This window comes from Schistosoma haematobium, chromosome 4 (genome assembly GCF_000699445.3).
Source record: "Schistosoma haematobium chromosome 4, whole genome shotgun sequence".
NCBI classification, from domain to species: Eukaryota; Metazoa; Platyhelminthes; class Trematoda; order Strigeidida; family Schistosomatidae; genus Schistosoma; species Schistosoma haematobium.
This window is the reverse complement of record NC_067199.1, coordinates 20,996,713-21,140,891: the sequence shown is the minus strand read 5'-3', so window position 1 is coordinate 21,140,891 and position 144,179 is coordinate 20,996,713. Positions and strand designations below refer to the sequence as shown.

Genomic DNA, 144,179 nt, shown 5'->3' with positions numbered 1-144,179 from the left:
TAAGTTATGTTTAGTTTATTGATTACAGTCTCCCACGTTCACAACCACATTTAGCTTCATCTTGTACCAATAATATTTCCTATTTTATGGTGCAGCGCGGTCTGTTTAGCTTGTATATAAAGCAAGTATTTAGGGACTAAAGGATTCACATAGCGAGAGCTGTTATTGGTGTTCTGGACTCAGCTGGACTGGCTAAGAGATCAAAGGACTAATAAGGACGCTAGGCTGATCAGACCGGTCGAACGTCATTACTTAGTTCAGTACAATAGTGGATAAGTCGTATTTCGATTGGCGAATAAATTGCGTGATAAAAATCCCCATTTAAAGTCACAACAGTTATTATATTAAATTGTCCACTCTACTGACATCTTTATTCCTATATATCTTATGGTTGAGTGAAACAAAAACGTTAGAATCCGTGCATGCCAATGAAAGTGCCAATGTTCTACACTACCGTACATATGCCACACACTACGCACTGAACAGGTCGAAAGAGATGGCCTGACCAAAAACTTATGCTATTAAAAGTTCTACTATTCACAACTATATACATCCTTATTTCCTTGGAATTATAACACCCAGTTTTTCATTTCTTTATTTCACGTATTGAGTGTTCAGTTACCTGTTGTTAATTTTTATTGATACAGAAAGAGTAGGAGAAACTTTTCAAGATATTTTGTGCAGAGCAACCTATATTGTACTAAACGTATACTTAGTAAAGCTATTATGTTTATTATTATTATGGTGACAGAAGTTCTGGGAAGAAATTAGAATGCAGGGCAGAGAAAATAACAATTTTTCAATAAAGCACTGAAGCCATTTTCAGAGTATTCCTTCTATTGCAAATGTATATCTAATCGTATTATAAATCATGTCGTCAGAACATTCATTCACTTTGCGTCTAGTTTAATATCATGCTAAGGAGCTTCAGTAACACTGGAACATTACCAAACCATCACTGCAGACCTTTATTGAGGCTGAACATAGACTTACTTAGAAAAATCACTCTGCGTTCAACGTTGTGGTAAAATTATGAAGGTCGACATAGGTCAGCACTTGAACATTACAACCGAGGCTGCATGACTCAACTATACAGAAATAGTCATTCTCTACATAAGATTCTTTTGTACAAAGTATATTATTTTGCTGGCAGCCTGAAACTATTCTCTAATGGTTCTTACAAACGTTACCAATAAATTCCACAATAGCGCGATTCGGTATAGGGAATTATTATTTTGACAAGATAATATACAATATAGTTTTTGTCAGGCAGTCATTCAATGGAAAGGATACCATTTCAGTAGTATCGAAAGGTACACTGATACCGATATCGGCTTAAACCCCATGGGCCTCTATTTTGAGCGACGTGTGTAACCTACCACAACAGCATAGGTATGTTATTACATCAGTGCAATGTGATGACGTCAATAAACTATAGCCTTGTTATGGCAAGTGATCTTAACTGTGCCAAAATAACCTAGGCAACTATTTCAATGACTGGATCCATGAAGATAAATGCACAATAACAAAGACCAAAATGAATTAATCAGAAAATGTTTACGTCGGTTCAGATAATTGGTCAATTCCAATGGCATAGAAAAACCAATATGAAGAACTCATGTGTCAGTTAGGTTAAAGTGGAATATAGAAATATGGAATATACAAATAAATAAATAAATTCGAACTTTGGGACGATATTTACGGGATTACAGTTAAGAATATTTTAAAGATAACCCTTTTCTAAGCGACTACTGTAGTTAGCTCAGTGAAATAGGAAAAATGAAGTAGTGTTGGACTAATTCCAAACTTAAGATTCTCCGAATGGAAATAATACAGTATCTTACCGTAGTACGTTACATCTAAAGACTTCATGTCGATATCTTATTAGGACGGTATAACATACCGTTGATGGTTTTCAGATGTTATTAATTTTCATAGAATCGGTAGATGATTTGCCAAAATAATGGAACGCCCGGATTACTTTTTTTTAGTTACATTGTGAAACAGATTTTAAGCCAGTCGTTAGTTATAAAAAATCCTAGAAAAACTGAATCGAAAGCGAAATACTATTGAATTAACAATTGAGTTAGTATTCCGCAGTAACCTGATTCAGAATGGGTTCGTAAAGATTGAAATATGATGCATTATATTACGCAAATGAATAATTTAAAACACAGCTAATACCGTAGAAAATATAATTGCCTAAACTCACTTCAAGTTTCTCACTTTTATACCTTCTGTTTGACCATGGAACCCATGTACTGGAAATTAGATAGGGACTGACCCAAAAGATAGATATCAGTGGACTGTGTAAGGTAAACGTTTGGCAAAAAGCAATAAAAGAAGTGCTTTTACACTAATAAGATTGTTAATCCCATCTTTTCATTACTTCATTATGCCCTGAAGTTGTGAATAACTTTTAATCGTCTGGGGATACTGTTCACAACACGACTATAGAAAACAATTGGCTTGGTTGACCCCCGTCAAAAGAACAAACGTCCCATCATTCAATTTGAGAGAACAAGAAATACAGCGCCTTCATATAGCAAGGAAGTAGGAAGCTCTGGAATCGAGTATTTATGTTCTTATATTTATCTTATGTTATCAAATGACTCAGCCGCCTACCTTCAGTTACCGACAAATAACACCGAAACATTGGGTGACAGGCTTTGCAAACAATAGTGGAGGATATACAAAGTGGATAAGATTTAAAAGGTAGAAATGTAAACAAAAGTTGTACATATACCACTATTTTCTAAACATTCCTACAAGCTTCCCTTAGTATAGCATATCCAGAGAAAAGAGAATCTTTTAGACGACACAGTAGACTATGGACAACTTTAGCAAACAAGTCTACCCTCGAGACTTCTGTAGAACATATGCTGAAGCTACATTTTACAAAGGATGCATGAGAGCTTACGAAGAGTTGCAGCACTGCTCGATTAGAAGTATAACTGCATTAGCACATTTGCAGTTGGTCTGGAAGGTGGCAGGAAGTTATTTGGATGGAATAGGTTTTAAGGGCCAAGACATTTCCTCGACAAAATTAGAATACTACTTATGCATATACTCTGTTTGCACCTTTTATGAGAATTTCCTGTCATTATATGTATTTGTATGTACTACTATTCATGTAAGCTTCAGGACTGTGAATAATTGGGTGTGCTTCTGTGCAGTGATAATGTACCAGGAGTTTTAGACCATTGGAGACTGTTTTACTTGTAATTCGTTCTCCTGAGTAAAAATTACCAGAGAGTATTAAAACCAAGCTCCTGAAATGGTTTGACTCTGCTTGTCCAAGACTTACCTTCAGGCTTGACCAAGCTATAGCTACTGTGGTCGATAAGACGAGTATATTTTGTTCCCAAATAAAATAGAAAACTACGGTACCAGGATTACTATATAATAAAAGCCCAAGAATAGAGCGATAATAAACAGTTAAAATACAGTATAACATAAGTTCCTATTTCTTAGAATATCTGAAAAGCTTCAGATCTGTGATTTTGGAAGACATAGTTTCAAAAGGATCGTCCTTTCTGATGTTTTTTATTCAGTCAAGTTAGCTCGAGGAATAAAGCTCTCTAAATTAAAATATGGTCATAGAAGAGCTATGGTCCTGGCACTCAACTGTCCTACTAGATTTCAGCAACAGGACTTCTGAAAATGACCACATTCAGATGCCTGTTGTTGTTAGATGGTCTTAACGAACACAACAGATCCAACAACTAACTCGTTTTTCTGGTGTTACTGACATTTCACGTGTGTGAGAAATCTACTTGGGATTTTTAATTTATATACCTTCCGGTGATTGTAACTTTAATTGTTTTAATCGCTTCAGTTCTCCTAATTGACCAATAAGGAACGGGCACGATTAAAACACTTTAGCGCCAGGTTACGGTTGGACGTGAAGTCATGTTGATCTTAAGATTCGTTCTTTTGTATTTGCCTTTCTGTTTATTGATATGTAAGGCTGATGATGCTGCTACAGCACCTGAAGTAGAAAACAAGAAAGTATGTACGCTTTAATTCTAAATTCCTTAGCCGTCATTCAAGAATCCAAATATCCCCAAAAATGCTTACCTTGCACTGTTCTTTAACTCACCATCAGATATTACTGAGAAGTAACTAACTTGTTTTCTAACCTTCTCTCCAGACTTGTAGTCTCTCAGGCACGCAAAGATGGTATAGATGACTCAATTGCAAAGTATGATGGTGTTTGGTCTGTTGAAGTGCCATATACCAGTGCGATAGAAAATGATCATGCACTGGTTCTCAAATCCAAGGCAAAACATCATGCTGTTTCGACAAAACTGTTCAGGCCAATAAAGTTTGACACCAATGAGCTTGTTATCCAGTATGATGTCAAGTTCCAAGATGGGATCGATTGTGGTGGCGCCTACATAAAGTTGTTGAGTGCTTCACCAAATTTGGACCTGGTAAGTTCTTAAAGTTTTGTTAACTTAGTTAAGAAACAATTTAACGACAAAACTCCGTATACAATTATGTTCGGTCCCGACAAATGTGGACTAGAGAACAAAGTACTTAAGAAATATGCAATAATTTTATTTCTAGTTCCACTTTATTTTCCGGCACAAAAATCCCAAGACTGGTGTGTATGAGGAAAAGCACGCTAAAAAGGTTGTTCCAGAACTGGAGTCATACTTTTCAGACAAGAAGACACACCTTTACACATTAGGTTAGTTGAATACCCCATCATATACTTGATGTAGTTTTACGTTCGGATAACTCATTTGAGCGGTACATCGACCAGATTAAGGTTCAAAGTGGCAGCCTACTTGAAGATTTTGAGTAAGTCTATAATGCATAGTTTTTTGGCATTTCCATATCTTAGTTTATGATGTCCTAATTTTGTTTCCTTATAACCTCCCACATTTCTCAGAGTATACAATTATCTTAGATCCGGAAATATGTGTGCTAAGTCAGGGATTAGGACGAATAGCTTACATTTGTAGTATAGTAATTTCATTTCAGTATCACTTTTCTGTTGCTGTTGTTTTCTATTCTTTGATATTAGCTTATTAGGAACCATTTTTTCTGTATGGATTTTATCACGTTTAATACCATCTCGTCTTCCCTTTTTATGTCATCTGGAAATGTGTTGCAATCAAGTCTGATGTATTCTTGTCCCATGTCTTATGCTAGATCTGACCATCAGTAGTTAACTTAAAAGAAGGCAAACTGGTATGGTCCCATAAGACTAGGTATTTATGCAACGCATACACCGGCTTTTATTTTGTACAAGGCTATTTAGGACCTAAAGCAGGGCAAAGAGAATACATCCAACCCATTGCAATTCTGGGCCATGTCACCCGATCTCCAACCACTGATGCCTATCCGTCCTGGAAAAAGAAATGCATTTCAATTATCCCCTCTATGCATCTCGAAATAGTCAGGTTATATTTCGTTAACATTTAACCGTTATATCCTGTACTCATTTCAAGCAAACAATTCAATTTCATGATAGTTCGATTCCCCGAATCAGACGAGAGCGTCACTACTTCAACGTAATCCGAAACTGAATTAATAGAACCCACGAATGGCTAAATTTCAAGTTCATTTGGTTTATCCTTGAAATAGCTAAAAAAATTTCAGCATGTTTGCAAATCGTTGGACGGTCGACCATTTTCTTCCCGCACAATCAACGTACTGTATTCTCATAATGAGAAAAGTGACCACTGAAGGACATGTATCAATGCAGCTTTTTAAACAAAACAGCTATCTAATAATCCTTGAAACACGGGTTTCTAGTGCCCGATTACAGATATTGGGAGTACCACTCGTATATGCCATAAACACTAATGTAAAATTAGCTGAGGAAGATGTGACAGAAATATCGAGATTGTAAATCTCCATTAATTGAAGTGACTGGGATATAAGTTCCATACTCTTCTGTACTCCTTATCTGATCTTATATTGCTGGTTGTCATGATAGTAGATCCGAAGAAGTCTGAGGAGGGTTGGCGGAAACCTGATATCAATCTATGCGTTCATTGGTTGCTGTAAACCATATCATTATGAAAATACTACCAGATAAGAGCAATTGTTATTTTGACCATATCTCAACTCTTCGTCAAATGTTAAAACACCATCATACTTATCACAGGCCAGCAATCGTGTTTCTTGACATCAGGGCTACCTTCGATTCGTTGGACAGGAATGTTCTCTGGGATTGTCTATCGAAATAGGCTGTGTCTGAGAAGTTTATTAACATCCTGAAAGCCCTATATCCAAACACTTTAGACAAAGTGAGGGCATACAACCACCTTACTCCATTGTTTCATTCAAGCAGTGGGGTTAGACAGGGTTGCCCAATCTCGCCATTCCTCTTCAACTTTGCCATCCATGACATTCTGAAAACAGCTCTGATGGATTTAAGTAATGGCGGTGTGGATCTGTTGCCTGGAGAAAATTTCTCGATCTTGAGTATGCGGATGATATTGTCTTACTGTGCGATAATGCCCAAGCCATGCAATCCGCACTTAATCAGTTGGCAATCAGTGTCCGTAGGTACGGTATGAGCTTTGCACCTTCGAAGTGCAAAGTACTTTTACAAGACTGGAAAGACCCTGATTCGGATCTACAACGCGTCGGTGAGAGCAGTTTTGTTCTATGCTTGTGAAACCTGGCCTCTCCGAGTTGAGGACGTTGAACGACTTTCTGTGTTCGATCATCGTTGTCTCCGAAGGATTGTTGACATCCAGTGGCAACACTATGTTAGTAATGCAACGGTTCGGCATCGTGTGTTCGGGCACAGAGATGATAATTCAATTGGTGTCACCATCTTGAAACACCGACTTCGGTGGCTCGGACATGTTCTACTAATGTCGTCCCAGAGAATTCCACGTCGTGCATTATTTGCCGACTCTGGGACTGGCTGTAAAAAGCAGAGAGGTGGTCAGTATATGACATGGTGTCGTGGTATGAAAGAAAGCTGCAAAGGGTTGGCTTGTGTTGGTCCTTCGCGACTCCCTGGTTGGGGTCCGAGAGATGGTGCAACACAGTGGCTAGAGACGTTATCAGATATGGCTCAGAATAGAAGCCAATAGCGATCGTACTTTAACTTTATTTCACTTAATAAAAATTGGACGCAACTCTAACTGGAAGAATTTCTGGTCGTACCTTCGCTAACCGAACTGCCTCTCCCTTTATCATTATTATTATTATTATTATTTCACTGTCATACGCTAATTTCTGTTCGTTATTGTTCCCCTTTTTTCTCGTACACACCTTACACTGTCTCTTCACATACTCATTATTGTGTGGCGCATATGTCCACCTTTGTACCAATGTTTATGTGTTCAAATAAAATAATAAAATAGATATATAAGAACACGTGTAATACTTATGATCAATTTCCCTCCTGTCATTTCCTCTAAATCTTAAAACTGACTAGCTTCTACGAAGTTGGACAGTCAGTCAGTCAGTAACAACGTAGAACTTCGTACGTACGTACATCGGTTCGAGTTGCCATACCACATTAGCACAGAGATGCAGTTGGTGATTTAAATTCCATTGTGGTAGAGTTAGTAAAAGTATAAACAGTCATCGGAAAGATTAGGGTTTGAAAATGTTATCTAAGAAGTATAATCCAGTGAATGGATGCATCTGCGCCATTGCAAACGATTTTGAGCCATATCACTCGAAGTCGGAAGTTTATATGTAAAGCATATTCAAATAAACAGAATTAGGTTTCTGACTGTAATAGTTTCATTTCATCTCGTTTGCTTGTGTAATTGTATTTTTGAGTTCTGCGCAATACGGTGTACTACATTACCAAACTTAATAGGCCATTAACAGAGCAACTGAAATACATTAAATTTCTCATTTCTAGCTCGAAAAATCTTAGATTATTGGCTGCATTCTTCAATAAGTGTTTGCTTGTCGAAACCATGTAACCGACATTAAAACATTACGAGGACTATCAAATTGTGTATGGTATGATTACCCTCAAAACCGACTAAAGAGTATGCACAGGCAAATTTGTCTTAAAATTTGAATCCCGATAACTGCTTTCATTCTGGTTGCTACACATGAACTAAAATGCCAAGTTACTAGTGCATTTGATCCCAAAAACTGAACTTTTCGAAATAAATATAGGGCAAATAGCAATATTAAAGCATAAAATCCCAATAAATGTAAACAAAGGGTTCTATTTTGTAATCGCTTTACGGAACAGGATTGTTATTTCTGCATATTTCTTTTATATATTACCACCACTGAATTAAGTACTTCTATGAATTCGGTGTTCATCTTGTGTCAATAAGGTATGGCAACTTGGACCGAGGCACATATGTGCCTGGTCCTACGTTGTAGCTGACTGACTGATATTTCAAGTCTGTTAGTGCATTGGTAAAAGATGAGTTACTGAAAACACATAGTGTTATTTTTGAGTGTGATGAAATCGTCGTATGTTCACCAATATCAACGTGATACAACGTCCAAAGCAATGAAAACATCATCATTAGAATTACATTATTATTGTAAATGCTGGTCTTAATAGTTCTACAAAACAAACTGGATTGATGTTAGTATCTCATTTTTGGTTCATGAAATTTACGTGGTAAATGGGTATTAGCACAAGCAGTTTATTACGTATATACTTATCATTTTATTAGTGGACATACGTCATCCCTATAACTGCTTAGAAAGCATGTTATTAGCGTAATTAGTCTCACCAATTTTTTTTAGAATCGTTTAAACTGTTTGTTTTCAAATTTATTTCCCGATGGCTTATGACTAACATCCTCGGATAATCATAGCATCGGTTTCCCGTAATATTTTTCCTTACACCAGCCCATTCAACGTAAATAATCTTGTTTTAGTCCTCCAGTTAATCCTCCCAAAGAAATTGATGATCCTGACGATAAAAAACCAAGTGATTGGGATGAAAGAGAAAAGATTGTCGATACAAATGCCAAAAAGCCGGATGACTGGGATGAAGATGCTCCCGCAACTATCGAAGATGAAAGTGCCGTAAAACCATCCGGGTGGCTTGATGATGAACCAGAGATGATTCCAGATCCTGCTGCAATACCTCCAAAAGACTGGTGAGTTTTTTCCATTCTTATCACAGTCCACGGCTAGATGAACAAATTATTTTCTTAACGCATAAACAAAGTGACATCTAAAGGGAGCACAACTAGTAGTTCCCAGTTTCTTGATTTAAAGGTTTTATAAATCATTAGTGTAGATGGTTACAGCCCTACCGATTGTGCTATACACTATATTGCAACTATATGTTCAATGTAATAAATGTCACTAGTAGTGAGCCAATATTCACTAACGAAATTGATTCTAAGAGTATTTATGCTATTGTGTGTATAACGAAACCATGTTCACGTTTGTAGTATAGTCCGAAAATTCAAAGCGCTTTGTTTAGTCAATTTAACCGGTTGAAATTACTCTTCCTTAAGCTGATGGAGTATATATTGATGCATTACGTATGAGATCCTAAGATCCTAACTTTGAAATCTAGTAGTTTGATTAATTATGTGTTCCTCCTTATCGAATAAACTAGAAACTTTGAAAAACGCCTGCTGAATTCATCACACTTGTCCGACTCAGTTGATATTCCCTTCATCTATTTCTTATCCTGTAAATTTACTCTGTACAAGTATAAGCTGTTGTAACTTGAACTGATAAACATTCGTGCTAAGTTTTACGTTGTCGATAACACTACTTTTGGATAACTAGACAGCCCTCCATTTTTTGTGTTAATATTAGTTTTATTCCCGAGTCACATTGATCTCTTGACGTCCAGTAAACAGTGTCAGTGTTGACAGAAAAGTAACTAACTCTTAGTATAGTACTAGTTTGGTTACTGAAAATCACTCTATTAGTCTCCACTTCATTGATGACACTAACCTATGGGCTTTCTATCACTCATAAAGCACGTTTAAGACTTGTTTCTGTTCCAGGTATTTGGAGATATAATTGTTTCAGATAATTTTAATTAATGAAAAAGTACAGATCTTTACTGAATTTATCGACTCTTGTTCTTTCGACATAGCATCTGCTTTTCTTTGTTTTAGTTGGAAGTATAGTAAGTGGAATGAGTTCAGTACTTTCCTAGATGATGCTTTTTCTAATCTCTTTTTACTGTGTAACTGTTAAGACTAAAACTAAAGCGCACTGTCGATCATTCGTGACATATATATATATATATATATATATATATATATATATATATATATATATATATATATATATATATATATATATATATATATAGTTATCGTATTTAATTTATTAAATCTGTTAGTGTGGATGCAAGTAAATTAACCATTTCAGTTGTTTGAAGTTGTATATTTAATTTTTTAGGGATCGCGAAATGGACGGTGAGTGGGTTGCACCACAAATAAATAATCCTAAATGCGCCAGTGCACCTGGGTGCGGTAAATGGCAACGACCAATTATACCAAATCCAAAATACAAGGGCAAATGGTCTGCTCCAATGATTCCTAATCCAAATTATAAGGGTATTTGGACACCAAGGAAAATTCCAAACCCTCACTATTTTGAAGAAAAGAATCCATTCAAGAGCTTAGCTGAAGTGGTAGGTGATGCACTTAATTTAAGTTGTACTATATGATGATTGTTGAATATATTTTTTTATGTCATTCGACGTTGTGAAACCTGTTCTTGTTTTAATGATTTGATTTTGCAACAATATTATGGGTCATTCGTTGTATCATTTTTACATCGACCTTATCATTATTACCATGTAAACTCATTTGATATCTAGTGTCGATGAGAACAATGGTTTGTAAAGTAATAGATGATTGTATCGGTTTAGAATTGTTTCTACACAGACTGGCGAACGAATAGGTTGATTTTGCTTATTCTTTTTTAATTGTACTTCTCAGGTTTGGACTTCTATAGCATTATATATTGTTTCCGATCTTGTGTTTCTCATGTTGTCAGTTTTCTCTTAGTGTGCTAATTTAAAGTGTCACAACTTGGGTCGGTACACATTCATGCTATCTCCTACCTTGATAATGACTAGATGGATCCTGAAAACTTCATAACAAAGTCTTATATAAGGTTTCTATACTTCCTACGAACTCTGCAACTCATCTCGTAAAGTATTTTTCTAGTTTGATGTGATAGTACCAGCGTAACATCGAAATATACTAAAATCATTTTCTTCAAATTCCGCTGCTTACCGTAAAAACGATTTCACCTGATTTGACAATGTTATCCATGGTTGGTTTCTAGTTTCCTTTTTCTTATTTTCGTGAGATTTATAACTGCAAATACAAAATCAAATACTCACGAGTGCATAACATCCACTCTTACAACTTCATAATTCTTTTCTCAATGTTAGCTGTCCATATAGTTCGGTTATCAATTGTCAGATTAATCAATAGATTATTGGTTCGACAACTGTAAAGATGGTTTTGCTTTTGTATAAACCTGTAAATTACCTGTTCATTAGGTGATGTGGGATCTATTTTTTTCATTCTTGATGTGTTAACCTTTCTGTAGTAGTAAAAGTGTTGAAAGCCTGATATCTACATAACGTCCATATTTATTATCGAATTTTTATATAATAAATATTTTTTTTTGCTTAGTTTTACAGTCAGTTTGATATGTCTCTATGAATGATACCATTGTTCTCATCGTTACATTTTATGGTCTTGTTTGTGATTCTGGTGACTATATTGTTCCATATTATCGAGTAGTATATTGCTGGATGTCTTTTTGAAATTGCAATCTAGCAACATACAGCTTTTACTGGAGTCGGTCATGTGAAATTAACAACTTGTATCTCTCTCATCCCACTTTTCCAGACCTTGTTGGCAATTCGATTCTCACAGTTTTCCTGTGACCACTTTCTTGTTTTCATTTTTTTAGCAACGCTATAACTTGTAAAGTATTGTTGCTAAGTTGTTTGTTGTATGTACGTTCGTATTTGACTATTTTGCATGTTAAATTAACAAATAGTCTACGTTTATTGTGGTCCAAAATTTATTTATATTCATAATTCAATTACCTTAACTTTATTCCTAGAACGCAATAGGTCTAGAATTATGGTCCATGACTGACGGCATTACTTTTGACAACTTCTTGATTGTTGATTCAAAGCGCGCGGCTGATGAATTTGCTCAAGAAACATGGACAATTAAAAAGGAAGCTGAAAGATTAGCCGATCCGAAAGCAGTAAGTCCTTTTGGCTTTGAATATTGGAGTTTCGTTTTCTTTTGTGATATACGTAGCTAGATTTTAGGTAATCTAATCGAATATTTCATAGTATTATTAAGATAAGGTAATACAACTCAGTTATTAAGTATCAGATCTTTTGCTCTTGTCTTTGAACTACACTTAAGTTCTATTTATGCTGTTTAACAATTTGAAGCTGCTTATTTGTTTTCCGTTTTCTGGTTATACCCTTGCGTCACAAGTGTACTATCCCAGCTTGTTTATCAACTCAATATATGATAGTGTTCATTAGCCATCTTGTTTCCTGATTGTACTGCTGTGTTGCATTATTAGTAATAATTCAAATGTCTTTTGTCAGTTTGTAGAGATTTTATGCCATTGCTTGGGTTCTTTTTGTTTTTATCAATCGACCATTTGTTTTTTATTTACAGCAAAGTGTTGTGGATGCTATACGAGAAACCTATAATGAGAAACCTTGGCTTATCTTTGTAGTTGGCCTTGTTTGTACATTACCCATTCTTTTATGCTGTATCTACATGTGCCGGTCACCATCCAAACAACATGATATTGGTATGCGCAAGAAGACGGATACATCCACGCCAGACGACTCTCATGTACATGTTAGTGAAAGAAATGCAGAAACCGAAGAATTAGAAGAATCTGGCGAAGAAGATATTGTCCAAGTTTCTAAAGGCTCCGGTGATGAATCAACCGCAAATAAAACAGGGAGCAGCAGAGATAACTCCGGAGAGGAAACTCCTGATGAATCTGGAGAAACCGAGGTATGACATATTTAGTTAGTCTTGGTTCTTAAATGGCCCCAGTATAGTGGTTACTTTAAAATTGGTTAGATGTTTATGTGGATTGGTTAATAGTCATTCAAGTCACTTTCATGTCTATTTTATTAAATTTATATTATCCATTTCAGAAAGCGGCTGCAAAACAGTCTATTAGAAAACGACGTTCACGAAAGGAATAAATTTACTCCCTTGGATTTCATTCCTGAAACACGTGTTCGTATAGCTTATTTAATCCTAAACCTTACAAGCATGTTTTCTTTGGATTGGTGAGATATAATCGTAATTATCATCCCTCCCGTTATGTTATTTGTTACTGTAGTTTTGTGTCTCTTATGGAGACGGTTTATGTCTGTTTATCTACTTACTGTATCATTCACTCTTCGATATATGTAGATGTTGAATTGGCATTACATTTTGTTTCCATTTTATAGTTTTGAAAATCTTGTTTCTTATTGTCATTTCGTTTCAACCCAGTGTTTTTTGCTTACGAATATGTTTTACTTCATTTTCATTTGAAGTCGACGTTTGTGTTTTACGATCAATAATTTTCATTTTGTGAATAAAATCATTCTCTGCATATTCTGTATTTTGATATGCCCAAGTAGGAAAAAAAAGCTACCAACCCTTCAGATATATTAATGGTCATTAGTCTGTCTATGTGATTTAACAATCTCATTTCCAATTTTTATTAAAAGTACACCATTCGGTGTATTGAGATGCTCTAGTTCACGTATTCTAAGTAAAATGATCAAAAATCATACAAGCATCTTGACTCTAATATTTAATTGGATTTCAGTATTCTCAATCTTAACCTAAGTGTTCAGAACACAAACTATTTTGTTGTAAAGTGTCGCGAATAGTATGAAGTGATTTTTTACTGGTATTTTTAGTGGGGAATATTCTGTTTTGTCATTATTCCTAAGACGAATAAAGAAAATAACATCTAGTTACGCTAGCATTTTTGACCCACTAACTACACCGTGTAAGAGCCCAAAATCACTCACTATGATTTACCTTTTATCCCTTTAAACATAGATTTCGTGGACCATGCTGTTAAAACAATTCCATATAGTAGTGGTCACAAGGTCGATTCTGTGGTTTAATGATGTGTATTGTGATTCAGAGTAGACCTTGTCAACTACTTATTCCTGTTTATTGGTTTTATCGAAATTCGTCTTATATATACATTTGAGACAGTCTACTCACTATGTTTTTGTTAGGTAGTTAAAAAGGATGTTAATCGACAGGTAACAAATCGTTTGAATAGCGAGATCAAAATGCAATAAAAGTAACTAGTATGATCTTATTAGCTACTTTGGGCTCAACTAAAACTGTCAAAGGGCGTCGAATCGATTTCGAAGCCTGATTCCTTTGAAAACCCGCTTTAGATGCTCTTGGTACCATCTCATTTCCTCTCAATCACATATTTTACCTTCCCTAGGATGATATTTTCAGTAGTTTCTCTGTAACACCTGTCTACTAATCATTCGTTTCATAAATTTATTAGCCTCACCTGTTCAAAGAACTTGGTATTTTATTTGCTCCTGATCACGGTAATTTCACAACAGATATCTCAACCTTTAGTTTTGTTTGGTGTAATTCCCTAGTAATTTTCTCACGAATCTTAATCGAATAGTCACAACTGTTTTAGTGTCACCAGATCGGTTAAATTCTTGCGAGTTTGGGTAAACGACCCAATTTTGTCACGTGAAACAGTGTCGACAGTATTTTTTCTATAATAATGTATTTGACTGCATGTACTAAGGCCACTGCTTCGGGTTTAAATTACCTATATTGTCATAAATTGATCCTATCCAGGTGTTCATACCTACACCGTTTGTTATTATTCTCATCCACGGGATTTGTGTACACAGCACATTTTGGGAAATCAATTCATATCTAATACCTAGTTGGTCTATTTATTCTGAGCACTCAAATTACCCTTCACTTCGAGTTTGGTTGAGTTCGTCTCAATTGGGTACCAGTATATTTGATTGTCTAATGAGTTGATCATTGATTTTAACGATCAGGGCTTAAATAAGTTAACCAGTTTACGAAAAGCTTACTTTATCCCGTTACTTTAAAACCTGAAGGTAATTCATTGTATAAAATATGTGTCCTAAAATCAACAGACTGACACTCACTAAGTCGCTCACCATAGAGTGGAAGGTTGAGTGAGTCATCTTTTCAACCGGGTAAATGCAAAGAAGCACCGACGAGTTTTCAGAAACTATCTATTGCATTCTTAGTATAAATTGTAAAGAAGTATTTCATGTCCTTTATCATTTGTGGTACACATCACCTGACTTGAGTCTTCAGCGAAATAATTGAGAATCAACAACTGAGTCGTTTTTGTTTACGCGACGACGCCTCATCAGTACTTTACTTGTCAGCAAATATATTATCTTTCACCCTTATGCTTAACATAAATGGCTGGTAATTTTGCGTCCAATCAACTTAGTGATAAATCTTGATTATATCAGAAGTAATTGATTTTTGAATAATCATGATACTATATTATAGGTTGATTGCAATATCGATCCAAAATGAAAGTTAAGAAAAGTGGTACACTGAATGAACACGTGTTTTTTTATCTAATAATATCCAGGAAACACATCAGTAATTATTCTAAACAGATTCTGATTATCTGTGATTTAAAACTTAGGACATAAACGAAACTATAATATATTAAACTAAATGGATGGAGTAACTAGGTTAAGAATTGACTTCTCTTCTAGAACTGCGAAATTTAAGAATATGTAAGTTATTGCGGCAGTTTTCGACAACTTATAAAAAAAATTAGTGACTTGTGGGTCTCATAAAAAGATAGATCAACTATTAGTAATGATCCTGGAAGAAGGTATAACTAGAATCCTATGTAGTTGTCACTTTCCTTGGTGTTTCATAAATCCCAAGTCATTGAGAAGTGTGTTGCAACTTTTGAATAAAATTAAGAACATTACATGGACTTATTTGCTTCGTGTCTGTTACGTCCAAATGGGCTTTCTGTCTAAATAAGTCAGCAGATAGGATTGGTGTACTTATTCGTGTTGTTTGGGTGATACTTCCGATTCTAGATTCTCTGGGTACTTGCAAACCACTGCCTTGTCGATCCCAACAGAAGGGTGAACATTCTTTTTCGTATCGGAATGCTGTTTCTTTTCTTTCGGGTGCTGAATGGAGAATGGTATTTTGACTTTTTTTAAAGTCTGGCTGTATCCTACATGGAAACATAAATTTCATATTTTTAGAATCGGATAATCCAGCAGGCACGTCATTTATTATTCTCGGTAGATTCTTTCGGTTACAAGTGTGACTTTGAATGCCATTATTAATATTTATTCCAGAATTTTCAATTAGGTCGTCCGAGGAGTGGTTAGATGATTTACTAGATTGGTCTGTTAACTCATCTTTGAAGTCATTCCTCGATGAAAACACATTCTTCATTGCTATGTTTAGTGCCAATATATGCTTGTGTAACTCAATACTGTCATTCAAATAAATAATGCAAAAAAGGTCATTAAAATACTCATTTTTCATCATTATAAATAAACTAAGTCTAATGAAGTCCAACCTTAAATTTCACTCAAAATGATTGTCTTATTACTATTACCTAATTATGCGGATAAACTATTGACTTAAAATTCAACTCACTATTTCTTTTCTCATAGAAATGAATGTTCTCTTGACATTTCTCATGTCAGAACAACAACTTTTGGTGGCATTAACTCAGTGTAGCAGTACGGTGCCATGATACTTTGCATGAAACCAAATATACTGAGAATAGTTAACATTGTGCCTAATTTTTTTCATGATTAAGAAATTAACAGTAGTTAATTTCTCCTACTAACCAAATTTAAATATGTAAGAAATGTATTAAAGTGAATAACGTGACAAAAAAATATGGGTTTCACAGTTATCCGTAAATTCGTACATAACAAAAATGTGGAGACCCAATTTTCGAAGTTGGTAAGTAGTTGCTTTCCACGTCTTCAAAGTTCTGACCAACATTCTTGTTTATCCCAGTGAAATAAAGGTTACTTAGAAATACGAATGGTGTTTACTGAATAACTTTTACTTTTCATTCAAAGTTAGTCAAAATAAGTTCTGCTCATGTGGGCAAGCGCCTCCATAATCCTATACCTTAGTGTGGCATGTTACCGTTTTGGTACACACGTCTCGGTTAATTGCAGCTTGTAGATTGTACCCAATTATCTGCACACCATCAGAATATTTTTCTTTCCTTTATTTATCAGCTGTGAATTTTTTTGTTCATATCACAGTATAATGAAACGAATAGATTTTGCACAATTTCACAAAAAGTTTAAAGTTTGCTATGCCTTAGGAATATCAATAAATCTGAGTGAAACCATAAATTCCTCACCTGTTACTAATTTGTGAATGAGCAGACTGTACTGCACTCAGAGTTCCTGTGATTACCACTCGGCGGATATTAATACCTTCTTCACCACTAGAAATTTTGATTCTGGCCTGCGAAGCCTACAGAATATAATTAACAAAAGGGACGGATTTTGAATTTAGAGGTGTAGTGGGATCATGAAAACGTTGATACCAGAATCGTTTACAACTGGCTCCTTAGTTTTTACATTAATCTATTTTAGGTTTTAAAAATAAATGTTCTGGCTGTTTTAGTTTGACTTAACAAAGTGTAAGCTACTGTTTTAAAAGTTGCTCTATACGTCACATCTACTAAATGTCCAGCTGATGCAGATCAGAATGGCTTATCATTCGATTGCATGCTATCAAGTGTCTATATTTTTTCTGTTAATTAATATAACCTTGTTTATCAAAGTCCCGTGGATTATATACACACAATCCGAGTATGCTGTTTTTAGTAGCCTGGTATCAGTAAATTTAGACTCTATATTAACAATACCGTTGGGGTATCATGAATTTAGCTTTTTGGATAAAATAATATTTAGCTTATAAATAAACGGATTCTTTCGTTTATGTCTCCATAAAACGATTACTATCTTTTATTACTGTGCTCACTACATTAAAAACCCATTTGCAATACAGATCAGCATACCTATAATAAAACAGTACTACTAAATAGTACGCAGCACATGGTAATTATGAGTGTGGAGTTGCGCTCACTAGTGAGCAGCTTCGTGAGGTTATTCTCGGAGTTCTAGTGAGAAACCGTGACCAGTGGAGCTAACACGTATCAGGTGGAGATAGATATCTACCTCAGACAACGGAAGATGGTCGCACATTTTCGTGGATTTGTTGAAGTTAGACATTAACACCGTTGGATGCCAGCCCTGTGATCTAGTGGTTAAGAGTTTGCGAGCGTGATTGAAGGTCATGATTTTGAATCCCGCAGGACGGATTGTGGATGCTCACTTTTCAGGAGTCTCATACTAGGACTAAACGGTCTTCCAGTGATATCAAGTAAAAACTTAAAAACTTCCACAACCCCTCACTGATAATTGTTAAACAGACTGTATAACTACTTTGGAGTACATACTCACTTTGAATACGACCAATAAAATATTTTAGAGCATAGTTGAGCAGTGGTGAGCAATGAATTCCAGGACGCGTGTTTCTTCCTATTTGACTTAACATTATCATGACAATTGTCTCAGGATACACATATGCCGAAAGTGACCGATAACTTTCAGTCCTTAAGATCAAAAACAGAAGATTCAAAATCTTACAACTAAAAACAATGGAATACTTTATTTTCTACAGTTGATGAGTCTGCTCTGTAATGTGCATTCTCCATTTAACTTTTTATCATTTTATAGTACCTGTTGTATGATTACTAAATCCGTTCAATAATTCTGTTCGTCTATATGTATTCAGCCTCGGGTTAACATACTGTTATAATCGCTTTCTTACGGTTATGACCCAGCTATACCTATTGCCTAGTATTCTCGGACACCGATTCACTCGACAAGTCCCCAAATCAGAACACGGTTGAACAAGAAGGAGATTATATTCCAAATAACAAGGTTAGATGGAAGCAAGAAGCAAGTCAGAAGCACAATAGGGAAAACGTCAGTATATTTATAGTTTTTACATGAGAAGATTCTAGAGTATTCTACAACTATCGACTAGTGCTGATTGGATAAGTATTAGCCAATCAGCGTACAGCAAAGCAATTGTGCATTGAGCATGCTTCAGTCCAGTCTATTTTCCGCTAACACATACAAAGCTTATTTATCTTACAGGTGTCTAAGACGATAACTTGATAAAAAAGTGCAACTCCGTGAAACCTACTGTATAAGTTATGAATCTATAAAAATGACACAGCTGCACATGATGATACTGCGGTATTCATGTTGTTCATGAAGATGTACCAATGATCTTGACATGGTTCACGAAAAACGTCATTTGTGTGCATAAGTAGGCTAAGAACCAGATTTTTAAATGTTAAACTTAATGTTTGAGCTCTGATGAAATTTACTTCCATTTAAATAACCCTGTAGTATTTGTAGCCATGACTCAGCAAGTGCTAAATAAACACTTAGTTTTGATTGATATAATGAATGGATAAATATTAGATCACGATTGAAAGCCTTGAAGCATTGGACGACCGTTTGGTCCTAGTATGGGCTCCTGAGCGCTGCGCATTCACGATCCCTCACACAGGACTCGAAACCCGGACCTTCGGTTTCGCGCGCGGCCGTCTAGTGCTTCAAGGTTTTCAATGGTGGTCTAACATTCTTCCATTAATGATATCAATCTAAACTCACCAATCTTCACAACCCTATGCTAATAAACACTTAGTTGTTGAATTTCATTATTCTACTCTAACATACGTTCTCTTTAAAGAATCTTTAGGAATGCTCTTAGTTAATAAAAAAATATGTTCATTATCGAAAGTTTTGTGTTGGATGTTTTTGAACTTGACTAGGAATAATTGTAGACAGAATTGGATAGTGATATTATTTCTTTTTATTTAACTACATATAATATTGTATACTGGCCACAAATTTAAAATTACTTCTATGCTATTTACCAGTATTATTTGTTATTTCAGTTCCGTAACAAATAGTTTAGCGAAATTAGATAATAATTAGACACTAAACTAAATATTTACAAATAATAATTAATTAGGCTTAAATAAATTCAAGTCATCTTATTGATGTCTGTGTATATTGATTTTAGCACAAAACTTCGGGGAAAAAATAATTTAGCGAAACAGCCCATTCGACCCACATGTGGTTACCTTCATCAATTTAACACAGAAGAATAACCAAACTATTCATGAAGGTAATGTTTTTATACTGCCCTAAGTAAATTAATTGTAGAATATTTTCTAATCGAATAAACATACATAAAAGGGTATTTGAAAATAAAAACCATCCCTAGACACTTTTTTCCTTTTCAAGACTTATTGATGGCAAGTATGTGAGACCTTAGAATATTTCATACTACCTCAGATATTCAGACAATTAGTTTAAAGATAAAGACGCAAGTTGAATTTCTCAAACCATTGGATCATATCTCATATTATGAGGGAATAGATTTTGTATATGATTAACAATCAACGTTTACTGATGCAATTTATTAATTTTGATCGCCTTCTACATTACCAAGTAAAGTGACACTAAGATAAGCGTTAGCTGATCAAAAAGGAAGGAGGAATTATTTTTAACTCGACTAGCTTAGATGTAAACTAGTTTGAGCTCAACGATGTGAGATATACGGAACATACTTGATATTGTACATCTACTTATCGTTTCTCGAAATGATAAACTAAGTAACTGAGTGATCGAGAAAAAAATCGAAGGTTTCATTTAACTTTTGTAAAATATGTGTGAAATAACTAGTCTGTTGCCTTATAGTATTAAATTTCTCAGAAGTACTTACCAAACATGGTGTGCAAAGGTCAAGCTCAATGTTTCATTTCGACCACGTAATCATTTTCTCTAGGGAGAAACGAAGATAATTTAAACCATTTAGCTAGCTTTTAATTTCTGATATTCAGTTCTGTTTGGTTTAAACAGATTATTCAAGTTCTAAGCATTCATTTCGCACAATTTATGTACCAATTTACGTTTGTTTTCTTAGCAACCTAACTTGGCATATCACACAATATGTGAATGGAGTTGATTTCAACTGTTAATCACTACCTTGTTAGTATTCTTACTTATTCATTTTACGTGGATTTATTATCCTTAACTACTAGGTTTTCGAGTTAGGAATATGCCAGTGGAATTATGTTTATTTTGCATTCAACCTGATAAGGGTATTACTTACTAGTGATAAAAAAATTAGATTTCTTAACAAGTAATACGTTTATAAATCTTTCCTGTTCTATTTATGACGACTATTCAAAGTAATAATTAGAAAGTCACTATATAATGGATTTTTGAATAAATAAAGTGCTCTGTGAGATCGATGCCTACAGTAATTTTTTTAAAATTTAGTACAGTCGCTTGGACAGAGATTAAAATAAAAGATTTGAACTTCGGAGTACACTTGATTAGGGCATAAAAGGAAGTTACCAGCTAGTCAAAAAAGTTATTTGTTCCATATAAACGTTGAGGTTTATGTCTATTTAATAATAGGACTGCTTACCTGCCGAATTTCGTTGATTTTATTACCTCCCCTTCCAATCACGCATCCTATAAGGTCGTTGGAAATTAAAATTTCACAACGGTATTGTGCTCCACCAGGCCCGTTGGCAATTGGTGCCTTTAAAATCGCTGAGTTTCGCAATAACTTAGGTGTGCGGAATAATGGAGTATGCATGCCACTTTGAAGGGTAAGAGAAGGAGGTTGTAATTTGCATGGCGATTGAACGGCAGACATCGGTCGTGGTACTGTAAGTATAAAAAGTGAAGAGTATGCAAACCAAAAATTGATAAGTAAACCAGTATCGGTATACAAACTATCAACTAATGAGAATAGGAATATTTTCAGTATTACAAATGGATCTTTTTAAGCTCAGCGAATCAATCATTCAACTTAAATGCCTCCTATTCAAAATTTGAAGCGTCAGTTACAAAACCAACCGGCCCGGAGATTACATAGACAATGAATAATATTCAAAAACATACTAAGAGTTGTAGTTCCAGCACTCTTCTCTGAGATAAAGCAAGTAGGTTAAGTAAGTAGTTAGTATAAACCAAATGAAAGCTTAGTAGACACTCATTTCTACGAACCAAGTTGTGTTGTGATAATTATTGTAGCAGATTATGTTTGATGTTCTGTGGTTGAGGGAAAGCTAACGGAAACCCTTGATCCGATGACAGTTGGCACTCATCATCATAGAGGTTTATAGTAACTTATGACTTTGTGTTCCTTAGTATTATTTCCAGGTACGTTATTGCTGAGGTATTCGGTCAGTGATCGAACTCTTGTAAGACTAAGATGTCATGCGGTTTAGTGTACAAGTTACAGCTTAACAATTCACTTCATGAACACCATAGTAGTATTGTTTCTGACTGAAGCGGGTTCGCTCCTTACTGGAAGAACTATTAGAGACAGGCCTTGTTCACGAATATCAGAAGACAAAATACATAAATTTGGGGCTTCCTATAGATTGCCTCATTTATTTTAAAATCAAAGCAGTTAGTATGCTTGCAACCCGATAGTTCTATAAGTAGAAAGCGAATTAGTGTCAATGACAGTTAGAGATGCGGCAAGACCTGTTTTTTGTCCGAAATTCTTCGACGGACATGGCAAAACACGATAATCATTTCTTTCCTGATGGAAAAAGAACTCTTAACCACTTGATATTTTATGATATTTTCATTTCGTAACGAAAATTAATCACTAATAAACTGGTTCATAAACACATGTCGGTCTAGATATAAGTGAGATATTCATTGACTACATCGTACTGTTTTCACTATAAGGTGACACATCCCATCTGTATAATGGCTTATTTATTAAAAATCTTCACTTAGGAAGGCACCAATATACAGGACATCTTGCAGATGTTAACTAACATTATCCGGTACTGATTGGAATTGAGTAAGTTATGTAAGCAGGCGGATACAAAATACCCTGCAAGTTACTGAATGCTGCACTGCTCTTGTATTCAGAAGTTAAAAGTGAATGACCGAAATCTAAGTACATATGAATTTCCGAGAAATTCATTCTCTTTTAATGCAAATCCGTTATTACAGACAGTGATGTAACCGTCAAATATTTCATACGGTATGGGTGATCATAAAAATCAATAAAGTCCCTTTTATTTGAAGTTTTTTGGTCTATGTAACTCTATCAGATGTTCAGCCAATTCCTTGACACAATCCGCCACAACTTCTGGTCACTGGAGATAAAGTGATTATAAGTTGGATATTTCTTGATGTTGACTGAACCTCATTGATCTTGTTTTTATTACGTTTGAAAATTGAAGAGAAAAGAACATAATATTTTATTACTTCACATAACATAAATCACTCGAACAAGTACTCATATAAGGAAAATGCATGAAATTTGTTTAGTACATCTCTAAATGGTCACGAAATCTTAAAACACCGAGGAGGTTTACTTACTCTACCTACAGTTGAACTTCGTGTATAAAAGCTACTAATACTACCTAGGTATACAAAATAGAATAAGTTCGAATCCATTTCCTTATCGTTTAAAGTCAAATACTTTAATCACCAAGACATCATTCAATAGAATTATATATTTTCAAAATGATTGTCTAAATTAAGAAAATATATAATAATTTCACTAGTTTATCATGAATATTGTGTTATAGTGAAACGGATCATTTTTTATTCAGTCAAATTCAAGTGAAATTATTATTATGTTTAGTTCTAAGTAAACTTGGAATTCAAAACTAATAAATGAACCAACTAGACATGAATGAAAAGAGTGGGGGGGGAAGAGAGACTGAAAAAAAACGATAATCCATTTTTTTTAAATAAAAAAAACAACAACAACATGCACTTAAATTTCATCAAACCAAATTAATTTAAACACAATCATATAGATTTATTATAATCAATAATAAATAACCATCTAATTTAAAAAAAATTCTTTCACTTACATTTTGAGATGTGATAAATAATTCCGAACTAATTTTAGAAACTGAAATGACTAAAACTAATTAAATACTCATAGTATCGAATTTAAAGAAATTTCAAGTGATTAGTGTTCAAAAGGTTTCATAAATAAAATGACCTATTGGCCTCTAAATTATAATTGCCTTGTTGTGTATCCTATGGTTAGGTTGTTTTTGTTTTTTGGTTTTTGATAACAATCATCGATTAGTTCACTTGATATTGTTTTACTTGAATCTTCCCATTGATGTTTTAGGACTGAAATTGATCAGTCTCTTATTGGTATATGTGCATACTGTGCATATGCCTCGATATTGCCTTCATTTACAAGCATTATAAGTAAAGATGGATAGTGGCTAGTAGTAGAATCCAGGACAATATCAAGTGAATTAAACTTCATCCCATTTCATAAGCAAGTGACTATCAGGACTCAGTAGCTAAGTGGATAACGTGATGGCGTTTGAAGCGAACGGTACTGAGTTCGAGTCCCAGAGTAACACATCAACTCTGAGATGCAGGTACATCCAGTTAACGAGTCCCAAACAGGACGAAACGCTCGTCCTGGATTCCACTGTTAGCCACTATCCATCTTTGCTTATAATTCATCAATTAGTTTGTAAATTTTTATCAGTATATGCCTAGTTTGGTGATTGGTTTCATGAAAGAAAAGGTTGTTATTTTTTTCTCAGTTTAGAAAGTTCATCTTAAAAGAAATTAACAAAAACAATTTTTTCTAAAAAAAGAAAAAAAGAGACAAAAATGTAATTTTGATTTAAACAGATGAGATCATGAGTTAATTGAAGCTAGACCACCATGGAAAATTTGGAAGCACTAGGACGACAATCTCCACAAAACCCCTTCCAATACTAATTTTGATTGATGAAATAAAAATTGTTTTCGACTTAGATACTTTGTATGTTATTAATGGAATAAATCTAAATATCCCATCACAACTTTAGTTTTCGAAAGACTTCAATGTATTGTTCTTGATATGGATTCATATTCTATTTGTTTAATAAATCGAATGAAAGTAGCTCGAATAAAATATCCTTTTTTTAGTAGAACAAATAATAGCTGTTATATTTAAAATGAGTCATGAGTAGTATTGGGTTTTACCGAGGTAATGAAATTTTAACAGTCCAATAATGGTTTAAGAAACGGGTTTACAATTAAAATAATCTATAGTATAATTAAATAATTTGATGTAATGAAACTCTCAGTTTTAAGTTGATTTTAATTCAAATTCCATAGAATTATGTAGTTTTCTGAACTGGTGAAATCATATATCTTTATGATGAATAGTTATCATACTTAAACTACTATTAAGCTAATTAAAACTAATCTCTCTTCTTTAACAAGTTTCTGTGTGACTCCAGGCAATGGAGCCAAAAAATAATTATTGGTAACATCTAAAAGGGAACTGATGATAAGGTCGTGTGATTTTTTATGTAAAGGAAATATAATCTAGTTCGTAAAATGATTCAAGCGGAATAGAACCAAAAATGTCAGTGAGTACATATATAGTATCATCTTTCTGTATCACATTCATGAATTTCTTCATAATACATTCTTTCAAATGGCTAGCAGTGGAATCCTTCCTATCCTATTCGGGGCTCGTTAGCTGGATGTATATGCATCTGAGTTAATATTCACCCCGGGACTCGAACTCAGTACTGTTCGCTTCAAACGTTATCGCGTTATACACTTAGCTTCTGAGATATATACACAAGAACCTTAATGAAACAAATCTATCTTTTTCAATATGCGAAAAATTCATTTGATTTTTATAGATTCGCAGAAGATATAAATCAATAGTTAACATATAAACAATCACAACAATATGAATCTGTAATGACTTGACAAATACTAATACTGTTACTAGTATGGCCGTTTATCAAGGATGCTGAACAAACTGTTATTTGCTACTTGTTCGACGGAACAAGACTGTTATAGCTCGAAGGACTTATTTATGGACCAACCACACATTCTCAATCGATCTAAATAACATCAACATTTACAGGGAAGCATGTCATTTTGAAAATCTGGTCAATAATAATTAAATGTGAATGTATCAAAAATTTATTTTATTTATACAATTTCTAAAATCAATAAGTTAGACTGCTCCAATTAACAGTTATAACTAAATGACTGAGATATAGATTTACTCTTTCGTAACAAAACCCTACTTAATTGAGTGAATTCCAGGGAGTTTTAACGGAAAACTTTTAGATATGAGATTAAAAATTCACGAATGAGCCATAATGGATGCCAAGAATGTAAGATGACATTTTACTTTACAAATTAAACGCAAACGTAAAATATAGGGTACCGAACTAGTAAGTTGGTGACAATTTAGTGTGAAGTTATTCATCCTGTTTACGATATTCAACAAAAGTACAATTTCTGACATTTCCGAACAGTTTCTCATTCATTTAGTGGGTGAGTACAAAACTGGATAGTGTAATTTTCACTGAAGATTTCATCCTAAACATTTAAAATCATTCACATATGTCTATTAAGAATATTTCAGTATACTTCACTCCAACGTCTCGAGTTGAAAATATAAATAAGGTTAAAGCTGTAAATGAAATCTCCGGTATAGATTATAACATAATGCATAGCACTCACCCACCAAATGAACGAAAAAATGCCTAAGAATGATTAATATCGCACACATACTAAACATTGAAGTATGGTTAAGAAATATACTCAGGACGACATTAGTTACAAAAGTGTGATTCAAGGTACACAGTTACTAGTTGGATGTTCATGCCTTTAACAAATACATATATTTTGTGTATGCAATTTTTATACTTGTGCTTGTTCAGACACAAGTGTTCTCAATTCAGAAATTTGTCTACAGAGTAAGTTAAAAACTGATCGATAAACATGTTGGGCCTAATAGTGTGTGAGCAACAATCAATGTTTTCGAAACAGAAACATTAGGATGAGTCATCATTCTGAAAATCCAGAGAGCAATTTCTTAACTTGGGGATTACAATTAACAAGTTAAACTGAATTTTCGAGATATTTGAGGAAGCAACAAAGAAATTATTCATATTGCATTGGTTGTCTGAATCTTCTTATTGACGTTCAGGATTGCGATTGATCGAAAGTGCATCCCGTGTAGATTGCCTCGATACTGCCTTAAGTTGGGTTACGGAATGAACATCAACTCTGGGATGCAGATGTATCCAGCTAATGACTCCCAAATAGAACGAAACACACATCCTGGATTCCACTGATAGCCACCAGTCATCTCTGCTTAGGAAGAAACTATTATCTTATCACATTGCACTCACAGGATGGTCGTAAGATGTTTCAGACTTCTATATTTATCAATTCTGTAAAACCAGCCTCCTAACGGAGTGAAGAATTTTGAATCGTTCAATATTAGCAGCTTTTAATATTGTCATTCATAATAACGTGATAGTCACCAATAAAAATCTATTAAATCAGAAATTTCAGAAAAATATTCTAATATTCTGTTTCTGAATATTAGAAGGGCTAAGAGAGTTAGTGGTGGTGGGGATTTGTTTTGTAAGTGAAGCAAATATTTTATTAAATTTATATTCAACCATTTCAACACTGGCCCATAATATTGAACATTATGAGTAGTAGTTAAACTGTACGCATGACAATAATTTAGCTAGCCTAGGTTAAGTAACTTAATCCATAGAGAAATTGTTCACAAGGAATATTAATCCAGAATATTAATCAACATATTCCTCAGTTCAGTAGTTTCTATTGCTATAAAGTTATAATGTTAATCTGATTAATTTCGGCAATTATTCAGACAACAACTTGATTTTAATTTCTGAAAAAGTAACACGTCTCAAAGATACTCACAATCTAGCTTAAACATGTTAAAACTACGATAATTGTCGTTGCTAGGACTGGGTTAAGTTTAGGCCGTATCATGGTTGAATATAAAAACACATTTCATTGATTTTATGCTAAGCGACATGAAAGTTATTATTATTATTATTGTCAATTATTAATGGCTTTATTCAGTGTTATATTGTTGGTACAATATAGAATGTTCAGTACAAAGTTTTTTAACAAGTTTCCTTTACAAAAAATGTATGAAAAACCGACACTTGCATATCTATATACACAAACTAAGTAGATAAAATATTTGAAATTAAATGGAATGTTTTGTTAAGATTTTAATACATACAATGTTTTAATTAGAAACATGTTTAAGACTACAATTTATTGACTAGGTCAGCTCTAATAATCTGTTTGTCACCAAGTAAATTGCTAGATAAGGTATTGTAGAGCTTTTATATATTTGCTTGAGTGCATAGATTCTAATGTCTTGACGTGTTTTCCTACCATAAAATACACAAGGAAAAATATCTAAATGAAGTGGATGGTTAATATCTGATAAAATAACACCTGCCAGAAGTTTGCAAGATTTTAGATGTACACCCACATCCATACTAAGAATGGCTCTAAAAGACTCACCACACACCCTGCTGACTGCCTACAGTATTCTCTATAATACGGCAAAAGCCAGGGAAAAAGTAATAGAGAGCAGTAAAGAGTAATAGGTAATATGCAGGGATCAAAAAATTGTAAGAGAAATGTCGAGTAATTCAAAAGGTTGCATCCTCTTTATGTAGTAAGTTAGATGGAAAACTTTCTTCGATAACAATAAAACATGAGAAGACCAAGAGAGATCACATGAAAAAACGTACACCAAAAACAAATGACCTTTGACCCTGTGTTTATTAAAAAATCTCCAGTATTACAAGCCTAACAGGACTCCAACTAGGTGTATATTTGCTGTTCACGTCTCAGGCTAAAGTTAACAGTTTGAAATTTGGATAGATCAAGTGTAAGACCATCGTTCAAAAGAGACAAGAACTTATTCATTTCAAGGAAATATGATGGGTTAGAAATCGGCATACATATAATGAGATCGTCCGCATACTTAATAGAAGTGTTTTCATTGGAAGTTGGCATATCGTGCAGAAAAAAAAAGAGAGGAAGAGGGGGAAAGAACAACTCTTTATGGCACACCATGAGTCAGTAGAGATGTTGAATACTTTTCTCCAAACACAGTGTACTGTTCTCTTCTAGAAAGAAATTCTCTCGGATGTTTTAAGAAAAATTAATAATTAATATTCCAGGTTACCTACTTCACAAACACATTTCAATTTTTGAATACACGCTATCATAGACATTTGAAAAGTTCTTTCATTTGTCTAAGTGCAATGCAGACTGTAGGTAACTTGTTTCCTAAAGACAATTCAATTCCATTTACAATAAATTTGGCTAAATTTTTTCGATATATCAAATGACCAAATATTTATTTAAAATTAAGTACTACTTACTTACTTACGCCTGTTACTCCTAATGGAGCATAGGCCGCCGACCAGCATTCTCCAACCCACTCTGTCCTGGGCCTTCTTTTCTAGTTCCATCCAATTCATGTTCATTTTTTTTATGTCTATCTCCATTCCCCGGCGTAATGTGTTCTTTGGTCTCCCTCTTTTCCTTTGGTCATGAGGATTCCATGTGAGAGCTTGTCTTGTGACGCATATCGATGCTTTCCTCAATGTGTGTCCTATCCACTTCCAGCGCTTCTTCCTGATTTCTTCCTCCGCTAGGATCTGGTTTGTTCTCTCCCACAGCAGGTTGTTGCTAATAATGTCCGGCCAATGGATCCGAAGAATTTTGCGTAGACAACTGTTAATAAACACCTGTATTTTCTGGATGATGACTTTCGTAGTTCTCCAGGTTTCTGCCCCATACAGTAGGACTGTCTTGACATTTGTATTGAAAATCCTGACCTTTGTGTTGGTTGACAGTTGCTTTGAGTTCCAGATGTTCCTCAGTTGTAAATATGCTGCTCTTGCTTTGCCGATCCGCGCCTTCACATCTGCATCAGATCCACCCTGTTCATCAATGATGCTGCCCAAATACGTAAAGGTTTTTGCATCTTCCAAATCTTCTCCGTCAATTGTGATTGGATTGGTGCATTCTGTGTTGTATCGGAGATTCTTGCTTTTCCCTTTGTGTATATTGAGACCTACTGCTGCTGAGGCTGCTGCTACACTGTTCGTCTTCTCCTGCATTTGTTGTTGCGTTTGGGATAGAAGGGCCAGATCATCTGCGAAGTCTAGTTCGTCCAACTGCATCCTAGATGTCGATTGTATCCCGTGCTTCCCTTCAAACCAAAATTAAGTATAGCAATATTTATATTCATCGGAGTATCAATCATGGCTCTACACTAACTGAATACCACTTGTGTGGAATATTTTTTGAAATAACTCCACAAAACCCCCTTTCTGATAATAATCTTCATGTGCTCATTAGTGAGTGGCTTTAAGATATATTTCCTGAAGTTCTAGTGAGAAGCAATGGAGTTCAACTGTGTCTGTTAAGAGGATGTGACTTACTGAAGACAGTAGTGAACGGTGGAGCAATTTCGTGGATTGGTTGAAGTTGGACATTAACAGCGTGGAATTCAGGCGTATTTGTCTAGAGGTTAAGCATTCACGCACGAGACCGAAGGTCCTGAGTTTGAGTGGACGCGGACTGCTGGAGAGTCCCATATTAGGACGAGACGGCCGTCCAGTCCTCCTAGGTTTTCCATGGTGGTTTAGCTTTAATCGACTCATAGATTCCACTATTAAATAACTACTAAACTTAATATCAATCAAGTGGTGATGAGTCACTTAATGGTAATAGAGTTTCAGTATTATTTATTACACTATTAATCAATGGTCAAAGATTTAATTTAGGGATGAAGATGAATCATGTAGTTATTATTATTCAAACGTTTCATGTAATCACCGAATTGAATTCGAATATCACACAGTTAACAAATACATAATAACTAGGAATCAAGTTGAGGAAATGTTTTTGAAGACAAATGTTCATAATATTTATATAAGAATGAAACGATAAACATTGGAAATCGTTTTGTGTAAATTAGGCGATGAGAAGTACAGTGAAAAAATGGAATAAAAGTTCAGTTGTAGATCATCACAATATAGTGAGTAAAATGTTAGATGAAAGTTCAGACAACAATAATAGACAAGTTAGTTGAAATGCCTATACAAATTCCCTCAGAATATAAAGATTGTCTTTCACAAAATGAATGAACATGACTTCCATGTTTAGTAGGGGTATGCACAGATCGTGTAATACAAGTAATGAGATAATATGAATCTCTTCAAAAGTTTTATTCAAATCAGATTGATGTCATGTGTCCGTACATGGACCGAGTATATAGCTATTGATTCGCATTAACTATCCTTTCAATAACTATGAATGTAAGTGGTCAGAAATTCGACAGTGAAATTATCACATTTGACGGCAGATGCAATTATCTACACAAGATCAGGTGTGCTAGTAAATCTAAAAGGAGATAAACCAAAAGCCTAAATGAAAAGAAGTATTTCTTATTCAATTAATTTGATATGTCTTAATTGAATTATAATATTGGTTAACAGATAGATAAGTGAATTTATTTTATGTTCTGAAAATGAAATCAGTTTTTCTCTTTGGTGTCTGGAATGGTCTATAAATGTATTGGTGTTATATTTTCCGATCCGTTTTGTTTCTGATCGTGGTTTACTGCGCTGCTGTTTTTGTTATATTTATTTATTGGCATGGTGTTTACGATATGGCTTGAATTAGGGGACCATTTAGAGATTTAAAATCAAGCCGCCTAATCTGCGAGGTATTATGACTAATCACATCTGGATTTCATCCCAATCATCAAAACTTGTGCTCTTTGACAGAGAGATAAGTATCTGTTCAAACCATACAATGATTTTATTGATAGGTCTTCCTGTGTTACACCAAATCTTTGTGATTCAAACTGAGGAACAATCATTTGTGTTGTTCAGTCATGTAGAAGTTCCATATGTATGGGTAATCACAATAATTTTGTTTTACAGAGTTAAAATTAGAATTAACTAGTTCAGTAAGCTTTCTTTCAGTTCAATCAATAACTGAGTTCATTGACTTGAGATATCTCAAATAGTTTAGTTACTAAGTCATAATTATGTGATTTTGTAATCAACTTTTTATAAATATCACTTTTTATTAAATCCAAAACACATTTAACTTTGAGTGTTTAATGTGTACGTAGTTTGGTTAAGTTTAACGTTGTAATAAATTATTTTCAAAACACTACTTACATGTTCTCGATGTTTATTGGTATCCCTAAAATATGTACCGAGTCATACAGTCTTATAACCTCTCAAGATTTCTAAATAATTCTCTTCAGAAGAACTGAGAAGACAAAAACGTTATAAGTAAAGTGAATTAATGATTGATATATTGATTAATTAAAACCAGGGATACTGATTAGAGTTAAAATAGAAGATGAGGTATGATATGATTTAAATGGCCTTCAGGTTAACAGACAAACATTCTATCAACTATGATTCATTATCCAACTTCAAAATATACCTGAAACTTAATTTACTCGAAGCTAATAAATATATATTAAGATTGTTTTACTAAAACAATTTTCTAATCATAATCTTCATTCAATTTGATTAAAAACACGAAAACATTTTGAATAATAATTTTTTTTAAATTTTATGATCTTGAAATTACTATTTTAAGTTATCAACGTAATCACTAGCTGCATTTGCATATATAAGAGTTATATTTACTTTAAGTTTTGACGTTTATGCTGAGTTTATTGACTTATTCTATGTAAGCAGTTTAAAATAACATGTAGTTCCATATTGATTTTGAATTTAGTTACTTTATATGTGTTAAATTGTATGTTACTTTTTGTTATTAATTATAATATCAGATGGGTTTTGTGGATATTATAGTAATTTCAACGGTTAAGATCATGAGTCAGTTGAAGCTAGACCACCATGGAAAACCATGAAGCACTGGACGGCCGTTTCGTCCTGTTGTGGGACTCCTCAACAGTGCGCATCCACGTGGATGTGTCGCTCAATTTCGTGGATTAGTTGAAGTTAGACATTAACACCATTGGATGCCGGCTCAGTGATCTAGTGGTTAAGTGCTCACGCGCGAAACCAGTAGGTCCTGAGTTCGAATCTCGCAGGGGGCGAGGTCGTGGATGCGCACTGCTGAGGAGCCCCACAATAGAACGAAACGGCCGTTCAATGCTTCCAGGTTTTCCATGGTGGTCTAGCTTCAACTGACTCATGATCTTAACCATTGAAATTATTAATTATAACTTCAAGATGTTGCTTGTGATTGTATAGAAGTAACTATTTAGCGTATTTATAATGTTTTCAACTTTTATATGAACATTATGTGATGTAAGATGTTGAACAAGGTAAGTAGAACAAGATTTGTTGAATAAAATTGCTATGTTTGAATAGATTACGAGATCATTTAGAATTAGCGAACTGAACAAAGGATCAGCAACACAACGACAAGACAGGCTAAACTACTCCAATTTGTCCTAACCCTGCTAGCTAGAGGGAGAAGACCTGGTTCAGATGAGGGAAAGTTACATTCTACAAGCAGCGCGAAGTAAAAACAATAATAAGCACGCCACTCAGGCGTAAAATGTTCTTGGGCGAGGTCACAAAATATTATATTAAAAGAGGCAACGAACCAGTGACATTTAGGGTCCTTCCAAGTGGGAAATGCAATCTGAAGATAAAAATGGATGCTTTCGGGACGGAGACAAGAAATTCAGATTTCCAGGATAAAATTACAAAAATAATATGTTTACCAAGTGATTTCTGGGGATCTATCATCCCCAACAGAAATGAATTCAGAATACCTCATTAATTACATCAATTTCGATCAGATGAAGTTATAACAATACATGTAAGAGAACAATACTGCTTTTAGTTATCTCATCACCAGGTTTTACTCAAATATGTATAAATGTTTATGTGGGTATACTATAATTCTAATCATTATTGATATATCTGTCTTTTTTGTCTTGCACTTTTTAACTATTATATGTAGTAGTGTAATCTATTTCGTTGCAATCATTGACTTATGAACTGCCTTGATCGGTTTAATGTATTCATATAACCATGTAGATACTCATGTTTATTAGAATAAAGCATGATGACGATCTAATTGGAAACAATAAGGTTTACTTAAATGTGTTGTTTTAATTTTCACAATGAAGTTGCTTCCATAGATATGTGTTTGCATTGTACATATTGAACAATTTGATTACAAATTTACTTGTCAACGGATTCTTTCAGACCAATAATATGAATAATGATAATGGAGGATCTAAGTTAAAAATCATGTTTAGTATTAAAAAAAAACAAGTTTCTACAAAATATTTAGTATCAAAAAATGAATTAATTAGAATGAACATTGTTATGTCTCATTGATTTGTACAAAAAATATTTGGCTCTCATATTAAATCTTTGTTTCATGATACTCATCCTGTTATTATTAATGAGATGGGGTGTATCAAAATTAGTTATTTTCTTATTTAGTATGACGTCATTCTAAATGACCTACTTCCTGTTATCACCAGTTATTTGAGTTTAATTCATTTTTAATACAGAAATATATGTAATCAGATTGTTGAAACTATGCTAGTTAAATAAATCATATTTCTCAAATCAATATTATTTTCTCCTTATATTATCCAAAATGAACTTTTCATCTTTGGAAAACAGTATTGCGAAGAAAATGAGTTAATTTTAATCAGAAACATCCTGTTTTTTTTAAATCTTGTTCAAAATGATCAAATAAATCGACTTGGTATGGAAATTAAAAATTCATTTCGTGACAGTTTAATCAACATGTTGGTAGTTTATACAGATGAATAAACTTTTATTCAAATTGTAATTTGTTCATTTCTGTTTGAAAATACAATTAAAGGATTCTGTATAATAAAATAAATTGACATAGTACCGAGGTCATCCCAATGTCATAGATACTTTCTTAAGATGTTCGGGATTATTTTTGTTTAGCTCAGATAGATAATTTGGATGAGTTTTTATTATATTAATTGGGTGATTCAATGATATGACTTTCGTTGGCCTTCTGGACAACGTTATCAGCATGGGCTTTAGATAGAAGTGTTATATTCGAATTTGTTCATATATTACTGTCGGCTTGATCGAAGTTGACGAGGGAAAACCGAATAACCGACTTCTCTCTGAAATTTGTTTTGATATCCAGAAGGACAATGAAAGCTTCCCTGTCGAGTAATTCAACTCATAAGGCGAAATTTCACCAGAAGATTCAGTCCTTCTTAATTCTTATCTGAATATTGCGATCTAGCGTTATGTTATACTTTTCATTCCTCTTTCTTATTCATTCTATACTTAGTTTTGATTCATTTCCATATTATCATTTCAATTCATTTACTTTTACCTTATTGATTTCCAATTTCTCTGAACTAATATGAACTCTAATGACTTGAACTGTTGTATACTGATGATTGGTCACATATTCTCTGCTAGTTATTGACTAATCGACTGATTATATATTTTTTCCTTAGCCGATTTACCATAAATCTATCATCATATTTAAAACAAGCTTAATTACGCTGTTAATATAAGCAGTTATTTAATGAGCCTTTTAAATGTCAAAAATATAACATTTTGACATCATTTTTAGTGAAATACTATCAATTATTTCTTAAATAAAGTAATCAATAAAAATCTGTCCGTTTATGATTTCGAGTGTTTCACAATACTGTAATATTCTAATTATTCCAAATGATGTTACATCCATTACACTTGAATGCCATTTATACACCTGAAATCACAGGAATCACATAATTTAAAGTATATACATAAGATCAAAATTAATATCCGAAACATGGCGACACTATAATTTATGAAGGAACCAATCGGATTTAGGATTATAGGTCCCAAGTTTTGGCCCGAAATTCATTCATTCATGTAGTTTAATAGCCTTTTGACATTTTAGCCGATGTCAGTTCGTGATGAAAACCCTAAATCTAATTCCTAACCCTAACTATTAACTGTAAATCATAATCTTTGTTTTTCACACAGGTTTATAACCCTCATTCAGCTCTAGTAAAGTGGTGGAAATTCTCAAGATCACTTTAGAGTCGCTTAAAGTCTGTCCATAAATTATAGTCTCACCCAAGAAATCAGTTACAGATAATTATAAATAAACATGTTTGCAGAAATTTCGTATCTCGTTTTTTCAGTGTTTACGATGATAACTAATAGCAGCATTATGACTCACTTAGGTGACAAATTCATTTTTTACAATTAATGAAAGCTTAAATACATGTCTAGTTTACTAATTCTTAATGAAACAACTGTATATATAGTTTTCTTTAAACTAAAGATTTTTCAGGGTAATTATTTGATTTATCATAAGCTAATAACTTCATTCCATAAAAGAGGAGCAAAACTTCTGTTCGAATTTTGCCTATCTAGTGTACTTATTACCAAGGAAACAATAATATTTATTTTTTATTTCTGGTTAAGTTAAACTAACTGGTATGTGAGTTCTTGAAATCGATTACTCTGCCGATACAAATACTAATTACACATGTTATTGATGATGACTGTGATGGTTTAAATGATTATTAGAAGTATTTCTAATAGTGGATAAGCTTTCAAACAAAATGTAAACATTTCAGAAAAGAAATTTTTCCCTTCGACGTTGTCAATTATTTAAGCTGTACAATCGTATTTATAGTTACTTTTCCATGTGATGACCTTTAATAAAAACAGAGAAAATATTGTATCATTAAACAAGATTATTACAGACAATCAGACGTTTCCAAGTATTGCTTATTATTTTCTATCTTCGAAAATATTTGATTGCTTATAGACTGTTACACGTAAAATTTATTCTAAGTACAATTGTACAACTTAATTAAACGACATTATCGTAAGAAAACTTTTATGGCTGAAAATTCTTCAACTTATGTAAAGACGCAATGAATACAGTTTCAACGATGGACATATTAATTTTGTGTAAAGTGAATTTAACTACTTAAGTAAACTTACTCTCATCTTTGATCTGGACTTCTGGATAAAATCTTTAGGAAAAATGACTAGCTCGTACAAAATTTCTATTTCGGTAGGTAGTTTGCGAATATTTTTCACTTGGTTGTTAGCTCTCATCATGATCTAATATCAGTTACTTATCTTTCAATAGTCTTTCATTTTCTGGGAACATGGGATTTGATGACATTCTAGTTGATCAATATCCAGGAATATCTTAATTTAGTATGGATTCTTAGTTTAATCCTCAAAGATATGGCTGACATTGAACTACTTGGATTTTCGAGGTAGGCTGATGTAATCTAGTTGATTTTTTAGGACTGTGATTATCAGTTTGTTCTTAGGTGCTTAATGAGTGTGGAGGATCCAGCACTTTCAGAAAACTTCCCGTTTATTTAGCGGGTGTGTCCTAAACAAAACATTGTAATTTTCACTAGAGACTTTACACGAAGCTCTAAATTTCACTTCATTTGATATTTTCTTCTGGCAAGTTGGGATATGGTGCACGGATGTGTTTATTGCAGATAGATGCCTAAAATAGAATCTATAGTGAAAATTACACTATTGATTTCACTACCCAACCACCATATTAACGTAAAAATTTTCAAAAATACTGGACATTGCACACTTGTCGGACATTTATGAACGGCTAGGTAGCCCCGGTCATTTCGTATAACAAAGATTAAAGTACGTCACATCAGTGACGAAATCAGAAGCAAAGTTTTTGCGCCCTATGAAATATAGGGTAGATATTTACGTACAGAAACCTAACATTCAAGAAATATTTTCAACTAGTTCCTCACCAAGGCTCTATACTAATATATGTTTCACAGTTAAGGATAAAAGCTATACCAAATACATGGTGATCGGTCAATTTAACAACTAATCTAGGTATTTTCTCTAAAATACTGATCGATTAAAAACGCAGTGGATGTAAAACTAGGTCTAAAGGTAGAATTACACTATCGGTTGATCATGCAAATCGTTACGTAAGAACAAGAATTAAACAATTTCGAAATTACTTGCTTACGCCTGTTACCTCTCGTAGAGAAGTATAGGCTGTCCGATGCATTATGTCCCATGGTCTTCTACTCTTATTTTTCACTTCAGGATTCCAAGTCAGAGCATGCCTCACGATGCAGTCTGATGATTTCCACAATGTATGTCGCACCCACCTCCAGTGTCTTTTCCTAATTTCCTCTTCAGATGGAGGCTGGTTTGTTCTCTCCTACAGTCGGTTGTTGCTGATGGTATATAGTCAAAGTACATTCAGCATATTGAGTTGACAATTGTTTATAAATACTTGTACAGTTTGATAGTTGAAGTTGTTCTCCATTTTCCTGCTTCGTACAGTAGAACCGTCTTGACGTTCGTATTGAAGATTGTGACTGATGTTGGCTTGCAGAAAGTTGTTTTGAGTTCCATATGTTCTTCAACTGTAGGAATGCTGTCCTTTCTTTGCCATTTCTTACCCTTGCGTCTGTATCTGATACTCCTTGTTCATCGATGATGCTGTTCAGCTACGTGAAAGTTTCAACCTGTTCCAGAGTTCCTCCATCAAGTGTGATTGGTTTGGTGTTCTTCGTGTTGTATTTGAGGATCTCGCTTTTTCCCTTGTGCATGTTGAGGTTGACTGATGCAAAGCCCACTGCTACACTACTTATCGTAACCTGCATTTGTTGGTATGTATGAAATAGAAGAGTTAGTTCATGTGAGAAGATCAAATCGTCTAGTTGCATGCAAGCTGTCCATTGTATTCCGTGCTTCCTTTCCTGAGATGTGTCGGTCTTCATAATCCAGTCGACCACCAGAAGGATGAGAAGGTAATCTAGCTACTTTAAATATTCGTTCAATGACCTTTCTATTTTTCTAGCTATATCACTTTAGGACTGTTATTTTACTAATAAGCGCTTCCTTGATGCTATCGATGATCTTATTTAAAGTTCTGTTATGAATATATTTTTTTCAGGAACTTAAATGGATGTCCTTTTTTACTCAGTGAAATGTGGATAGGCTGTAGTTCTACTTCAAGAATGTCTTCAGGGCAAATAATTTTGGATCGACAAACCAAATATTTTGACTTAGTTTCGCTCATATTGCAATGGAACTGAGCTCAAAAGTGTTTATATTGCTATTCTTGTTGTTATAAATGAGTACAAACTTCAATCCATATTTACTTCTCTCCGTTTCATTTCTAAGATACCGATGCTAAAAATGGAACGACAAATAATATCAAATATTAAAGTTTTGTCAGTCAGAAATAATAAAACTACTACTCTAGTGATCAGAATTGCAGTACAAAATCGACCACTGAATATGTAAAATCTGTTCAGAGCTGGAACCAAGTAGATAGTCTAAATGTGTCTAGTACAGTGATTAAGGAGTGCCAAATAGATACGAGTACTTCGTTAGAAATTTTCAGTGTGATTAGTGAACTGAAGCTTACGTGGTTATCGCTAGTAAATACACTGATTGCAAAATAATTGATAACTCAGTTCCGGGGGATGTTGTTTAGTTCTTTAAGCTAACTGATTTAGTTATGATATAAAAATAGCTTTTTCGGTAACTTGTTAAAAAAAACTCCTATTATGAAGTAGATATACGGTTCGGTAAATATCCAGGTTTAATTAATAAGTGAATCATATTTCAGTTAGCTGTTCAATAAGTCAATTGAGAAAATTTATTAGACAGATTGAAATCATGAATCAATTGGAGCTAGACCACAATGGAAAACCTGGAAGCACTGGATGGCCGTTTCGTCCTAGTATGGGACTCCTCAGCAGTGTGCATCCACGATCCCGCACCCAGCGAGATTCGACTCATTGACTCATGATTTCAATCATTGAAATTTCTAAAATCTCCACAAAACCCCTTCTGATAATAATCATCTGCTCACTAATGACTGACTTCAAGAGATAATCCTGGAGTTCTAGTGAGAAGTCGTTACCAGTGGAGTTCAACCAGGTTTGTTGTGAGAAATCAACTCACTGAAAACAATGGTGTACGGTGGGGCAACTTCGTGGATTGTTTGAAATTAGACATTAACACCATTGGATGCCGGCTCAGTGGTCTAGTTGATTAAGCGCCTGGCGCGAGCCTAATAGGTCCTAGGTTCGAATCTCGCGGGGTGCGGGATCGTGGATGCACACTGCTGAGGAGTCCCATACTAGGACGAAACGGCCGTCCAGTCCTTCCAGGTTTCCTATGGTGGTCTAGCTTCAATTGACTCATGATTTCAATCTGTGAAATTTCTAAAATCTCCACAAACCCCTTCTGATAAAATTTATTTGATTAAGAACATACGGTAAGTACTGTTGAGTGAGTCAAAGGAATAAATAAAAAATGATACGAATTTGCATGTTTAAATCGATAAATATACGTTTATAAGCCAAATGTGTATATGAATTTTGAAAAAAATGTCTCCACCTCAATTAACTAATGTCAAAATGTTTTAAAACGATGATTAATTCTTTAAAATAAATGAATTTGTTATATGGTTTCATTATCAAAATACAATACAAAATTTACAGGACCTGAATGTCTTAGATTCTTACAATAATATTCGTGGATAATTAATTAATGTACCATTCAGTAGAACACAAGTAATCGAAACTTGATTTTTATCAAGAATTCAAATACACTCTGATATACTTGATATAAATGTTCGTGCCATTTAATTTTTGCCAAGGTAATATGAACTCTAGATGTTTTCATTATATATATTTTTTAAAGTTTTCAAACATTCTGAGTAATTTGTTGACTCTTTATGTCTTACATGTTGTCAAATCATCTTAAGGAACATCTAGTTTAACCTAATATCGATTTTGCAATAGGTTGTGTGGCGGTTAGCACTTAACCAGAGGGTACCTTTTGTACTAGGGGAGCATTCAGAATTGGGAAAGGGAAGAACAAAAGAGGAAGTAAGTCGATGACCCACCAAACACACACAATGCACTTACATTTAATAAGGAAAGTAATAGACAACAATCAGAAAAAAACACGAGCCTCAGATTAAGACAATCTTGAAATCGAAACTAGAAGCAAATAGATAAATATGCTACAGTTGTTCTCAGTCTCTTCATCACACATTAATTCAAAATTGACTCTCAGAAAGAAGAGAGATATCATTAGTCAAGAAATAAATGAATTTTGATTTCATTGATTATAAAATTATATTTGGATGGATGTTGTGGAGCTAAATCTTCGAATGAGCGTCTCAACTGTATTTCGAGCAAATTACATAATAAATCAATTAGTTAACAGCATACGAATTATTCAGAGTTTTAGAACCTTACACTAGGTGTGTAGAAGTAACGATTTTATTTTCTATATTTTGAAAATGATCGATAAAAAGCTACTAAATAAGTTTTACGTAAAAGAATTTTTCAAGTTTTGGTTATCTTCCAAAAGACTCTTCTTTAGATGAAAAATAGAAATGAATAAGAATGTTCAGTCATTGAGTAGAATATCGGACCAAATAATCATTATATATTTTCAATAATGATTGATTTTAAGTTGTGTTCAGAGGTCAAAGGTGAAGGCGTTTCGGAAATAACACGTGTGCCAAAGTGGTATAAGTCTTTATATGCATACTAAATGAGTCTATTGTATAACTTATGTGATTATTCTAAATAAGTTATATTACTCATCGAATAGAAAACATGCATCATATTGTCTAGTATTTGATGCTGGCTTAATTCTGTTATTTTAGTTTACATTGAAGACATCAGACTTGATGGACAAATGTGATAGTGACGTGGTTTTAATATTGATTGTAAGCAAACCATGACAACTCTCGTTGTTGTATGGTTTGATACTGGTTAACACCCATAAACAAGGAGGTATGTTACCTAAGGAAGGAGCACTGCCGTATTCGAGAATCGAGACCAAATTACTGAGTGCTTTTACGGAAGATTATTCAAAACAAGTACGAAAACTTAGTTTAGACCCAAAATGGATCTAGTGTTACCCAAGTAAAATGGATTGAAGCGAATAACTCATAATTAGCTTCTCTAAGATTGCAGAATTACTAGTGGGTATAAAATATAGCAACCTCAATTGACCTCCCCTGTTAAGCACCAGGTTATGGGATAATATCATGTCTTTTTAAATATTGTGATCAGTTTGATGTTTTGATGGTAATGCCTACTATTTAATCTGTGAATATAGTTATCCGGCTACTGTAGGAACTTTACATTTCGAATTTGAAGCGAAGAACGGATTCGAAATATAAGGTTTCCATTATGGCCACTAGGTTAGGTAGCTCATCGTTGAATCTACTTTGTTTAGTCATTGCTAAGTAACTGATTATTGTGACTATCTTGGTCACACAGTTAATGTGGCCCTCGTTGATGCTGCTTCGAATCTTTCCCCTAAAAATAAACCTATTTTGTCAAAGAGATGTCAACCAACATGAAATTTATGTCCGTAAATTTAGAGAAAGATCCCCGTAAAATCGACTTTTTTGTTGTATTTTCACGAAATCCTGCACAATATCGAATCGCATTAAGTGTTGACTTCGTTTTAAAGTATATACCTTTTCCAGAAAAAATTCAACCTAAAGAAAAAATGTATCTTTCATCATGGAGTTTTTCTTCTAATTTGTAAATACTGAACAATCATACTAATACTACGAATATTCTAAAGGTTTCTTGTAAATTAGTTTTCAGTCAGTCATGGAGTAATTCTGTTGATACTAAAAGACATCAGTGAGTATTATTAAGTTTAAGTTAGCTTTCACGTCTATCTGATATCAACTGAAGAAGCATTCAAATCCAGGATGCAGTTGACATTTTTCCTTCTCAAGTGGAGACTCTTTCAAAATACAAACACACTATTTTACATGAAAATAAATCCTGAAGCTCTGAGTCTTGCAGAGGATAAGATACCAATGAGCGGTGTCTCCACTCTAAACACTAAACAGTCACGTTTTTGATTACTTTGTAGATACTACTATAATATTTCAGTAGGTGAAAAGGTTTCAAATAATTAACCTAGTTTTTAACTTTAGGAAATATCCATGAACATTTGTGTTGAGAAAGGCTCCACCAGATTTTCGTACATAAGCTAACTTAGCTCTGAAGTTAAATGATTCAAACTACAAACTGTTAATTAATCGAATGGTTGACCTAGTTATGTTGCAATAAACGTTTATCGAAATATAGTTAAAAAATAGGCATATGAATGTAGAAAGTTTATGAACATTTTAGCTTCTCACTGATTTCATTAAATGCAATTAGGGTGAATATGTGAAAAAATGGAAGAAAAATAAGCGGATGTTCGATATTTTTAAGGCTTAGCTATCATGTAAGGTAATATTGTTTGACATAGTGGGTGTGGTTTTAGGAAACAAATTGAACCAAAACCTCATTAATCAATAGATCAAGGTTTATATGTTAGATTTGCAAATTGATAATAGCGTAATGTTATTGGAAGGAGAGAGATTCAATAATAAAACACTCGCTTTTGTCTAAATTTTTATTATTGTGAATAATCGTAGGAAAGATATATGTATTTGTTCTTGATACTCTGCATATGATGGCATCAATCGTTGCTGGCATTTAAAAAACTCAAGAATAATATGTCACGGAAAAATAAGTGGGAAAAATATAGTGGTTGGAAAGAAAAATATGTAAACATTGGTGGGGTAAATAAATATGAGAGGGATCTGACATGTTCTAAGTCCGGATATCGCCATGATGTTCGGCCTTGCATCTTCAGCTACGTGTCCATTATAACTAACAAGATCAGGATCAATTTCGAATATCTACAAAGTTATCTATTTTGTAGAGTTATTTGTCATTACAGATTTGATAAAACTATTGTTTCCTTAAACGCCCAAAACTCTGTTGCTGTCCGGTTATCTCATATAAAAATTTGGCTCAAAAATAATTAAACTTTTAGCTTAGACCATAGATCGATAATTTAATTTACAAGAATAGAATGAAATTGATTTCTCCAATGTATAATCAGGTAGCCACCTTCAAATTGTTAGTACACAAAATAAATAATAATTGTATTCATATTTTGAACTACACGGATTATCACACATACTGCTTCACTTCATCATTTTACTCGGTTTTATGTTGTGGATAATGACGATTATGAAGGAAAGCAATCCACTAAAATATAAAAGGCAGGAAACCGTGAGGATGACTTATTAATATATGAATGTAACATATCAATCAATCAATCAATTGATCAGTCAGCTAACTGACGGTCTAGATTCTCGGATTTTCCCACGGATGTTTGATTATACCACTTATGATATGTGGCTGATGTATATCTCAGAATGTTGAATTCCAATCAAATAAATAATAAAGGTTCAATAATGACATTATAATGTAAATAGTATATGGAAATACGTCTGATGGACCTTGCAATATATAAAAAATATGACAAGAGAACTGAAAATATTTGACCGATTAAGAACTGTATATTGAATATTAATAATTTTTCTGTGTTTTAGATGAATTCATTTTACTCAAATTTCGAACTTGTTTGTTTATATATTTGACCTCGGAAATTTTGGTTTCACTCCGTTTTTGGTTTGGCACTTTGGAGGTTTTGCACCGGAAACCCAAAAATTGAAGGTTTGTTTTGTAGTTTTTATGGTTATTATTAAAACTGTATGTTTGTGCTGATTACTTGTAATTTATGAATAAAATTTGGTACCTGGGTTGAAATCTGCTATTGGGTATGAATTCCTTAGTGAACGCGGACTCTGAGATCCAGATACATCTATCTGATGAAATGCACATCCTGGATTTCACTATCAGCCATCTTCCATCTACTCTGCACTACCCATAAACTTTGGCATTCTAGTGTCTTTATATTTAACTTGGTTAAATTTTTGTTTGGACTAATATGGATGTGGTAAACACGCTGATGATTTGGCCTTTTCACTAAAAAGTAGGTGTATTCTTCGGAGCAGATATGTGAATTTCCTTGTCCTTATAAAAATACAGTCACTTTAAACGTAAGAATCCAAAAATCTACGACCACATTTAAGAGGGTACAATTGGATGTAATGAAATATCAGAAATATTTATACATCCATTGGTCAATGCTGAAGTAGGATGAGCACATCAACACTTTTATTAAGCGTTAAAAAGTTACATCTTAATTTTTGTGTGTAAGATTCGAAATTAACGAAAAAAGTTGTCACTCAGAAAATTGGAATATCGATTAGTGAAATACTGTTATAACACAGCTGGTATAATTCGGTCGAAAATCATTTCGTGCAGATTAATTGTGGCTAGCATTAAAAATACTCATGCTGATTTCGTTCTAATTAAGGTGTACTATCTGAATGTACCTACATCACATTGTTGGTCTTCAGGTTAAGGCTCGAATATAGTAGCTTTTGTTTAGAATCTTTTGTACATCATCCATTGAGTGACTGGATCTCGATAGTAAATATGGTGGGAAAATGTAAACAAGCACAGGATACCAGAAAATATTGATAAAGTCGTTTATTAAATCAAATCCGGTTATTCAGGGATCAGAGTGTCACGAAATTGTTCTGAACACTTTAACTAGGGTCATAGGTTTGGGTCCCTATTGCCTCTGTAAATGAAGGTATACGATAAATCATAAGACATAATGTGGTTTCTTCCACCATATTACCATTGTAAACAAGGTGTGGCGAAATAAATTTAGCTAAATATAGCTGTTTCTGTAAGCACAGCGGAATTTGTGGGCGCTCACTGAAGATCCAAACCCAGCTAAATTGTCTTTTTTGAGTAGATATCATTGGCCTGCCATTAAGTGTAGTTATGCAATCTATTACACTAAGATCACTGACTGATAAATTGACTTGATTGATCTGTTATCCTCATAGATCTGTAGTGACTCACGTTTATCACGAGAACACGACTGGTTTAATAAAAACAATTATTATTATAACCAACTGTACCGGTGTGTGTTTTAATGTGCTTTTGTTTAACTGTGCTAATTATAGCCATTTTGTGCTTCCATTACCTTCCATCATTGTTCCGCGGTTTTTGGTACTTTTCGCACGTACTCCTGTCTTCTGCTTCCACTTGTACCATTCCTTGGCACGATCTCGGTATTCGTTCAATACCACGAGATCGCCAACGAAATAAATCTGGTTACGTTCGATCCTCGCCTTCTGATTTATCTGGCACGTGTTTCTTGGTAGCGGTGTTCACAGTTAATCTCAACTCGACGCCACGCTACAGATCTATACAAATACTTGTGTACATTAGATTAAAGCTTGATGTCAACCCAGTTGAGAACAAGATTGTTCTCGTAAATGTTTTGTTATAATTTATGTTATTCTTGATATGAAATTGGATTATCCAGCTGTTGATGCAAAGAAGTGAAGTTTGACGAAGACAATCTTCACAGAATCCGGATATTCCAACAAAAGCTGGTCAAATATAGCCTCTAATATCAACAACTAGATATCTCAATCCTCTAATTTATCAAACTGGCTAACAGATTGCGTTATATCCGTACGAAGAATAAATGAATGGTAACTGCTAGGAATTATATATGGACTATTGTTACACATATTCTTAATTGGTAATTATTAAGTAAATAGATTATATATATACATGTTTTTGCATTCCTTTCATCATAAAATTTTGTTTGACCTATTGGCTACTGTTGTACGATATACCATTCTCAACTTATTCCTAGCCTATAAGTTGCAACCTCCCATACGCTCAACTACCTTTGGCTTGATCATTTGTAGTTATTGTTTTATATTTTATGGTGTTTTGCATTCTGGTCTGCCTGTATATAAAACATGTATGCCTGAAATACATGATTCATACAGCGGAGACCATATTTAAGTTCTGGTCCGAGCTGGTGGGGTCAGGTGGTAAGTTTCTATATAAAGGAACAATTAAAATTGAGAGTTGACTCAATGCTGCTAGTGCTGGCTCACGTGTCACTGGTTTAGCACATCAACAAGGTCATAAAAATCTGTGTTGTGAGTGGCGATTTCGCCACGTAATTATCGATGGGCAATATGACATGACGGATTTTCTTTAGAAGAAGTCTTCTAGACCAAACATTTAATGGGAAAAGGCAGATTTAGTCTAACTTACGAACCTATTCTTCACAACATGCTTTGATTATGAGTGCAAAGTACAGGAAAATTCGTGAAACTGAATAAATTGGCGGCTACATTGGTCATTAGCAGAGTTCGAGGCGGATAAGTGTATTTCTGTGATCTAGTAAGCAGAAGGATGTTACGAGACAGTAACATTCTAGCTCTTTTATGTATTTTGTGCAAGCAACCATAAGTATAAACAAATTTCATGTAATGATAAACGCCTCCGCGTACGCTACGTAGTCCCGCTTGCACTATTTGGCACGATCTTGGTATTATTTCAATACTACGATATTCCCAACAAATATATTCCATTGCGACAGTCAATTGCCTTTTGATTTTTTGTCTACGAATGGATCAAACCTAATATCTGGTACGTAGTGTTCCTGTAGCGGTGATCATAGTCAATCGCCACTCGACGCCTACTACACATATGTGACCACTTCTATACGAACGTGACCGTTCTGAGTATTATTGGTTAGCATGCTGCACTCGACTTCTCCTGACTGTCACACCGAAGCATAGATTAATGGACAACATGCGAAGTACAAGTTTTTTTGTTTGAAAAGCCGTCACATAGCGTATAACTACAGTTCATGGTTTATGTGTCTCATATTTAATTTCGTAATTTACCACTATTATGTGACTTTAGTACAGCGTTGAATCAAAAAATCGAAATAAAAGATGTAGTGGAAATCCAATTGTTTCATGCATTCAGTCATCAGTAAACAATCGTGCATACGAGGATATGTAGACGCAGTATGAAGTTAAAACACTAGCCAAATGATTCTAATTAGGGGTTATTCAGATTACATCTAAAAATGGTTCGTGTTTATAATATCATTGAGCAAACAGAAAATTAGTCCAAATTATATGTGATGATAAACATACATACACAAAAATTCGTGTATTAAAAACGCCCAAGGTGAACATGAGAATTTTAGGATAAAAAAAAATAAGTGTACAGAATAAGTCAGTGTAGGCCCTAAAGAAATCTATCCAGGTCACCAAAAGTCGGCACAAGATTCCTGAAATGAGTTGCAAGGATAGCTACTCATACAATTACTGAGTAAGCGGTTAATTTTTAGTTCATATTTCTTGAACGTTGCATCTCATCTTTTTCATGAAAATATAATGGAAAAGACTGCACAGAAAAACACTATTACCCAATTACCTACTGACGATTTGACCCGACAAGGAACAAAAATTCGATGATGTTAGGGAAGGTATATTTGATTGCATTTAAATATATATATATCTAAAGGATGAGAAGTACTTCATTTTAGTTTGCGTGGTGACGTGCTTGTGGTAATTAAATGAGCACCTTCAACTGAGTGTTCACAATATTAACGAGGCCAGCATCAGTATTTGGTGACTACAAAAGTATTTATTATAGAGAGTGACTGACCGCTTACTTGCATTGCCATAGGTTTTAGATGGATGAAAATGCCTTCAAAGCTTAATAAATTCCGAACTTACTTACTTACTTACACCTGTTACTCCTCGTGAAGGAGCATAGGTCTCTCACCAGCATTCTCCATCCAACCCTGTCCTGGGCAATCCTTTCCAGCTCCTTCCAGTTATTATTCATCCTTTTCATATCTGCTTCTATTATCCGACGTAATGTGTTCTTTGGCCTTCCTCTTTTCCGCTTCCCTTCAGGATTCCAAGTTAGAGCTTGCCTCGTGATGCAGTTTGACGATTTGCGTAATGTATGTCCTATCCATTTCCATCGTCTTTTCCTAATTTCCTCTTCAGCTGGAAGTTGGTTTGTTCTCTCCCACAGAAGGCTATTGCTGATGGTATCCGGCCAATGGATGTTGAGTATCTTGCGTAGACAGCTATTTATAAATACTTGTACCTTCTTGATTGTGGTTGTTGTAGTTCTCCAAGTTTCAGCTCCATACAGTAGAATTGCCTTGACGTTCGTATTGAAGATTCTCACTTTGATATTGGTTGAAAGTTGTTTTGAGTTCCATATGTTCTTCAATTGTAGGAATGCGGCCCTTACTTTGCCAATCCTCGCCTTTACGTCTGCATCTGAACCTCCATGTCTATCGACGATGCTTCCCAGATATGTGAAGGATTCTACATCTTCCAGAGTTTCGCCATCAAGGGTGATTGGATTGCTGTTCTCCGCTTTGAATTTGAGGACCTTGGTTTTCCCTTTGTGTATACTGAGGCCTACTGATGCAGAGACTGCTGCTTCATTGGCTGTCTTTATCTGAATCTGTTCACGTGTACGTGATAGGAGGGCTAGGTCATCTGCGAAGTCCAGATCGTCTAATTGGTTCTGAGCTGTCCATTGTATTCCGTGTTTTCCTTCAGATGTCGAGGTCTTCATAATCCAGTCGACCACCAGAAGAAAGAGGGAGAGAGTAGACATCCTTGTCTGACTCTGGTCCTTACTTGGAATGTATCTGTCAGCTGTCCTCCATGCACTACTTTGCACTGTAGTCCGTCGTATGAATTCCGGATAATATTGACAATCTTCTCAGGAACTCCGTAGTGTCGAAGAAGTTTCCATAATGTCTTCCTATCTACACTGTCGAATGCCTTTTCATAATCAATGAAGTTGATGTATAGTGATGAGTTCCACTCAACTGATTGTTCGACGATGATCCGTAGTGTTGCAATTTGGTCTGTGCACGACTGATCCTTACGGAATCCAGCTTGTTGATCTCGAAGTTGGGCGTCTACTGCATCCTTCATCCGGTTCAGCAACAATCTGTTGAGGACTTTCCCTGGTATTGACAGTAGTGTAATGCCTCTGTAGTTTTCACATTTGCTCAGATCTCCTTTCTTTGGAATCTTGATGAGGTGTCCTTCTTTCCAGTCCATTGGCACTTGTTCCTCCTCCCAAATCTTTTTGAATAGAGGGTAAAGCATGCTTGTGGTTACTTCGACGTCTGATTTCAGTGCTTCAGCTGGTATGTTGTCGGGTCCTGCTGCTTTCCCGTTCTTGATTTGTCTGACGGCCATTCTAATTTCTTCCGTCGTTGGTGGGTTGACATCTATAGGAAGATCTGTGTGTGCTGCTTCGATGTTCGGTGGATTCATTGGAGCCGGCCTATTCAGGAGTTCCTCGAAGTATTCAACCCATCTGTTTCGCTGTTGTTGAATTTCAGTGATTGGCTTGCCTTCTTTGTCTTTGACCGGCCTCTCTGGTTTACTGTATTTCCCTGATAGTTTCTTCGTTGTATCGTAGAGCTGTTTCATATTTCCTTCTCTAGCAGCTTTTTCTGCCGTCGTTGCTAATTCTTCCACGTATTTCTTCCTGTCGGCTCTAATGCTCCTCTTCAGTTGCTTGTTTGCTTCTATGTATTCAGCTTGTGCTTGGACTTTCTCTGCTCGTGTTCGGCTGTTGTTAATTGCTGTCTTCTTGTTCTTCCTTTCTTTGATCTTGTCCAGTGTTTCTATAGAGATCCATTCCTTATGATGGTGTTTCTTTAGGCCCAGAACCTCTTGACACGTTGAAGTCAATGGTTCTTTGATGCCTTTCCAGTTGTCCTCCATAGTAGTTTCTTCTTCTTTCAGTAGATCTTGAAAGGCTTGGAATCTGTTGTTGAGAGCTATCTTGAATTCATTGAGTTTGTCAGTATCTCGAAGGAAGGCTGTATTGAACCTTTGTATTGCTGTTTGTCCACTTGTCCAGTTCTTTTTTAGCTTCAGTTTCAAATTGGCTACAACTAGGTGGTGATCTGAAGCTACGTCAGCTCCTCTCCTGGTTCTCACATCTTCCATTGTCCTTCGGAATTTTTTGTTGATGCAAATATGGTCTATCTGGTTCTCTGTCAACTCGAAAACCTAGAAAATTTTTGCTCTATAACCATAGTCGCTCCTTTTAAGAAAAGATTATTTTGATAAAAAAGACTATCGAGAAATTGATAAAGTAGGCGTTTCTACTGCCATCCTCCAAAAAGCTGTTGGATTCTAATGGTTTCAGAATTATAACTTCAACTTTGGTTGTTTGCTACACGGCGGGTTTTGGAATTGAAGGTCACTCCAAGCAAGTTATTGATGTCCAGCTTTAATTAGTCTGTATGGGGCATACCCTTATTGGTATTAAAGAATATTGACAAGTTAATATTCCTTATTTGTACTCCGGAATTGGAAAGTTCACTGGTCCTGGTTTTCTGAGCAAAATAGCCCCGAAATTTTTCTGGATATCGTCATTTATTTTATGCAGGTTTGTTATTGGTTTATTTTGCAAACGTTTGATAACCTTTAGTTGATGTATTTTCGAGGTGTTTCTAACGTTGTTCTTTTTCGTAGATTCTTTGAAGTTAGACGGTTAAAGTCATATCTCTGCCAGTTTTATTTTATGTTTATACGATCTATTACGTTTTGATCAGTTAGAATAGAATTTTCTGCTACTGTATTTAGGAAAGGCTAGTTTGTGCGTTGCGTTTTACCTCTTGACCCATACTTCATAAGGCAATGGCTTTGGAATTTATATACTAGTTGGTCAATTCCGTCAGTCATTTGTTAGTGTTGTACATGATTCTGTGATTGGTGAACTATCTCTATCTAGAGTTGTTCAGTATCTAATACAGACTACAGTCACCGGTTAATTTTCCGAACGACTTCCAGTTTTGTCGAGGTAATTAAGAATTTATCTGGCCACATGGAGATAAATGGGAACGTTCTGGCGAGGAAAATTTACTTTCCAATGATGTCAATTCCTGATACTGTACAGTCGTATTTGTATGTGATTTTCACCTGTATTATTCTGTTTAGAGACTCACGTACTATGCTGTTACTCACTTACATCGGATGCAGCTTAATGATGGCATTTGTATCATAAAAATCTCGTAGAGAGAAAGGTTCAGACGAGAAATTAGACCGCAACTATCGTCAGTTCGCATAAATAAATGCATTCTTTTTACTTCATAGTCCACAGTTGATATTTTTCAGTAGAACATGATTTTTAACTCTATCTTAGTTATTAACGTGATACATAGCAAATAATGTTTTCCATACACTGTTGGAGATATCCGCTGTCGATGTTCCCACCCGGTTGTGACGTAGTATTGGGTCCAAACTTATAACCCAGTGGTTAAGGTCCAAGTTATATTGAGTCACATCTGTAAGCTGTATGTAGTGTGTGGCTGGGCAGAGACTACAAAATACATGGTGTCCAATACTCTTTATCCAATTATCTAAAAAAGCTATCCACAGGTGACCATCGACTAAAGCCAAACGAAAATTACTTTCTCCGCCACTTAAAATCGATAATATGGGTTGCCGAAAATTGTCTTGTTTGTTTATATGCTTAGTTTAAGCTGGTACCATGGATTAATTAAAAAAAAACAGTGTGCTAAAATATATCCTCAAGTTTTGGTTTCCCTGCCCACTGTTAAAAATAATCGAACCAATTATTTCCTGGTTTTTTAAAAAAAGTGTTTTCTTCACTGTGCATTAGCTGACAAAGGCTTGTTTGGTTCTGTGATGTTTATATACATTTGTGCTTTGTCGTTATGCATGATGAGGCTGAACAAAGCCAGTTCACTTCATTATCATTATGTCATGTCTTTATGTGTGGAGATTATCTAGGAAAGTTGGGTGCAGACTAAAAACCGAAAAGGCCTTTTGGCCTATGATAAAACCAGCAGAGACAGTTTGAGGCTAGAAAATCAGAAACTTTACATGATCATTATAAATTTGGATCTAGTTTTTTATACGTAGTTCTAAAAAGTCTATACAAATCTTTGTTATCTATTTCATGTATTTAGGTTTTGCCTATAAACTGTAATCACATTTCTATCGTATGATAGTAGTTAATTTCTATAGTATACTTGGATTTATATCTTGGATGTGACTGTCTGGTAGATTTTCTACTACACGGCAATTGAGCACTTGAAAATGCATTCATGGGAAATTTTTTCTTCTAGGTTAGTGCCCACACGATCATCGTAAACAATCCTTAAAGACTTTGGGTGACGGCTCAAAATCTTTGGTAACGGGTTAAGTGCATTCACACTGCCTTTCTTTAGACCTCAAATTTCGAAATTACATTAAGAATGTCCCTATCTTACCAGTCCGTTGTGTCCTCGATTCATAATCGCTTCTATTACTGTTACTGTTACTCCTCCTACTTTAGGATTTGGTCTGACAATCTTATCTCACTGTGCTGATTAGATGTAATAACTTGAATAAATGTGCACATGCCAGGTTTTACGTTGCTTATGACTGACTGTTTATGTTAAAGCCAAAGGGGTTCAGTAGCACGTCAGTGTTTGCAGATAACCCTTTCAATTGACCTCAAGTAATTTCGTATTATCAAGCCAACGAAAATTAAATTTTCAAGAAATCATAAGGTTGTCAGTCGTTAACATCTCGTTGTATATTTATACTGGTACTAAAATAGAACGTAGTTATTACTCCGACGACTGCACCTTGTACTTGTAAATTAGACATGTTTTGTAACTCATATTCACTTTCTATAGCTGCATTTTATTTTCTGGGTAATACTGAACTTCGGGTAGCCGAATATCACTAATTTTCTTATAGAAAGCATAAGAACTACTACCTTGTTACTGAATTGGATCATTTTATTGTTGTATCGTATCTAAAAGATTGCCATTTTTATAATATCCTCGCCTTTGATACCGTCAATGCTATTATTTTACAGGTTATTAAAAATAAATTTGCAGCTGTCTGATCCATTTAGTTCATTTCTATAGGTTCTTGTAAACAATGGACGATCGACCAGTTAGTGGTGTAGGCGCTTACAAAATTAATTGGGATGAAATTGATGAAATGTCAAATCCATTTGGAAGTGGTGGTATAGGTCTTCCAGCTAAAAATCAACTTAAGTCTGTTACTAAATCATCCGCCCAAGGAGATCGCCCAAACGATAACATAAATCAACCAACAAACTTATCAGTTGACTCCAATCCTGAGAAACTACCAAAGAAATCTTTACAGAACCCTCAACCGCTACCCAAACCTCTCCCCAAGTCTAATAACTCTACTGAAGTCAGGCAATCCCTGAGTCCCCTGTCGTCTGAAGCGTCGCCTGTGGTGGTGAACGGACAGGACGTGCCTAAAGACGTCCAAAAGGGAAATGTTCCTCATTGTAATGGTGAACTGCTTTCAACTCCAGGTAATCGATGTTCCAAGATAAAAATAACATCGAAATTAATTGCAAGTTTTAAGCTTCATTAATGGGCAGATAAAATGATGCATCTTCTGAAGCTTTTTCCATGTCAAATCCTCAGGTCAACAAAACGCAAACGTAAAAGTAATATAAAACTGGAATATTAGCTGGTTAGATATTTATGGAAAGATGAATTTAAGCCGTTAAATCATCAACATTTCTCCTCGGTCATGTAGTTGAGTACTTGATATAATTATTCGGGACCATATGTTTGTGTAACAGTCTGCTGCGAGTTACCATCTAAGTAGTGCCATACAGTTGATGTTCGTTGTCTACAATTCCGTCGAACCCGTTACAAGCATTCCGTTTGCCTTCGACTTTTAGATTTACTAATCTTTTTGAGTTTCACGAAATCATCCTTTTCACAAACATTGATGAATAAAAATGAATAAACAGCCTTCACCTTTAAACCAAATGAAGTTTCTATCATTTTTATCGATTTTTACCAGCTCTTACTGAATCATGCTAGTTCGTTTGCTGGTGTGAGTTGGTATTAATCTGGGATGAACGACTGTCGATTCACAGTTGCACCATGATATTAATAATACCTGATTGCTAGTTAGTGATAAATGACTTTATTCATGAAGGATTAATCAGATGACGTAGTTACCAAGATCAAACAACAAGGGATTTTTTAGCTCTAAAGATATGTATAGTATTATTCATATATAAAAAAACCATTGATCAGTCCATGGAAATATATGCAACTAGAATTCTCCCAGCTAGTCAGTCAATCACAACGTAGAATCTGTACGTATGTATATCTGTTCAAGTTGCCATGCCTCAGTAGTCCAGAGACGTCAGGCCAAATCCCAGGATAGTGGAGGTAGTAGCAGTATCAGTAGTAATGGGAAAGATTGGGCATCAAAGATACGACTAGAAGAGCAGATATAAATGAACAAAGTAAAAACAAAAAAAGTTATGAAGAAGTTAGAATCTCAGAATTTGAGGGAAGACAAAAAACAGATGCACTTGTACCGTTAGGACTCTCCCACCATCCCTAATAATAAAGGATATGATCCGAGAAGAAAATATAGAATAATAGTGTGAAACACTGTTTAGGATGATTTTGAAAATTTGTATCTAAAGGAAAATAAAGAGTGAGTGAGCATGACCTATGGCAAACGATTTTGAGGTACGTCATCCAAGTTATCTAACCACTGGTTACGCTTTCGGGTGAACCTAAACCAGATAGTGTGCACCTACTTACACGATTCAGTTCAACAGTCACTGACTTCATAGACTGATCTACTTAAGTTTTGCCTTATTTTATCTATTTAGTTCTACAATTCTCTTCTCAAATTCAACACATGTTCAATGACTAAACATGTAAAATATCGCGAACTAGTGGATAATTCTAACCACTGACCTTAAAATGACAACCACCGAATTATTGCTTTTAAAATTAATACTGTAAAATAACATAATTGCTTAGTAAAATTCTTTTGCTTGAAGCAGCAACTATACTCATGTTATAATCTAAAAAGACAAAGATTTGAAACTGTCGTTGAGAGATACGAAATTTTCTCATGTTGTTTTGGTCTCGCGATAAAAAGTTTACTTAACTAATAATTAAAACTTGGTGATGTCAAAGTATCGATCATATTGATAAAGTTACTGCTCAACAGTTTGACCAATTTTTGGCTTCAACTATTGCGTAAAAAGATTCGACTTCTGTTCCAATTAATTTTTAGCTTCTCTTGTTGGATAGTATTCCTACCCCCCACATTTTGAAACATGTACATGTAGTTGATTATATTACACTAGATTTCATTGGGTTAAGTAAATAGAGATTACAAACAATTTTTAATATTTCGACCGAATTTTTAATAATTCAATTATTTACCACTTATTATTGCATAGTTCCCCAATCAGTCCCATCTCCTGAAGAGATATGTGAAGTGAGTTTACAACTTTGAATAAAACAGTGTTTAGTGTGAACTTTTTCATGACAGTTTTTGTTGTTATTGTAACTGATTATTCCTTGTTATGTTTATATGCATTCATTTTAATAATTAATTCTATATTTAATTATTTTGATTGTCCAGTAATTTGTCTAACGAATTCTCTCAATTAATAGGCGTTTTTAATTTTTTACTTTCTCTGCATAATTTCAATGTTCTAAACTCTGGTTTTCGTTTTATTTATTTAACGATCGATAATTCTTTTATTTCTAAATATAAGAGCAACAATTTGTACAAGGTGGTTTAACAACAGTAATTTCAACAAACGAAACAAGCTTGAAATCAGTTGTTTATGAGATCGACCAGTTACTTGGAGTCGTTCCCATTAGGCGAGTTGACTGAATCACCTCTACAAATATTGAACTTAAATCCTTAGTAGGCATAGGTTCAGGGGGTCATTTTAGGTACTCTGTGATGTTTAGGGAGATCCCACAAGGTCTCTATCCATGTTGTCAAATGCTTTCTCATACTTATCACAGGCCAGCAGTCGTAGTGTTTCATGACATCAGGGCTGCCTTCGATTCGTTGGACAGGAATGTTCTCTGGGATTGTCCATCGAAATATGGTGTGTCTGAGAAGTTTATTAACATCCTAAAAGCCCTATATACAAACACCTCATGCAGAGTGAGGGCATACAACCACCTTTCCCCATTGTTCCATTCGAGCAGTGGGGTTAGGTAGGGTTACCCAATCTCACCATTCCTCTTCAACTTTGCCATCCATGACATTCTGAAAACAGCTCTGATGGATTTAAGTAATGGCGGTGTGGATCTGTTGCCTGGAGAAAATTTCTCGATCTTGAGTATGCGGATGATATTGTCTTACTGTGCGATAATGCCCAAGCCATGCAATCCGCACTTAATCAGTTGGCAATCAGTGTCCGTAGGTACGGTATGAGCTTTGCACTTTCGAAGTGCAAAGTACTTTTACAAGACTGGAAAGACCCTGATTCGGATCTACAACGCGTCGGTGAGAGCAGTTTTGTTCTATGCTTGTGAAACCTGGCCTCTCCGAGTTGAGGACGTTGAACGACTTTCTGTGTTCGATCATCGTTGTCTCCGAAGGATTGTTGACATCCAGTGGCAACACTATGTTAGTAATGCAACGGTTCGGCATCGTGTGTTCGGGCACAGAGATGATAATTCAATTGGTGTCACCATCTTGAAACACCGACTTCGGTGGCTTGGACATGTTCTCCGAATGTCGTCCCAGAGAATTCCACGTCGTGCATTATTTGCCGACGCTGCGACTGGTCGTAAAAACAGAGAGGTGGTCAGTATATGACATGGTGTCGTGGTATGAAAGAAAGCTGCAAAGGGTTGGCTTGTGTTGGTCCTTCACGACCCACTGGCTGGGGTTCGAGAGATGGTGCTACACAGTGGCTAGAGACGTTATCAGATATGGCTCAGAATAGAAGCCAGTAGCGATTCTGCTGTAACCTTCTTTTACTTTCTTCATAAAATGTGGTTGTAAATTCCTTAACTGGAAGAATTCTTCTGCTTGTACCTTTACGTTTCCCCCATTATTCTTCCTATTAGTATTACACTACCACACACTAATCTGTGGTCGTTATTGTTTTTTTTTCTTATATGCACCTTACCTTCTTTTCCTCTTCTCATTCTCATTGTTCTGTGTGGCGCATATATATCTGGTGCCCCTCTTGTACCAATTTTTATGTGTTCAAATAAATAAATAAATTCCCATAATCAAGTTTTCTACCCACTTGTTTTTTCCTTCTCATCCTCAGTGATTGGTTTCCCTTCCTTATTCCTCACTGATCGTTCAGGTTCACTATATTTCCCTACAGACTTAATTGTATCATATGGTTTTTCATATTCCATTCTCTTACAGCCCTTTCTGTCATAGTTCCCGGGTATTGTACTTGTTCCACTGACCAACTTTATTGCTCTTTGTTATTCGCTTGTTTGTACCTGCAGTTTCCAACTTTATATTAGACCCTCCGCGTTTACTTGGGTTTGGGATGGGGCCTAACATTATTAATAGTAATAATTAACTCATCCGTCAGGTGCTTGGGTATGTACCATGCTCTAGCTGTTAGGCAAAGTTCCAACCTAAGATGTAGTGGCTGAAATTCGAATGCATTAGCCACTAATCCACAGTTACTGTGAGTAACCCTAGAGGGGATCCAGATGCAGTGTTCGATTAGTTAACTAACGACAATCCTGAAACAGTAAAACCTACATCAATAATTAACGAGGTAAATAAAAGTTCATAATTAAAACAATGTAAAGTTATAAACCAGATATTTAGTAATTACATAAAAAAATATACAAAATTAATTCCCCCTACCATAGTTCTATAGGTTCAACCTCTCTCAAATATTCATTCCTTTAAAACAAAGAAGCGTTACTTACTTAGTCAATTGGATTTTCGAGTAAAAATTCCTTTTAACGTGTTGCCTACATACTATTTAGATCATGAATTTATCAAGTTACTATTATTGATGTATTTTAGTAAGTCCTCACGTGTAATTTTCCGTTATAATTACCGTAATAATAATTTTTTTCATCTTTTGTTTTTTATCGACTTTCGTTGGTTCTTTTCAAATCATTCGTGAATGAATGGAAAATGCAAATATTACCAATGCTAATGTTTCAAAATATCCAAGGCATTACAAAGTGTTATTGGTAAGTTGAAAAATTCATTGCGTTTCTCTTTAAGGGAAAATTTTGTTTTATTTAAGTGTTTTTGTCTTCTAATAGAGATTATTTGAAGGTTAACTATTCAGCTTATAATGAGGTCTTATCATCATATTTTTTTTACCTATAAATGCAGTCGAGGTGGGATATTCAATTTTCACTCATTGTAATGCAAAGTCGAACTCTGCTTTTTCACTTTAAACAGCTGATTAGTATCACAAAAGGAGTATACAAAAACGATCAGATATTTTTTTGCAGTCTTATTTAATCACGCAAAGAAACTGTCACAATTCGTTAATCGGTCTGATAATTTGAACACAAACACTCTAGTAATTGAATACACTGAGTCATATTGTTTTAATTCATTGGTTTGTTATGATTAGTTTTGTTAACTTTATCAAGATCTAAATTCGAATTGGCGCATTTATGCTTTGTATAAATCAATAAATTATTGAACTATTAAGTTACTGAATTAAAAATTTCGGTAGGACTCTAATTCATGGACGAGCCAATCAGAAGCGTTTAAGGAGTTTCAAGGTCACGGCGCTAAGTTCAATGCTAGATGCTCACATTCGATCGTTTTACAGCAGATTTTAGAGAAGAGGTGATCGTTGAGAGACTACAGCAGATGGGACTATTAAGAAGTTCCTGTGTCTGTGACTGCGGCAATCAAATGACCGCAGCACGATGTGCAGACTACCGCGGTGACATTGTATTTCGTTGTACTATATGTTGGACAAAAAAATCTGCTCGAACTGGCACTTTTTTTGCCTGGTCACGGCTAAGGCTATAACAAATCATGATAATCGTTGCAAATTGGATCATAAAGTCTCCAGTAACATTAGCTGCGGCTTTTGTAGATGTTACGGAAACTTCCGCCCTTCAGTGGTATAAATATTGTCGTGATGTATGCGCAATGAAAATGACACGAGTACATGAATCATTTGGAGGAGTTGGAAAGATAGTGGAAATAGATGAGGCGGTAGTTAGAAAGCGAAAGTACAATAAAGGACGTTTTATCAAGGAAGATTGGGTAAGTAGCACTTCCGTGAATATACTTGACAGGTACTTGGGTTTTACGATCGTTCAACTCAAAAAGGACATTTTCAAAGAGTAAGAAACCGTCAGGTAACGACAATCATACCAATCATCAGGGAGTACGTTCAGCCTGGCACGACGATCTATACCGGTGATTGGAAAGCGTATAGATGCCTCTCGAGACTAGGTTTTGTGCATCATGTTGTGGTGCACAAACGTCATTTTGTTGATCCAACGACGGGGGTCCATACAAACAACATTGAGGGCATGTGGTCTAGGCTGAAGTATTTTTTAAGACCCTACCACGGCTCCAGAGGACGATTATTATGGAGCCATACGGACGACTTCTTATACCTCATGCACTATGATTTCAAAACGTCTGAACCTTTATCAAACCTCAACAAGTTCTTAAATCATGTTAAAGAAGAATATCCATTGTAATTCATCAGTTTTTTATAATATATTTTTACTTTATACTAGCTCTCCTCTGACTGGCTAATGTTCTCAAGGTCACTTAAAAATACGTTCAAAGGTCGTCCATAAAGTAGAGTTTCACCCAAATTTCTACTTAATTTGAAAAACAGCCTTCACGATAGGTTAATTAGGCGTCATACACTAAGTAATATTGAACAAATATTTCCTTCTTTTCGTGGAATATACAGAACATGTATTTAGTTTTCTCTCACAATTAATCTTTTAACTTGTAAATTTTACAACAAATACATAGTGAACAAGTGACTTTTTATTATTAGTTCTAGAGAATGCATTTGACCTATTGATTAATCAATCGTGTGATGTAGACCCGACAATAGGAACCTCATTCAGAAATATTTCTCTGATAATTAACTAGTAGTGCTATTTTATCCTCCAATACATTTGACTGAGTTTGATAGTTATTCACTAATTCAAACCGGTTTTCACCTTCTTACTGGTTTCGGGCATCTGGTTAGCATAATTAATGCTTGCACAAGTAATGTAATTCAAATCTGAATGAATGAATCTTTCTATGCTTGATTATTATTGAGTTAATTTAGTAGTTAATTTTTGATGTGGCAATTAATCATTAATTATGTATGAATAAATGATTTTAACAGGAATATTAGTGATTAACAAATAAGCAAACAAGATAGCTATATATTTAGTGTTATAGATAATCGATGTTTTTTATCTTTACCTGATTCTAATTTCTCAGTTCTATTAGTCTATGTCTGTTACAAAATGAATGAACATAAAATCTGTATGTAGACTCATAAATCCTCTAAATATATTCATAAATACTATATTGACATAATGTATCACATACCTTATTCCTTATTCACATTTGATAAATATTCTCAGTAGGTGTAAGTGAATAGTTATGTTTCGTATTCATACTGTTTAAATGAGCGTCAGGTTAAATTCAGTGACTTTTTTAAAAGACAATAATTTTTATGCTATATAATGTATGACTTTGACTTTCAATGTGATGTGCTGATGAGTGACCAATGATTATGTAGAGAATAGTTAGTATCACATGGTTTATTATTACTATTATTGTCACGATAATAAGTACGGTAAATTGTTTGCTTTTAATAATCTGTTAGTTATAATCATGATTCTCTTAGGTGACTTATTATTGATTTTTCTTCTGGTAAATGAGTCAATCATTTATTTAGTTAGTTACTATGTTATCAGGTCATATACACTTGTGTTGTAGCAACAAATGTCACCTGAAGTTAGTTTTGTGTTGTGGATTAGAGATTAGGACGACTAACAAATGAATCCAATTCGATTAGCTCTGTGTTAATTGTAATAAACGCTTCACATTAGTGATTGGTTTTTCTAACTTTCTAACATTGTACACCCGAAATTGAACTCAACCTTACTGGGGCTGAGGATCCAGACTCTCACTTTCACAGAAACCTGATATAATTTCTAATCTCGTAGTAGGTTAGAGTTACTGGTTACTTTCAAAATAAATGTGATCTATGCTTGCAAAATTTCGATAGACATTTTATCATATTAGTAAACTCTAATTATACGTCCCTCTAGATGTCATATTTGGCTTAGTTTTTCTTTGTCAATTCTAAATCCAGCAGAACCTGCCGTTTTCGATTATTGTTAAACATATTGTATGTCAAGCGTATATTATTTAATTATTGATGGCTATAATTTTTTACTAAGTAGATTATTAGGCAATGTGTAGTGATTGATCGACTTTAACGTGCTGTGATTCAGTTAGTTCAAAATTGTTCGAAGTTTGTGTCACATATTTCAATTTCCTTTAATCTTCAGTTGAGTAAATTTCACTTAAAAAAGCTGAGCGGATCGATGTATACTTGCGTACTGAGTTGGATTATTCAGCTAATTCGAGTGTGATATAAGTTAATAAAAACCAAAATAAGACTAGATAAAATTGATAATTATAAACCCATCATAATTGAAAAACGAGAGCTGATAATCAAATGTCTAAACGAAAACTGCAATTGAATGTTTGCTACCAGTAAAAAGATGCATCGTCACTACAGAAATGATCACGGGAATAGAGAAATAGAAAACATGAAAACAGACATATATGCATGTCCAATAAAAGACTGTCTAAAAGAGTATAAAACACAAGGATGACTGATAAGACATACTATCCACAAAAATTCAATGAATTTGAAGAGAAAACGACGGAATATAAACAAACAGAAGACCCTGGAGTCTTGACGATCGTGAAAAACAACAATAAAAACGACGCAGATAGTCATTTAAGTAAAATGACCGTATGAACAACGCATAAAGAAATTACTAACCTGGAAAGGTATGGTTAATCATTGCTATGTGGTTCATAAATGGTCTGCAATCACTGAATTGGAAATAAGAAAAAGCAAGATCAAGACAAAAGCAGCTATTGATCCCCGGTAGTTGTACCGTGTCATCGATGAGTGTCCAGATAAGCTAATCGGCTTCAACAACCTATATAACTGCAAGGGGTAATAAAAATAGTGCCGAATTCCATTATTCCATCATTATGTACCGTTTATAAGCAGAATAAATTATTATTTGATTGTAAATGAGTATTCATTGTTCATTTAAGTTTAATGTTCAAACTGTATTCGAATACCACAGTTGAATAGTGTTTTCTGTTTGTGATCTAAGAGCTTTAGTGAAGTCATGTTAATAAAAGTTTTATCTTATAAAACAATCATAAGTTACGCACGAGGAATTATTCAGAAATGGAAGCAAATTAGAATTCATGGGGATCAATATTCAAGTTGAATTTTATTTATCTGTTTCATTTGTTAAAACGAAATATACATGTACATACATCCATTAAAATGGTAATAAATTGTACATTCAGTCATATACTATGAATACAAAAATAGGCAATCGTTAACAATATAGAATTCTGTATGAATATGTATCCTTCCAAATTGCCACATTTCAAACTAACACAGTGAAAGAAATTAAACTGAAAAGCAATGAAATGAAAATACCGACACTAACAAAAAAGTATTGAATAATACTAAACTTAAGACAATAAAAATTAGGTATTGTTAATGTTAATTCTGATTTGTCTAGTATTCCTTATCGATTGTCCGAAATTAGAACAATGATTAAAGGAAAACAAGATATATTTTAGATAACCGGGACAACAAGAAATGCAGTAGTAAAAATACAGGGTTTTTTATAGATCCTGCAAGTGAGACTTTTAGTATGTTGTCAGTCCCGCTTCTAGCATCGATTGACTGAAAATTAGACCAATCAAAATATTCTGATCTGAGCTTAGGCTGAAAATGTAATCGTCAGGATTTTATCCAGCTAAAAGTCGATAGTAACATACTGTCAACTTAAGGGTGTGATTTGGTTTTATTGAAAGCACAAAGAAACAGTAACATAATGTTAATATTTGATTGCAATTAATGATGTATGTTGGGATATATAGTTTATCTCGGATATATCTTCTAGGCATATGTCTTCGACAAGGTTTTCTGGTTTACGTGAAAATAGGGAACTTTTTTGTTTGGTACGTAAATCATTTATTACTAGTTTCAACTTATTTCTATTACCAGGCTTTAGGTAAAGAATTCTCATTGTTGTAGTGTTTTTTGAAGGATATAGAGGTTATAGTGAGTTAACAAATGTTCTCTGCGGAGAAGAGATGCCCTCACTGTGTTCTCTTCGTTATGGGTAATGTGTGACAAGATTATTACTCTTGATCTATATTTACACCTAATCTCTTAGGTTACAGAATGTTCAGCATTTCGACGTGTTAAATTTATCGGAATATATTAAAATCAAAAGATAGGTACCGGTTGCACGGATTTTTTAAAATTACTAAATTAGTACTAAAGATTTGATAGACTTACTAGGATAGCGGCAAACAATTCAAGTAGTGTTCGTTTATTAAAGATTTCAGTTTGTTCTTGATGGGTATTTTCAACCGTAGTAAGCTGTAACTGGTTAATAAACACGAAGAAACCATATCTTCTTTAGATTTTTCCTAATTGTCATGATATTTATGTGTTAGGCAGGTTGTTAACGTGTTCTTTATTTGACTTAGTTGAACGGATGAAAGATAAGTCATCTTGTCTAAATATCTATTTTATAGGTGCGTGACAATTGTTTATATGTAACAGGATCATTCCCGTTATTCTCCCTAGGAAACCAAGCGTCACATCAGCCTTCTAGGGAAAATCTAACTTCAGTTTTACCTACTATTAACTATGTAAAAAGAGATAAAGAACTTATTCTTCATTGAAATTCATGACTTTTATGTATCTGACATAATTAACTATTGACTAAACTAATCAATTCTCATCGTACTGTTTCTATTACACCACTTGTTTAAAACGTATTGCAATACTGAAAAGAGAAAATTACTGTAGAAGACAAACTAGGTAAAAAAATGAAAATATTTTTGTTTATTGTTAAACAATGTAACACAAAAATGACAATTTACTATTGATTTTTTGTGTACTTTAAAAACATCAATTAACAACTTTTATTAGATATTTATAATCTCATGGAAATATTTTCACTTGTATGTATCTATCTTTTATTCTCGTTTACATTTTTCTCTCATGTAGTGTTTTCTTTCGTAAAACCAAGATAAACCAAAACATTTAATAGTGCTCTTAAAACTAATGGTTAAATTTCGTAATTAATCATGTGAGGTAATACTTTATATAATGGATTTTACGTATATGGTTATGGATATCTGATTATGTGGTGTTAGCTAACGAAAAGAAGCTTTATTTCTGTTCATGTTTATCTCGTTATTCGCCTATCATGTTAGAATGGTTTGTCTATGTATCGAATATCTGTTTACCTAATATTTAATAAAAAATATACTTGCTGTGTGTACTGATAATAATTAAACAATGCTTTTACTAGATGTTACTTGTTGATATTACGTTTTAGCAGTAAGATGGCTGAATTATATATCAATCAATGTTGTAGAAATATTATCAAAATAATTTCTTCGTACAGTTTTTCTGTTGTTAAAGTCTTCAGTATAAATTTTTCAGTAATTTTCCTATCATAGTATCGGATTGTCTAGAAGTGGATGTAAAAAATTATGTTTATCATATCAATGTAATTATAATATTTATTTAGGAGACAGGTTGTATTCTTTTAACACTGTTGCAGGTTGGTAACAAGTGAAGTAATGTGTTAAGGATAACATTTGTTATTCATTGTCCATTTGTTTTTAATACAATGTATTCAATAATTATTATGTCAATTCACTGGATCATATCAGTTGTATTAATTGAAATAGTATTAATTACATCTGTTACTCTTCGTGGAGAAGCATAGACCTCTCACTAGGATTCATCAACCAATTCTGTCCTGGGCTCTCCTTCCCAGTTGTTTCCGATTGCTATTATTTCTCTTGATTTCTGCCTCCAATTCCCAACGCAATATGTTCTTGGATCGTCCTCTTTTCCTTTTTCCATGAGAATTTTGGATCAGGACTTGCCTCACGATGCAGTCTGATGATTTCCACAATGTATGTCGCACCCACCTCCAGTGTCTTTTCCTAATTTCCTCTTCAGATGGAGGCTGGTTTGTTCTCTCCTACAGTAGGTTGTTGCTGATGGTATATAGTCAAAGTACATTCAGCATATTGAGTTGACAATTGTTTATAAATACTTGTACAGTTTGATAGCTGAAGTCGTTCTCCATTTTCCTGCTCCGTACAGTAGAACCGTCTTGACGTTCGCACTGAAGATTGTGACTGATGTTGGCTCACAGAAAGTTGTTTTGAGTTCCATATGTTCTTCAACTGTAGGAATGCTGTCCTTTCTTTGCCATTTCTTACCCTTGCGTCTGTATCTGATACTCCTTGTTCATCGATGATGCTGTTCAGCTACGTGAAAGTTTCAACCTGTTCCAGAGTTCCTCCATCAATTGTGATTGGTTTGGTGTTCTTCGTGTTGTATTTGAGGATCTCGCTTTTTCCCTTGTGCATGTTGAGGTTGACTGATGCAAAGCCCACTGCTACACTACTTATCGTAACCTGCATTTGTTGGTATGTATGAAATAGAAGAGTTAGTTCATGTGAGAAGATCAAATCGTCTAGTTGCATGCAAGCTGTCCATTGTATTCCGTGCTTCCTTTCCTGAGATGTGTCGGTCTTCATAATCCAGTCGACCAGCAGAAGGATGAGAAAGGGGGAGAGTAGGCAGTCTTGTCTGACACCGGTCCTCGTTTAAAATGCATCTGTCTTCTATGCATGACTTTACATTGTAGTTCGTTGTATGAATTCTGGGTGATGTTGGCGATCACAGGTACACCACAGTGTTGCGAAAAAAGTTACACAAGGCTCTCCTATCCACACTATTAAACGCACTATAGTCAAGGAATTTGATGTATAGTGACGAGTTCGGTTTAATTGATTATTCAACAATGATCTGTAGTTTCGCGATATGGTCGGTACACAATCGATTCTTACGGAATCCTACCTGGTGATTTCAAAGTTGGTTGTCAACTGAATCTTTCACTTGATTCAACAAAACTTGAGAACTTTTCCTCGTACTGATAATAGTGTGATGTAGCTATAGTTCTTACATTTGCAGAGGTCTCCTTAATTAAAATCATAATACTAAAAATTAATATTCTAATTGGCTTTTCTGGTTACTTGTTGATATTTCATCTTAGTGTTTTCAAACTCAACAGTAAGATAGTTAATTTTTCGTTACCATTGGTTAGTGATACTACGATATGTGGTGTAGCTTTATGTAAAATATATTTTAAGGATATGAGCTACCCAGAAAATGTGAATACTTCACATGATTCTTAAATACCCTCTTGTTATTTTATTCGATAAAAGTATGTGTTGCTTTCGAATACAACATTTACTACTTCATTATTGACTAACTAGAGTCAATATAACATCAACTTCAATAGTATTAGAATAAAGATCTGTCAATTTGAAGGAACACAGTACAAAGAAACTGGCAACATAAAACACTAATATTGATTTTCAGCTATGACACCTGTTTGTTTTAAATCATTAGTTTTGTCGCCTCATAAAATCTCGTCAGTATGTCAAATGTTATTTATACGACTCACAATAATAGTGATTAAGATCATCAATTATCATCATATCCTGATCTCGTTATCTCTTATAGTTTTTCCATCACGCTCATAATTCAATCAATTTCGTGCATGATAATACAAACACATTTACCAAACATTTACAGTTTACCAACCAGTTGACCATTTCTGACAAACTTAATTGCCGGCTCTATAATTTTTAAATGCTACTTCAGCATTTTCTCACATATGATTAATTCAAGTCACGTGAATACTACTTATATATATTGAATTCTCAGGGAATGACTTACAAGTTGTCGCATTTTACATCGTCTTAACGCTGAATTTCAATGATATTTCTTCAACTTCACTATTAGGCTTTACTTATTATTGTACGTTATTAGATAGAGAAAATATTGTCGGAGTTTGAGCAAAAATAACAATCCTTTAAAATAAATGTACTTAATAATAATAATAGTATAAGTAGTTGTTGTATAGAAAAATTATTATATCCATTTCACTATCACATGCTGTTCATAATTTTAAAATAGTGATTTTTATTAATGCTTATTAATTTATCATTTATTCATCTTTATGGTACATAATGAAAAATGAATGAAAAACAATTTAAATTTTTATTAGAAATTTAATTTTTAGAATTGTTTTGATAATTTCAGTTTTGCCTTAGTGATTGTTAATTAAGACAACTAATTTTCAACTATTAGGTTGGAAGCAAAGATAGATGGTGACTGGCAGTGGGATCCAGGACGCGCATTTCATCCTATTTGGGGCTCGTCAGCTGGATTCACCCGCATCCCAAAGTTGGTGCTCACTTCGGGACTCGAACCCAGCATCATTCGCTTCAAACTCCATAGCGTTATCCACTTAGCTTCTAAGTCCTGACAACCACTAGCTTGTGCAATGGGATGAAGTTTAAATTTATTTTTGTTTGTAATGCTTGTGACTTAAGGCAATATCGTGGCAATCCGTACAGGATGGACATATACTAATGAGAGACTGATCAATTACAGTCTTAAACATCAATGGGAAGATTCAAACAAACAATACAAAATGAATTTATTAGGTTGGAAGTTGTAAGCAATAATTCACTTACCATCTTCAGTACGAATATTCGAGGAGTATCATCGTCTCTCAAGTTACTAGCATTAATGAAAACTGGGTTTATGAATATGCTTTTGGTTGTTAAATTACATTAAAGTTAATAAATTTAGATTTTTAAAAGAGCATTAGTAAAACCATATTTTTGTATATACATTCATATTATATTAGTTGTATTCAATAATATACATATTTATAAATGAAACATAGTTCTTATCATAATCATTGACGGTTAAGTTATTCTTAACAGTCGTTCTTTTTATTCTAAAACTCATCTATATGTTTGTGATATATAGTTAAATTGTACTGATAGAGCTGAGTTTCTATAACGAAACATTTTATTCAGTGCACTGAATAGCCTAAACTAAACCAATGACATAATACATACAATCTTTTACTGTGATTCCTATTTATATCATTTTACAGCATTTGATAGGAGTGAAACCGAAAATATAATTGATTTAATCCACTTTTTGTTTGAAAGTTTATGATAATATTGCATTACATCAGTTTTATTTAAAAATTTATTTCAAAGAAGTTGTGATAACATATCACTATTCTTTTTTCATATCAACTATCTTTCTGGGTTAAGAAACTATGTTTAATTGAGAGCAACACATATTTTGTTAACGGGTACTCAACATATGTCATACTGTCAAGCAACTCATCAGCCTATGATCATGTTCTGTAATGAGTATAATATACACATCTCATATTGTATGATGGCTAGAAATACTATCGAGTTATTCAGTTGAAAACCTGTCATTTATTGGTTGAAAAATTAAGTACCCGTAGATCCATCAAATTAAATTTAAAAACTGTGACCTTTGAAAAATCATTATTCCTGGTTTCAATGGATTTATCAGTGAGAAGAAACGGATTAATTATTTGGTCTATACAATTTAAAAATAATAAGAATTGGAAACTTTTTATTGAGACAAAGTTTGGTCATTTCTAAAAAAAATTCTTCCATATATCCAAGTCATAAAATGGTTTAACCAATCTCTTTTGTGTAAGCATGAATTCGTAAAAATAATTTATACAATTATGCTAGATATCTCAACAGTTTATATCAATATTAATAATTATTCTATCTATTTACTTGAACACATAAATATTGGTACAAAATGACACCGAATAAATATGCGCCACGCAAGTCACTTGATTTGTTTGTGGGCTGTGATACTGCCCGGGTACCCAAATCGAAGTGTGTGATTTTACTGGGGGGTCACACCCGGAGCCTTTGACCTAAAGATCTGATCTACAAGGCGGTGGAGGAACGTCAGAAGATGTAGTCCCATAGTAGCCGGTCACCAACAATTGGTTCATACACCATTTGCTCCCTCAGGGTCTTGGAGCCCATGTGCATCATAGAGCCCATTGTTGATATTGAGTACTGAAATTTGATCAGCTTTTGTTGGTATATGTGCGTCCTGATGAGATTGCCTGGATACAACAGTTATGACACAAGTTTTTATATGATAGAAAAATTATGGCTAACCATAGAACCCAAGGTGCGTATCTCTTTTTATTTTGACTCGTCAGCTGGATGTATCCTCATCTCAGCTGACAGTTGTTATAAAGCAGGTGTTCGTTGATGATTGATTCAGTGAATATCCACTAACAGTAATTTATTGGGGTTGGGTACCTATTTCCATAGACTTTTATATTACGACCTAAACTGTATGGAAGTGTTCGTCTAAGCTTTTTATTTTATCGTTTTTTAAAATTTTGCACAGGTCTAGTTACTTATGAGTAGTTAAGTTCTTATTTATGTATTTTTGAGTAGTGTTATATCTATCCTTCATCATAAGTTTATTTGGTTTCAACTTTCTTTATAAAACGAAAAACCAAATCAGATCTCCATTCTGACATACCTCCTGATGTCGGTAATAACTTAGAAGTTGCACAAGATCATTCTAACAAATCCGATCCAAGTTTAGGGTAAGTTTTTCATTTTGTTTTGTATTTCATATGATACATTCCGAAATGTAGCACATATAAGTATAATTCGTTCCAACTCAAGTATGAATGTAAAATCCTATTTGTAGTTATAATATCCACCACGTTTCTAATTACTTGCTTTTAATTAGTTTTTTTTGTATGTTATATAAATTATATTTTTATTTCTAATTAATAGTATATGCTTGTCTATTTGGTTGCTTTACCACGTTTATTTAGCAACATGTGTTTTTTAAAAGATAAACTCTTAGCAAATTTATCATTCATGTATAAATGAAAACTTAGTAAAGTTGGTTTCGTCTCGGGGCTGATTTCGCTGAGCAATATACTCATTAGGAACTAGACGGTAGAGAGATTGCTTCACGGTAATTGCGTGATTGTTTGTTACCTACAATCATAGGATATTTAGGACCTGTTAAAGATTTTAGTAAAGAATGAAAAGAGGGAGTTGCTGTTGATGGTATAATTTGAAATTGGTGGAATTCAAACATCTTAATCACTAAAATTTGACTTAGTGGATTAAGATTGTTACTGCGATAAAGTTTGAATAAACTAGTTGATCATCACTTATTTTTAGCATAGCTTTTATGGGGATTACAGATTTTTCATAGTTTTAAATCACGAAATGATCTTAGATAAGCCTTCATTGAGAACTAGGAAGCACTGGACATTTGATTTTTAGTACAAAACTCTTCAGCAGTACGTATGACGATCCCACAATAAGGAATCGGACTCAGGATCTTCGATTTCACGCTCCAACGGCCACTAATCAAGTGTCTGATAGTGTTAACGTCTAACTTTAATCAAATCACGATATCGAACGTCCATCCTCCACTGCTTGCGGTAGAAAAAGTGTCTCATATATGACAGTTGAGGTCCCCAAGTGACAACTCAAAGAAACTCTGTAGATAGTGGACAAGGGTTGCGCAATAACGTGACTTGATAGAAGCTAAACTTTAACACCACTAGATGCCGACTCAGTAAACTAGAGGTTAGGCGTTGAGGAATTGTGTTGTTTCTTATTTCAAATTCCTGTATTTATGTTATGCTTGCAGAATATGACTGATTTGATGTTGAGGACGGGATAAATTTCGATATCCAATATCGTGTAACATCGTTGCTGTATGGTAAATGTTTTTGTTAGCACATGAAACAGAGCTTTGCCGGCTGTTAAGTCGTGGGTCCAAATTCTAATACATCTACTTTTTAATGTAGACATCACAGTATCTTGGTGTCTAGAACTGTTCATTATTTTTCTTCATAAACATGCTATATGCTATGGAGTAAAAGTTTGGACATTAAACCCGATTATCTCTACATATAGCTCCACACTGTTATGGTAATCTCTTAATATTATGTTATTGTTGTATAGCTCTTTTCATTCTACTTTACTGTTTGATTTTTTTCTTCACACTAGTGAAACTATGGAAAATAATGTTGAAAACAATAACGTTATTCCTGATGTTATGCAAGTATGTCTATAACGTAAAGTGTATTTTCTCTCTCTTACTTCTTATTTTAACTATATTTTAGTGCTATGACTTTTCATGCATCATTTTTCATATTATCATTTCATGTCTGTATCCACTAACCATTATATTTTGGATTATGTTAGTTATTTTATAAGATTTTAAATTTCGGAAGTATACAAATAATCAACCCATAATGATTTATGCTAAATTTTCGTTATATTAACGTTCAGTAAAAGTAAATAAAACCTATCAAACTTTTCCATTACTTAAGTCAATGTAGTTGGGATAATGCTATAGATAAGCTTTTAAAATTCAGCCAACAACCGAGTCAATAGTTCCTTGTGGATAAGGAAACGTTTTATCGTTCGTTTCTGCAGATATCTATTAATACTCTTAAGTATTGTTTATATAGCTCGAAAATTTCTATTTAAATTCCGTTGTGATTATGTTCGTATCTAAATGGTTTATAACGTAACCAGTTTAGTTGAGATGGATAGAGTTTATTTTGTTTTGTAGAAGGTTGAAATGGTTTAGATAATTGATTATCTAAAGAATATGTATATACATATTTATATCGTGAACAAGAGGATTTCGAATGCTATTAAATAATTGTGAACAGTTGTCGTTTCCTAGTCACCTACATCGTGTATAGCTATTTCCTTTTGAGGCACCTGAAAAAGAGACTGAATTGGTAGCGACCACGGCAACCTGGGAGTGTCCTCTCAGACCACAAAGGAGAACTGCTTGACACTGATCACACAACCTTTTCAGTAGCAGTTTTTATAAAGTAATTAGTCCCTTTTGTAAATTTAGGAGGAGACGGAGCTGATCTGGAAAATGTGATGTATTTGTGTTATACATTTCGAACCATCTGGTCATACATATACTTGTCAGGGCATTTTATATGAAGATTAATAAAGGTCAATAAAATGAAAGTTCAAGTAAACAAGATTAGCTCTGCAATTTAACGGTCATACTGCTGGCGGCGGAAATCCATGTGGTAAGGTGAGGTGTGCGATTTCCAGGGTCGACCTTTTCTAATCCTTTCTTTTTGCCTGAGGGCAGAGCCGATTTTGTTTAAGGAAATTATATGGTGCCTCCATACCCCTGTGTAGTCTGTACTAAGACTTCGCCCTTGGAAACTCGTTCGCTCCTTTTAATCTTACCGTTCTCGAGCAGATCTAGCTGGCATGTTGGGACCTAAAGTAGTGAACGTTCCAGCCATTATAAGTCGGTTCAATCATGGTAGACATCAAGGTAGTAACTACTGTCGTGTTGATGCGGAGAAAGAACGAAACCAATAAAATTAGAATAATACAAAAATGAACCGAAATAATAATAATAATAATAATAATAATAATGTATAGCACATAACAATAATGTGCAGGGATCACATCAGAGTATCTTTTTGTCATGAAGGTGACGTCGTGTTTCTTCACTATTTGTTATTTTTAAGTTTACATTTTGTCTTTGAGTTATATAATTTTTTTATTAGTAGCATTCGAAAAATATGTTCATAATATAGATACTTAACGATAAGTTGCATAATATCTATTCATCTAATTATTTGAGCATACCCTTATCTAGCCTTAATATTGAACAGTCCCGAATACACTTTAACCTTCTTCAATGTTACTTCTGTCTAGATGATTCATAATATTCAACGCATTGCTAAATATTCTTAATTCTGTTGAAGTGACTATGTTCAGAAGCTATAGTTGAAGTAAAACTTGTTAGTTGGTAGTTTTTTCGGATTATCAATACAAGCGTCTTGTGTTTTAACGAAGGATTATCACTCCAATATAAGTTTAATAATTATTGAAAACAAGTTTTGTAGTAAGTGTCACACATTTAAACGTGAAGTTTAGCCTGTTTTCTACTTTGTTTGATTATCCATAACCAAATGGAAGACGTTGGTTCATACATAAAGATTGTTCTATTTTGAAATAGTTTGTTAAGTTTGAATGTTGATCATCACTTCACTGTTACACTATGACGTTTAGGTTTACATCTCGTTAATCAGCTATTTTAGGAAGTATTGCGTAACTTCTTACAATTTTTTAGGGTAGAAATGAGTAATTTTTAAATTTATTATTTTATTTGTAAATTGTGAATTAAATAATGTCATGGAAAATTATAAATGTTTAGTTAAGAAAAGAGATACACCACTTACAGATATTATAAAAGTTTACATACTGCTTTAATTAAAATTATGGTTTTGTTATGGATGCTGAGGAAAAATATACCAATAATTATCGTGTTAAGTCTATGGTGGCCTTGGACCTTAAATGTACATTTCCTATTGGTCGGTGTTTATTTCACTTGTTAAATATTGTGTAAATGTTGTTTTCTATTTTATGGTACGATGTGGTTTGTTTGTTTGCTATACAAATAGAGTATGTCTGAAATGCAATGATTCATAACTCAGAGGCTGTGACTTGTGTTCTTGACTCAACTGGCTAGGACAGACAGCGAAGCAGGGCCAATCAGGGCACTAGGTCGTCCACTACGTGTTTACGTGTCACTGTCACCGAATCAACCAATAAAACGCTGCGCATCTAACCTGCAGTCCACACGTTACAACAGGTTTTTTATACTATCATCTAAGTATGATTTTTTTGTAAATAATTGTTACAGTTAGATTGTTGAAATTCAATAATGTAGGATGTAGTTCACCTGGTATTGTTTTGGTTTGTATCTTCCCATTGAGGTTTAAGACTGCAATTGATCAGTCTGTTATCGGCATATGTGCATACTGTGCGTATGCCTCGATATTGCCTTAATTCACAAGCTTTTTGTAAGCAATGATGGATAGTGGGTGAACATCAACTCTGAGATGCAGGTCCATCCAACGCGATGGAGTTTGAAGCGAATGGTACTGGATTTGAGTCCCAGAGTGAACATCAACTCTGAGATGCAGGTACATCCAGCTGACGAGTCCCAAATATGACGAAGCGCGCATCCTGGATCCCACTGCTAGCCACTATCCATCATTGCTTACAAAAGTAGGATGTAGTTGTTTTCATTCTTTAACAGTGTTTGTTACTGAAGAGTAAGTTAATCTATTTGTGTACATTAAAGAAGGTGATATTTTCTCTTGATAAATGATTCCGCGAAAAAAGAACAACATGATATCATACTGATCTTCAAACAATCTAGTAATGATGATTATTTACTTAGTTTATAATTTTCTTAGTAATCTGTCATAGTTTATTTTCGTAACAATCTTAATTTTGCTTATCGTTGTAAAATAAAATCAATAATCGTTCATCTTCTCTAAAAGGAAATAATTGTATGGGTAATTTAAGTAACACAGTTGTTTCATTTTCTAAACTATACTCAAGAAACGCTGATAGTTAGAATAAGTATTTACAAAATAATACTTAAATTTATAATTAAGGTTCATTATTTGTTAGTGTATTTCAAATCATTCGGAAGCATTGCATTATTTGAACATCCTTAATTATGCCCACTCTTCCATATGATTGTTGATAAATAGGCATATGAATTTTAAAGGAAATTGATCTTAAAGTGTGTCTAGTTTTATCAAAATATTTATATCGAATATTTTTCTAATGTAAATAAACTTTGTCAGGTAGTTAGCAACAAATTTTGAACCTAGTTTTCATGCTATTAAGTTCTCTTCAGTAAGATGTATCTGTAATCTGGAGGGAAGTGGTCTTCTCCGGGGGGATCCGAACCCGCGCCACTCAGCTTCATAGTCTGAGATATCACGACTTAATTACTCAGGCTGTTACTGTACCCGGTAGTTTAAGTAAGTCGATGTCTCATTCATTATATTGAGACGTTAAATGGTTGGAGGAAGATAACAGGAAGCCTGACCAACACTGAAGGATTGGGTATTTGTAAAATTAGTCACTACTCAGTGACAAATCAGTTGTTCATAAGCTTTCAGTACGTAATAAACGAAATAGGTTTAGTAATTCATTCTACAGAAATCCCCCGATTACCTTTCACTAGTTTCGTGTAAATATAACAATAAGGGATTCAACAAACAAAAAGTTTAACTAAAAGACAGCGAATAAAGCCAGTGAGAATTTCGTGTTGATTAGTGTTTATTAAATACACTGAGTAGTTTTATATTTCATAACTATTCTTTTTTGTAATATAAATAGTTGGTCATGATTCCCTAAGATACCAAAAATATTTCTAGTAATTTTTGGCTTTTATCACAGAAATCTATTAGTTTGGACGAATATAAAGACAGAAAGTTCACAGTTGTTGTGTTGTTTACGTAGAATTACCTATCGTTGTAATATATACAATGACTTCTGCTTATTGTCAATAATTTAACCAATCGTAGTTTTAAATTGTTTATTAATAAAACAATGGATTTGTTGTCTTATGATTAGATCTGATTGGAAGAAAGTGTTTTGTTCATTCTGACTTTAAATAAACCTGATATTATTTATAAATGAGCACCTCTAACATAAATATGAGATTATTGTATAAAGAATCGATTATTTCTATTTTCAAGTGGGAGAAACTGTCCTATTTATTATAAGTGTTGTTTTATATACAGTCATAAAGTTTATTGGTGGTGAGTTGGTTTGTGTATTCTTTAGTTAATAAAAGCGCTATTAAGTAAAATTAGATTTCGGTGTAATTTTATATTATCTTTTATAATTCATAAGTTTATCATAAACTAATCAGAAAGGATTTTATAATTCAAACAACGGTCAAATCCACTTGTTACTCAGATGGAATACTCAACATGGATTATCTACACTGACCTTTAAAGATCTGTCAAACATACTGAGGTGGTAATTTTATCTAGTTGAACGAATGCATTGTAACAGTGTTAGCTCATACGATACCATGTGATTTAGATTATAGTGTCACATCAGCTGATAGAAATATCAGTTATCTACTGCTAAGTTTTGGCAATATTCGAAATTCTCCTTGAACATAAAGTATTTGTAGTTTTACGTTACTTACTTACGCGTGTTACTCCTGATGGAGCATAGGCCGCCGACCAGCATTCTCCCACCCACTCTGTCCTGAGCCTTCCTTTCTAATTCCATCCAATTCTTGTTTATTTTTCTCATGTCTATTTCCATTTCCCGGGGTAATGTGTTCTTTGGTCTTCCTCTTTTCCTTTGGCCTTGAGGATTCCATGTGAGGGCTTGTCTTGTGACGCAGTTGGGTGCTTTCCTCAATGTGTGTCCTATCCACTTCCAGCGCTTTTTAATTTCTTCCTCCGCTGGGGTTAGCGACCCCATCCCGTAGAAAACTAACTCGCAAAACAAGCGCCAACCAGAAAAAAATTTTACGTTACTAATACTAATATATTTATATATATTCTCCATAATTCCTTCCTATGTATTTTGAATATCCATTCTTTGAAATATATTGGTCAAATATTAGCTTTCGAAGTAACATATGTTTTCAATTCCTACTCTGTTGTTTGATCTCGAGAAAATTATTAAATAACAGTTAACAAGCGTTAAACTAAATTATCAGCTGTCAGTAAGACAGTCAAACGTAACATAGAACCTCGCACATGTATACACCAGTTCAAGTTGCCATACCTCATTAGCACAGGGAGATGAAATTTTTAAAGTAAATCCCAGAGTGGTGGAGGTAACAACAGTATAAGTGGTAATGGGAAAAAAATGGCATGGAAGGTCCGACTCAAGAAAGTATAAATTGGTGAATTAAAATGATTATGAGGAATTTAGAGACTTAAGATCTTAGGGAAAGGAAAGAGTAGGTGCATCAGCACCACTGCAAATAATTTCGAGCCATGTCATTCAAGGTCTCTAACCATCGTTTACTGTCATTTCTCATACCCCAACCAGGTCAGTCAGTCAGTAACAACGTAGAACTTCGTACGTACGTACATCAGTTCCAGCTGCCACACTACATTAGCACAGAGATGCAGTGGTCGATTCAAATCCCGTAGTAGTAGAGGTAATAAGAGTATAAGCAGTAATCAGGAAAATTAGTGTTTGGAGACGTTATTTAAAGAGTATAATACAGTGAAATAAATTTGGGAAAAGAAAAAAAAGAGATAAGGAGGAATAAGGAGATCAAAATTTGGGAGAACACAAAGAGTGGATGCACCTGCGCCATTGCAAACGATTTTGAGCCATGTCATTCAGGGTCTCTAACCATCGGTTGCTATCAACTAACGGTCCCCAACCAGGTAGTCTACACCTACCAACATGACTCAGACCACTTGTCAGTGACTTCATGGACTTGTGCCATGTCTTGTTTTGATCATTCCTAGCTTTCTTCCAACCTACTCTTACACCAGACAACTTCGTCCTTCGATGTAGGATGTAGTCAGACCTACGCATCATTTATCCAAACCACTTCAGTCAGAGATTTACTACCTTATCAATCGAGTTATCATTTTTACCTGATACCCTATCTTTAACGCAGAGATTGTTCACTTGGTAGTTGCAAAATAATTAAAAGATGCGTTGATGACAATTTTGGTCGAATACTAGTAACCTTTGAATATCTTCTTATCTAAGTGCCAATTCTTGACGTTTACCAAGTATAACGGAACCGAACTGCTAAGCAGTACGTTAACAGCAGGATGTATGTCATTTTATACTAGTAAAAAATATAACTTATGTAGAATATCAATAAGAAGTTATTATGTTATGCAATATAACACCTGATCAATTGTAATTTTGACTAGCTTTAAATCAAATAGTTATTTGTTAACTCTTAAACAAGATTAAAGACAATTCAGCGGTGAAAATGTGCTTTTTGGTGATTCCATTTACTGAAATTGTACAATCCTATTTACAATTAGTTTATTTACTAAAAATGGAAATCTATAATGAAACAGAATGGTGTTGAATGATCAAAATAAAGTTTATATGGTATTGTGTCAAAAATTGCTTACAAAAGGATGTTATGTAATAATCCAACGGTTAATGACAAACGTTCAGGTGAAGATAATTGCCTACTAAATAGAAACTGAGTACTAAATCTGTATTAATGGTTAGTTAGTAATTGTGAAAAGTTATCGGAAAGATTATCGAAGATAAAAAGAAAGATTGAGACCATTCTATATTTTACTATGAATTACCATTGTTTGCAGGTAACTGAACTACGGATACGATTATACAGCTTAAGTAAATGAAATCATCGAAAAAATCTTTTCTCTGGATATTTAAACAAGTTTAAGAATATATTATTTTACCAGGCTGATTTTTTCGTAGTATTCTTGTATTTAATGTTATATGTGACTAACCAGCTTAGAATGGGTTTCGAGCATGGGACGTAGTGGTTGAATGTCAAGATTTTTAGAAATTAGAAGAGTTTGAACCAATTTTCATTTAACTAGACATGACTACTTGAGTGGTGTGATTAATTAGCCCTCACACCAAGAAGTGTGTTTGAAGGCTAAGTACCATTAACCTGTATATAATTGATGTGTTACATTTAGTAAAAATTTTTATGAATTTATTATTAGTGTCTAAGTTTTCTCGTTTTATGATTACTTCTAAACTTTCTCAAGTTTTGGACTATAGTAATATGGTTTAAAGTATATGTTACTGTTGAAATAATGTTCCGTAAAATATTGACCTTATTTTGTATGCCCTTAAATTTCGTAGCATAAATTTTATATTCTATCAACCAATCATTTGATTTTTAATTCTATTTTTTTTTGTCGTGAAATTACCATACAGTTCTACTCTTTTTGTTTGTATATACGTTTTTTGTATTACTATCATACGATTATTGATGCATTTATTTGTAACTGAGCGATGTCTCACGCAAGTTACTCACATTATGAACTGTTTTTGTAGCTTATTTGTCAAATTTTTATAAGATTTGTATTCTTATGCTTTTTATAAAGTCTATAACATTATTTCTACATTTGAATAATAATAAAATTTAGTCAATTCAGTTAGAAATCATGTTCATTTCTAAAAGTGATCTGTTTTTCATTTTTAATATGTAGACTTCACGTATTGATTCATCAACTCGACCAGCATCACCAGCTCAAGCTGGAATGCTTAACAAATCAGATACACCTTTAGTAAATGGAAAAGAAAACTCTCAGCTACCTCCTCAATATCCGTTTAAATCATCACGAGATTCTAAATCAAATGATACAGAATTAATTGCACTACGCAAGGAACGAGATCAACTTTTAACTACAATTGAAGAGATGAAGTAAGTGTTTGCTTATACTACTTGTTTTTCTGGTGAGATTATAATTTATGGTCGAACAAATCAAATTTGAGATAACAGGTCTTGGAATGTGGTTCGGAATTCATTTATCTATTTGGCTAAAAAGCGTTTCGGCATTTTAACCGATGTCAGTTCGTGATGAAAACCTTAAATCTAATTTCTAACCCTAAACATTAACTGTAAATCATAATTCTAATTCCTCACACTGGTTTATAAGCGTCATTTAGTTCTAGTTAGTAGGTGGACATTTTCAAGGTCACTTTAGCGTGGCTCAAAGGTCGTCCATAAATGGCAGTCTCATCGCTTTTTCTATTGATAATTACTCTTAAAACGTCTTTATATGGAATTATGTTTCCTTCGAGTGTTGTAGGCATTATATTGTAAAATTTCGTATAAACTGTTAATTAAGTATAAACTAACCAAAATGATCTTATGTTGTTCACGACCTACGGATGGTATTCGTATTGTGAAATTAACTGGAATCAATTTGCATGTCTTTGTAGTAATTCCTAGAAGTTATCGTAGTCAACAGAATAAACTATCTTTTTACCAGCTTTATTCGTTTGATAGTTTATGAAGTTTTTTGTGTTAGTTCGATGGGAAATTCATTGATGAATTACATCTAAAAGGGATTAGATTACTGTGAAATAACTAAATCGAGTTCAAGTATGAAATGTGAAATATAATTTATTAGAAAACTTAAAAGATGGAGCAGTTCTGAGGACACTGTTGTGAGGCCGGAAGAGAAGTCGTTCGTTGGCGCGGTCCGGTCTAGGACTTTTTTTAACCAGCTAATCTGACTTTCTTATTTGTTCAGATCATTTTTCATGTTTATTTATATAAGTATGTGTATATGTTTACTTACGTCCTAACAGACATTGTATCACAGAGTATGATCGTAGTTTACAGCATATGGTTGAAGAGAAAGCTCATAGTCAAAGAGAAGTCAATATTCCAGTAGCTGATTTAATTAAAGAACGTGATGAAGCTGTAGAAGAGTTAGCTACTATTGAGAAAGCTTTTGGGGATTTACACAGACGTTTTGAGAAATCGAAACAAATTATAGAAGGTTTTAAACAGGTTTGTTCTTTTGTTTTTAAACTGTTATATATTTTAAATAAATAATATATTTGTAATATTCCAATGAGTAGAAAAATTAGAATTTCTGACATACTATTTAAAGTTGAATTAATTTTACTTTGTTTATTTATTCTCTGAAGAAGTAATTTGCACTAAGTCACGAAACGTCAGAAAATTTAATTTTTATACTCATTGGAATATTACAAATATATTATTTATTTATAACAATCTACCCAATGCTCAATTTATTCGAAATTATCAAATCAAACCTTGGTAATGTTATATATTTTATTACTTCCATTTTTCATCATTTGTATTCTTTATGTTGATTTTTTTATTCTGCTTTTGTTTTAATAAACATTATGTCGTCCATAATTTGTACTTCTGTGGAGGACTATTACAACATTCTAGTTGTTCTATGTATGTAAACTATTCCTTACTCTTTTTTTACTTTAAATGAAGTACATTTGATATTCTAGATCAGTGTGTTACATGCTGAGCTGACGTTGTATTCTGTCTTTTTATAGGTGTTTATGTCAATAACTAATTACCTCTTTAATTTTTTATATTCGTTTCAAGGATCAGCAAACACTTCTTAGTTAATTATGACAAAGCCTTATTTAAAAACGAAAAACTGTTCTCGTCTTTCATTAATGACCAGTTTTTCGTTTTTAAATAAGGCTTTGTCATTACTTTTGTTCTCTCCATTGATTTCTTGTGTAAAATCAAATGATGTAGCATTAAAGTTCTAAATAGACATAATTATAATTCCATATACCTTTTGTGAAATGATAACCACTAGTTACACACACTGCACTTCACTGTATTCCCGAGTAGGTCGTCTTTTTGAAACCAAAACTACCGTCATATTAAAAGACTGAATAATTTATATTAATTTTATTGAAATCAATAATCGACCCGAGTTAAATCACCATTAAAAAGTTGGAAGCTCTGTTTGGCTGTCTTATTCTAGTATGGGACTCTTCAGCAGTATCCATCCACCGTCCGTCATGCGGAGTGCTGGGTCAGTTGTCGAGATCTAAGGTCCTGGGTTTTCGCGTGCGCGGTCATGAATGCCCATTTCTGAGAAGTTTGATTCTAGGACTAAATGGTCGTCCAGTGCTTCCGGGTTATCATTGGTGGTCTATCGTAGACCGATTTATGATTTCATTGAAATTTAACAATATCCACAAGCCCGAACTGATATTAATTTTTTGTCATTTAGTTGTTTATAAGGGTGAGGGGAGCAAGAAATTATTAATTTCTTATTTACATTTGATTGGTCACTGGGCAATGACCACTGTAATGTTTTTGTCTAATTCTTTAGTACTGATTAAATTATATCCTTCGAACTGCAACTAAATCGTTATAATTCAATTAGCGTTAACGAACTAAATAAAAACATGACGTTGATCACTGCTCAATAACCAATCAATTGTAAATATCCCTTAGTCCTACATAAGAGTGTGTCTCAGCTCAAATAACTCAGCAGTAACATCTCAAACTGTTGAACTAGGTGATGCAAGATTGAATGCACAGGAATGGGTCAGTTTCCTTAAGAATACAGATACACCTCACTCATAAGTATTAAATATAGTAAAACGCAAATCCAGAGTTTACTGGTGACTATCTCCAACAGGTGGCCTTGACTCGTTTAATATTATTTAGTTGTTTATTCTAACTAGAAAAATCCTATGAAATTAAAGTTATAGGTTCTTTCATCAAAATTTTTTTATTTATTCTGCGTATGCAATAGGATTTTAATCTTGGTTAACTTTAGATTGAAGACTACAGTAAACAGCATAAAACGATGTTTCGTTATTTCTTTTTGTATCTAGGTATAGTTTAAGGAGAAAACATCGGATCATGTTTATGCTATGTCGAGCTTACTTTTATTTGTATCATTTAGTTTTTTGTTAGTAGTTACTTTTTCCTTAGGTTGTTGACTTTAAATTTATCGTAATACTTTGAGTAAAGTAAATTTCTAGAAATTTATGAAGTGCATCTAACACATTATTGTTGTTCCTAAAGAAAACGACGTATGTTATCTGTTTTCATTTGTAAAATTTGTGTACTTTTTCCAAGTATTATCTAACCTGACCGTACTTTTACTGTACTTCTTAAATCGTTTTTACAATATTTGTTTCCTTATTTGTCAGAATGAAGAGGCTCTAAAAAAGAGCATCGATGAGTATAAAAATTTATTACAACGTCAGGAAAGAAAATATTTAGCTTTAAAAAAACACGCTGAAGATCAGTTGTTAAAGTGAGTAGCCGTTAGTAATATAAAATATTCTATCTTATACTGAGTAGTAAAATATGGCATTGATTGCTTAGTTGTATGTCCAACTTAATGTCTGTGTAGGTCTTGAATAGCTTGTTAACTGGTCTGGGTCAGGATCGGAATCGGTGATATGGAGTAAAGTATTTGAGCCTGTCGACCATTTTACTTACCTTGGCAGACCAATTAATCTGACGAAGTCTCAGCACGGATATGCAAAACTCTCTTGTCTTTTATTAGAATTGGTTACCTGTAGCATAGGTGAGATGTCCGTTTGCCAATGAACGTGTATACTGGGCAGCAATTCGCTCTACTTTAATTTTTGACTAAAACTTTGCTTTAACAAGTAGAGGGCATTCGTATTTTACTACTAATATATAACCCAACATGTCTTCGAAACAATGCTCATACATATTGGGACCACCGAGCGAACAGTGTTGGTGTTAAACGCAGGATAACAGGTGAAGGCTGCAAATCAGCTGATGTAAAAGTGACTCTTCGTCGATTCAGGTTGTTGGGACACGTATTACTTATGTCCACCCACCGCCTACCGCGATGAGCAATGCTTGTTAGAGTGGGCTGAAAGAAAGCTAGATGGTGACCAAACCAATACGTGGCATCATTTCACAATGTTACTGACTTTTGAACTGAGCCATGTTGAAGCTAAGTGGATAACGCGATGGCGTTTGAAGCGAACGGTACTGAGTTCGAGTCCCAGAGTGAACATCAACTCTGAGATGCAGGTACATCCAGCTGACGAGTCCCAAACAGGACGAAACGCGCATCCTGGATTCCACTGCTAGCCACTATCCATCATTGCTTATGAACCATGTTGGTTCAAACTACTTGGTTGAAGTCCACGTCATTACTTTATCCAATGGTTGCGAACGTTTGTTTTGTCAATTTTGATCACATTGGCAGTCGTATACAGAGAATCCTAATAACTCACAACTATCTGAAGCCTGTTCTAATAATGTCCTCTAGAAAGATATTAAGAGTTTCACAACCGAACTACCCAGCTCAGAGAACAAAAGTCCATCCAGACTACCCACATTTTATTATATTGTAACTGAATCGTATATATTTACTTAATATGACGTGCGAAGTTCATTTTAATTTGCATTTTAAATATATTTTTCGATTTGTAAATAGAGTAAATCAAGACACAGAAGGAATAAAACAAGAATATGAAACAAATCTAACTCGACTACAGGCTTCATTAAGAATTTCTGAACTTCAGGTTAAGAGTCTTGAATCTCAGTTACAGCAAAAGGTATGTGGTAATTTATATTTTTGATTTTACACCGCACTTTGTTGTAAACATAAATTTGTCAATAAAATGACCACTATATGCCTCAATAAAATTATCGTTTTTCATTCTCTTTTGATTCTATTTTGTCGTTCACTAATTTTCTTTGTAAAAGAACTGTGTTACACTTTAATTTCCATAGTTTAAATCACGAAGTGATCTTATTTATGCCGCCTTTGAAACATAGTAGCACTAAACAGCTTTTTCGTTCTATCATAGGACTTCCCAGCAATTAAAATCCACAAACCCAGGGCTTTCGATCTTTCATGCGAGCGCTTAACCTCTTGACCACCGAGTCGTCATCCGACGGTGTATATGTCTAATTTCAATCAATCCACGATATTGCGCAACCTTCATTCATTGCCTAAAATGGGTAACTATCTTACACCCGATATGGTTGGACTTCACTAGTCACAGCTTTTCACTAGAACTCCAGGAGTTACATCCTAAAGCCGATCACTAATGAGCACATGATTGTTATTAGTATAGGGTGATTTTTATTGATTGTAGAATTTTCATAGTTTAAATCAGAAACTGACCTTAGTCAAAACATCATTGAAAACCTTTCTGTAGTGTTATTTTCCATCCAGTGATTCTTTTTTGTTTGTTTAAATGATTGTGCCGTATATATACCCGATTATTATTTCGTGTGTATACTTTATGCGATAAAAACAAACTTTACTCCGTGTTATTTGCTTTTACTAACCAAGTATCAATAAGAGAGCAAAAACAAATATTGATGCAGAATAATATGAATACATTTTATGTCGTTAGGTTCACATCATCTACTCACAACGTATAATATTTTAAAATCAAACTTATTACATTTGTTGATATATTTATAAATACGAAGGTGATTAGAAATGAATATGTGTATCATGATGTAGCGAAGATTCCAATCGAGTTAATAAGATCATAAAATATTTTGATTCAGATGAATAAATAATGTATAGGAGAGAAAGTTCCAGAACATTATTCATTATTTCAACTCTTTCTCAAGTTTTGATTACATCATTGTCATTTTTCTTTCATTTATAATTTTGATTAGAACTGACTGATTTGAAGTTATATCATTCTTTTATAGCACTAACCTGTTTTCAGTTACTTCATTACACAACCATCTAAAGTTTGTCAACTCTGTTTTCTAGTCACTAGTTCGGTGTTCTAAAATCTTTCCCTTAAACACTTTATTTATTTATCTGAAACAAAATATTTTATAATCGTATTAATTCTGTTGAAATCTTCGCTACATCATGATAGACATATTCATTTCTAATCACCGTCGCATTTATGAATATATCAACAAATGTAATAAGTTTGATTTTAAAATATTATACGTTGTGAGTAGATGATGTGAACCTAACGACATAAAATGTATTCATATTATTCTGCATCAATCTTTGTTTTTACTCTCATTAAGATAATAAAGGGATTTATGTGTAGGAAACAGGTTTCAATAGTTCACACACACACAAAAAAAAACTACCAGTCAAAACTGATCCAAATACTCAGATTTATATTTAGTGGTGATTGAATTACATGGAATTTCACAAATTGTACTACAAAATAGCTAGTATTTCTCACTTTATTTAGGTATCCTTAATTTTTCTTTTTCAATCAACACAAATTGAAACCAAATAATCATTTTAGGGAAGTTTATAGATCTTGCATATAAACATTTCATGTTGATGAGTTTACTTGTCAGATGTGGGAGAAATTCGTTCTTATCATATCACGCCTATAGAATTTTCAGTTGAATGAACCTTCAGATTTTATAGAATATTGGAATTTTTTTCAAAAACGAAGATTTATTATGACTAAAATAATGTATTCGAAATAGTGGTTCTTGAGATTACTGCACATTATTTTCATACATTTATTTGGTTTATCTTCAACAATTTTGGTAGTCATTGTACCGACTCTCTCATCAGTTGATCTTTCATGAACTTTCTACAATATATGGAATGTTAAGGACCAATGATCGTTTCATCCTCAGTTAGAACATTACTTTTCCCATTTTTATTTCGAACAAGTTCACGATTATCTTTGAAATGGGCTGGTAATAAGTCGTCGATAATTGATGAATCATGACTCTTCAGAAGTTGGAGTCCCCTATGACCTCTCTATCATTAGGAGGATCAGTAGTCATCGATCAAAGAGTATATGACTGTCTGTTCCGCATCACTAGAACAACACACTAATTAAATGGTCTACTAAAACGCTCTTCTCAGTGTTCGAAACGCATTTAGAAGTAACTAACTGACGTGCCATCATAAGGAAGAGAGGAATCCTACTTCCATCATCTATCGCAGGTCATTTCGGGAACAAGCTCAAATAGGTATATTATGCCAGTCCCATCATTTCTAGGTGTTATGTCTTTAAGTTGAGGTCGATTTTTACCCTGTGCTAATTGTTGTGTCCTTGACTGGAAAATTAGAGAACAGCGTATTTATCGATCGACTACAGTGACACGTAAACACGAACGAACGGCCTACAGTTCTGATTGGTCCTGCTTCCCTGTCCAGCCCAGCCAGTTGAGTCCAGAACACTAGCCACAGCCTCTGAGAGATGAGTCATTATATTTCAAACATACTTTGTTTATATACCAATCAAGCACACCACATCGTACCATAAAATAGAAAACAACATTTTGTACAATATTTAACAAGTGAACAGATATCGACTAATAGGAAATATCCATTTAAAGTCCAAGGACACCACTGGACTTAACATGATAATTATTGGTCTATTCCTCCGCATCCACAACACTAGGTAATTATGATCTTACATCAGTGTTATATGGAAAAATAGGTGAGTAACAACTAACATAACTTTGTGTGGTGCTATTGTTTGGCAGTTACACTGGTAGGATATTGTTTTTGAGTCATTTATCTTAGCTTACTGTAATCATCTGTTCGGATCTGTCAATATCCTATCGTCAGCATGTTTAATTATCAATGTTATGTATGGCCTCCTTGTTGTTTAAAACGCTATAACTTACACTAAGTACACGTTTATATATTCATCTTTGAGATGATAATTCTATTCGGTTGTTCAAGCTGAATTAGTTGGGTCAGGATTCGAATATGCGACTTAAATCTTGGTAACCGAGTCCTTTTATCACAAAATCCACATTTCCATTATCTAACATAGACAAATAACTGACCATATTGCTAAATCGGAAGGTACAAGTCACATTGTTAATGAATTTAACGTAACTTCTTATGGTAAAATCTGACTTCATAGAAAGTACATTGTGGTTAAAATAACATCAATTTTTTGTTGTCATTATTTTCATTGCTTATTCTCTTTATAGTCATTTACAATCGTATTTCATTGTTTATTTCCAGACTCGTGAAAATGAAGAATTAACTAAAATATGTGATGAACTATTAAGTAAATACGGTGGAATAACATGATGTCATCATGAAAATGTTACAGATATTATTTGTGTATAATGGAAAACAAATGATGAGTTTTCAATTTATTTTATTTTTCAAAACATTTTTTCCTACATACGTAAATCGTCTTCTTCTAGACGACGATGAAGAAGAAGAAAATGACAATGTAGAATCAGAAGGAGTTATTGATGAAGATATCTACCCATATACATATACATAAAATAGGAAGAAATTTATTAACTGTTATTATTTTTGTCCTTATTTCCACCTCCATTTGAATGTGTTTGTGTGTGTATATTGAAATAAACATTTTCTCTCTTACCTAACGCTTACGCCATTTAGCATATATATATATATATATATATATATATATATATATATATATATATATATATATGGAGAGAGAGAGATGCATCTGTATGTTTTGTGTTGTTGATTGCTTTCGTTTTGTTTGGTTTATTGTAAAGTGCCTAATGCATTTTCTTAACTCATTTTAATTCTGTGCTTAAAAGTGGAAACAAAGAAGATTTAATATGATGATACAACACTATCAAAAATCTTAATTTGTAAACTATAGATCTTGATTTCTGTTATTATTGTTGTTTAATCACTGTTCAGTCTTGAATACTTTTGACTGTAATAGTTGCGACACTTGAAAGTACTTTCCTTTTATCATTATATATATATGGACCCATACACACATACCAACTAACTTAGACTGTTATATTTATCTACTCGAGCAGATATATCACTCAAATATAATACATTGCAAATAAAATTATATTAAAATTTTGGTACTGTTTGTAATATCATAGTGTTGAAATCTTTTGAGTTTAAGAAGAAAAAGACTTCTTTTGCTTTGATTGTTGTTTTTTCAACGCTGTAGTTTGTTCTAGTAAAACTTAAGCAATAAAATATATATGATCTCAGTTCCGCCTAAAATGTCCAGTAAGTGTCAATGAACAGCTTCGAGTTTGATTATGTATGCATTATAAATTTGTGATTATAAAATATTCTTTTGGTATTCTTTATTCCAAAATCATTTTTATGGGAACTGATAAATGTAACTGCGCGCTTAAATCGGTTTTCTAAGCTCTTCTTAGAATCCCGGGCTAATTCTACACGACAACCTGAACACAAGAGAAAAGGCGCGTAATACGTAAAGAACGCTTTAGTCTAAAGTTAGTTTATATACAGAAAATTTAGTGTATTTATAGCGTTTCAGATGGCCTTGGACTTCTGAAAAGTTCTAGAATGCTACTAAACATAGTATCGGGATAAGGATCATCCAAGTCAGAAATGTGACACGTGACTCTCCACTTTCTAGATGTTTCTGAGAAATTTCTATTCAGTGCTGATTTGATAAAATGTTTCCCAGTGTCCCTAGAACTTTTTTTCGAGGAATTTTCTGGGTCTCCCCAACGGAAACTGTACAAAGTGGAGCATAGTTTATTTAGAACTAATCGTTACTTACTGATGCAACTTGAAGGAAATGGTTATTGGGTTTAGAATAATTTCCAGCTGTAATTTTGTTTATTTTTCCCCATAAAAAGATTAGATATGAATTCGGAAGAGCTTGTTGCTATTTTAATATATATTTTTTCATAGTTTAAAACATCTTTAGGCTCAATCGTGATGTGTAATGTTTTGTCAAAATGTTGATACGCTGGTGGTGGTATGGTTTTTTGTTACTACTGCGAAATAAACAGCTATGTACAACCTGTTGTTGATCAAAAACTGGTCAGGATGACTTTAAAACGTACAACGAAATATTTATGATTATATCTGTTCAATGAGTAAATTTGAATGCATTGAACAGGAGGTAATTAACATTAATCAATCAGCAGGTAAATTTATGTATATAGTTTACAAAGGCAATAGATTAACTCCCGTAACTAACAAATTTAACTATATTAGTGAGTTATGTATTTTCCTTCTTCCTAATGTAAATAATCTTAGCGTTTCACTTCGTTTAATGATTAGTGAGTCTGTTAAGGAATAGCATTCTTTATATGCAATTTCTCTAGCCCAAAAAAATCATAAAAAGTTCGTTAGAAGGTTTACATGAACTCGAATACTACATCAGAAAGAGTCTAAAGGTAAAATACCAGTATTTATGTTTAAAATGTCTTATTAATGGGAATAACATTCAATTATACAATCACTAGCGTTGATAATATCGCCAATATGATGAGTGCAACTATGCGGTGCCAAAATAAGCAGGATGGTAACACTTGAAAAGATGTGGACACTCTGTCTTCTTTTGGTAGTCTCTGCTTACACTCACACTGATGAGCTTGAATGAAACAATTATGATTTTTCATAGGAACATTTCTGACTTCCTTCCAGAACACTAGGTACCTAGGTGTAGTAATGGTAGTAGTTCACCTTATTGACCAGTTATAAAGACCAAACTGAGTTGAAGGACACTTGAGAAGGTCTTTCACCGTCCGAGCTCAGGTAACAGTTATAGTCTGTAACTAGGCTCAGGCAACTGCAAGCACCAAGGTAAAGTAGGAGGAGGGTGATCGTCTGACATAGTAACCTCCAAAACCGGCTGAATGATTGACGTGAAAAGACACTCGCCGTCAACACTTTTGGGAAAGGTTCGATAGGAGATTACCACTCATTTTGTAGCACATCTTGAAAGTATAATCATCCTTTATTGAGAATATGTGTTTGTCTCTATCATAGATACTATCAGGAACCTAGTAAATCTGAACAACACACCCCATAAAAATAACATAAATCTGGCGAAAGCCAAATCTATTCATTAATATTACAGTATATCATATTACTTTACAATATCATTGATATAGCTGTTCTAAATACAGTGGTAAAAGACACTAACAGGTAATATCTATGGTAAATTCAATGACCACACAAGTGAAATATAATAAGACTCATTTACAGAAAACTTCGAACTAAAGAATATCTAGATAGTTATGCTTACTTTAATTTGAAATAGCATCGTCAAAAAAAAAAGTTTATTTTTAAAATTTACTAAATAATCATGAATAAAAACTACAAATTCTAAAATAAAATGATAATCTTGGTATATTGTTAGTGTATGTAACATTAACTTTTATTAAATTTTAATGTTAATCGTTTAATTCGTTCATTCAACCGATATACTGTCTCTTCATCACTACTTTGATTGGCTTTCGATTCATCTAACTGTTGGTTAATTTCATTTTTGGGAGAATTAATTGGTTGATTTTCTATCTGTGACCATGGCCTACGTTCACGTTCAAATTCATTGTTAATTATTTGAAATTTAGTATTCATACGATGTTGTCCAACTGATTGACGTGATCTTATTCTAATATTATTGTGCTTTTCATTTGTGTTTGTTGATAAGTGCTAAGTTAAAATGAGAAAAATTAATATGAAGAAATCGAGTATTATTTTAAACTTTTGGATAGTCGTGAATGAACTACATATATTCACCGTCTTATATAATTCGGTGTCTAGGAATTTCCACATATACTATATGTAAAATCCTTCATTTAATTGTCTAGAATGATATATAGTGTTGACATCCAACAGATAGCTAGCTAATTAAGATGAAAAGGTTTGCTTTCAGTACATATATTAATATTATTATTTCCATTTGAACTTACGACGATAATAGTCTTTAGTTTGACTAAACATTGTTCAGTTAGTTCAGTATACTATTTTACTGATGTTCGAGCGATTTAACAATCTCCTCTATAGCTTGAACAATTTGAAATTCACGAGTTTTACTACTCACACTCATTGAGTTTTAGGGATTTGTCAGTCAAAAATTGTTGGAAGAAATTTCAAAAAGAAAGTAAACTAACTAGTAAATATCTTTTGCTGAATTCAAACTCAAATATATATTTTGCTTGAACTATATTGGTAGTTCACCTCAATCAATAACTGTAAACAAATTCATATTATACTCAGCTTTGATCAACATATATTTTGGCGTGGAATTCGGTGACACTGTCCGGCTGCCTAGACAATAAAAGACAATGTTACCGAATTATTAATTACGCACGTTACCGTTCGTGGAGAACATTCTGCTGACCAGGGTTCTCCATTGAACTATGTCCTAGGCAATCGTCTCTAGTCGGCATTCATTTTTTTAATGTCTGCTTCCAATTCCTAGGGCGTAATGTGTTCTTTGGTCTTCCTCTTTTTTTGTTTCCTTTCAGGATTCCATGTTAGGGCTTGCCTTATGATTCAGATGGTTAATTTCCGCAATATATGTCCTATCCACTTCCAACGTTTCTGCCCAATCTCCTCTTCAGATGGAAGCTGGTTTTTTTTCTCCAACAGTAAGCTATCGCTGACGCTATCCATTCAGCGGATATTGAGTACCTTGTGTAGATAATTATTTACAAATGTATTTTTTGATGATGATTGAAGTAGTTTTCCAAGTTTCATCTGTGTACAGTAGAACTGTCTCGACGTTCGCACTGAAGATTGTGACTGATGTTGGCTTGCAGAAAGTTGTTTTGAGTTCCATATGTTCTTCAACTGTAGTAATCCTATACATTCTTTGCCATTCCTTACCTTTAAGCCTGCATCTGATACTCGTTGTCCATCGATGATGCTGTCCAGTTATGTAAACGTTTCAACCTGTTCCAGAGTTTCTCTATCAAGTGTGATTGGTTTGGTGTCCTTCGTGTTGTATTTGAGGATCTCGCTTTTTCCCTTGTGTATGTTGAGGTTGACTGATGTAGATGCTACTGCTACATCGAATCATTAAGAAGGTACTTAATCACTGAGTTATTATTTTATAACTGTAAACTATGCTGTTTCAAAATACAAAGTGTAAAATTTTGATTCCGTATAACATGTTCTATTCTGTCAATGAATTAAAGGTTATCTAAATATTAACATAGATACTGTGGTGTTAATCACGTACTTCAAACACTGACGTAGAATGTGAAATAGTAGGTTTTGAGACTATATTCAATTCATCTGTATTACCTTTGTCCTTATTCAGGTTATTATTTTCTTTGGTGAATTTAGATAATGAATTTGAAGAGTTTGAAAAATTAAGTTTATTTGCATTAGAACGACTTCTTGATCGATTGTGTACTACTCTAGGATTTGATATATTGTTGGAAATTAGATTCATCATTGTATTATGATCATCATGGCTTGATTTCGGTTTATCCTCTGCTATTCGACTGTTTTTATGATTATATTTTGTATCTGGAAAAGATAAAGAACGGAAGAACATTCAAATCAACTGAATATTTGTGATTGGTAATTGAAATACTATTATTAGCAGTTTTCATCAACATAGAGCGTAGCTCAAATGTGATTTGACCCAGGCTTTCATACCACAATAGTACAATTACATGAAAGTAATAAGATGTGTAGCAAAGAAATTTAAGAAGCTTAATAGTGGTGGTAATGAAAAGGACTAAACATTAAGAATATGGTATGAAAACGGTTGAAGCGCAGGACCTCAAGATCGAGAGGAGGATGAATAATGAATAAATCTACACCATTGTGGCTCATTCTAAGCCATGTCACCTACAGTCCACACGTAGTTTTGATCATCATGCGGACCTTGACCAGGTATTTTGTACTTGTCAACATGGATTAGGCCAACGGTTAGCGAATTAATGGACTGATGTCATGTCTTGGTTTAGTCACCTTTGGTCTTCCAGACTACTTCTACAAACCATCCGTCTAGCTAGATTGTGGTCATGTATAAGTAATATGCTTCCCAACTACCTCAGCTGGTTTCAAATCTTCACCTAGTGCCTTATTCCTAATGTCAAAATTCTTCAGCCTGTCGTTCCACGATACATGAGCAGTACCTCAAAGACACCAAGGAAATTTTGTTGATTAATCTTCCATTTAGCACATTAAAGTGAATTTAAATCAATCAATTCTAGTAATAGTAAAGCGTATAACATTACATACCTAGTTATTACTACCAGTACATTTTATGCACTGTTTCTACGAAAATTGAAATGAATCGAATTATCAGAAAGGGGTTTTGTGGATATTATAGTAGTTGAGTTCATGAGTCAATAGAAGCTAGACCACCATGGGATACCTGGAAGCACTGGACGGCCGTTTCGTTCTAATGTGGGATTCCTCAGCAATGCGCATCCGCCTCTCAGGATTCGAACCCAGGACCCTCGGTCTAGCACGCGAACGCCTAGACTCCAGACCACTGAACCGGCTTCCAACGGTGTTAATGTCTAACTTCAACCAACCCACGAAATTGAGCCACCGTCGAATTGTTTGATAGGCACTTCCATATAATACAAGAGCTATTTGAAATCACTGAACTCTGAATTATAGTTTCACTGTCATTTTAAAACGATACTATCTTATAATTTCATTCATTATATTTGTTGTTACTTTCAGACGAAAACTAGAACACTTTCTAATAATATATGTAATAATATATTGTAAAAAATGTATACAAATATAGTCTTTGTTTATCATTAACTCTGTTAGCCATATATTCTGATGCAGTAACGTTTTTGAAGAAATTCTATCAATATCTGTAAGCATATACGTAACTTTTGAAAAACGTTATTTTAACATGGCTGAATATTCATACTAATGAGTATTATCAACCGCTTTTGATAACAAATATTTTACATTTCCTCAGAGAAAAAATAATCAATAGATAGATACTTTTTGACTATGATTAACTTTTAATAGCTTTATAATTTCGAAGTGAATCAATCGGATGTTTAACTGTGCCTAAGGTAACTCATGATGAAGTATCATCATCAGCTGAGTTAAATGATTGTAAATAACGCTACAACGGTTGATATCCATAATTTTCTGTTTGATAACACAAATCATTAAGAATGATAATTCATTGAAAATACCTCTTCATTATTATGAATTGATTTGCTTTACCCATATGTTTATAAAACCTTTTGGTGTAATCACGTCATTTATTTTCCTCATAAATTTTATAATGTTAATAATTAAATATTCATGTATTTGCTCCACACATACACAAATCAAATATTATCTGCAATTTATTGTAGTAACTGATATGTTTAGCTGAATTTATTGCTGTCGTTCACATTTTTTAAAATATAGTTTCTTGACAAAGTTTATAAAGAGCTTAATGAATCGATGAAGTATCGGCAATATCATTTCAAGCATTAGTCTCTAATCATGGTTATTCAATAGACAATATTAGTTTATATTTAAGCTGTTATTGCATCATGTTTAACTGAATATAAGCTCAAGTGAAATTTCGTGCAATCAATTCGTGGTTATGTCCAGTCAGCTACAACGTACAACCAGGCACATATATGCATTGGTTCAAGTTGCCATACCTCATTGACGCAACAAGATGAACACCGGATTCATAAAAGTAATTAATTCAGAGGTAGCAATATATAAAAGAAAGATTGCAATAAGGATATAATACAGGAAGAAAGAATTAGTTCGTAGAAGGAAAGGTATAAAGTATTTTTAATCCCACCGTTTAAGAGCAGACAAAGCTTGTATACACATACGCCATTGTGATCGATTCTGAACCATGTCACCAAGAGTCTCCAACTATTGGATACGATAGTCACGCGGACCCCAACTAAGTAGTCTGCATACATCAACATGGCTCAGACTAGAAGTTAGTGTCTTCAAGCACTGATGCCACGTTTTAGTTTGACCGCTCCATGGCGCCATAGTTATATGAAATGAGTTCACATTTATAAATTATTTTCCATCATGTAGTTTTATAGTTCCATTAATGATTTTACATTGTTCCAATAAGGCATAACATGAACTATTTAAATATGCTGACAATTATAAAATGAAAATAATTATATTTTTTAATTGTTTTTAATCCAACAAAATATCTTACTTGCTTGATTCAATGTATCATTTTTATTTGATCTTTCCAATCTCTCTTTATTCATTTGTTCAAATTCTTTTATTTCCTAAATTGGAATAAATCAGAATTATATAATTCAGAAGTTTAGTTAATATTATCAGTGGTTCCATGTTTTCCATGGTGGTTTAGCTTTAATCGACTCATGAATTCAACTATTAAGTTAGTATTACTTAGTTTAATTTTAATTTTATGATGAGCAGTAAATTGATTTAACTACTCATATTATAATTAAGATGATTAGTTTAATTTAAAAATGTATTTTTTGTAGAAATATTGCAAACCAGAATAATATGGACATTTATACCATTCTAGCTTAGTATTCTATACCAGTTTATATTAACGATTAAGTGTTTAATGCTAATTAGTTTCAAGCTAGAACGATACATTTGCCTAAAGCGTTGGAATCAGTAATTAGTAATGTTTTAGTTGGAGGTAGTCAGCAGAAAACCTTGGACCTAGGTTTCATGCTACTTGGTACTCGTCAGCAAGGTGTACTTGTATTATTCTTGAGGGAAGTAATGCTCCCTGACAGATTCGACACCGTGTCATCCAGCGATCAATGTCATGTATGTCAGGTCCTTCTTACTGCAGATCGTATCCTATCCTTGCTGACGAGTGCCAGGTAGCACGAGACTTAGGTCCAAGATTTCCTGTTGACTACCTCCAACCATTATCTTGTCTCAACATAGTGCACGCAATGTCGAGTCACCTAGGCTGGTGATCGCATTCCAACTTGGTCGATAGGACTCGATCTGCACTAAGAAGGACCTGACATACATGACAGTGATCATCACGTAGTACTCAATCAATTGCAAATTAGTGATCTATTATTTAATAACTCAAATAAACGTAAATTCAATCGAGCTCAAGGCCTTCAGACTAAAAACATTCCAAGTCAAATTTAGTTGAACAAATAAATAAATAATTACGCTCCCAAATATACCAAACGACATAATTTGGTTTTAATCAAACTTGGTTAGACTATTAATTATATTAAAAGGGTGATTAACATAAATCCGTCAATATTCAAAACATGACAATATAGTATTAGCGATCATGCAGTAAAAATATAATATCCCTTAATTATTCAGTTCACTTCATTTTTTCTCGTTTAGAAACAATTATATTTCCATTTTCTCATGTTAACCCATTTGTATTTGAGTTAAAATATATGCGGAAATTTCTGTCAAGATATTTTTTGTCCAGAAGCTTATCTGTATTTAGTCATTGAAGAATTTGTAAAATAGTGACGTACTTGCTCTGTGGATTTCATTTTCTCAAAAAATAAACTGAATGTTTGTAGGCACTCTGTAATTCTAAATTGTGTTGGACATTCACAGAAATATTGTGCACATTCTATTTCTAATTCTTGAAGTTTTTCCACTTGTTTTTGTACATCATTTAGTTCTTTATTTGATTGCTGCAAAAAAAATGTATGATGATATTTTTTTTAGAATTATATTATACTACTCAATTAACATGCAAGTAGTCAACATTTACTTGTAATAAAACAAGAAAAGTAAAACCTACAGATCTCGTTTTTCTCACTTTATTTAAAATTGATTCAAATTTATCCAGGGATCAAGATGTATCCAATTAAAATTTACCGTAAACATGGATTTTGAACTGAATTTTCAAGGTGAAATAACTTAAATTGCATTAGGACCCTGTAATCCGTATGATGGATTTCACAGCAAACTTGAAAACGTATACGAAACTAAAGTCTGTTTGGAGTTTAGATGAAAGACAAAAGTTTATATCACTAACAACCTGAAGCAGTAATGTCTGCTGGTGGTCAGTAAATATTTTTTCATAGAGAATAATGGATTACATTCAGCCTACCCAGAACTTGTTTACCATTTGTCATGATATGACAAAACGCTCATGAGCGTAAATATTCAGAATCGTCTATTAATTATTGTTAGAAGATTTCTTCACACATTCTTCTCATGGTTTAGTTTTCCGTAACATTTGTTTTATGTGAATGATTGTTACTAGCAATAAATCTGAATCTCAACTGCATATCTTAGCGCATCACATGGCTTTTGTCATTAACTCTCGAAGCTAAAACCGCTGAATGATATTTTGATAACATGGCTGAGTCCATACCGCTAACCAAAACTTAATTCTTCTGTTGATCATCTCTATTCATTCAATATCAACTGCGATTTTTGTCTCATAATCCCGATAATGTGAACTAATTTATAACGAATTGGATAACAATTAGCTGGCTATTGATTTACGCTAATATTGTAATTCGAGTCACAGCTATAAAGCGAGAAAATTTAAATCTTTCTATTAACTCTAATGAATGAAAAGATATTCACGACTTACCTCGATAAATTCACAAATTTTTGATTGTTTTCCAAATGTTTCTAGATCAAATTGTTGAGTCATATTTTGTAATCTAATTCTTAATCGGTTAATTTCTTTTATAATTAAGTCAAGTGATACACTGAAAATATTGGTTTAATAAAACTTAATTAAAATGGTAATATATTATGAGAAAAAATAAGATACATTAATCATTATCTATTTAATAGTGTAGAGTTACAGATGATATTAAAATCCAAAACATTTGTTTTGTACTATTTAAAATGTACATTTTAGTATATTTGTGTTTTTCCTTACAATTCAAGAACATATGGAACTCAAAACAACTGTCAACAAATATCAAAGTCACAATCTCCAATACGAATGTCAAGACAGTCCTACTGTACGGAGATGAAACGTGGAGAACTACCAAAACCAACAACAAAAATTTACAAATATTTATAAATAGCTGTCTACGCATAATACTCAATGCCTGTTGGCCGGATACCATCAGCAACAGCCTACTTTGGGAGAGGATAAACCAGCTTCTAACTGAAGAAAAAATTAGGTAGAGACGTTGGAAGTGGATAAGACATATAATGAGAAAATCATCAAACTACATCACGAGATAAGCGATAACTTGAAATCCTGAGGGGAAGTGGAAAAGAGGAAGGCCGAAAACACACTACTTTGGGAAACGAAAGCAGATATGAAAAGTGTGAACAACAACTGGAAAAAACTGGAAAGGATTGCCTAGGACAGGGTTGGATGGAGAGTGCTGGTGGGTGGCCTATGCTCCTACATGAAGGATAACAGGCGTAAGTAAGTAAGTGTTTTTCCTGTTTACTTTTTTATTCAAAATGGCAGTGATCTGTTTTTCTTGTAATGTACATTTTCAATTAGTTAGCTATTTGCTCATTATTTTTAAAATTAAAAGTTGATTAGGTCCCCTTAAAAAATATTAGCACTGTTTCGGAGCCCCATACTGCGATGAAACATCTGTCTAATATTCCTTGGTCTGAAGTAAAACTCTAAATGAGATTAATCTGTGACAAATATAATGTATATCTAGGTGACTATTTGATCATACTACTTATTCTTTCTATTTGTAATCTCTATTTTAAAGTAGTTTTTCAGTTATTTTTTAACTTATACGGCCTTTTTCACGAAACATTCATTAGACAAATATTATGTTGTACAATATTTTCTTTGGCTCATTTAAGCTTATAAACGAGGAATTTGAAATGTTAACAAAATATTTTAGAAATAACATCTGTATAACTTACTCTGATGCTTCCTTTAAATATGGTATTGTTTCAGTAATTCTTAACATTTGTGGACTATTTGTCTTAAACTCCTTTTAATTAAGTAAAAATAAAAAAAACATAAAATCTGTAATAGGAAATTACAAATTTCAGTAAAAGTGCTATTAGGTAATTAAATTAAGTTGTATTTTATGCAATTTTCCGTTTTAATATCATTTTCCTGTTTTCTAAGTGTAAAGTCTGTTTCTTTTCCAAAGTATAGTTGGGTTGGTTGATTTTAGGGATATTCTAATATCACTTGAAAATCATTTACATTACGGACTAACGTTAGTTGAAAAACTATAGGGAATTGGTCTCATTGATTTATCCTAGTGCAGGAATCCTTGTATATGACCTAAAAGGATTCAGAAACAGGGACCCTTAACTCTGATGGAAGGTAGTATAGGATTTAGCTTTGAGTTGGAATCTATTGATCACGTTTTCAGCTTATCTGTGTGATTTGAATATCCTTGATCAGAACATGTGAAGAGTGATGAAAGTGTATTTCTGAGAATTTAGAATCGTTGATCAAAATAATCTAGTTCTTCCTGGTTTTCAGTGGTTGTACAGCTGATGTCAGTAAGGAGTGGAAACTATGTTTTTATGAATAGTTAATTTCCATTGTTTCATCTTTTAATGGGCATATTGTAAACAGGTGATTAAAATAATCTCTATCTTTATTCAAGTTGTTGACGCCATTTCATATGAACTCTGTATCTCCGATTTTTTTTTAAAACCTTCCAATTTATCAAAGTACTCAAATTTTCAACCAGGATTATTAGGGAATATTTCGGTTAACAGAAGGATGAAGATATGCTAAAGATACTTGATCTAACATACAGTTGAATAATCGTTTATTAAAATCAACTGTCAGATAGTCGTGTACATTAGATATACCATGTCAATAAATCAAATACTTAAGCAACACTGATCAACATGGAACGTATGAGTATTTTATTAGTTGCTACTGAGATACTGAATTGTATACAGAAATATATTTATTTAAAATCTGAAAATCTATAACACAAGATCAAACAAAAGAGCTCTCGTCAATGTCTTGTAAGTTAGTTTGGTAAAAATGTATTTAATTCTAGAAAATTTCATATATCAGTCCAACTCTTACTAGTCTCAATTGAGAACTGTAAACATGGTATTAAAAATGTTTGATTTTATCCATACAATAACGGAACAAAATGTAAGCAAGAATAGACATTATGGAATTAAATATAATTTATAAATTAGTAACCCTAGGCGACTCACTAAATGAACATCAGTATTCAATAGTGAGTCATTCATTAAATGTATTACCTGAACAAGGAAATGTAATAGAGTGAATTTTGAATCATTTGATCGAACTTCAGAAAGTTTTAGTAAACTGGAAAGTTTGAAGCCAGATGCTGATCCGAGATTGTTACCCTTTAAGAATAAAATTTAAATGATATACATAGAAATTTCTCAAGTATAATAATGGTCTAAAATTAAAACTATTCCTTAAGTCCATTAATCTTATTTCTTACTCTCAGGTAGTTGAGGTTAACGATATGTTATTAGTAACTTAATGGAGATTTAGTGTCATTTAATAGCATTATGGTGATCCTGTGTATGCATTCGTTAGTGTTAATGAATATGAAAAATGTGATATTTGAAATATAGAAGAGTAGGATACAAATATTTTTATGTATGTTAATGGTGTGAAATGTGAACAAAATTAAATGTGATTTAAACAATGAAATTTAGATAAATGGTCCATGTTTTATGGATTGTTAAGCCATCGTTTCTGTGAAGTATAGTAGGGTTTAGCAATGTGAGACAATTTAACAGTTTCATTTAAGGTGTAAACTTATTCAATTTAATATAGAATATAAGTCATCTTATCATTAATAATTTTATTTTATATTACAAACAATCTTAGATTCATATGCTATAATGATGTATTTCATTTGCCTTGAAACTGGTTACTTTGTGAATAAATAATTGTAGAATCTGAAGTGAATTGATGAAAAGAATATTCTATATTTATATATCAATGTTTTATGAATGAAACATTTCAGCCCCTCACCTTTCTTTATTATAGTAGGAATAACTTTTTGAGTTATTTTCATATGATTAATATCGATTTGATGGTTGTGAGAAATAGCATGTTCCAATATTTTCAGGTTCTACAGAATAATTTCGAGGTAATTTTATGTAACTTAGATGTTCTTTAGTAGAAGTTATGATGTCGGAAAAAAACAGTCCTATATAGTAAACATGACAATCTACACATCCTAATTTTGTGTAGAGTTGATGGATATTTTTATTCGACTAGGAGTATTTCGAAGTGTTTATTATTTTATGGAAAGAGTTAATTCTGTGTGACTTGACTTATTGTAGTTCTATTGTGTGTACGCTGACGATATAGTAGAACTTCATTATCAACACATGATTATTTCTATTATTATTAATCTATGCACTCTGTGATTTCTAAGTTAAATCGTGATAATGTTACATAAATAGGTCATCATTGTTATAACAAAAGAGATTTTGGAAAGATTCGCAAAACAATTCATCATTGTTGAAATTCAATTGTCATTTGTTCTCATTAGTGAAAGTCAACTAATATTTCATCAAGTAAAATCATAATGACATTTATGTGGAGAAACGTTTAATACTATCACGTATTTCGACAAAGAGAACGATGCCAATAGCCATGAACACCATACATTTATGTTCTTTAAAGAATCAACATTGAATTAACAAGTAAAACATTATAGCTTACGTCTTAATATACTTAAATGTATAAATGTTTTAAAGAGTTTTGAGTATTTTGATCAGAAATTACCATTTTATTCTTTGTCTTATCTGTGATGGCCTGTATTATAAACATAGTGAAAGATTCTAGCACTCTGAAGAGTATAACCTTAGCCGAAGCTAACAATGAGCTTCTGTGATAGGTATTAATAAAGTTGAATGCACTGAAAATGTTAAGTGAGCATAAGTAAGAAATCACCAATGCATTTAATTACTTTTGTCATGCAGTTAATAGCATTCTTTCAATTTAAAAGCTTTATTTTCTTAGAAATACACAGTTGTATTCAAGTAACAAATAAGTGATTAGTGGTATTTGATTCTGGAGTTAGCTAGTTATTTGAATGTTTCACTGCTCTATCTTTAATAAAACTTATAGGCTTTTTCTGTACAGCACCCAGACTTGTTAGTAGACTTTTTAGATATACAATTATTGTTACAAAATTTCAGTAGAACCAAATAAATGAGAAAAATCAAAAAAGAAACAGTGAAATACTCTTACCTCATTCATATAATTGCCGATTTCTAAGACAGTTTGAAGTAATTCACAAATTAATGGAGATGTTAGTATTTCTGAAAAAAAAATAAGTGAAAATCAATATATAATTTAATATTGGATTTGTCGTTTGTATATTGTTCACAAATTGCTTATTGTTTGTTGACATCGTTTTATATTTGGTTGAATTTTCAACTAATCAACTGCTATTGAATACTTACTTAAGATGAGGAAGCAAACAGTTAGTATTGGGAGCTTTAATCTCCAATACAGCAATGTTATTGCATATCAAACGTCTAATATAGTCGAAGTAGGTGTTTTACGAGAGCCTAATCTGTAGATCTTATTCGTTATGGACTAGCCTTAGCTGAAGTACCATTGGAAACTCGGGAATAGTGAACAGCTATTTCATCTTATTGGGGAAATTCTCAGCAGTGTGCACTTAAAATCTTGCCAGAAATCAAACTCAGGATATTCAAGCCTCTGTAAGTGCAGTTAAACTTTGGACTGGTAAGTTGATTTTTGTGTGTACATTACTTCAAAGTCTCATTTTATAATGGTACGACTGCACAGTGCTCCCTGGTCTTCAGTAGTGATCCAACTGATCTAAAAAATTCATGATAATATAAAGTTATCCTTTAAGTTTGATAATACGCCCAAAATCTGCTCAGGTAAATCTACATTAGTACATTATACGCCCATATACTTTTAAAGTAGCTACAAATGTTTATTAAACTTAATTTTTGTCATAGAAACTTATAACTACTTTTAATTTACAATGATAATTGTAACCTGATTTGAGCGACTATAACATTTCATTTGTCCTGGATTTTATTAATTCTTAAAGTGCCTTGTAGTTCTAATCTATTTATTAAAAAAATGTACCAAACTAGTGGTCATTTGTGATTCAATAAAATTACTTGACATAGTGGTATTGTGGTGTATGCTACTTATGTTTTCCAATTTAAGTAGTATGTAACACCAATCAGAAGTGGAATGCTTGTCAGCAGAAGGTTAAGAGGATCGAATTGAGGAAAATAGAAAGGAATTTTGAATTGTAAGAATCATACAGAATGTAAAGGAAAATTGATGGAAGATGTCCAAATGAAGTATTTAATGTATGGTTCTCATATTTTACGAACATATTCTATAAATTCTGTATTAAGCAATAAACTGGTCTTCTCGTCCACAACAGAAGTATCATTATTTGTTCAAAAAGACACGTTCCATGCATCATATGTGTCATAAACCTTTGCTTCCTTACATTACATTGTAAGAGGCTTCTACATTTCACAAGTATTATGTCAAACAAAGCGAAACAACACAATCCTCAACAGTAGATATTGACAACACAAGCTGTTATTTAGTTCAGAATAGGTCATTTTCACTTATTGTTTATCATGTTTATCGGTCATGATCATGTAGATAAACTGAAATATAGTTGTACATAGTGACTATTTTTAAATATAAATTGATTATTATAGGTTAAAATGTCTATGAAAGTTAACACGTCACAAATGAATTTAACATTACCTTGACTGGTTTTCATTACATTATCTAGTGATGATTTTATCCACTTGATCGTTGGTTGAAATTCTTCTTTCAGTAACATACTATCAATTTTGTGATAATATCTGTTTTATGAAAAGGAAAATTCGTACGAATGAACAGAAATAAAGCGAAGGTAACAAGCTGAAATAAACAAACTCTTAGCTGGTAATATGTAAAGTAATTCCAAAAGTATTAGTTTTCGCGTTCAAATGTTAATGTTGATTTAGATGAAGTCCTGAACCTGAGTATTTTGACTGCTGACATTTATCAGCAAGAGATGTTTATTTCTTTTAGGTGCAGTGTTCTAGCTATTTGAGGTTATTCAAGCGTCACTAGGTTAAGCCGATCGGTTTATTTGGTAAACGATCCGCTTTTTGAGGCTTACGAACCTGAAGAGTTAATGTGATTTCGTGTAGAAATCTTTATAAGTTCCGGTTCGTGGTGTGCGGGCGTCTAACAAGGAGGAAGTATAGTCTACGTGCATACCGGTGACACACATCCTTTCACATATATTCACCCACCTGGAAGGGTAGATGGTTACAGCTCCTTTAGAACGTACTAGTTACAACTGACTACCTCTTACGCATTACATGCATATCAATGATACAAAGACTTTCACCCATGCACTTCATGACGTACACATAGGCATAATTATACTCTGATGGTGTAGGCAGCTGATTTTATCAGATATATGGTAGAAATTCGAGCTAGTATTCCCGTTATGAACTCGGTGCGTAGACTTGGCATATATCTACATACATAACTCCACAAGCTGAGACTCATGCAATTCATGTACATAAGCATGCACATAGGGAAGCTCGTCATGATTTTTAAGTCTTTGAAATGTGAACTCTTAGTGATCCAAGTTCAGCATAAGGGTGATGGATTAATCTGATCTCTGTCAACCACACAAATTAGACAACAAGGTTACTTTCGTTACACAGCAGCGCTATATGAAGGCTTCCAGACGGATTTCGCTGCTCAATAGCGAGGTGGATTGCATACATATTGCATTCATCTTATTTTATATTCTCAACTAGGTATTTTCATTTTCCCTTTATATACGTCACTTCTGTTAATGAAGATGTTTTCTTTCATACCGTTCACAATGAACTGGAGTCCCGTCAGTTTATTATTCGTAATTTAGTGCCATTACTTAAGAAACTCTGCGTTAACTAAATAAAAATGTGACTTGATAGGATAATGTAAGGTTCAGACACCAGAAATTTACACCTCATGTGTAATGACTAATGATACAAATAACATCTCAAAATCGTTGTATGTTAAGTGAGGTTCGAGCCAATGACTAAATGGATTATATTTGAAAATGGTTTACTTAATAGATATTTAGTCCGAAGTCAATATCCGAAATTTTGACGAGAAATGATGATTGACAAAACGGATGTCATTGGATGTATTGAATGACTGCTTCGAGTACTTCTATTTAAAGTGGACACTAGAAATGTTGTTCAGAACGATAATAAAAGTTTCGCTCTTAAACTATCCAGCTTAGAGAACACAACACTGTCAAACATATACACCTGAAAAACAGATCTTTTGAATCAGTTTGTATGGACCATGAGACTCCAACATAATACACTAAAGAAAGTTTGTTTGAGGCGAAAACTATATATTCCAAGCTCAATATTGTTGGTTTATTAGCAATGGGCTTCTACGTAGTTATATAATACAACAAAACTATTACTCAGTTTTATCTAGTTTTTAAATTGTTATTTAACTAATAAGCCATCTCAACAAAATCGTAGTGTGCATAAAACTGAGTACTTAAATCAAGAAACTTCAGTTATAAAAAATTATTTATCTATCATAAGCATAACACAAAAGATGATCAACTTAGTAAACCAGATTTCTTATTAATTTATTTTCTTAAAACCAAAAAAAAATGGCAGCTGATTTTCAGTAAGATAAACGTAAGTAGTTTTAGTGATAACGAAGAAAGCAAAGTGAAGTTGATGATATATAGAAATACAGATTATATTATTACTGTCAATAATCTAACAAAAACACTTTCATTGAAACATAACTTACTTTGGTATTCTAACTAAATCATAAAAAAATCGTTCAGCAGGATCCATATAATTTACATTACCTTGAAATGCTTTCAAACACTTTATTTCTTGATCTGTTGGAAGTAATTTAATCAAATCTTTTAACCGTTCTGAACCAATTAAACTACCATCACACTGATCAATCAGATCGAGTAAGTTTATATGAATATGTCGAAACTGACGTAGAAAAATGTTTATATTCAAACACCGTTGACTTTCCAATAAGTTGGGCTTAAATTAGAAATATAAGATTAAAGAAGTATGTGACACAGAAAGAAGACTTTTGCTATTGGCTAAAAATTGAAGCAAATATACTTTGACAAATGTGAGAGATATTCTCAGGTATTCTATTCAAGTTTTTACTGTTAATACTTCGGTTCTAGAGGATATGATGGATCTGATGTTATAGGATTAAATAACGAATTATATCGGATCGTATCTTTCGTTTGTAACTGTCTTACTATAAACTACACTGCATATTTGTTAGATGCAGCAGTAATTCATCCAAGTCTTAATATTTTTTATAATGCAATAGGTATAAAACAGCATGTGAGCTACTGAAAGTAGCTGATGAATATGTGTCAAATTTTATTCTGATTATCATCGTCACAAAAGTAATAATGTAAAGATTTATAACTCAGATGAACTATTTTTTGGTGTTCCATTCTCTTGTACCTGAGATTTATATTTACGTCATTTATTGGGAATACTTCCTAAAATTTTATATTATCTAGTAATTTTTTCAATGAAGAGCAATTAGGTGAGTCTGTTAACAACATCTTTAAGCAGTTCAATTTAAAAATAACATGTTTTTAAGAATAGGAATTTTTAAAAGCCATCCATGGGTTCCTCAATCTCATGGGTTTGAACTATAATCACATTAAATGTTGTTTCAGCGTGGTTCATTGAATCAGACCTAACTACTTAATGTTTGTATAGATTTCTAAAGACGTTTTAAATGGAATCAAAATGGTTGATATATATATGAACATAGTGACAGTTACCTCATTATGTTTTTGAATAAACTCCATAGTACGCGAAGATGAAAGTGATCTCCCACGTATGGGATAAGAATTTATAGCACAAAGTAGTTTACGATCCGAAGTTGTAGGCACTGTTAAATTGCTTTCTTGTACATTTTTTTCACCTGAGAATTCCTGATGAAAACAGTCATAATTAATTCCTCTTTCAACTGTTTGTTTATCAGTTGACATTTGTAGGCGAAACAACTCCGTGTTCGGTGATATTTTCATTTCAGGATTTTTCATAGAAAGTTTTTGCTTCTGAGCAAATAGGACATTTAATTTGCTCAGATTAATAAAGCTGATTGGTTTTCTTCTTACAGTTTCATTATGATCAGACGTTTTCGAGCATGTACAATTATTGTTATTCCATACATTATTATATTTAGATGTATAAACTTTTGTCCAACGAAATGGTTTTAGCTTATGTATATTAGATTCGTTTACATTTATAGTACTGGATACTATTTGATTTTGTATTTCTTGATGACGGGATTTTTCATCTTCAGTTGAAGTATTACCTGATCCTGATGTAAATGATATTTTTGATGAAGAAAAAAAAGTTCCAGGGAGTGGAGGTGGAGGAGGAGGGGGATTAAATGGTGGTGGGGCTGGTATAGAGATTATTGGTAACTGTGGATACAATACAGAACAACTACTATTAGATATAGATAAATGTGTTAATTCATTATTTGTGGATGAACTAATCTTCTCTAAACTTTCAAATATATTCTTGTTAGAAGATTTTAAATTTGATAATTCCAAAGTTATCTTAGATTTGATTTGTCCATCTTTAGTTTCTGTATCTAATTCTTCAGATAGACAAATATTTCGATTGAAAATATTTGTTAAATGTTCACTTTCTATATGTTTATCTAGTAGATCATTATCAGAACAAATCGATTCGAAATCACTAGTTGATGTACTTTTAACCATATTATTATTCTTGTTATTATTACTAGGGTTTACATTCATAACTATAGGTTGATCAATTTTCAATATTGGTAAACTAGATCTAAAGCATTGAGTGAAAGATTTATATGTACATGATATATTCCATGGATAATTATTATAATTTATAAAATTTGTTAAATCTAATAAACTTTTACTTTTATATTTTTGTACAATATTCAATGTTTGAAAATTATTTTGATGAATTGTTTTAATTGAACATATTAATAAATGACAATTTTCAATAAATTTTTTCCATATAATAATAATATAATATGTATTATACATGTATGTTGTATGTATATGTTTATGTTTATTATCCATAGAATTATACTTAAATAATAATAATGATTTAAATAAATGTTGTAGAATTAATAAAAAATAATATTCAAGTAAACTGTTTTGTTTTAACTGAAAGGAAACAACAACAAGAATAAAATAAATAAATAAGTGAATGAAAGTTACGTGTTCTGATCATTTTTCTTAAATGAAAAAAAATAAAATAAAATTTGTATTTTTTTTAAAAGCTTGAGAATTTCTAGTGAACTTCATGATCCTGCTCTTTGTGCTGTTTACTGAGGTAAACTTTATAGCTTTCAAATTTACGAATGAAGATATTTTTAGTAAGTAGTTAAGATTCATTACAAACATATTCATCATTCGTCAGGTTCTAGAACATAGGCATACTTATCGGCGTTCGACAACGGTGGTCTTTCTTGACTTAAATGTAGCATTTGACTCAGTAGACCTCGAGATTCTGTGGCAGTGTCTGTCATCGAAAGGCGTACCTCAGAAGTACATGAACCTTGTGAAGGCTATTTACTCGAACACGACTATTCCAGTTAGAGCTTATGGCGAACTGTCATCTACTTTTGCAACCTCAAGTGGTGTCCGTCAAGGCTGTCCACTTTCTCCATTTTTGCTTAACTTCACCATAGACTTATTGATGGAAATAACACTCTCGTCGACTGAATTCTCGGGTATTGATCTCCTTCCAGGAGATCCACTTATCGACTTAGAATACGCAGATGATATAGTGCTGTTTGGTGAAAACGCTGATAAAGTGCAGAGTCTTTTGGTAGCACTGGGCAACAATGCCAGAATGTTTGGAATGCGCTTCTCTCCCTCTAAATGCAAGCTGCTGCTTCAGGACTGGTCTGCGTCAACACCTGAACTAAGGATAGGGAGTGAAGTAGTCGAACGCGTTGACAACTTCACTTATCTTGGAAGTCTGATCAGCCCTAATGGGTTGGTGTCTGACGAAATCTGTGCACGGATTCGAAAAGCTCGTTTGTGTTTTGCCAACTTACGTCACCTGTGGCGAAGGCGAGATATCCGTCTATCAATAAAAGGACGAGTATACTGCGCGGCAGTCCTTTCTGTTTTACTTTACGGCGGCGAAACATGGCCATTAAGAGTAGAAGACACTCGTAAGCTACTAGTATTTGACCACAGATTCCTTAGAAATATTGCTGGCGTCTGCTGAGATCACCGGGTAAGTAATAGTGAGGTTAGACGCAGGATATTAGGGAATGATGGTAAATCAGTTGATGAGGTTGTGAATCTTCATTGACTGAGATGGTTGGGCCTCGTTTTGCGTATACCTGAACACCGATTACCACGTCGTGCAATGCTAAACGGTGTTAGGGATGGTTGGAAGATAGTTAGGGGCGGCCAAACCAAAACGTGGCATCAGTGATTGAAGACACTAACTTCTAGTCCGAGCCATGTTGGTAGATGCATACTACTTGGTTGGGGTCCGTGTGACTATCGTAACCAATGGTTGGAGACTCTTGGTGACATGGCTCAGAATCGATCACAATGGCGTCGGTGTATACACTCTCTGTCTTCCCTTAAACTAAAAGATTAAAATCACTTCATATCTTTCTTTCTACTAACTAATTCTTTCTTCCTGTATTATATCCTTATTGCAATCTTTCTTTTATATATTGCTACCTCTTAATTAACTACTTTTATGAATGCGGTGTTCATCTTGTTGTGTTAATGAGGTATGGCAACTTGGACCGATGCATATATGTGCCTGGTCCTACATTGTAGCTGACTGACTGACTGACTGTTATCACAAACATTTATGTTGTGCACGTTAGATACCCAGAACTCACTTCGAAAACGAACCGATTTTTTAATTTTATTTAGAAAATTTGGATTTCTTTGTTTTCGCACCAAAAGCTTCCTTTCCACCTTCATTTCGTATTTCCCACTTAGGAGAACCTTAAATTATATTGTTCCTTTGTGTCTTTTAGTATGTTATTTTGTAACTCTTCTCGAGGACAGTTTTGTGTTGTATATATACGTTTTGATTTGTGTCTGTTGTTATCGCTCGTTTCCTGGCTTTTGTGGAATAGACTTCCCCGTTCGGACTTCGACTTCCCTCTCTAGTTAGCAGGGCTGGGACGCAATAGAAAATCTAGTTTATTGGTCTTTGGTCACAAACCTTTGTTCTGTTTGCAATTCAAGTGAACTCGTAACCGCTTCAAAAATAGCAATTTATTAGTTATCAGTATTAATATGATCATCTGTGATACCACTGATAAGTTATAGATATTAAAGTAGTATCCATAGTATTGTGCAGTATCAGTCAACATTTTATAGAAGGCTAAGCGACGTTGGGATTTGTGGAGATTGTCTGAAGTAAAATGTGTTGTATAATGATGAATGTTTTTGCTACGGACATAAAATTTAGGCATTAACATTGATATGACTCTAAAGATCAAATCTTACATTCTGACCCTAGAATAGAAGTTAACACTTAATTTTCTTAACTGATAATATCAGCGTTTCAGTCAGAGAAACAGGTGTTTATTTAAGGCTTAACAAATGTTACACTTGGATTTTCTTTTGACGTTGTGCCTATTAATATATAACGTAATGAGATCTGCAATTAGAGAACAGTGACTTGTCGATTGGACTAATGACGCATAAAACCCGTACGAGCAGTCTCGAGTCTTTACCGGTCCTGCCTCCTGCCTAGCTCTGCCTATTAAGTCCGGATCAAACTGGGTTTATATACAAACCAAACAGGCCACATCGTACTACCAAATAGAAACACAACATTTGTACAAGATCTAGCCAAAAGTGACCGTGAATGTGAAAGACTGTAATGAATAGACGAGGCATAACTCAAGAACGATAAATCGTATAATACTAGTCTATGGGTCAAAATAAAGCTTATGATAAGGACATGAATATGCACAGTTTAGCTACTTAACAATTATACAATAAAAATATATGTATCGTATTGGTTCATAAATAGTTCTCGAAAGTTACCATTCATAACTCTCATCGGGATATAACAAGGCAGATGAAATTTTAGGCATGCCATAAGTTTCTATTGGTCAGCGTTACTATTACCAATATCTGCGTTGATGGGTTTCTAAGAATAAGGGATTTCTGGGAGTTTGACGTTTAAATCAGCAAGTAGAAATAACTATCCAATATTTCTTTATTTTCAATGATTAACTAGCTCAATTTATTTGGTGATCCAGGCTATCTTCAAATTAACCACTCTTCACAAACCTTTCATTTTGACTTGTTTTTATATTGTCATAATAATACTACTTACCCTATCTATCTATCTCTTATATATATATATATATATATATATATATATATATATATATATATATATATATATATATATATATATATATATATATATAAACTCATTTTTCTCATTAGCACTTTTAATATGTAGAAATACGAACATAGAATTCATTTTATGACATAATAAACTCGTATCCCAGGAAATAGGCTATTTCAAGTTTGCAGTATCGAAATGTCACAATTCTTGCAATCTGTGTGTGCCATATATAGGAGAAACATCCAAACAATTGAATGTAAGGTCGAAGGAATACAAACAGTGTTTGAAAAACGTTCCCAAATCGTCGGTTGACTTAAACAAACTTAAGAATAAGTTTGCGCAGCCAGTCTAAAGCCTCGGTTCTGAGTAGAATCATATTCTATGAATATTTTATCTGATTGTTCTTGATAAGAATATGATGAAAGTAATTAGTAAGTTGATATGAAGTTCATAATTTTTTTGTCAAATAAATGGGTGTTTCCCAAAATATTTTTAATTAACTAGGGCGTTAGGAATAAAAACCTTCATAATTTTGAAATTTATTGCAGATCAAAGGTAACGGAACCACTCAAGGACATAAATATAATAAAACAAAATTCCAAAATTTCGAGGATATTATACAACTGATGATTTGATTTTGTTGATTTATCTCTCAAGAAGCCTTTATAACTAACTACTATGTATATGAACGGCTAACTCAGCTGCTACTTGAGAGGTGTGTTGAACTTACAGTTAACTATAGTAGAATAATTATTGAATTTAATGATGTAAATGTCTTAGTTCAAAAGACCCATCATTCGAAGTCATAAGTGCCGCAGTTATATTGCATATCTTCTTTGAAAATTAACATTTTGGAGAGAAAAATAATAAGTAAAGTACCGAGTAAATGCAATATTATGAAATATGTCTCATTAGCAAATTATATCGACTGAAAAACCAATGGAAATTAAAAAGTGGTATGACAGTTGATGTTAACGTATTTAAAAAAACACTTCAAAATAAACAGACTAATATACACCATCTAACCAAATAGCAAAAGTATTCCTGCAAATGGTTAAGCAATTGGTGAATTTGCCCAAAGTTCTAATTAGAATGCATTACTTGTGGAAATAATGAAGTATCCAATAAACAGTTACCAAAAACATTGGTAAGTAGTTGCGCTACGTGCAGAATAGACGAGTTGAAAATTCTGGTATATTAGACTCTACTCGACGATTAAATGACCTAGCAGTGTTAACTTTTATATTATGTAAGAAACCATTGGCTTTTTATTTCCTAGAACTAACCTTGTTTTATACTGTTATTCATAACAACTTTGAGACTGCAATAATTATTTAGATAACCAACATGAAACTTGTTGAGAGCTGTTACATATGTGGTTTATGGTACTTATGTTGACATATATTAGTAGTATGTAGCACTAATCGGAAGTAGAATACTTGCGAGCAGAAGATTTACAAGGTTGAGAATGAAGAGAAGAGAAAAGAAAGCTGGAAGTAATCAAAATTAACAACAGGAATGAAGAAACGATGAAGTTTGTTAGAGACAAACATGTGAAAATGATGTAGTTAATGTATGATTTTCACAATTTACAAAGCCACTATATGATTTTATTTTATACAATAAATTGCTTATCTCAACCAAATCTTAATTCACTACACATATACTAAGTGAAAAATATCTTTTTGAAAGCCTTACTTGTCAGATAACGTCATAACCGACTTTTTTTCTTCTAAACCTAATCCCTTAATGTTTCTTATCTTGATGAAGATTCTATTTAAATCACTTCAAATAAAATATTTTTCCAACAATTATAAGTCTTATAAATCTTGACAAACATGATCAGAATTCTAATTAAAAGTGTATACAATCAAATGTTCATTGTATGGGACTAATTCTAAATGAGTACGTGATTAGGTTTTTATGGTTCAAATGATTCAAAGGATTAAATAAAAATGTCTTCATTTACTACACTATAAGTAAATGGTTATTCGTAGGTATGGAAACTAAAAATTACTATCCGAGCTAACTTTTTCTATTGTTAGTACATTTCTATTCTGTATAAAGTTTAAGACATATATATTTAGTCTTTTGATGCTCATTATCTATATTTTTTTCATAGACAAAATACTACCAGTTAATTCCAGAGTTTTGTCTACAAATCTTCAGGATTAATTAAATATTCCAAATCCATCTTCCCATAACATCAATATAAACAGAGAAAGTTTCAAAAATAAGCTGAGTCTGTCATATATTTATTTTCTATCTTCTAAGCTATTTACAAATCGGTATTAGAAAAAAATAGTGTAAACAAACAACAGACATAGTAAGGTAAATAAAAACAAGCACTGACTGGGACAACACCTAAATCCAGTTCATTTTCTGAATTATATTCGATAAGCTAACTTTAAGTCAATTTCAATGAACTTGATATTAAGTCTTTCAGCTTAGCATTTACGTTGCAAATTGATAAATCAAATTCTACCAGTACTAAATAAGATTTATTCACGTTTCGTTCGATATGTTTCCTACTTTTTCTCAAAATTTTTGTTCTACTATTATGATTTAATTGTTAGACTCATATGACACAATAACATAGATACTACACAAACATGCCTAGCTATGTAAACATACATCTCTTAAAACAATAAAACTAAACTAACTCAATTTTTTGCCTATCCGATCCTTAAATTGATTTTATCTGAACCCCAATAGTTATCAGAAAACTAAGCGGTTTGGTTTAACTGGAAGTATTATTCAGAAAATTATCATCACTAATGAGAAACAGAAAGAAATTCCATAATTTTCCTGATTAATTTTGAATCTGAAAAATTAACTATCTGATTCATATTATTTTGATTAATAACACGTCTGCTTTCTAATAAACAGGGATTTAACAACTTAATAAGTAAGACTCATAAATATGAGGATTCTGAAAATGCGCTACATCGTTTGGTTAACTCAGAATTTTTAAGTTCCTATTAATCCATAGAAGGCGTAATAAGCATCATTGTAGATAACCAGAATACTATGTAAACCGATGCAATTATATGACCAAATAAAACTCCTCTGTTAAACACAGTTAATTGAATATAACATGGTCATTAACAGACTAATATTCTGTTCTAAAACCATTCAGTAATCTAGTGAAATGTTTAAGAGTTTAAATAATAAAACCGAAATCAACTAACATTTGTTTCCGTCTCCTTGACGAACACCAAATAGGATGATAAAAATGAGCTAACTGTTACCATCAGAGAATATCAACTATGTCCTCCAAGTTTACATAAAGTATAAATGTAAATAAAAGACCCATGATCAATTGTTTGTAAGAACAAACTATTACACGAGAAGACAAAACCCTTCGAGAAAATGGAATAACCTTCTTAAAATTGCAAATTATTATTATTAAAAGTTTATCAAGCTTTTTTAAAAGTAACATCATTTTTTCCAGTCAATATGAAGATTACTATATGCAGTTGTTGTATACCAATTTCTTAATATTCTGTGAAATACAATCTTATTTTGAGTTGTTGTGTATAAAATTAGATCTAAATATAAACTATTATAGAAATTTTCTCAATGTCTGAGAAAACTTTAAATGGTTAACTCTAAACTCTTACATTAATTTATTTCCCAGAATTTGAACATAAAAGTTAGCTTTCTCCAATTGGCAAATTTTACACAATGATCCGAAGATCATATGTTGAGCAAAATAGACTGTAATGTTAATGTTAGCTCCTTTATTAAACACTTTTCACCTTTATGATATTCTACTAAAATAACAGTAGAATTTCCGAAAATAATTAAAGTCTGGTGCTACTGTATGAAAGTTTCAGTCAAAATATAATTATTAAGCACAAAATATCTTGTGATTTTAACTCCGCCTGCAGCCTCTCTGAGGCTACTGCCGGTCCCAAGCCCGGATAAAGGAGAAGGGTTGGGCATGGAGTTAGCTACCCCATCCCGTAGAAAACTAACGCGCTAAAAAGAAATGCTTACCAGAAATCGTTTGATTTTGATAAAATTACAGACCAATCTACAATTCAAAAAACGGGACAAATTTATTGATCTGATAGTCAAGGTAATATAATATTAATTCTCTGTTTTCAAACTATTGTGTAGCTAACAAAACTACTTATTTAAACATATACGGTCTGGTACATAATAGTTAAGCGTAGAAAGCTCACATTGCAAATGAGTTTAAATAATATTTCTAAATTAGATGAAATTATTTATTATACTTTAAGCTAATAAAAAAGAAGCTTATGAACGAGAGTGAATAGTATATGAACTGTATGGAATGTTAACTATTCTCTTGTCATTTAGACTAGATTTATCAAAATTTAAAAATACTTTTATGATACTTAATTGTTTGCGGACGGTTTTCACACTATCATATTACTTTCTGTGATTGAATGATCCGTAGATATTTGTCATTATTTGAGATTAACTCGATATTTTCAAGGGAACAATGAATATTCAGAGTCGGTTAAGGATTTCGTATCCAATAATAAGTAAGAAGTGAAGCTTTGATTTTTATTTGGATTAAACTAAATCATTCAAGTTTTGGAGAACTCTAAGTTGATCTTATTCTCTATAGTCTGTGTCCATGGTATGATAGATAAGAATTTTTGTGCTTATTCTGAATATGATTTACTAGATATTAAGTGGTTTGCATTCAGATTAACTACCATTCAGTTGATACATTCGGAGGAAGAAATCAGGAAGAAGCACTGGAAGTGGGTAGGACACACATTGAGGAAAGCACCCAACTGAGTTACAAGACAAGCCCTTGCATGGAATCCTCAAGGCCAAATGATGAGAGGAAGACCAAAGAACACACTACACCGGAAAATGGAGATAGACATGAGAAAAATGAACAAGAATTGGATGGAACTAGAAAAGAAGGCCCAGGACATAGTGGGTTGGAGAATGCTGGTCGGCGGCCTATGCTCCATCAGGAGTAACAGACGTAAGTAAGTAAGTAAGTTTATACATTGTTTTCAGATATTTTAATTGAATATTAATTAGCTATCAACCTTTAAAACATGTCGGTAATGATATCTAAGTTTAAGGTGATCAACAATAATAAACATTTTATTGGTTGTAAATTATTTTTATGTGGAATCGACAGTTGATCTTTAGTCATTTAGGTTCAATAGATTGATATTATTTAACTAGTCTATAGTAATGGATGTATGTAATGATCTATGAAATAGAATCCTATCCTAGATACTTCAATATACATATGAACTTTTCTGTTTGTGCATATATTATGCTAACTTACCGTAATAACAATAACAAAGCAACTAGAAGTATTCCTAATTTACTTTGATTCAGTTTCATTTAAGTAAATTAATTTTATAGTACCTGAAATTCAAATTATCTATCAAAATAAATTAAAATATGTACAATAGACAGTTAAACAGATGATAAACATACATTTTTTCGTAGTTTCTTATATAAATGATCAATTTCATCTACATTTTTATAGGAGAACTTTACATTATCCAAATAGTTTATTAAATCGCCTTTACAATTAATACAATTCTGTACATTATTATTTATACAGTCAACGTTTTTCATTGGTAAACTAGGAATTACCGGGACTCTTATGGATTCTTCTGATAATTGTTGTCTTGATGTTGTAATGTGATAGGGATTCTCAACTAATGATGATAAATTTGAACACTGTGTGAATGAAGCTCTATTATTAGTGTTATTAACATCTGTTTCTATGTTTAATGATTCCAGTTGACTAATATTCCTTTGTGATTTGAATTGATTAGACAAAATATAAGAATGATTATTGTTTTGATTTGTTGAATGATATTCTTCTGTTGATATCCAGTTCATTATTCAGATATAGGAGTGTGAAAAACTTTTAAATTTGTTATCGATATGAAACTGAAGTTATCTATTATTTTATGAAGATAGTTGTACTTAATCCATAATAAGTGTTGGTTTTGATTCAGATTTAACATTTCTTTCTTTGTCATTCTAAATGTTCATTTTGTATACACATAAAAAAAACATCCCAACTACGTTAATGTCTCTCATACTATCGTTAGATTAAAACAAGTTGAGAAATATGCCAATATTGTTGTATTCGATGTCAAGGGCAACCAAAATTACTTTCAACCAATCCGATTAAGAGAAAAACGTTTCAATTAATTTACGCCCATAAGTGATTAGGAAATGTCTAATTATTTTTTTTATGCTTTTTTCCTTGTCAATTGCTGCTTTTTATATATTTATTTTATTGGCTTATTCAAACAAAGTTTTCATTCTATATTTCAGAAAGAAAACAATAACAAGGGTATTGCCTTGAATTATTTATCATGATCTCGAGAGCTTGATAAAATTCCAAACCAAATACCATTAAATCTGTTAATCTAGAATAAGACATTAGCTAAATTATAATATATAACACTCACCATAACATGAAAGTATTCTGATCACTATATTAAGAATGAAACCCAATAATTAATCGTACAGCAGAACATTTTTAGTAGGCTAGAGCTCAATATAAATTAGAATAATTTTCGTTGTCTGAACTAGTCAAAAAATTAATTCTCTTATCGACCAGCGATGTCTACCCAAACGAAGGATAAGTTACCTGAGTTGGCCTCCTCAATGTTCATTTACAAATCCAGCTGCCCCTGTGAAGATAGCTATATCGGGCGTACTACCAAGCGACTTAACCAACGAATGAGTGAGCATCTACCAGCGTGGTTTATAAAGGGCCAGATAAAAACAATTCGCAGTTCTATCTTGGCACATCTCATTGATAGCGGTCATGCTGTAGATAATTAGAAATCATTTCGAGTGACCTATCGTACACCTCCATCATTTCCCAACGGAGTTCGTTCCCACCTCCTACATAAAGCTGGAGACAGGAATCCGTACATATAACCCCAATTTATGTGTACAGAAGAAATTCGTAACCTCCCTATCCCTCCCATGACCAGTTATAACTCAACTAACGATTCTTTTAAATTACCATTTATTTTATTCTATTTTTGTTATCATTAGCCTTATTTTCACATCTAGTATTTGTTTGTAATTTTCCGCCTCTTGTCGTTTCTATTCTTCACTATCTAATTATTTACTCACTTCTTATTACGTAATGGTTTTAATGTTTTGTGTTGACTATTCTAATTCTACTTACCCACGTTTCACTTTCTATTTCCAATGTTTAACTATTGATATGATTTTTACTAACGTATTTTATTATTCTTACTACTATCAGTACACCTGTCTTCCTACTATCAACTTGTATTTTTACCTATTATGTGTGGTGACCTATTCTATTTCATTGTGATTATTGACCCATACTGCCTTTATTGGTTTAAGATTTTCGTATAAATATTCATGTATATTAGAGTAAAGCCTGATGACGATCTAATTGAAAACAATTGTTCGCTTATATGTGTTGTTCTAATTTTCACAATGGGAATCTTTAATATTTTAAAAAATTAATAATAATAAATTTGAGTCTCGTACACAAAGATCCAGATACACTATAACATTTATTCATTTGCGTCATTATAATCCCGTCCACCGATCGCTGTGATGCAGTTATAATCACCTCCTATCTTCCTCAAACTTAATTTAATCATTTCAGTTCTTCGAAAGCATTCAATTCTCAATTCTTTCTACGCCTTTTCTGATCTTGTTAATTTCTCTCTCCATGTTAATGTGGAATATGGCAACTTGGACCGATGCTCATCAATATTATATCCTATGTTATCTGTAAGTGATTGACTGTAAGTTATTCACGGCTCCTCATTTTATTCAGCATGTACAAAACTTTCACACAAAAGTAATATTTTGTTATATGAAGTTAATTATCTAGTTGAATAGACTATTGATATTCATTCAATTGGGATACTGTAGTTTCCTGAGTGAAGAAGAGTAGTTTTTCCAGATTCACTATTACCTATTATTTAACGATCTAAGCTCAAAATTCGTTAGATATGTATCTATACAGCATTCCTAAAAAAACATACTATTTAAAAACCTGTATAGTGATTAAAAAGAAGAAAAATAGACGACTGTCAGTACCACAATTTGACTTGAAAATTTCAAACAAATTAAGGTCCTGAGCTTGAACCCCGCGTGCGTGCGTGCGCAGCGCTGAGGAGCCATATACCAGGACGAAACGGCCTTCCAGTGCTTTTAAGTTTTCAATGGTGGTCTAGCTTACATCAACTCATGAATTCAACTATTAGAATTAAGCGAATTGCTTTAATCATTCAAACTTGTTGTTATTTGCAAAAGTTGTTTGTTCTACTACCACAAGATTTGAAATTAAGTTGCAAAACTTCACAAATTCAATCTTCTGCCTATTAGATTATCATAACTGTATGAATCTTATTAAGTGATAGGTACTGACTATCGCTTGGTAGCTTGTGTAAAGTGCTACTTTAGATTATTTTATCACTTTCTAAAAATTTTCTAGAAGTTAAGAATGTCTGAAATCACATGTAGTTTTAATTGAATAAAATCCATAGTATATATATATATATATAAACATTTTTTAAACATTAACATTGGTACAAGAAAGCATCAAATACAGATGCGCCACACAAACTATTTGATTTTTGCGAGGGTCGGAAAACTACTCGGGCACCCAAAGCAAAGCAGATGGTTTTCTTAGGAAGCCACACCCGGAGCCTTCGACCTAAAGGTCTAATTCACAAGGCAGTAGAGCAACATTAGAAGATGCAGTCCCATGGTAGCCGGTCACCAACAATTGGTTTACACATCATTTGCTCCCTCAGGATCCTGGAGCCTACGTGCACCATTCGTTTGGAATCAGAATTTTCCAACTCCCCTAGGTAGACTCTCAGTGTGCACCAACCCGGTTAAAGCGCCGGACATTCGCTTTTTGTCCTCTCACTTTCGTAAACAACAGTAATTCCGCGAGAAGGCAGGACTTCCCTTGTAGTGGTTGTATACATGTGTCCATGTGATAGCATTTGGATAGGGAGAGCGGACTCTTCGAACCCTCAGCCGTACCAGGGCATTTGGGGGCTTATATATATATATATATAAGCCCCCAAATATATACGTTACAAACCCTTAAAAAATCTCCAGTAAAACAATTACTTTAAATCTAACAGTAATATATTTTAGTTATCCAAACTCTAAATAAACTTAGTAATTCATATACGAAACTAAGTCCGTTATCACATCTTGCCAATTAAAAATCTTGTTCGAATAGTCATCTGGTAATTAGTCATTTGTTTTAGTGTAATAACTTTATTCAAGTCCTAAACTGTATGATACTGTAGCTAGATGTAATCTTTTAGTAACAAGATAATTGCTGTACATCAATAATGCCTAAAGCTTACATTTATTTAGCAAGTTCATCTAGAATGAATGGAGCGTGAACATATCAAAAATCCCTTTACAAAAACCATAATGAGTTATACCAGTTCCAATTGTTAGGCCTTAAAAACTAAACATGTTCGTTGAGTTCATTTGATAAAACTTTGCCATGCCGACAACCATGAACTACCCCAAGGTCCTTGAAATTTCTATACTCCTTCAAGTCAGTTATCAAAGAAACTAGCAAAACTAAGTCTGTAGCCAGAAAAATTAATGAGATGTTAATGTATATAGTGGCAGAACACCAGTGGTTTACAATACATTCTGGGAGTGTTCATAGCGTTGCTGTTTAGTAACAATAGTAAGTGCATAAAATTCGAGCAATAGTTACTCCTCAGCGATCGCCGTAGATGTAACTGTTGTGCTCGTTCAGGAATTTCGGTAAACAATACATAAGTTATAATGGTATGTAAATTTTTAAAATCTCACAAGGAGTTTGGACAGCAAACGTTCAACTTGATAGCTGTACATAAACTAGTTTTAACTGTGTTCTTGTTTGTTGAATGTAAACCGTTACGAAGGAATACTGGGTCGCATTTTTAGTGACTTCATCCTTAATATGATTGACAAAAACCTCACAACATACATCAAAATGCATGTTATGACTGTAATTGTTGACAAAGTGTTAAGACAAACGCCAGTCCATCTCAAAAATTGTCGGTCCAATACAATATTCCTATTCAGAGAAGACCATCCGAAATGGTTAGCATAAGGCAATTTACAAGACAAACTACAGAAAGTGACACTTGGTTAAATGGACTTGAAATGAAAGAATAACTCCTGAAAAATTCCACTAATCAAATCCGATCATCCATACTGACTTATCTAATTTACATTACACATACATAATCCTCAATTATTTGTGAAAAAAATACTAGGGAAATAAAGAAAACAACTGTTGTAAAACCTACGTAATAATCAGTGTCGAGCTATGTTAAGGCTCTAATTTGGAGGAAATATTTGTTGACTTAGCTTAATTTCTATTTTCACACGTAACTTTGAGTGTTGTCAAGCAAAAGCATAATCAATAATACATTGACCAGAAAATCACTTATTTACAATTTATAAAGTGAACAACAAGATCAAAAACAATAAAAGTTCTGGAATTACGAGAAAACCAGATTTTAAAAATACCGTAACTATACAATTATCTTCTTAATATTGTGTACAAAATATATAAGGAAGATTCTGAAAGAGGTTGAAATATCCACATTAGTTTATGTTAGTAACAGAAAATATAGATACATCTGTTAAAATATTGTTGATCGAATAATTAACAAAATAAAAATAAACAACTTGAGCTATCCAAAAAGTAATGCTTCAGCTTTCATATTAAGACGACCCTGACGTTTTATAGCAGCGCGATTATGACGTTTGATTTGACGATTGAAGTCAACTTGTTTTTGATGTCTTCTTTCACGACGATTACGCTCACGAATTTCCTCAACAGTAATCAAGGCAGGTTTCTAAAGCGAATTCACGGAATAATTTACTCAAATAAGGTGATTTCACTACATTCTGCGATACATATTTTATAAGAGCAAAGAAAAAAGCTATGAAAAAATCACTACACATCAGATACTCGATGTATTGTACTTTATACTTTACTATGTTGTGGAGCGGTGGCTTCATGATTAAGACATTCAACTTTCTGCCACTAAGCCCCAGGTTCAAACTCCGTTCCACCTACTTACGCCTGTTACTCTCAATGGGCTCCAGGCGGAGTTAGGTAATACTATAACCACACACAATTAAATACCTAGTGAATGAGTTGATCTACAACTTTCAAAACGGTACGGCAATCAAAGGACACTTGGAACTATTCTGCAGAGTAGTTTGTCTATCATTCTTATCTAAATGATATGAAAGCTGATTACTGATACCTTTACTCGCGATTCTTAATAAACCTAGGAGGAATTGAACAATTTATTAATTGTTGGCTTTCCAGAAAATCATTCTTTCTAGGAAAATTTTAGGATGTATTGATGACGCTCAATTAGAATTACTATTTCAAAAGAATATATTTCGATAATGATATTAGAAGACGAAGATTATCAGAACTATGTGATATATTAGCGCAATACATTTCGAACAATCTGGTCACACATATACTTGTTAAGAGCATTTATATATAAATGCTCTTAACAAGTATATGTGTGACCAGATTGTTCGAAATGTATTGCGCTAATATATCACATAGTTCTGATAATCTTCGTCTTCTAATATCATTATCGAAATTTATCAAAGGGACTAATTGTTTTAAAAGAATATATCATTCTACCACCTGTATTCACTTCCTTATTGATTTTTTTCATTACATCTAACTGATTCACAATATTTCTAAACAACAATTACGGAGATTGAACGAATGTTATAGAATAAACGTACCGTTGTAATTTTTGTCTCTTGTACACTGTTAATATCCTTTTTATTATTCTTATTGTAGTTTATTTCCTCTAAATTAGATTTATCATCATCATCTTCAATCTGCGACTGATCATTTTCTTGAGAATCAGTAGTAGAATCGATGCTATCCGAATCAGAGTCACAGGTATTTTCTTCATCTTCGCTATTTTCCAATGATGATAATTGAAGTCGAGCAACTGAACCTAAGAGTGAATCTTCTATTGTATGTTTAGAATGGCGGTTGGTAGCATTCTTGGAGATGTAACCCGGAGCTTTTAAATGCACGTCGACATAACCAACTCGTCTACGAAAAAGATGGAAAATGTAATTACTTAAAACCCAAAATCTGAAAGATAATTTGCTAATTCTAAACTAAACGTCAACAATAATTTGAATCTAGTATGATTCACTTGAACGACGATACTAATAACTGGGATTTGGTGTCCTAGATAAATTGACTTACCACCACTAACAATAATCTCATTAAAAAGGAGTTTTGAATAGCCCTTAACCAAACATTTGTAAGGATCTTTATTTTATCGTCATTGATACTAAGGACTGGAATGAGTCTAGTAAAATAGGTTAGTATATGCACTGTGCACAAGAATCATTAGTAAACACAAAGTTGTAGTTAGAATTTGTTAGATCTATAGTAAATGTTCAAATATGAGTGTTATCCGTAATTTTCACCACATATCTATATCCTACTGAAATTCATTTACACAACTTGATGTAAGACGTGACAAGTGAAAAAACTCGATACGAGTTTCCATAGTCTCGATTAATTTTGATGTTTATGTGGATAAATTAAAAATATAAACAAAAAGTATTTGGGCATCCATACAGTGTATTACTATTCCAATAATTGAAAAGAAATGACCAATTGTGCTAACAGTTGCAAAGACTTAAAGTATTCCGACTTTAGTATTTAGGAATAAATTAATTAGTACCAATTGGTATAAAGGCTTCTTAGACAAATGTTTTTTCTATGATTCTACAGTTGATACACTGTGATTTGGCTCGATAAGATAAATAACATGAACAGCAACTAGAACAAATGAAGAGTAGAAGTACAACGGTTTACATTGCGATTACACGGTTAACAATTAATATGTACTGGATTAGTTGGTGAGATAAATTTTGTCGCCTAATACAAACAATTGGAAGCAGTGATTTGTTGAAAAAGAACCAATCTATGGTTCAATCTACCTTTTTTATAGCCCAGAAAGTGTAGATAAGCGAGGTTAACCTAATAAAAGTCAATGTCGATTTTGCTTGCAGTTAGATGTTGATCTTATGTTGGATAGATTTCTCAATAAATTAGCGCTTGGTTTGATAAGATAGAAATACGTTTACGAGAGATGAATTAAGTTAGCTAAAGTCAAAACACCCCGATTATAAGGACTAAGTTTCTACAACCTCCTTACAACCCACTGAACCACGCCGGTCTACTCCGAGTGACCACGAGTTTGACCATAAACGAAGATTGTCGCGTAGTGAAATTGTGCAAAGCTTACGTAAGGACAGAGAAGCCTGATGGTCGAAGCGTGCGAACGAGTTAGCACAGCAGTTGCTACTGGTAACTCCCAAAAGCTCTTTCAACTCACCCGAGTCACTGGCGGCAAGAAGTCTGTGAAGATGACGAGATGCCAATTTATAACATTTATCGACGTCTTGGACGATGGACAGTTTTTCAAGGTCCGGCGGACCTGTTGCCCGGCGACATCAATCAGACTGTCCTGCCCTCGGTGGCGAGTGAAGATCGATCCATCTAATGAGGCGGAATTCCCTAAGAAATTCCGACTCCTGAAGCGTCACAAATCACCAGACCCAAACCAATTACCTCCAGCCCTTTTTAAAGGTGGTGGCAACCTTCCGGTTAAAAAACCGACTGAGTTGTTTACAAAGGTCTGGAAATTAGAGAGTGCTCCAACATCACGGAATGAGTCGATAGTTGTCCCTATCTTTAAAAAGGGTTCACGTCATTTCTGCAAAAAACTATAGGGGGATATGTATACTTCCGATTATGTCCAAACTATTGGCTTCCGTCGTACCTCATAGATTGTTCAAAACCTGAGAAAGATTGACTCGCGAGGAGCAGGCTAGTTTTCGTTCTAATGGAGGATGTATTGATTATATCTTCACTCTTCGCCAAATGTTAGAACACCGTCATACTTATCACAGGTCAACAATCGTAGTGTTTCTTGACATTAGGGTCACCTACTATTTGTTGGACAGCTCTGTTATCTGAGATCGTCTATTGAAGAATGTCTGAGTTTATTAACATTTTAAAAACCCTATATACAAACACTTTAGGCAGAATGACGGCATACAACCACCTCCCTCCTTTGTTCCATTCAAGCGATGGGGGTGACAGGTTTGCCCAATCTCACCATTACTCTACAACTTTGTTGTCGACGACGTTCTGGAAACAGACCTGATGGATGTAGGGAGTAGTGTAGGTCTGTTGCCTGAAGAAATACTTTATGACGTTGGGTATGCGGATGACATTATCTTACTGAGCGATGATACCCAAGCCATGCAATCTGCACTCAATCAGTTGGCAGTGTCCGTAGATATAGTGGAAGCCGGGTCATCTTTAGAGCCTTCGTGACGTTAGTCTAACTGTAAAAGATCGGGTCCACAACGCGTCGATGAGAGCGGTTTTGCTCCCTACTTATGAAACTTGGCCTCCCCGAGTTGAGGTTGTTAAACGACTTCCTGTGCTTGACCGACGTTGTCTCCGAAAGCACTGACATCCAGTGGCAACGCCATGTTAGTAATGCCGAGATACGGCACTGTGTTCGGGCGCAGAGACGACGATTCAGTCGGTTATCATCTTGGAACACTGACTTTGATGGCTTAGACATGTTCTACGAATGTCGTCCCAGAGAATTCCACATCGTGCATTAGTTGCCGACGCTGGAGCCGGTTGGGAAAAGCAGAAAAGTAATCAGTGCACAACAAATATTAGTACAAAGGGGCACCGAATACATATGTGCCACACAAGTCACTCGATTTGTATGCCGTCTGTGATACTGCCCGGGTGCACAGACCGAAGCAAGGGTCACATTCGAAATCGTCGACCTAAAGGTCTAATTCACAAGGCAGTAGAGCAACATTAGAAGATGCAGTCCCATGGTAGCCGGTCACCAACAATTGGTTTACACATCATTTGCTCCCTCAGGATCCTGGAGCCTACGTGCACCATTCGTTTGGAATCAGAATTTTCCAACTCCCCTAGGTAGACTCTCAGTGTGCACCAACCCGGTTAAAGCGCCGGACATTCGCTTTTTGTCCTCTCACTTTCGTAAACAACAGTAATTCCGCGAGAAGGCAGGACTTCCCTTGTAGTGGTTGTATACATGTGTCCATGTGATAGCATTTGGATAGGGAGAGCGGACTCTTCGAACCCTCGACCGTACCAGAGCATTTGGGGGCACGACATGGTGTCGTGGTATGAAGGAAAGCTACACAGGACTGGCTTCTGTAGTTCCTCTGCCACTCCCTGGTTGAGGTACTAGGGATGGTTCAATACTGGCTTGGAACGTTATCAAATATGGCCCACAATAGAAGCCTGTGGCTATCCTGCTGTAACTTTCTTAATAAAAGGAACGTTACTTCTTTAACTAAAAAATTTTTTGGTTGTATTTTTCGTAACTGGATTGCTTTACCTATTATTTTTATTATTTTACTCACCAATTTCTGTCCATTGTTGCTTTTCTTTTATTATACTCACCCTCCACTACTTATCTCTTAGACCTATCGTCATTGTGTGGTGCATATACATTTAGTGCCCCATCGTACCAATGAGAAAAAACTTACTTTATAGAATCGAGGGAAGATGGTAGATCGTTGAGTGGAATATCGAAATAACGGCTGAAAAAGTTGACAACACCTTCTGCATCTCGTTCATATATGCTAGAGCAAAAGTAAGAAAGGAAGAATACTGACTAATAGAGCAGGAAAATAGAATATATATTTAATCATCTCTTAAAACGATGTCTTAAGTTCTAAATTGTTGGACTTATAGTGGACACTTAATGTAGAAATTAACACAACGGTTTACAAATGAAATGGAAAGAATAAGCACAAAATGAGATTAAAAAGAGGACTCAGTGCAACAGAAGACGAAAGAGAAAATTAACTACTCTGATTAATTTCTCACCATCACTTAAAACTGACGTAATCAATAACTCGAAAACCCAAAATTGTCAACCATTTAGCTATAAGACTTTAAACACCAGCCACACAAAGTATTATTGTCAGCTTTGGTTGATACAACATTTTATTATTTTTACACACACCAGGAAGAAATTTGAAACTAAAGATATATAATAAAGCTTACTAAGCTATTTATGTTTATACGGACTTTTATGGTACCATTAAACTTGTCGCTTACTCAAAAACTTGCTAGTTTTATTACTGATGATACAGTACATACTTATTGGTGGGTGAGGAATAGGAACTCTACTATTGTGTTCATGACAAATGTGGAATATGTGCCAAACATCCTCGAACTTAATCTTGTATTTCGAAGACACTTTCATGGTGTTCGTCTGCTAGCGTAACAGGATCTTAAAACGTTACAATAATGAGACAATTAATTAAGCAACTGATCCTGAAAGTACCAGAATTTGGAAATCACATTCAAAATGCTAATAATAAAGCACAGAAGTGCGGTATACAATGATCGTCATTGGCATAAGAGCTTTGAATTTTAATCTCAGGGTTGTGAAATCACTATCTTACAGTTTCAAGTGGGGTTAGCAAACCTTAAGAGTTGAGAAAATGCTTCAGGTCGAACATCTACATGTCAACCCATCGTATTATTAATCGGATCATCGACTTTAATGGGTATTCAAGTGAATTTCGAACAAACACACGAATCTCAGAATTGTTTTGAAATCGACTGTGTCAACGGATGCTGAGAAGTAACAAGCCCTCAACTTAAATATAACACACTTCGCCAAATTTCTTTTACAATAGTTTTTCATTCTAATTACTGCCTTTGGTTCTAACTGTTAGCCTAAGCCACATTGGTAGATGCAGACTACCTGGCTGGGGTTCGCGTGATAACCGTAATCAATGGGTGACATGACTCAGGATCGGTTATAGTGAGGCAAATTGCGAGTTCTAGTATTCCCCCATATAGTTTTCCATTTTGTTATGACCTTGAATGTCTGACTTTTCTATCACACGATTTATCTACCAATCCGAGTACGACCTATACGAATCTTCACACTAGGCCAACCAGTGACGTTCAACCGGTGTGGGCAGTTTAGCGTCCTTATTGGTCCTATGTCCTCCGAGCCCTTCCACTTGAGTCCAGAACACAATACCAGCTTCCGAATCAAAGCAGATCAGAGCAGATCATTTATTTCAGACATACCCGGTTTATATATCAACCAGACAGACCGCAACGTACCATAAAATAGGAAATAATATTTGTACACAAATAAGCCCAAAAAGTGGCTGTGAATGTGGGAGGCAGTAGTTAATAAACTCAACATAACTTAAGAACCGTAAATCGTACAATAATAAATTATAGGTCAAGACAAAGCTTATCATAAAAGGAATAAAAATATACATAGTGTAATCGTTGAGTAGTTATACAATAAGAATATTTATAGAATATTAGTCCATGAATAGCCCTCGGAAGTTACCTGTAATTTAATGTTCACCGGATATAACACATTTCATCTTTTTGAACCATATTCTCTATATTAGGTCTTCCCCATTATTATTGCTGCCAAATTATTTTGTACTCTCATTTTCCTTTCAGCGTGATAGTTTGACAATGAGGACTTGGCTCAATTAATGCTTGTGGGAGGCTTTACGCTGATTATGACTGACTGACTGACCACTAATAGTCACAATCAGCATCCAACCTGACCTCTAGCTGAGACTATCTTTGACCTGTGTTTAATCATCTCTCTTTATTGTCACACATTTTACACTCTGTGGGAATACCATGTTAGTAATGTCAAGGTTCCGCAGTATATTTCTCAGTACAGTAACGATACTTCATTTGATGTCACCATTATGAAACACCGACTTGGCAGATTGACCATATGACCGATTCGAGGCTACATAATTTAGTATAGCGACGACCCAAACCAAAGTTTGTTTTTAACAAATCGAATCAATGTGACAGTCAATGAATCCGTAGACTCATAAGAATGTTTAGTAAAATTGTTTTCAAGGGCTGCGTCCCACTTTTGGTCGTATATGATAAACTCAACAGTGTTTCTCAAACTGATCTTAGTAATCCTGACACCTCGTGTGCCAGGAGATTCACATAGAATTTTCGTTTCACATCGTATTAAACTCCAGAGATAAACACTCAGATAATTTCATACACATAGACCAATCCGTAGATTTTAAATTTTGAACTTCATGGTTTCTGAATTATTTATATCGATAATAACTTTGTTGAGATAACATTAAAAAGCCATTCAATGAAACAGTAGCCCTACAAACAGCTTGTACTATCACAACTGAGTTGAAAACCATTATGACGTTTACGCAAGTTCTGGATTGTAACCGATAAAGACATTCGAGATGCTAAAAATATAGGACCTCGGAAAGAAGAATTTAGTTGAAAAGAAGCTCACGTGTTAGCTAGTTTGTGGTCACGACTGATCATTTGAGGGAAGTCAATAAGAACCAGCTTGGGATTACTAATCTCCGTATTTTCTTTAGGGTCCAAATCGGAAACCATCAGATTAAACTCATTAAGATCACCATGAACAAGACCAAGAGAAGCAATTCTTTCCAATATGTTTTTGGCTTGGTAGTAAAGTGACCGTGCAAAAGCAGACTCATTGGAATTCAAAATACTCGGAAGTATTCTGTAAAGTGGCAGGCTATCAGCAATATATGACATGACGACAGCATTTCGGTTGTGGGTGTAAGGGATAGGAACAGCGATACCATTACTCCGAAGGCTCTATGAAGATCTAGAGTGAAACATTCACTTACCTGCATCATAACGAACTCGCGTCTAGATGCTAGACGATCCAAATACAACCAAGAGCAACTACTTCTGTGTTGATGATAATCTCGTTTTTCTTTTACTTTTCTGAAAGACGTTCTCCCAAGTCTGTGAAATTTAACAACGACTGAATCTCCTTCGTTTGGGAAATCAAACAAAAGGCCTTCTGAGCCATCTGACGAACGCCCACATCGCGCACCAGCAGCAGCAATGTAGACATCAGACTCTTTTCCAGCTCCAATCATTGTTCCTAGACTTTCCAATTGCTCTGATTTGAAAAATTGATTAAGAGCAAGGTAGTCGTAGCCCAGGTTGGTAAGACGATATCCTTTCATCGCTGGAAAAAAAAACACGTCATTAACCTTCAGGAACGCCAATATCATAGTAACATAGTTAAAGATATGCAAGCAAATTAGCATTACGTTAACTGCTTGTATATCATAACAGTTAGTTTCAGATAAGATCATGGTCATCATGAGGAACACTTACAATGTTTGTTATCAGTTTCGTAGGCTACCAACCTATTTAGTATTAACTGTTCTTGAACTAGATGGCTGAAGCCGATACAACTTCGTCTAAGGTGAGAAATTTTAAGTGCTAACTCTGGAGGCACGACTTCGTGATTTTTTAGTCCCATCTCGATCTAAAAGCAAGAAAGGTTTGTGAACTCCCAGTTCTTACTGCTATTAAAGCACGCCAAGCTTCACTGGTTATATATCGGAAACGATCCATCTTAATGCACTTTGGCATGATGAACTGTAGTATTTGTATAGGTAAAAATGTCGACGGATATGTATTTCTATGCAGAAATCTAAGCCAAATACGCCACGCTGGAACGCAGCAGTTCAAATAATTACGAAGTCTGGGGTAATGACTGTCCAATAATCAGTATTCCAGTTTCAGATCACCATGAGTTCTGCAATCTACTTAATTACATAAGTTAATCTTTATCCACAATAATTCTTCATATTTATTTCAGGAACTCGAAAAATGTTCGAAAATTGCTTTTCGTAGCGGTAAATAGTTTTAATGAAGACATCTATCTGAAGGTGTTCGGTCACGCATACGCACCAGATTACGAGTAGGTATGCCGTACTACGCATATCTTACAGCCGTCAGCCGGTTTACATTAAACGCTTCCCGATACATCGATAGCCTGCCAAATATATCTTCGAACCTCTTAATTTTTGACTTCTTATTTCACTGGATTGGCATACCTCGATTATAAAGGTGTTACGTGTACATGTGTTATCAAACTCCGAATACCTGTGGAATGCTTAGTAGTGAGGCTGAAGTGATCCGGTATACCGAATCCTAAACTGTGAGTCAGTTCCTTATTGGAAGATTATGTGTAATTTTTTTACTTTTACACATTGTGATGTTGTTTTTATATCTCCGGTTACTTTTGCTCTCATTGATATATTGTATCTACATCATGATGGAACAGACACCCAAGTTACCTATTATTAAACTACTTTCGCCTACCACATCCCAGCTAGTGTCATCCTGGAGCAATAATATAGAAGTATGGTCCTGCTACACTAAAGCTGACTCCCGCGAACGCGGAGTGACAGATTCACGTTCACGATTTCTTGCAGTACTGAAGGCAGTGCCGCACGGATCAGCAGCAGACATTTCGCTATGAATACGAGAGGTCACCGATCAAAGCAACTCTCGCGGGGCCCTGTTTAAATAGCTCTTGTCTAGGTTTCCCAACAGGTGCAGGCAATTCTTATCTCATTAAAAATACCGCTGTCGACGAACTAGCTGTATCTGCCGACCAGATCCTGGATATTACCGAAACAAACAACACCGAGGTTTATTCTGTCAACTAAAGTCTTCAAACAACATAAAACGACATCATAGACCCGTCACACTGACTCGTTATCTCGATATTCATCGTGATCGTAGACGCTCTCAATCATCTCGAAGAAGCTGGTCATAACGAAGATCTGTCTCTGGACCACTAGAGACAGATAATCATCACGAAAAAATCTTCGTGAAACTTTCCCGCCCTGACGCGTTTGTGGGAACCGTAGCCAGTGAACACAGGTGTAATGGCAAAAGTTCTCTATCACTTCAACAACTGAGTAGAAGTTGGTGTTCTCCCAGCAAATTCTAACGACCGTCTGCATGAACTAGTCCTTAACTTACAGGCGTTAAGCAAACCCATTCACTGGGTCTTCGTTGTTGCTATGCTAATCATAAGTCTGGACCTACTACAAGACAATCTACTCATCGACACGTAGGAACAGAGGTTATTAGATAGCAACACTAAATTTCTGTTTTGTGTGACTTTCTTTTCTGGTTGTAGATTATTCCCAGCTACTATGAGGCGCATAATCAACCCCTTCTATCAACGAACACTCGATAATACCCTAAATGTACCGAAAGTGACCAAAATTACCATGTGGGACCAAATTTGTTACACTCCACATCACGACTATTGGATCACCTGTAGCTTCCAAAACGCTCCAACTAACTCTAAAAAGGCTAAGGTTGATGTAAAAATAATTCGAATACATGATGGGCTTGGGAATTACTCGGCCATCGAACAGTTCGTGGACGTCGACGTTACACACGGTCCCTAAAATGGACAGCAATTTTTGATGGGGTTTTGTTCTCTGAGTTGGATGGTTTGGTCATGGAGCTTTCAGTTTCCAAGGGATCGACCTTCTAAAACTCTCACAGCTTCAAAAATAAGACACTGATTTTCAACACGAGTTATCTTCGACAGCCCTAAAGCTACAGACCAAACAGATGGAACAAGTGAGGAAACTTCACTCTGTGACACATCTACAAGTGGGGATCGTCAAACCGTGCTGAAACACTATCGACTCAACGTACTCAATACGTTGGGCAAACTTTCGCATCTTAGTGTTCGTGCAACATTTAACCTCATAGCAGAACGATTTTGCTAGCCTAGTATGCATAGAGACGTGATGGAATGGGCACGCTCCTGTGCAAGTTGCCAGAAATCTAAGATGATTAGACACAACAAATGTCCACTAGGCTCTTTCATAACTCCAGATGTTCGTTCCGACCATGTTCATCTGGATTTGGTAAGATCATTACCAGATTCAAATGGATACTCTTATCTCTTAACTTGTGTAAACCGTTTCACTCGATGGCCAGAAGTAGCATCCATCAAGGACATTACTGCTGAAACAGTGGCCTTCACCTTTGTCGAACGATGGGTAGCAAAATGCTGTTATAACCACTATCGATATTTTTAGAATCTTTTGTTCTTCTTCAGTTTTGTCTTCTTGTTAACTTAGTCCATGTTACGGCAGTCCCTCATTCAAAGTAATCAGTTATTCAAAAATCTCAGCTAGTTCCGAGTCCTAAGTGCTATCAGTTATCCTCAATTACAATAACATGCTTTTGATTTTTGAAGATGAACGTATGCACAAATACTTGTTTACACTGGTATATGAAGGTCAGTGAAACAGTCAGTCTTTTGCTCATACATTACACCGTTCAAAATAAGTAGTCAATATATTACACTGTTCAAAAAATGCTGCAGTATACTATGAAATTTTTTTATTGTTTTACCACTTACATTTACAGATAAAAATCAGGAAGAATAACGTACAAAAATAAAATTCGAAAAATAGGCTGATAACAATACGATTGTAGATGAGACTAAAAAAGAGACATCTTTTAATCATAGTTCTTATTTACCAGATTAGTTTTATAATTCATTATCTTATGACCGTAATGGTTGTATGTACTAATAGAAAGGTTGTTTTCAATTCAGCATTTTACAAGTTTCAAAGTTGTTTAAATCTTTAAAATATTTGTATTATCGACAAGTTTAACAGGTTACTTTTCACAGATATAACTAGAATGCATTCTATCATAAAACACAATGAACAAGTGGATTTTTAACTAAGGTAAAACAACCTAGTTATTCTTAAAGAAAATAAATTTTAACAATATACAGTTAAGCGCTAGAGTTAAACTCGCTGAAGATTATGTAGGCAGAACAAGAGTTTTTCCTAATAATCTAATGTTCAGGATTTTGGATAACAAAGTAATTTCATCATGAATTAGTGAACCTTGAAAATGAGAAAGTTAAACACATGACTTGTATTAATTGTTATGTTCACCATTGATTTCAGATTAACTCTTTCTTAAGAACACTTTTTCATACGACAGCCAGGATCATAAGATTTCGCTGAATCAGAATGAAGTCGGTATGTTGTATAGGCTGAACTAGCGTTTACATAAACGTATGTCTAATAATTAAGTTGTATGCCCATATACTGCAGTATTTTTAAGCAAATCTGCATGTAAATAAGCATTGATACTATTATGTAAGTGTGTTAATACACACCGAGACAACAGATTTCATCAAAAAAGATCATTCGATCAGTTTGTCTATAGTAATTCATCAGTAATTGAAACATCTTGAATGAAATTCGTTGTACAATCAATCAACCATGAATAAGAATAAATTATTCTTTTTGCATATGTCAATCATCTGACTGGTCAGTCACTAAAGTTAACACTTATTTAAAAATGGAAGAATGGAAAAGTTAGAAAATCGATTGATGTGTTTAAACATATCTGTTGATTAAATGTTAATACATAAACTCCCTTAGAAGTACAAAAAATAAGTTTTATAAACAAGCAGTCAAAACTATTAATGATAAAATAACTATCAATTTGAAATGGTCTCTCTTAAAACTAAAGTTTTAATCTATGAAAGTATCTCATCGGTTTAGTGAATATTGAGCTATTCATGAAAAGGATTCTGAAGTACTTTGAGATTCTAATCTCAATTCCATAACAATGTATTGATGAAATTAAGTCATTCACAGTAGTAAAGAACATAAGAATTATCTATATAAAGTTTAAAGCAATTACTCCCTTTGATAAATTTCGATAATGTAATAAGAAGACGAAGATTATCAGAACTATGTGATATAGTAGCGTAATACACTTAGAACGATCTGATCACACATATACTTGTTATGAACATTCACATATAAAAATAAAGGCCAACTACACTGGAAATGGGGTAAGAGGAGACAAGGATAATAATAATAATAATAATAATAATAGTAATAATAATAATAATAAGAGTGAACATAATCATTCTGGATAACAAGTCAATATTACCAGAGTAGGTTTAAGGTGAGAACAAACTGTTTTTGAATACACAAAGGGGGTTTCAATAAACCTTAGTATACGTCCTTTTACACTTTTATACAACACCATAAAAGCCGAGTTAAGATCAATCTTATGGCCTGTTTCAATTATATGTTTAGCAATAGAGGCTGATGGATGTTTATCCTCTGCTCTTATTGGGTGACTTAATTTTATCTGTTTCTGTAGTCAAATTATTAACTGAAATAAAATAAAACTCAACAGTTGTTAAGTTGGTATTATTTTACAATGAAAATCCATAATCGTGCCTCTATCTATATTCGACTAATTTGACATTAAACCTAGTATATTGATTAATGTATAATTTTATGAGATACCTAATAATTATATGAGTAATTGATTAGGTGTATTAATACCACAGTTTAACTAAATAATTTATTGTTTTAGTTATATACAAATTGTTAAACTTCCGTTCCTTAAAATTGTTATATTCGCTACTTGATTAACGCAGAATACAACAAAAACTAACAACACTTGAACGTATAAAACTACACAGTCAAAAATCAGAAGATAGAAGAAAGCTGGAGAAGTGTATGTTGGGTAAGAACCAAAATGGACAGAAAATCATGAGTATTTATGGATATTAGCGTTTGTTATATCATCATTATAATTCAGCCAATCCGCAAGGAGGCACATTATGCTACAGTCTAATCGTAGCATGCCACATTGATATTCTAGAAAGCCTCATCAGGTCCTGCTTGTATGGAAACTCTTCGGCTCCTTCAGGGATTCTGGAGACTCCGTCGTAGTTCTCAGAAGCCGTCCCAACAAAAATTTATCATTTTATTTTACGTAAATAGACAATTCATAGTGATGAAATCCATTCAACCCTCATATTTATTGTGAATACACTTTAAATGATTGGTTATAATAATGAACATGGTGAATCGTTATCAGTAATAATAATGAGATTTCAAATTCAATTTTCGACTTTAAAAATGAAAGTCCAATTTAATGGATAAGATAAACTTAAAATAATTTTTTATATTTGGAACATACAATAAATAGTGGTTTGTAGAATGTTAATTATTTGAAGAGATTTTTTATTCTTTACATAACCTGCAGTATACTGGATATATATTTACGCTCAGACTGGAGTTCCTAAGTCATGCAAACTGTTGATTCCAAATATGTTCAAATATGTAGTGTAAGATGTACAACACCATTCAGTCGATGAGTTGGGTTATTGAACATATATCAACACCAAATGAAAATTGTATTCAAATTAATCACAGATGTACAAAACACTAATTGAACAATAAACTAATATTCAGTATTCGGGTACACAAACTTCTAGGGAGAAGTTGTGAAGAACACAGTGTTACAAAAACATCACCACGTGTTCACAGAAGGAATTGGAGAATGCACGAAAGTTAAAGTGTTGCTAAGTCTTAGATCTGGAGCTACTCTCGTTTATTGACCTAAAAGACCTGTGCTTTAAGCTACTCTCTCGGCGGTTAGACAGGAACTAGAACGGCTTTCGAGAAGCATGACGGAGCCTCCAGAATCCCTGAAGGAGCCGAAGAGTTTCCATACAAGCAGGACCTGATGAGGCTTTCTAGAATATCAATGTGGCATGCTACGATTAGACTGTAGCATAATGTGCCTCCTTGCGGATTGGCTGAATTATAATGATGATATAACAAACGCTAATATCCATAAATACTCATGATTTTCTGTCCATTTTGGTTCTTACCCAACATACACTTCTCCAGCTTTCTTCTATCTTCTGATTTTTGACTGTGTAGTTTTATACGTTCGAGTGTTGTTATTTTTATGTTGTACTCTGCGTTAATCAACTAGAGGACGCAACAGTCATAGGTTCACATTTTTTGAATAAAAAAAAAGCAAAATATGATGAACTATCGGTCATGACGATGAAAAATCTACGGAAGAAACAACATTAAAGTTTTATGGCTATCTAAGAGTGTCAGATAGTATAAAATAAATCCTTTTTATTGTCCTAAAGTGCTACAACTGCATAAAATATGAGCTTTCAAAGGTCATGACAAGGTCTATAAACAACTCGACAGTTTAAAGCCCAGTCATCTTGTAATATAGCTTAAATTATTACAATGTAGCAGCTTGTGACGGTCTCTTTAAATGACCCATAAAGTTCGACTCAGATATGCTTGATGTAAAAGGTAGAGAGTAGTGTTCGGCCCATTATATCCTGGACTAACATTTACACTAAATAGAATAGATGTCTTCTGCAATATCATAGGAGAGGTTGTACTAATGAGAATTTTCATATAATGAATGTAATCGTGGTTCGTGGAGTGTTCAACAAGTCAATGCAGGTCTCAGTTTTATCATATTTATTCGATAGTGACCATGTGAGATATAGAACTAAATCATTCAAAATCATTGATAGTATTACGTTATGTTTCTCCAACGGGTATTGAACCCGTTATTTACACAGCTGTGAAGACTATAAGGTTTCGAGTAAATAACCTTAGATTTTGTAGTTAGAAAGCATTTTATTTGACCAGTTAAGATTTCAAAAATGATTTTACTAGTTCTAATACCTTTGATATTCTTGTTTACTTACTTGTGTATTTGAGTGTTTACACGCTTCATCTTTTAGTATTATCTAAATTCTGATGATATATATACCAAATCCTCCAGAGAATCCAGTCGAAAACAATATTATTCCCCTTTACGTTTTGATGTAATTAACTTAATTAAAATTTTCACCATGACAGATTTCTGTCCACGAAATGCCTTATATCACCATAAATGATCACTTCTTTTGTTAAAAAAAACTGAAGTGCTCAGCTTACGTATTGGGAGTACTTTGTTAGTTATGAACTACGTCCTCTGACGAAACTACATTAGCTAAAGCAAATCTGGGAATTATGAAGTACTATATATTTTTATATAACAGCTAATATTTACCTTTCAGAAGTGAGGAAATTAGACCTTTACAAGGATCAACCTTATACACTTAACATATTACAATCAAAAATTTGTGAATTATTCATAGAAATATTGCCTAATTCTAAAGAGAAACAATTTTTGGAAATCAGAATAAAACAGAGTACTATAAATCTTGGATTATTGCTGATTTCAGAAGCTACTGACAGCATATTTTGAAGCTGTAATGAAATTATTAATTACGATAATTGTAACACTTTGAGCTAAATTTATAGATTGATATTTTATAGTTGAATTCATGAATCAATTAAACCTAGACCACCATGAAAAATCTGGAAGCACCGAACGGCCGTTTCGTATTAGTATGGGACTCCTCAGCAGTGCTCATCTACGATCCCACCCCGTGAGATTCGATACCAGGACCTATCAGTCTCGCGCGCGAACGCTTATCCTCTAGACCAATGAGTCATCATCCGACGATGTTAATGTTTAACTTCAACCAATCCACGATTTCTTTTTTTACAAATTATTATCATTTCACTAATTCTATTCATTTAATTTCCTTTATGTTGTATGTACTAATATAATTTGATTTTTCAATAAAATTGAATGGAATTAAACATCCGATAACCGGATGTTTAGTTTATTTATTAGTTCTTGGTGATGATTTTCAACAAACAAAACGTAATTGATTTTTAGTGTACTTTTAAATAATAATAATAATTCGATTTTCTTTGTTTTTATAACTGTAAAATGTTAATCTATAAAACAAAATTAAAGTGAATCAGGACATAATGATTTGCTACTATGAATAATGTTAAGACTTTTAAGTGAAATATTTACTTATTCCATCATTGAGCATCCCTTAATCAATAGGAGATTTAACGCTACATCTTCGTGGAATATATGATATCACTCGAGTCAAAGTAGTGTTTTTTGCGCGAAGATCAAACACTAATGCCAAAAAGCATTCACCTTATGAAGAGCTACGTACATTTCTTTAAGGCTCAAATCTATTCCGGTTGATAAGAAAAGGGTTTTTTACCTGTTTACAGTGTAAAGTACATAGTATGAAGGGAAAATGGCACAAAACGCCTACTCCTAATATAGGTTCTATTTGAAACGAAACTTGGTAAAAAAATTTATTTCCCTTTGATTGAAATAAAGTCTATATCGAATCAAGTCATTATTAACCCACTGAATGATAGGTACTTTGTGTTAGATAAACCGTTTAAAAAAGGCGAAAATTTCACATACATGGCTCTCAATTCATTGATTTATAACGTCATTAAGTCGACTTAATGACCAGGTTGGACACAAATATGTAAAACTACTTTACATGCTGAAATTTTACTCCTGTTTTAGTGATAGATTTTCGACTTTGATGTTCTGTGTGCTCATATACTAATAAAATACATAAAAATTCCAACATCAATTTGGAACCTTAGTATAGTTACAGACTTTCGTCAAGTCGTTTTATAGAGTGACGCTTGAACCATCCCATAGGATTAGTCTTTACAAAGCTTCGTTAGATCAATAAAATCATTAAATAAACTGTGTTGTTCCTATCAATGGTTAGCTTGAAAGAATATTTTTCGATATTCTGATGAAAATCCGTAGATTGTAGTAAAGCTGATCGAAGAAAATACGAAATCACTAATATTGATAATGAGTTAATCTGGGAGCGAACAGGATTATGTTTACACTTTAAATAGATGTAACGCATTCATATGTCTGCTCTACTGAAACTGATTTTAAGAATTACCACATAAGGTCTCCAACCATAGATTACGATTGTCCCCATACAGAAGGAAGATAACTCCATATATGACTCAGACCAACTATTGATGGCCACATAAGATGATTACTTGAACAGGTCCGAGTTTCCACAGCGTTCATCAATCTGGGCCAATTCCAGACGCCAAAGAAAGTGCAGGCTAGTCAAGCTTGGGCATACACAATATGTTCATTAGTAATGGTGTAGTGAACACGAACACCAGTAGGCACAATCAGATGCATTTAACACAAAATTACAGGACATATTAATAAAATCTAACAATCATAAAGTAAATGCTTAATTTGCAAAATGTCCATCGATTGTCTCAAAATGACTCAGACTTCATTGTTCTTTCATTTTCATACAAATTGCATCCTGTTTCCATTCTTTACTGCTCGATCCACTTGTCTCTCTGCTGCCAGACCTTCTGTTCACGACTAACATCATATACTACTTGTGTCAATATAAGTAGCATACATCACAATGGTAGCCAATGGAGATTTAAAGCCTCATCAAACATCCTCACCTATTACACTACCTTTAAACGACATTTCAAACTCATAAGTTAATATAGATTTAGTGTTACTAATTACATTCGTCCCATTTTGGGTAAAAGTGTAATTAGCCAGTTCCACAAGTGACTTAAATCAGGAGCAGAAAATTAAATACATAACTTTGGTCAGTTGTGTCATATAATTATTGTTTGAGTCTTCCAAAAAAAACTGTAAGACTAAACCAACAGTTTACAACCATACAAAACTTAATGTACAACAGTCAATATATACTGGTTACCCATAGCAGTTTATTAAATATAACTCAATACACATAATGAAATTTAGCATATATTAAATTCATAATAAGCTTTTTGTTTTAATATTTGATAAAAAAAACAAATAGAGAAACAAATAATATTTTATACAGGCTACAAATAGTGTTAGAAACAACTTGTATGGTTGGATGTGTTAATTACGAAATTACCAGACTTCCAAATACAAATTAAAATAATGAAATTATATAAATTGTACATGACTAAATAGACATTGTGTTAGTTAGTCTCATGATTGGTAAGTTAAGGTCCTTCAGATGCTTTATTAGTGACGTGCTTCAGTGAGACTGACCTCAAAACAACCATAATATATCTATTGATGTTCTTATTTAAATCACTTCAATCTTTTCTTACTTTCAGGATTACTCAGAGTTACGTAATACAGAGAATTGAGTAGAGCAGTTTAAGACCAGTAGAAAAGTACATTTTCAGATTGAATATGATCTTTAAACTGTGATTGAATGTTTTCTTATTCACAAAATCTTTACAAGTTTGGATAAATAAACATTAAGAAGTGTAGTTGGTTTTATTTTAACTGAACAGTAAGGTGAAGCTTAACGATATTCATTAGCCGATCAATAATTATGTATTAAAAGTAGGTAGTTTGTTTTGTATGAAAACAAATCGTAATTACTTCATGTATACTATTAGTTCCGTTCATATAGAACTAATATTTATGCAGAACTTATTTTCTTCTAACAACAGTCACGTAATCTGTTATACTTATTTGATGCAACTCAGTAAACATACATATATCTCAAAAAGCAGTCTGATAGATAGTTATCTTGTGGTAGGACATGATACAGAACGGCTGTTTATATCATAGTAGGTACGACAGAGTCAGAACGGATGCATTAGTTAAAAGCACTGTACATAAACCAGAAGGATAGCACTAGTTTGATGAGGCCTATGATCGTTAAGGGATGTGTTGAAACTACTGAAAAGTGCACAACGCATACTAAGAGTAAACGAATATTCCCCTAGTGTTTTTTCATAATTCTACTCTTATTGTAGTCCTTCGGAAAAACAATTATACCATGTTTTAACATATTAAGATAGTATTTCAATCTATCTCAGTATAACTAACCACTGTCCTTCAAAAATTACAAGCAGATCAGTTTGAATTTAGATTATGACTACTGGATACCTTATCAATCAGTGTAACTCTCTTATAGTTGTTTGGTTCAGGCAACGCTATTGCTTAGAGTAGACGGCTGTGAGGAATAAGTACAAATAAAGACCTGATGTAGATACACAAAAGCAATAATACACCATAAAATTGTGCAAAACAATTTTTGGAAGTAAGATCATTAATGATAATACTAATGCCCTGTTCATAAACCAGTCGGACATAGTTACTGATAAACAAATAATATAAAGTATGAATTTTACATAACGTGATATGAACGATAAAAATGATGTCAGATTTTCATTTGATTGGTCGATCGATGACTTACAAAAACTGTTCCGCTTATACTTCAACTTAAAATTATGAATACTTTTTACAATGAAAAATTGTTTATATTTGTATCGTTTAACCAGAAGTAGATAACTATTACTGCCTAGTGTTTTTATATCTTTCGATTTGTGTGCATTGTATTTTGGACCAATTTCTATGATTCATATCAACAATTGCCTACACTTCATATCATTTCAGGAGATTGAAAACACATTAACACAATATCTCTGTTATAATATTATGTCTAGTAAACACCCATTGCTTATTTCATAAGCGTCGTTTGTTGATTATGATCTAACAGTACTAGTGATAATAATAATATATGGATTGCTTGCTACAAAAATCTTAAATATTGAAAATAAAACTTAAAAGTGCCGACTGTATCATAAACTTGATATGTAAATAATTACTAAGGAATAACCTTCAGTGATTAATCAGCTAATAGTCTCATTTAATAAATCTGACAAATTAAGCATTATAAAATTTCAGTTTGGTTAAACTATTTGTTGAAGAGAATAAGTGAAATTGCTTTATAGTGTGTTTTAAACGCAAACAGCAACAATTCTCCATCATTCGTTACATGTTCATCCAGTACTCGTTTTTGTAGTCTATTTACAGATTGATGTATCCAATTGGGAAATTTATACAATTTAAAAGTGTTTGAAGTTTATTGTTGGTAAACCCTTGGATTTAGTATCGCCGCTCAGAATACAGCAAATATAACAATGAGGAAACATTTGTCCCAGAAAAAATCGAACCAGTGTAACTTACTTTCGCGGTGAAAAGTGATATCGTTGTTAAGATAATTTTTGGAAGGATGGTAGACATTTTAAGTTTCAGTATTCATAACTATTAGCAGGGTCCAGTAATTATACATGACCAACTTCGAACTATAGGTCTGAATTTCGCATTATAAACTTCGGTATGATTTCACTAACCGTTACGCAATACGCGTAGATGAAAATCAAACACAATACAATAACTTGTACCTGTTTATCCAAATGATTTACTTATAAACGTAAATTACTATTCTTACTAGATTTTTTATTAACACAAATGAAAAATAAGTTAACCGGAACGTCGTATTCATATCGAATCCAGAAACGTATCCCAGTATGCAAACAGGAATTTATTCTTAGCGGCAAAACCTGGGAAAACTAGTGAGATA

At 33.6% G+C, this 144,179-nt stretch overlaps 5 protein-coding genes across 11 annotated transcripts; 2 read left to right on the top strand and 3 right to left on the bottom strand.

The window, feature by feature from the left end:
• Window positions 1–3,878: 3,878 nt before the first annotated feature.
• On the top strand, window positions 3,879–13,560 carry MS3_00007632 (uncharacterized protein; the record flags this gene model as incomplete). 3 transcript variants are annotated; one of them, XM_035729801.2, is made up of 11 exons in its annotated part: window positions 3,879–4,011; window positions 4,042–4,121; window positions 4,154–4,436; window positions 4,470–4,538; window positions 4,573–4,696; window positions 4,731–4,809; window positions 8,844–9,068; window positions 10,342–10,576; window positions 12,034–12,183; window positions 12,615–12,965; window positions 13,112–13,162. In XM_035729801.2, the coding sequence occupies exons 1-11, from the start codon at window positions 3,913–3,915 to the stop codon at window positions 13,160–13,162; spliced, it is 1,746 nt and encodes a 581-aa protein (XP_035585286.1). In that variant the 5' UTR covers window positions 3,879–3,912. The 3 variants fall into 3 exon arrangements, with proteins under 3 accessions (XP_035585286.1, XP_051066491.1, XP_051066490.1); XM_051215950.1 differs by having other exon boundaries at window positions 3,879–4,121; window positions 4,154–4,538; window positions 13,112–13,560; XM_051215949.1 differs by having other exon boundaries at window positions 3,879–4,436; window positions 4,573–4,809; window positions 13,112–13,560.
• A 1,916-nt stretch (window positions 13,561–15,476) lies between these two features.
• On the bottom strand, window positions 15,477–24,033 carry PCBP4_3 (Poly(rC)-binding protein 4; the record flags this gene model as incomplete). Of its 2 annotated transcripts, none has more annotated exons than XM_051215948.1 (4): window positions 15,477–16,470; window positions 17,368–17,483; window positions 21,537–21,781; window positions 23,968–24,033. In XM_051215948.1, 3 exons carry the CDS (start codon window positions 21,768–21,770, stop codon window positions 15,900–15,902), a joined length of 921 nt encoding a protein of 306 aa, XP_051066489.1. In that variant the 3' UTR covers window positions 15,477–15,899. The 2 variants fall into 2 exon arrangements, with proteins under 2 accessions (XP_051066489.1, XP_035585285.1); XM_035729800.2 differs by lacking the exon at window positions 23,968–24,033 and adding an exon at window positions 22,970–23,063.
• A 26,933-nt stretch (window positions 24,034–50,966) lies between these two features.
• TACC2 (Transforming acidic coiled-coil-containing protein 2) lies at window positions 50,967–89,287 on the top strand. Its single transcript, XM_051215947.1, has 11 exons — window positions 50,967–51,191; window positions 53,689–54,110; window positions 56,028–56,065; window positions 58,758–58,776; window positions 70,311–70,395; window positions 71,831–71,885; window positions 79,834–80,048; window positions 80,942–81,146; window positions 83,306–83,412; window positions 84,580–84,700; window positions 88,087–89,287. The coding sequence occupies exons 2-11, from the start codon at window positions 53,702–53,704 to the stop codon at window positions 88,153–88,155; spliced, it is 1,323 nt and encodes a 440-aa protein (XP_051066488.1). The 5' UTR covers window positions 50,967–51,191; window positions 53,689–53,701; the 3' UTR covers window positions 88,156–89,287.
• Window positions 89,288–91,084: 1,797 nt separating this feature from the next.
• On the bottom strand, window positions 91,085–118,396 carry FHDC1_1 (FH2 domain-containing protein 1; the record flags this gene model as incomplete). Of its 3 annotated transcripts, XM_012937279.2 has the most annotated exons (11): window positions 91,085–91,500; window positions 93,035–93,327; window positions 95,972–96,047; window positions 97,257–97,421; window positions 98,336–98,456; window positions 99,601–99,671; window positions 100,879–101,034; window positions 102,908–102,978; window positions 106,563–106,752; window positions 107,526–108,905; window positions 117,541–117,954. In XM_012937279.2, 11 exons carry the CDS (start codon window positions 117,952–117,954, stop codon window positions 91,216–91,218), a joined length of 3,222 nt encoding a protein of 1,073 aa, XP_012792733.1. In that variant the 3' UTR covers window positions 91,085–91,215. The 3 variants fall into 3 exon arrangements, with proteins under 3 accessions (XP_012792733.1, XP_051066487.1, XP_051066486.1); XM_051215945.1 differs by lacking the exons at window positions 91,085–91,500; window positions 93,035–93,327; window positions 95,972–96,047; window positions 97,257–97,421 and having other exon boundaries at window positions 97,795–98,456; window positions 100,927–101,034; window positions 104,435–108,905; window positions 117,541–118,396; XM_051215946.1 differs by lacking the exons at window positions 91,085–91,500; window positions 98,336–98,456; window positions 99,601–99,671; ... (3 more) ...; window positions 107,526–108,905; window positions 117,541–117,954 and adding an exon at window positions 92,312–92,995 and having other exon boundaries at window positions 97,257–97,493.
• A 3,857-nt stretch (window positions 118,397–122,253) lies between these two features.
• Window positions 122,254–131,802, bottom strand: RIOK2_1 (Serine/threonine-protein kinase RIO2). Of its 2 annotated transcripts, XM_051215941.1 has the most exons (6): window positions 131,387–131,802; window positions 130,885–131,234; window positions 129,567–130,852; window positions 127,726–127,821; window positions 123,883–124,204; window positions 122,254–122,960 (listed from the first exon to the last, which is right to left on the bottom strand). In XM_051215941.1, exons 1-3 carry the CDS (start codon window positions 131,532–131,534, stop codon window positions 130,514–130,516), a joined length of 837 nt encoding a protein of 278 aa, XP_051066485.1. In that variant the 5' UTR covers window positions 131,535–131,802; the 3' UTR covers window positions 122,254–122,960; window positions 123,883–124,204; window positions 127,726–127,821; window positions 129,567–130,513. The 2 variants fall into 2 exon arrangements, with proteins under 2 accessions (XP_051066485.1, XP_051066484.1); XM_051215942.1 differs by lacking the exon at window positions 122,254–122,960 and having other exon boundaries at window positions 123,706–124,204; window positions 127,726–130,852; window positions 130,885–131,540; window positions 131,579–131,802.
• Window positions 131,803–144,179: the final 12,377 nt, after the last annotated feature.

Coding starts and splice junctions, on each gene's coding strand:
- TACC2 (XM_051215947.1), top strand. CDS start 53,702: ATGGACGATCGACCAGTTAGTGGTGTAGGCGCTTACAAAATTAATTGG. Junction 71,886..79,833: donor TTATTCCTGATGTTATGCAA/GTATGTCTATAA, acceptor TTTAATATGTAG/ACTTCACGTATTGATTCATC. Junction 84,701..88,086: donor AATCTCAGTTACAGCAAAAG/GTATGTGGTAAT, acceptor GTTTATTTCCAG/ACTCGTGAAAATGAAGAATT.
- RIOK2_1 (XM_051215941.1), bottom strand. CDS start 131,534: ATGGGACTAAAAAATCACGAAGTCGTGCCTCCAGAGTTAGCACTTAAA. Junction 131,235..131,386: donor CGAAACTGATAACAAACATT/GTAAGTGTTCCT, acceptor TTTTTTTTCCAG/CGATGAAAGGATATCGTCTT. Junction 130,853..130,884: donor GCGAGTTCGTTATGATGCAG/GTAAGTGAATGT, acceptor AGATCTTCATAG/AGCCTTCGGAGTAATGGTAT.